Below are 113,717 nucleotides of genomic sequence, written 5' to 3'. Positions count from 1 at the left end.
GAGCATCCCGCCTCACTCCAGCATTGTTATTTTGGTCGGCACCGAAACACCCGCTGACATAGAAGGCGTCATCGAAGGCGACCAACGTCTTCTGCTCGACCGTGAAATTTGCGTCGCAAGAGGGATCGCTCGACTGCTCGGAGGAAACACGAAAGTGTTGCTGACAAACTTCAGCAAGGAGTTCAAGCACATCAACAAGGGCACGACCATCGCATACATCGAGGAAATTGTGGAAGCCAGCGATGCCTTTGTCCTCTCGGATTCTGTCGCATCTACCCCGACGACTGTAGTTCCCGAGCCAGACTTCGACATAAGTCCAAGTCGCCCCGTGATTAAGCAGCAACAGCTTAGAAGTCTGCTTCGACGATACAAAGGCTGCTTTTCGACGTCATCGAGGATTCGACAAACACCAGTCGCAAAGCATCGCATAATAACCGAAGAATGCGCTCGACCACTACGCCAGAGCCCTTACCGAGTTTCGACGCGGGAACGTGAAGCTATAAGAGAACAAGTCGACGAAATGCTGCGCGACGACATCATCCAGCCGTCGAAAAGCCCGTGGGCATCCCCTGTTGTCCTGGTAAAGAAAAAGGACGGAACCCTACGTTTCTGTGTCGATTATCGTCGACTGAACAAGATCACGAAGAAGGATGTATACCCCCTCCCACGGATAGACGACGCATTGGATCGGCTCTGCAACGCTAAATACTTCTCGTCGATGGACCTCAAGTCTGGCTATTGGCAAATAGAAGTCGACGAAAGAGATCGCGAAAAGACCGCCTTCATCACCCCAGACGGCCTCTACGAGTTCAAGGTTATGCCATTTGGACTGTGCTCGGCGCCTGCAATGTTCCAGCGCGTCATGGACACGGTTTTAGCAGGATTGAAGTGGCAGACCTGTCTCGTTTACTTGGATGACGTCGTTGTCTTCGCCGAAAATTTCAACGATCACCTTAGGCGGCTTGCAACAGTACTCGAGGCCATCAAATCATCAGGGCTCACTCTGAAGCCAGAAAAGTGCCGCTTCGCCTACGATGAGCTTCTGTTCCTAGGCCGCGTCATCAGTAAGTCTCGAGTCCGCCCCGACCCACAGAAGACAGCTGCCATCGCAAAGTTCCCGCAGCCCACCGACAAGAAGGCAGTGCGTAGATTTCTTGGCATGTGTGCCTACTATAGGCGATTTGTCAAGGACTTTTCACGCATCGCTGAGCCGCTGACACAGCTAACTATATGTGACATTGAGTTCAAGTGGGAAACGCCGCAGGCCGACGCATTTGAAGAACTCAAACGACGCATGCAGTCGCCGCCCGTACTTGCGCACTTCGACGAGCACGCCGATACCGAAATTCACACTGACGCCAGTAGCCTAGGCCTCGGTGCCGTCCTAGTCCAGAGAAAAGACGGACATGAACACGTGATAGCTTACGCTAGCCGGTCGTTGTCAAAAGCGGAAGGCAATTATTCCACAACGGAAAAGGAATGCCTCGCCATCGTTTGGGCTACAGCGAAATTTCGCCCCTACCTATATGGCAGGCCATTCAGAGTGGTCAGCGACCATCACGCGTTGTGTTGGCTAGCTAACTTAAAGGACCCTTCAGGACGGCTGGCACGGTGGAGCCTCAGACTACAAGAATACGACATTACTGTAACATACAAGTCCGGACGAAAACACTCAGATGCCGATTGCCTATCACGCGCCCCCATTGACCCGCCGCCGCAAGACGAGGATGACGACGCCTTCCTTGGAATAATAAGCGCGGAAGACTTCGCTGATCAACAACGAGGGGACCCGGAGCTAAAAGCCCTTGTCGAGTATTTGGAAGGGCACACCGACGTTGTCCCTAGGGCATTTAAGCGTGGACTATCTTCGTTCACGCTTCAAAACAACCTACTCGTGAAGAAAAACTTTTCACCAGTCCGCGCAAACTACCTTCTTGTTGTTCCGTCGGCGCTGCGTCCAGAAGTGCTGCACGCCTTACACGACGATCCAACTGCTGGGCACCTCGGATTCTCCCGGACGCTGTCGAGAATACAGGAAAGGTATTACTGGCCGCGTCTGACCGCCGACGTCGCCCGTTACGTCAAGACATGCCGAGACTGCCAACGACGCAAGACACCACCGACAAGGCCAGCAGGGTTACTACAACCGATAGAACCTCCTCGTCGACCATTCGAGCAGATTGGGATGGATTTCTTGGGGCCGTTTCCGACGTCAACATCCGGGAATAAGTGGATCGTCGTGGCGACGGACTATCTCACCCGCTTCGCTGAAACAAAAGCTCTACCGAAAGGCAGCGCAGCCGAGGTGGCGAAATTTTTCGTCGAGAACATCCTGCTGCGACATGGCGCCCCAAAAGTCATCATCACCGACAGAGGAACGGCTTTTACAGCAGAGCTCACCCAAGCCATTCTGCAATATAGCCAGACAAGCCACAGGAGGACAACTGCCTACCATCCGCAAACGAATGGTCTCACGGAGCGCCTGAATAAGACCCTCGCCGACATGCTAGCGATGTACGTCGACGTTGAGCACAAGACGTGGGACGCGGTCCTGCCGTATGTAACCTTCGCTTACAACACGGCGGTGCAAGAAACAACACAGATCACGCCGTTTAAGCTGGTTTACTGCAGGAACCCGACGACGACGCTCGACGCCATGCTGCCCCACGTCACTGACGAAGAGAATGTTGACGTCGCTAGCTATCTCCAGCGCGCCGAAGAAGCCCGACAGCTCGCCCGCCTGCGGATCAAGGACCAACAGAGGACCGACAGCCGATACTACAACCTCCGACGACGCTTCGTCGAGTACCAGCCCGGCGACCGTGTTTGGGTATGGACCCCGATACGCCGGCGAGGACTCAGTGAGAAGCTGCTGCGACGCTATTTCGGACCCTACAAGGTCATCCGACGTATTGGCGCACTAGACTATGAGGTCGTGCCAGACGGCATTTCGCACTCACAGCGGCGCCGCGCACGATCTGAAGTGGTCCACGTGGTGCGCCTTAAACCATTTTACGAACGCTGATGAACTTCCTTAGTTTGTTGTTTTCTTTGCTACGAGTGCTTTTCTTTGTTACTTTCGTTTGTTTGCAGCATCGGGTCGATGCTTTTTAAGAGGGGGGTAATGACACGTGTACTTATCTTTATCGGGCAACCACGTTTCGCCGCTTAACAACTGTAATCGCACAGCGAGGGACGCGCCTGCATGTATCCGACGTTTCTGGAAAGTTATCGACGCTTCTATCCGCGTGTCTGTTGTCGCCGAACCTTGTGTTATCAGATTTCATCGCGTGACACGAATGGTGTAGAACTTTGTGGAAGACACGCGGGTTCCATCAGTTAATCTGGAACATTCGACGACTGATCTATAAAAGGCGACGCGCTTGAGCCGCTGATCAGATTTTCGACGATCGCCGAGCGTGTTCGCCGCTTTCGTTGTGCTATAAGTGTACCCTGTTTTGTGGGCACAGGTTCGCCCAATAAAAGTTAGTTTTGTCGTTCACAGTACTGCTACTGTGTTATTCAACGTCACGACCACGTGACAATATATTCATGTTTTTTCTCTCTCTTTCACTCCCCATTCCCCTACCCACGTGTAGGGTACCAAACTGGACTCAGTCTGGTTAACCTCCCTGCCTTTCCTTCTTCCCTTCTCACTCTTCCCTTCTCTCTCTCTCAAATTGCCCCATGCATGCAATAGATAGATAGATAGATAGATAGATAGATAGATAGATAGATAGATAGATAGATAGATAGATAGATAGATAGATAGATAGATAGATAGATAGATAGATAGACAGACAGACAGACAGACAGACAGACAGACAGACAGACAGACAGACAGACAGACAGACAGACAGACAGACAGACAGACAGACAGACAGACAGACAGACAGACAGACAGACAGACAGACAGACAGACAGACAGACAGACAGACAGACAGACAGACAGACAGACAGACAGACAGACAGACAGACAGACAGACAGACAGACAGACAGACAGACAGACAGACAGACAGACAGACAGACAGACAGACAGACAGACAGACAGACAGACAGACAGACAGACAGATAGACAGATAGATAGATAGATAGATAGATAGATAGATAGATAGATAGATAGATAGATAGATAGATAGATAGATAGATAGATAGATAGATAGATAGATAGATAGATAGATAGTGGTTGTAGTAGGTTAGCAATGCTTATCGCATAACTAAATAGTAAAAATATGGCATAATATGATTGCAACATTTGCATATTTCCTTCAGTCTCAACCACGGAATGAATCTTCATCATCTACATGCAGTTGTTCAGCAATATGATCTGATTTCCTTATTATGCGCTCCTGTTGTATGCCCAGCTTGGCTCTTTTATCCTGCAGCTGCTGTGTTGACTTTCATTCCTGTATTACTACTATCTTTATGCGGGTTTGTTGCAACCAGCCAACTCACGGCACACACACCGTTGTTAGCGCGTGCCAAAATTAAAGGCTCATCGTCATCGTCAGCGGCTGGCACTGCTGCCTGCGCGTGAAGCCACGGGGTCCTTTCTCCTGCTGTCAGAAGAAGACTGCCTTCCAGCGTGTCCGCAAGCATTGTGTGGGCCATTCTTCACTTGTCCTCAATTTGCGCGCCAGTGAAGACCGTCGTCATGACATTATCAAAGCTCACGAGCCCAGCCGACAACGACCAGGAAAGTGAGGTAAGCTTTCTCACAGTCTTTATTGTACTGTTTCTTTTATTATGTGGGGGGCTGGTAAACTGTGCCTGAAAACGCTATTGCGACCTTCGAGAATTGATTGATTGATTGATTGATTGATTGATTGATTGATTGATTGATTGATTGATTGATTGATTGATTGATTGATTGATTGATTGATTGATTGATTGATTGATTGATTGATTGATTGATTGATTTTTGTCGTCTCAATTTTACGCGGGCGCTGTAAAAAATGCCGTAGTGGAGGACTCTAGATTAATCTTGACCACCTGAGGTTCGTTAACGTGTAACCAAAGCACTGCGTTTTCCCATTCCGCCGGTACATCAATACCACCACTGCCACTTCGAATTGAAGCAGCGAACTCATATTGAACAACGGCACATCATAACTAGCCACGTTCACTAAGCCACCGCCACGGGTCAGCCTACGCAGAAACGTCAGTACATGCGCTGAGTCACGAGACATGACACGAAGCAGTTGGTGGCGGATGGAAAACTGAGTCTGGCTTTGCCTTCACAGAAAGCTGCCCGTTATGCTGCGATTACTTTGTAACGCTTATTCGCAGTGTTGCCTTTCTATGCCCATTCTCACTCTAGGGCAGAGAATAGGTTTTAAAAGATATTTCACGCACGAAGCTACTCACGCTCTATTCTCAGCAGAGCTATCGGTAACTGCAGGCTTGCAGTTATCATAGACTTGCAGCCACCATACCTGTAGATATGTTGTCTGCATTAAAATTAAGCCTGCGAAGTGCCCGCGAAGCAATGCTAATGAATCGAGCACGCCGCTCTTTTCGCCGCATCAACAGGGACCGGCGGCGGGGCAAAGCGACACTGCGCGCTTCCACAGCCGCGCTCACAAGCTGGCCACGCTCATCACGATGACCACGGGAAGCGCGAACGCGGCCATGTTTCCCATGATGTTCATCTTCTACGGAGGAGGTGGGTGCCACCAATCGCCACCGCGTTTCGGCAAGCGCCGAATTCGTGCCGCATTAACTAAAGGCCAACTGCAACGAAATTTCAGTTTGGGTTAATTGTTTAAAGTGAGCAATTAATGTCACTGAAACAATCTTGGCAAAGCTGCCGGCCTCATAATTGCACATTTTTGTTATTAGAAGCCTTTGAACAGCAGCTATGTAGCTGACGCGTGCACCTGGTGGTTTTCGCTATGACGTAAGTCCAGACACGCGGCCTCCGAGATCTTGCAGCGCGCCGCGGGTGGTAAGGACACCGCCTTATCTCGGAATCCATGCTATAGAGCCGTGCTTCCAAGGTCGCGCGTCACATTCTACGAATGGTAATGTCGGCGTTTTTCTTTTTTAATAATTCTATCGAGAACCATTTCTTTGCGAGCTTTTCGTGACGATTCAGCTCTTCTTTCAAACGTGCAATCTCGCACGGGTACTCCTCTATATCTGCACTATCTTAAGCTACGCATTGAACGTTTTCGAAAATTTCATTGCTCTAGGCCTTTGAGAACTAGACGCATTGAGCGCAATGGCGCTTTTGTGGTTTCTTGAATAGCAGAAAGGGTTTGGGTGCTCGTTATCGTTAATTCGTTGTAGCTCACTGTAAAACAAAGGCATCCTATTTGAACAGCTTTCTCGCCTATGGCTTGAAGAAAATAGCGAGCTCGTGGAACTGCCCGCCGCCTTTCTTATTGTGTAAGTAATACTGATAATTACGTCATCAAGGCCGCTTGCTAGTCGAGTTGGCTCTTCGTTCTGAGCAGTAGGACAGCAGCAAACGAAATAAGAAAACAAAATATTAAGCCGGGGAGAGGCAACGACTACCCAGTTTCAACTTTATTTTGCCTCCTCTCGATTTCCTGTCCTGTTTCCTTTGTGTTCGCTGGCACCCCCCAACGTCTCCAACGTAGCCGGCCGCGTCAGCGTCTAGAAGGCGGTGTCGAAGGCGCTTGCATACTGTCACGAGCGCAAACCCCGTGAGTGCTTGGTATTTGTCAATTTTGTTCGTAATACAGCAAAATAGACCAAGTAGTATTCTCGAGTAGCATATAAAGCGGTATCATATATACCGATAGTTGATTCGGCTCAGTTTTCTTTTCTCTCGCAATCCCTGCTGGCTCAGGTAATTTGCTTCGGGTATGCGTACATTTTGTTGTACATCTGATCATAGCGGCGAAGTCGAAGAGCTATATTTGACCGATAAACGGCCTGAGCTGCTATACTTCACATTTCGCGGTCATCCTGAATCGGGGCACTTACTGAACCGCCGACTTCGCGCACGCGCAGTGCCGTTCCTGCTGGCGTACCTTGTCGTGCTGGCGACCGTGGCGATGCCGATGCTGCAGCTGGAGAGCAACCTGGCCCAGTTCGCCGGAGACGGAAACTGCGGCATCTTCAGCACCGTTCCGCTGTTCCTCGGTGAGCGCCGCAAGTGGAGAGTATCGATTATCTCACACACAAACGTATAACCGCATTCGTGCACAATTGTGCGCCCCAAGTAGATGATGCACATTCCTAGCGTCCGGCTCCCGACCAAAAGAGAAGGAGCTGTTGATCGAGTGAGAAATAAAATCAGATCTTTCATCACATCGGGTCATCAAATTGATGCTAACGAGTTACAAGAGCTTTTGCACCTTGAGAGCGAGGAAGCCAACATTCTTGCTATACGTTTTTTAGGTTCATTTACCTCTTCCTGTACTATCGAAGCATTTCAAAGCCTTGAGAAACACTACGACCAATCGTGACCGCGGGCATGGCATTACTAGTATTGACCCGCCGATGACACGAATAAGTTTTCATAGACGAATTGGCCTACGAACTCAGTACCTCTTATTCTGTGACGCGCGTTTTAAGATTGTGTTCTGACGTCAATCAGTCAAAGTACACATCTTGTGTTTCCCAGTTTGTAAACTTCAAGGTGCATCGCAGAGCCATTTTGGGCATGCCTCCTGTCGGAAGTAGGAAGGTTTCTAGATATGCCAAATGGCCAAAATTCTCATCGAATTGACGAAATCTGAAACCGGAGTTTTCAAGCCAGTGCTCTTCGCGGAAAAATTAGGCAGCGCTTTCAAAAGCCATCGTGTGATTCCATCGATTTCCTTTATCACGGTAACATTGGCAAAGTTAAATAAAAACAAAGTTGATGCTACGGTGGTGTGCATGTCAGACACGTAATAAATTAAGCTGGTTCCACGCACTGTGGGAATCGAGGTTATTCGAAGCAGTTTGCAGATAACTTGCCATCTAGCATCGCTTGATATTTGGCAAAGCGCTGCCAACCGGACCAACGTGTTTGCGCTGGGCGAGCATTTGCGCGCGACGCGAGGCAGCGTGACGACGGCTACACGACGACGACGAGGCTGACGATGATCGTACCTCGGCGAGAGCATGGTTTTTGCTGCGGCCGTTTTACGCGATTTGACTACATGCCGATTATTCGGCACCTCCATTGTTTACGCTAGGTACCACCAGACGGGCGTAACAGAGACAAACGTAGATTGTGACGTCATCTGCGACTAAGTGTTCTACAGGCTACGTTCACGTCTCTATGTAATACAGACTACGTTATAGCAGTGCTCAAATTTGTGCTCCGGCGAAAAAAAAATTTAAGCAGTGTTCGACCTGGGCCGGTCATTGAGGCAGTAAAATATCGCGCACCTTCAGCGCAGCATTAGCTGCTACGCTGAAAATAGTGGGGGATGTGGACAAAGGCCGAAGGCGGTGCTGTTAACACGGCATCTCAAAGCACTAGCTGTGGTCGCATGTAATGGTAGACAGATACAGGACAACGAAAAACACAACCTTTGGACAAATAATTCGCGGTTTCGCCCGAAAGACGAAGCACCGATTGCGATAGTAAACTTGTGGACAGCTGTACGAACTAAGGATAGTAGTTCTAGCGGCGATATAAACTTGTAAACGTTCGCTTACTCACTAAATTACCAATGATTTAATGTCTAAGCACGACTGAACGAGTCCGTCGGAAGAAGCAGACACACAGACACAGCGTTGTCCTTGTGTGTCTGCTTCTTTCTATGTAAGCGTTCAGTCACACTTACGAATTGTTATATGGATTCAAACCAACTAACCCGCCAACGCGTTTTAACTAAATTAAACGGCACGCTGTCACGCACCCACAGGTAAACATGAACACTCGCTGTCAAAATGCTGGAGTGAAGAATCATGGCAGCAGCAGCGAGAGAACGGACCTTCGTGCATCTCTCGCTTCAGTGAGGACGAAACGTCGAAAGCACAATGCATACGAAACTACCAGCATTCTGCAAACAATCGCTGGTCGATTTGAAGATGAGGCCCGCACGGGTGCGCATGTTAGCCTTGTCGCAGATCGCTTTGGAGACACGCGAGCGCCGTCAACGCCCCTACTACGTCCGCCGACGGCGTTTACACTACGCCGTCCACCATTCGCGCGCGCAACGCCGTAGTAAACGCCGCGGTTGTCTCTACTCTGTACGGAGCGGCAGGTGAGGAGGACATCGAGGCAACCTAACAGCCACCGGAGAAGAACGCTCCTCCTCCCTCGCCTGACCACCCTGCCTCGCGCGCGACAGGAAAGGGCACGCGTCCGACCTGAGGCTTTAGTCCTACCCACGTTCCGGTGTGCGGTGAGCGCAAAACCTTGATTTCGAACACGCGCAGCGCAATCTTCAGGACCTTGTACAGCATACGGCGGGCGGAGATGATTATATCGCTCTTGGACCATATACCGAACCTCACGGTGACGGCGACGGCTGATATGCATTTCTAGTGTCCATATAACTGCTATCGCAATATTAATAGTCTGAAGTCACAAGAGAGAGCAGCCTCAATGGCTTCGTGGGCAACAAGAGAAATAAGAAACGAGGAAACGGTTGTTGGTAGGGCTCTGAGCCAGCTGGCCAGGAGTTCGGAGCCGTACCTTCTCCGTAAGTCCAATCGACTATGCAAATCCCAATGTCAATGTCCTAATGTCAGTGTCGAAGTTGCACTCCTTTAGTTAATGTTTGTCCCGCAATACTGGCACTTGAGTGCCGGCGTCATGGCGTCTTCTTCACACAACGCAGGCACGGGCTACGCGCTGACGTTGTACGTAATCCTGCGCGTGGTCGCCGACTCGTTGCCCCTGTCCGACGTGCTCCTGCAGATGGCCGGTGTGGGAGGATCCACTGTCCCGTGGAGCGGGTCCTGTGCCGGCGGGTGGACGGCGAACAACCGCACCTGTTACGCCATCAAGCGGGGATCGGTAAGCGCGCCTGTTGGCTCAGCTGTTTTCGAACGGCGCAGACGCTGAGTGCTTCAGACACCGGGCAACAAAGAAACACCAGGCGTCCTCAGGGCGCTACGTCCGTGGCTGGCGATGGACACACCAGAGAAAAATATAGGCGGGGTGATCATTTCTAAATCTTATGGAATTTTTCTTAAATAAGTTGCTGCAGATAGCGATTCTAATACTTGAGCTCAGCGAGGCGGACATTACTTGCACGAGAATTGAAACACACATATTAAACCAATAAAGGGAGATCTGCTGAATATCTGTTTCATTAATTCCTTGGCGGCACATATTGCAATTTACGGATTGTAGCCGCTTAGTTTGCAAGGCGTATCCGCCACTTAGATTGAATTTACAGAATGGCGCCAGCTTGTAAATATGCGCAATGAAAATTGCCCTAAAGATACACTGTGGTTTTGATCGGCAGTCACACTACGAAGTGGTAAACAAGAGTCGTACGATTCAGCAGTCACCGCAGTCGCCTGTGCTCTGGTGACTCACGCAGGTCCCGTGCCGAATGTTGCGCGGTCGATTCGTGGACTCGTTCCGGCGCGTGGCACTCGGTGAAGGCCTGCCTCTGCTGCGCGGTGACCAGGTGGTGCTGGTGCCGTCCAAGTCCTACCACAACAACGCCACCGGGTGCATGCCCGACTTGTACACACAGGCACCCACCTACGGCTTGTAAGTGCCGAAACAAAAAACGGCCTATAATACCACCGGTGCCCCCATGCCGTTACATTATTGCTTTACAGGTATAAGTGTTATGACCGCACTCCTTCCGGCTCTAGAGGCGCCTTTAACAAATGTACAGTCGCGTGCACTATGACTTGCAACACCCTCGTTCGTGGTCGAAGGGGCTCCAAGACTGCACGGCGGCTCTCACATGCGAAATAGTGGTTCAACAAATACCACTAAATGAAGCTGTGTTTAGGTCTGTAACTTACCCTGTGTCTGCGCAGTCGTACAGTCTTGAAGCCCCTTCGACCACGGGCACCGGTGTTGCAGGTCATATTGCACGTGACTGTATATGGTTTCCTTATTCATGCGCAAAAATTAGTACAAATGAAACAATAATTTGCGGCAAGCTGTATATTCCTTTCAAGTGTTTAGTCCTGGCAACTGCATATTCCTTTCAACTGTATATTCATTTCAACTGCAAGTACTACGTATCATATACGTGAACTTCGGAGCACAGAACTGACCAATAAAGCCTCGTCATTGCTACGTCAGAACATCAGTGATGCCCGTGTCGATACCCTCGACATGCCTAAACGCAAATGCAGTGAGCCAGATTGATCAGGAAAAAAATCGAGGGGCTCGCTATTTATTATAGCAACCATATGAAGACAATGCTGCCAACGAAAGCTTTCCTATGATTGGTTCGTCGTTGGCGTCGCCGACGGACCAGCTATCGCTGTATCACTGTATGTCGTGTTCAATGTTTAGTCACATGTATTGCGAATGACATTACTTTTATGCCGAACTAGGGAACAATCAATGACAAACATCATGTAATGACAAATTTCAAATCAACGTGCAACTTAATATTTCGCAATATTTGTGTGAAAAGAAACTTAGAGGCGGGCTGGAAGAGTCAGAATTTTCCATGGTTTAAGCGAAGCATCATTTCGGTAAAGTCCACACCGTCAATTATGTAAATAGCAGTGCCACCACTGACGCTAGTTATTATAACTGTGGTCTTGTATATATATGTGCGGATGCAGGCCACAGGCGTAACCCTTTCTCCAACAACCAGAAATTGATGCGTATACGTAAACGCAAATACCAGAATAACTGTATGGGCCTTTCTAAATAAGCAGTTGTGATCTTGCATTCCTTCTAATATCGTGTTCTATTTTTTTTTAAACAATGCGGTTGATGACCTTCAATGATGAGACCGTTCAAGAATACTTTTCAAGAAGCAGCAGCCTTTCTCGCTCGGTTGGTATGTTATCGCGCACACGTTTTCTTTTGCCTGAGAAAGTAAAACTGTTGTTGTATAATTCACTTTTCCTTTCAAAACTGCGCTATTGCTACCTTGTCTGGGGAACCACCACAATGTCCAACATTCTGAGGCTTTCTAGATTACAGAAAAATGTTGTCCGTTTGGTTGTCAATGCTCCGTATAACGCACACACAGGGCCCATCTGTAAAAACCTAAACGTAATACCTGTTGGCGACTTGTACGATTCTTTTCTAATGACACGCTACAAACAAGGCATTAAAACACACAATCTGTGCTTGAAAGAACTTGCTAATTTGACTGAGAGAATGCAAGCTTATGGCATGCGAAAAATCTCTTTTTGGTTTAAACCACGGACCCGTACTAACTATGGCAATCAAATGATTACATATACATTGCCTACTCTTTTAAACAACCAGCATTCTTTTCTGTAATGCTGCTGCTGTTAAATTTTGATATTGTGCTATTTTCATAAATTTTGATGTCGTACATAAAAGTAAAGTATTTCCGTTCTAATGGTAATTTCAACACTTTTAGTTTTATTTTTCAAACGTATAGTTTTGGCATTGTGAGCTTATCGCATACGAACATTTCCTGTTGCAACTGTGAAAGTGCAACTATCGGGCACAGACCTCGTCAAGCTTCTGGCTTTCACTCTGGGCCCCCAGCATTTTTCTACATGCTGTAATGCACCGTAATGCTGAAACAAAAAAAATAAAAAAATGAAAACGAATGATTTTTTTCATTTATCCGTTCTTCGTGCCATGAAGTTTCATTCTCGCTTATTACAACTCCTCGTAAACTAAGTACACATCTATAATCTGTTGTGAAACTATCGCGTGATAAGGCACGTTTGGTGCAGACTCATTCAAGTGTTTTGCCGCTAGTCCGGTTATATGGAGTTCTGGAAAACCATACTTTAATTGCCCAAGCAGCACGCAACCAAGAAGCCTAGTAAATTCAACTCGGTTTATCGATAATTTTCCGAAATACAAATATTGTTCATCCGCAACCACCAAAAGCACCACAACAAAGAATAAAACGACAGTTTTATTAACGTCCAAGAGGCCTCGAATGGTCTTCAAGCTGCTTGAGTGCCAGAACAATGGCTCGGGCCTCGCAGTTTCCAGTAGTAATTGAAAATAGCATCGATGCAATAGCGCCAATGAGCTGGCCATCGGCACCAATAAAAGTGTTCAACAAATTTGTTCCGAGGAAGCGCCTCAAGTGGAACGAAGGCCGCGTGAAACTGTAATGTCAGCTGAACGCCAATTGTGCTTTCTTGTGAAATCAATTTCTGGCAATTATTTTTTTGTCATATTCAAGGCAACAGTGTTCTTGCTTATTTATTTTTTGCAGCCGACGTCAGCAGAGTTGGGCGGAGCACACGTTCGACAACATCCGGGCACAGCCTCTGGTCTCGGTGGCTGCCATTTGGGTCCTGGTGTTCGCGCTCGCCCACGGTGGTTTCATCAGGCTCAAGAACGTGCGTCTCCAGTACTTAATATGATCGTTCACGAACACATGTAGGCTGAATAAAAAAGCATGTTTCCGAGATTTCATCGGGTGACTTGATTTCGAGCCAAGTGATAAGTTAAGTTGCCATGAACCTAAGCCTTGGGGGTGCATAAATGAAGAAACGGTGGGGTCAACTTCCTTTCAATCGAAATTTATGCGAGTGTGCGACAGTTTACGCACTTATAGCAGGAGTGTGAAAGGCAACAGTGCCTGACTCGAGCCTCTTCCTCATGAAGTTAAACATTGCGCTTGAACGCGTGGAAGCCCTTGGCATATCAAGGGCAGAAGCATACATGATATAAAACGAACCGATAAATGAAGGCAATGAATACATAAACACGTATACGCAATAACATATTACAAAATACCGCAGCTGCAAAATAGATTGGTAAAATTTTTAACGAAAGAAATGCATGTTAGCCGTAGTAACCTCACACGTTTACTGAAGATGGCTCCTGTAAGAAGTTACCCTTTTTTTCGCAGTTGCCCTGATTTACATTCCCTTCAACAGTTCCTCTGGACCTTCGTTATTGTGTAGAAATCGGTTTATTTACTAATTTGTTGTGACTGGTTCTCCATTGTGCGCATTTGCATTATTTTCCTGAAGTCAGTCACAAAAGGCGCTTCCCACGCAAACTTCTGTGCACGTGTGACATGCTAGAACGCACTGTCGCCAAAGGAGTCGAGCAAAGGAGGCCTGCGCGCGCGTACCATAGTCGAGAGAGAGAATAAACATCCTTATTATGTGAATGTAGCTTTCGACACGCGTCCTCATTCCAGAATGCCCTGAGCTAGGGCCGCGTCCTGGTGCCTTGCGACCAGCCTTACTGATCCTCGAGGTCGGAGCTGGCCAAGGCTTTCTCCGAAGGGTCGTTGGTGTGATAAGCCCTATAATGTTTTAGTGGTGCCAGTTTGCAACCCCGTACTATATGCCGAAAAGGCACGCGTTCACCGCAAAAGCGGCATTGCTGAAAGAGTTGTGTAGGGGCCATGGGGTGATATCTGGTTGGTCGGGAGAATGTAGGGACTTCAAGAGCTCGCAGGAATCTCTTCTGGTCTCGGGTAGTGACTTGTGTTGGGGATGGCTTTTTCTGTGGGTTAGCCTATAATGTTGTGTGATGTCTTGGTACGAGACTAGAGGGTCTACACTTTCGGACTCGGATTCCTCGGCATCTGTTCTGCGGGTCAAATCTCGAGTCACGATGCTGGCGATCTCGTTGTCCGGAATGCCGTGGTGAGTTGGCGCCCTGTTGATCACGTCTGATCCCATTGGCCGCTTTTGATTGACCACTCTGAGCGTGTTGGTGTCAATTAGACCACTAGCGAAGCTGCGCTTCTTGATCACTGTGACTTCAACCTTTCTTTGGGAGAGAGCGAGAGCTATGGCCGTTTCCTCCGCTTGGAGGCGATTCCTTCGAGGAATGAAATGCTTCACCGATGCTATTTGTTCGCGATTAAGGTGGCCGTTGTGACCGCTCCTCCGGGTTAAGACGCTGCATCGTTGCAGCCTGCAGATAGGTGACTGCAGCCTGCAGATAGGTGACTCCCGTATAGCTTGTGTACGTCGCGTGCCCGGACCTTCCTTCACTGCATGCGATACATTGGGTGCATGTTGCAAGGTGCGAGGAGCATGGTGACGTTGCTCCAGATGGCATGGCGTAAGCTTAGTCTGACGCAGCGGGTGGCTGAGAGGATAGACTTCCCCGTTTGCGTCACCATCAACTTTGTTCGTTGGCTCGACATATGTGCCTCTATCAGCTCCTCGTCCGTATTCCGCAATCATAGGCGGAGTAGGCATTCGGTAGACGTATTTTTCAACACACCCATCACCTGCTTATACTCATTTCTGACCACTGTTCATTTATGAGATGGTTTTCTCTGCATACATGGTGGCGCACTTCACAGCAAATTGTGGTAGTTGTGCGATTCACTGCATATACTTCCGACTTAATCACTTCCTTTCCGAACGTTTCAGCGTGCTACGCCGGGCTTCCCACATATGGAGCAAGTGAGCGTCGATGCACGGAGTGGTGGTGAATGTTTCGAGTATTATGCTCCCTGCCTTTACGTCTTGGTGAAGCTGAGTGATCCAGACTTGAATGGATTGATGCTGTTGGCAGTGTTCATTTGTAGGTCATTGTGCCATCGTCGAAAGCGGTTCGAAACTTCGGTATCCGACTGATGAAGAGAGCTCAGAACTGTGCGCTCCAGTGTGATTTGATTTCGATTTGAGTTATTTATTTCCATTTACACACACACACATGTACAGAGGAGTGGTAAATGGAAGTGGATGAGGGAACAAAGCCGCACAGACGCGGCTTGAGGTAACCTCGCGCCCTTAGGTACAATATGGCTGCATGGGGTAACACATCAAGCGCCATATAAATTACATTAATATAGTGTAAGAGTTCGCGTGATTAGCTGGTGACTTGAAGCATCCTTAGAACGCTCCTTTACCTGGAGCTTTTTTCTTACGACAACAAAAGGATCTTGCGCCACTTTGTTCAGGATGGCTCTAGATATTTGTGTGACAAAGATAACCTGCGCTGTCGCAAGGATTTGGTCACGGCACCTTCGTGGTGTCAGTATTCAATGTCAGTCTACGATGTATCAATCATATGTCGGAAGACTGCGCTGAGATAAAGCGCTGTACGGAGGTCGTGCCTGAAATTACGAGTTGCGTCGTCATTTAGATGTTGGAAAATCTTAAAACAGGTTAGTTGGCCATTTCCGAAACATCATTCGCTCCTCACAGTCTAGTTCAAAGCAGCGTCGAAATCTACCTTTCCCAAACAAACAAATACCCACCTTAGCAAAAAGGTTTCTATTTTTCATATACTTGCAGCATTCGGGGACTTCCAACAGATTCATCAGCTACCAAACCAATAGTTTCATAGCCGCTCTTCGTGCTTATCTTACAGACCCTATTCGTTCACGCTCCCGTGTTTCGTGCAGTTCTTCTATGTGATGCTGGGCCTACACGTTACAACTGCCATCATGCTGCTTCTACGGGCCTTGACCTTGGAAGGTGCCATCAGAGGACTCCACACGTTCGCCTACGCAGACTGGAGTCACGTAGTCAGCGTGGAGGCAAGCAGTTTAGTTTCATACACTGCCGAGCTGCGATGTAGAAATATCGTTGCCTACATATATTTCGTATAGAAAAGCGATTCCAGACAGATGCACAGTCTTATAGACAGGAAAGGCAGGGAGGTCAACAAGACATGAGTCTGCTTTTTCTACCATACACAGGTGGAGAGGGGGTTAAGGGGTGGAGAGAGGGAAATAAAGGACAGATAACACTGATGGTGCTACGTCATCTAAAGGTGCACATCAGCGCTACAGTTATGCACTAAGGTCTGTAGAGGTCTGTTTTTGCTATGGGGCTGTGCCACATGCAGAACATGTGTGAGGTCCGTGCGAACGTACACGGACACTGCTGCGGTTGCTGCAGGTTGAAGAGCTACGGATCGTAAGAGTTGCTTGTGCAGGTATAAACAATCAATGCTTTCTGCGCCGGATGTTGAAGAGTTGAGATGGATTACCAGCCGATAGTGCAACTGAGCCTGACAGGTCAGGTTTTAAGCCGATTTGACAAATCCTACAGACGTAAGGATGAAATACCAGACTTGATACCTCTAAAAGCGATTCAAAATTTAGCAGCCTGAAATTAGGTCCAAATTCATTTTACTTTGTTGTCTTAGCTTTCGTATACGTAAAGCTAGCGCTTTCAGTCACGTGTGGGCCAAGCCTACCAATAGAAAGACCCGCCGTGGTTGCTCAGTGGCTATGGTGTTAGGCTGCTGAGCACGAGGTCGCGGGATCGAATCCCGGCCACGGCGGCCGCACTTCGATGGGGGCGAAATGCGAAAACACCCGTGTACTTAGATTTAGGTCCACGTTAAAGAACCCCAGGTGGTCGAAATTTCCGGAGTCCTCCACTACGGCGTGCCTCATAATCAGAAAGTGGTTTTGGCACGTAAAACCCCATAATTTTCTTTTACCAATAGAAAGGGCGGTGTGCTGGTCATTAGCACATGTTTAGATTTTTACGTACACTACAGTGGCATATGCTCACACAAAGCTAATAATACAAAGAAATTATTATAAACACGTCGCTTTAGTATAACCTATGCCATATCACCCATTACAAAGAAGTTTCCCTCTGCAATTAAAACGACTGCCATGTGCTACAGTTAATGACATCCTCAGCAGCAAATTATCGTTTCTCAAGTAGCTTTCCACAAAATTGAGATCTGAGAGCTCTCACGCGTTTCAAGTTCCTTTGCCAGAAAGATGGTAGAAGTTATTTCGATGGATTGACAAAAGTGACAATGAACATATAGGACATATTCGCTCGAAATTTTTCCATCGACACGCGTCTCAACGAACCACGCGCAAGAACTAGAACTATGACGCCGCCAAAGGCGATATTTATTGCCCCGTGTGCAAGGCTTTCCAAACGGACGTTACAATCTACAACTCTATTTTCCTCGACAAAATTAGTAATCAGGCACGGTGACCTGCAAATTCTATCACACAGTGGCTCCTGACTTTTCATTCTGTCATTGTCAAAATAAGTAAACACTAAAATAATATGGTGCTGCACACTTTTGTTGTCCAATTGCTCTTCGACAACCAGCTCTTCCTGGGACATATTCGTAGCTGTTAAATAGGTCTCAAAATGTTTCTGGCGTCTTCAAAAAGAGTAAAAATCACGGTGCCTGCCGCAGCACCTGTCAATAGTTCTAAATCACCGCCGACATAGTCTGAAAACTACACGAAACTTTCGTGTCCCACTGCCGCTATTTTCAGCTCTATGGATATCACAATGCCGGCTTTTTGAGAGCGATGATGAATGTGTCCTATATTGTGGCAGATAAGTTCGAATGTTAAAGGTGGATGCCCCTTTCAAAAGTGACCCGTAAAAGAAGCGGCATAACTAAATTAATACTGGCCCAAAGCAAGCTTAATATGCTTTACAGGGGATATCACGAGAGTAATCAATTATTGGAAAAATTTTTATAACGTGACAAGCACGTAAGCATACATGGCACACTTTATCTGTTGTACTTGATATTGGTAATGGTAAAATGCATACTGAAAAAAAGAACACTCAGAAAGAAATTGCTATACAATACGCCGCCATGCTCTGAACAACGTAATGAGGATAGTCTTTGGCTTGCTTTTATCCCACATGTGAAGGAATAATCCCGTTAATGATCCAGCATCTAGTTAAGGATCCAGCGAGAATGTCACATTCCAGGAGTACTCATCACTGTTGGAGTAGAAAAATTACATTTCATTTATCAATAACGTTTAACCAGAAACAATCCCAAAAAACCACCACAAGGGGCAAAATAACTTTGCAAGCAATGCCTCGAAAGGAACAGTTCAGGGTTTTTGTGTGTACGTGAACCATAAGGATTGATTGATTGATTGATTGATTGATTGATTGATTGATTGATTGATTGATTGATTGATTGATTGATTGATTGATTGATTGATTGATTGATTGATTGATTGATTGATTGATTGATTGATTGATTGATTCCCGGTGTCCTTATATATGTAGCAATCGCAAATGATTGCTAGGCGTTATTGTCAAACATAAGCAGAAAGCTCACTTTCCACTGAGATCATTGTCATCACAGACGGCAATGTTCTTGCTTCCTTTAACTGGTACGAGCTTTGTTGCAGGTCAGTCATATCAGCGCGTGCAGGAGCACGGGAAGTGTGTATAGAACCGGTTTAATGACAAGGAGTAGCTCCACCACAGCTGTACCTCCAAAAACGTTTATGAACATGAAAACAACATTTACTAATCATTAATTATACGAATAATCTCAATATATCACCAAAAAAACAAGTCACGTTAATCACTTTTTCCACGAACGTTTTTTGTGGATAGTGCGTCTGCTATGCAAAATAGTGACCTTGAATCCTGCATCGCCCAATTTTCAACGGGTTCCAGATGTGAAAATATGCAAGCAACAAATGAAAATTTGAGTCTTAGTTTCGCCTTCTGTGTGGTAGCCACACTGCAACGAATACAGTGGTAACGATGCAAAAAGTTTGGCATGCTCAATTTACCAAAAATGATAAATATATTCTATATGAAACACTCCCACCTGGCAAATAACGTCCGACAAAAATGTTTATATAGCGTTTTATTCACTGCTGTGATTATGCCAGACAGTTGGCCTCCTTCAAGGCTCTCTGAATAATGCAAAGCCGATAAAACGACAGCATCAGTCTGCGCCCTAAACCTAATCGAATGACTTTAGGAAAATCATAAATTTTGATTTTCCACCGCTGAAATGGCACCCTTGTGATGAATAGAGGCGGTAGTGCGACACCACAGTCACGCAATGAACGCTGTAATCGCATACCCTGAACAGAAAGCTTATTCTGCAGCTTGCACGCCTTCCCTTCTAGGAAGACCTCGCTTGGTTCTTGTTTTTATATGCGTGGCTTTACGGCAATATGTTCAACGTTACCAACTTTCTTTCTGATATCATGGTTTGAGTATTAGAAGGATAATAGTTGACCCAGTAAGACAGTTAATATCTTCATTTTCCCACTACGATTGTGACCTTGTACTGTGTTTACCTTACGACTAATATCGTTGCCCGGGAATGTCAATGCGCAGATGTGGTCCCAGGCCCTGTACACGTGCCTAGAGAGCGTGGGCGTCACGGGAACCGTCTACTTGGGCGTCCAGAGGTTCAACTCCTTCAAGAACAACTTCCACGAGTAAGCTATGCACTAGCACACTGACAGCGACGATAATCGCGTGGGCGATGTCAACGCAATGCCGTATGTAGTTGATAAGTCGGGCTCGAGGCGTGACATCGCTGCTCTCAGGACGCAACGCCCCGTGTGTACAGGTGTCTTCTGTGTGTACAGTTGATCTTCTTCTATAATATAAGGTAACCACGAGTGGCACCGGAGGCGGCGGTTTCCTTTAGATGACGCGTAGGCCTCATCGTGCGAAGTGTAGCCTTATCTTTTACACCAGTACGCAGAATAGTCGCCGTGCTGAACACTATAACTAAATGCAGATTGCTAACTAGCGCCGCGAACCCGCTTTTCACAGAGACGTGATGGCTGTACTCGTGGCTGACACCGCCTCCAAAGGTATCTGCACCTTCATGGCCTTCCTCTACCTCGGCCACTTGTCCGCCAGCATGGGCGTCGATGTCAGGATGCTCATTGACTACGGTACGTAGTCTTGCATTGTTGTTTATTTAAGGCCCTAACCGCGTTGCTTCCGAAGTTCGGAAAGCACACGTTTCTTTCCTAAAGGTTCTACTTATGTACAATCACGTTCCAAACAACGGCATTCAACAAATGGTGTTTATGTTCAAAAGCTGCATAGTAAGCTATGAGGGACGTTGTGGTGGGTGTCTCCGGATTACTTTTTCCTACCTGTTGTTCTGGCACCAGTCTTGTAAAAAGTACATACGTTTAAAAGGTAATAAAGAAATACATTTCATCTCCCATGCAAGAGCCAAAACGTCTTTTGTGTCTTTTAAACTTTTATAGCTGTGATCGATGTCCGTATTTGTATAAACAGCTGTGCCATGATTATCCCTGAGGAGACGAGTTTTAGTAAAGCCCCAAATTTTCCTTGTTTTCTTTAGGTGCAACTAATACTTTTGCCAGTGTTCTAAAATTCCAGTCCTCATCAGAATTGAGGTGCCGTGGTTGAGATTTCTTTTCGTTTATTTTTTCATTTCTCTGTCCTCGTCATGCTCTCCCTCATACACCATTCCCTTCCCCAATCCCCCTCCCTACAGTGTTGCATGCTGGCAGATATACACACGACCATGTGGATAATGCCAATGTGGCGTTTTCCACACTCCGGCAAATACTAACCCGCCGCCGAAAAATGACCTTCTACATTTCTTATTGCCGGCCACAAAATGTACTATCAGAATAAACAAAAGCGTGAACCAGTCGAGAACGACTAGAATACGCTTTTTTCTTTCGCGATACACCTCGCATGCGTTTAGGAAGGTACCACAGCTCTAAACCTGCTGCACAGTGACTGCACAGCGCACTCTCATCTAATTACGCGCTACAAGCTTCCTGATCAGTTTCTGCCTTTTCACGTTTCAATTAATGCCGATGGTAGGCTTTCTTGTGCAAGCACCACACTGTACCCATGAAATCCAGCACGAGTACCCAAGCCGCAAATATTTGTCACTTTTTCATAAATTTCCTGCTCATGAATCTTTTGGTGTCGCGTGTACTTGTACCTAATGTATATTCCAAATTCCATTATACGCTTAAGCCGCTTGATGTTCCTCTCAGCAACCGAGCATTGTAAAACTCATCCTAGGCGGTGAATTCCACCTTCGCGCAGAATTTACGCTCCTCGGATTTGTCACAAATCTCCTCCCCCGCCGCTGAAACCTCGGGATGTGGCGTTCTGCAAATTTTATTCATATACAGCTCCAAAATTCCTTCACGACGTGACCTCAAAGCCTCGACCAGTCGAAGCTAGTGCAACCAACAGCCTCAAGCCGCGCAATGTGTACAGGGTGTCACAAGATGACCTAATGCCAGCTATTGTGGTGCGAGTGTGCAAAGAAACCCGTGCACAGTGTTATTGGAGTACTCCCTGGAAAACGCACAGAGATGTACGATTGCTTGTTCACGGGAGGCGTGCTACTGCCACGGATTGCGGGTTTTGGGACATTCTTGCAGCAAGTTAGAAGCCTCACTTCCAGAAACAGAACAAACCTTCTTAGTAAAAAGAAATAGGGCATTCATAACAGAATGTCGTATTTAATTAAATATAATTACACTTCCTTTTGCTTTCCAGACAAACGAACCCCAAAAACATTAACGCGAACTTAAGCACCCCACATTGCACGTATGTCCCGCAATTTTTTTTTTATCTAGGAAAAATCCACGGCCATTTTCTGACGGAAGGAAAACCGTCAGACAGAAGAAACAAAATGTTTGCAAGGTGCTTAACACGACACACGTTCGATTTGCTACCTTACAATGGGGAAATTGGTTGATGAATAAAACGAGAGGAAACACGCGGACGTAGAGAAAGAGCTCTAGTATTGCCTCCAGTAGTTAGCCCTCCCCTTTGTTTCTCTGTGTGCCTCACTCTATTTTTGTCTTAAAAGTACACCCTGGCATAGTAGGCAACTCGCCCAAGAAACAGCCCACTAGCAGTAATAAAGCGGACGCTATCAGATACTGAGCAAGTCGATAAACGGTCGCAGAGACCCGCCGACATCAAAAGCTGCAAAAATGTGTGCTAGAGTGCCTTTTGATCGTCTGCAAAACGGGCATGAACTGTCATGCTCTTTTGGGAACATCTTGTGCAAGAGCACGGGGTGTGCTACCCCGCTTGGGTGCGTCGCACGATCGTTTGCTCTATTCGGCTGACTTGCCGATGCGGACGGGGAAGCCTACATCTGCCGCTTCTGTAAATTTGGCGATTTCATTGTAACTTGTCACGGGGTGCGGTAGCTCTGGCTCGTCCTCGGCCCGAATTGACAGTCCTGGGGCATAGTGGTCAGCGAGGGCATTGCCTTCCACTTGCGAGTGAGCCGGGACCCACACGAGCTCAACGGCCCACCCCGGTGATTTGCATTTGGTGAGGATCGCTAGTGCCACGGGAGAGATGTTCCCCTTGCGGACAGGACAGGACCGCGCAGGAGTGGCGACAGAAGAGAGAACAGAGCGCTGACTTCCAACAGTTTATTTTCTTTTCAGAAAGCATAGCGAGTTTTATAGCCACATATTGCGGTGATCCCATACGTGCGTAGAAAATGCATACCTGCTTTCTGAAAGGACCATAAACTGTTGGAAGTTAGCGTTCTGTTCTGTCTTATGCCCCCCTTCTGTCCTAGCGTTATTATTCAAACTTTAAAGAGTGGGCAGAAAGCGCGCTATCTTCCATAGCGCGCAAGGCACCGGAGTAAGGGGAGGGGACGGATCGTTCTACTCCGGCGCTTGTTAATGATAGCGTTTTTATTTATTTATTTCAAAATACTGCAGGCCAATGTGGTGGCCCAAGCAGGTGTGGGTTACATCCAACATGAATGTGCAAAGCAACAGACAACAAAAAAACAAGCAAGAAAAAAGAAAAGCAAAAAGAAAAAAAGAAAAATAAAGCTTAAGAGAGAAGGTAACACTCCAACTCAGCGAGAAAATTATTGGAACCAAAAATATCAGACGGCAAAGAATTCCATTCTTCCACAGTTCTTGGAAAATAACTGAATTTGAAAGCCTTTGATCGGGCAAAGACTGGGGTTAGTGCAAATTCATGGCCATGGCGTGTGCGTCGTGTTGTTAAGGGTTTTATACAGTTAGGTAGATCTATTTTTATGTTACCAAACATACAATTATAAAGAAATGAAAGGCGACTAAATTTTCTGCGGGCTTCTAGCGTAGAAATACAGTTTAATTGCATTAGGTTGGATGGGGAATAAAGTCTACGATATTTACCAAATATAAACCTAACAGCCTTTCTGTTAATACGTTCAAGTTGCATGATATCTTTCTTTAAATATGGATCCGAAATGATAGAAGCATGCTCAAGCTTAGAACGAACACACGTGTTATAAGCTAAAAGTTTTGTTTGCGAGGGTGCGAATTTCAGCTTTCTTTTAAGGAACCATAACTTACGTAGTGCAGATGTGCAGATATATGTGCAGATGTCGGTTGAGCGAGGCCACGCGACCCCTATTACAGAACTTCCTGGGATGGGTACAGAGTCTAGGCGCACGCCGACGGCTGATAGCATCTTGTGCACTGTGTTCTTGTCGCTTAGTTCGCGTTGGAGCTAGAGGCGGCACGAAGTTTAATTCGTTCGCTGGTGCCGCTCCTCCTCACGCCAGCGTTATCAGAGCGAGCGTTCGCGGTCATAGAGTGAGATGTGTTCATGTGTGCCTGTACGTACTTGACACCACGCTGGTTAAGGTAATCGAATGCTTAAAAGTTTATACAGCCGATAAAACTACCATCTTTACCTCGTATAGCTGTCTAATAATTTGATTTCGCAATCGATGCTTCGCCTTTCGACTATTCTTCATGCTGCCAGCGCTTTTGCACGACCATTACACGAGTGGGGTTTTCAAAATACAATACACATAAAAAAACAATAATTAGAACCAGCAAGAATAGAGTTGTCTCATGTGCAAAGAAGGTATGCACAGCGCATACTAGTGTAAATGTAGCAATGTTTAACACTTTATGAACGAGTGTTGCAGAAAAGATATCCATCCGAATGGATGGTCTCGTGGTAGTGTCCAGAGCTGCGCATTGCGCTTGGCTGCAGGGATACGAAGCTGAGTGGACGCATGGTCACGCTCTACTCGGACGACTCTGCTGCTGTGGTATGAGCGTTGTACGTGCCCATGTTAGCGTTTTACTGAGCAGCCATGTTCCTACCACGTGGTTGTGCTTACGCTGGTTTTCTTCGACATGAAAAAAGAATTGTGACCAGTGAGTACGGCATTTGTCGCGCATTCGGCAATTGCGTACGAGCCTTCGCTATTAAGAATTACCCACCAATTTTTTTTTCGAGAACGAGGACAAAATGTCGCAGTTTCGCCTGAAAAGGGAAACATCGATTGCGATAGCTAATTAGTAGACGGCTATACCAAGTAAGGAGAGTAGCTTTATCGGCTTTTTGAAGTTGGAAACATTCGCTTACTGACTGAATTAACAAGCATAGTGACAGAGCTCACCAGCGAGTACGAACACGTCACACTGTATGAGCGCGGACGCACGCTGTCAAAACGCGTAGGTGAGCAACCGTGGCAGCAGAAGCGAGCGAAGTGACCGCGCCATCTATCCCTTCAATGCAACAGCGGCTAGAACACAGCGCGCACAAAAGTATGAGCCGTCTGGAAATCCCTTTCTAGATGCTGCTCACGCGGCCGTGCAAAGTACGCACTTGGCGGAGTCGAAGCCGTCCCCCTCCCTCCCTCCGTCCCGCGCTGCCTCCCCACTTTCCTCCATATATAACGCGCGAGATGACGCGCGATGCCAATGCGCTGTGGAAGCACGGTGGACAAAACGTTCGTTGTGACGTAAATTGGATCAGACCAAAAAATAGATCACACGGTATGTCATGTCAAATGTTAAGTCGAAACTGTGCCCTGAAACCTCCATCACTAGAGTTCGATTAATTTCCAGGTTCGTCGTTTTAGAGCAGCATGTGCACTCCACATTTCTTCATTCATATGGTCCAGCGCGCTAAACAGCCGCTATGAAAAAACCTCCTCGGAACTTGCCCGTTACGTAGTTCTAATCAATGTCACGTAGCGAGAACACTGCTTCAAAACTCGCCGTCACATGGCGCGTCTGGCTCGCATTACGGTGAGATACATCACAGCTTAAGATTCTTAGGCGACAATCGAATTATCCACTATTTCGACGGTATGCTGATGAACGACGTCATTAACATACACAGCAACGCATCGATTTGACCACCTTTCTCCCCGTACCATGAAAGCACTAGACAAAGCATGGTCGTCAGCAAAAGAATTCAGAGCCCTTCCACTATGTGAAGATTGAAGACGGGCGAAGCTGTATTGCCTCTATAGGAATCTTCAGCTCTATATGGTGGTTATGCTGTATTGGTGGAATAAAGGCACAAACTCATTTCATTTTTTTGTTTCGCCTTTTGTTTTAATTTTTTGTATTTCTTGTTTGTCTTTTCTTTTATATATTTATTCTTGCATTATTTATATATTTATTTTTATTTTCTTATATTTTTTATTTTCGCATTTTTGTATTCTCCCATATTATATTTTTTACTGTTTTTCCCCTTTTTATTTTACTTTATATATATATATATATATATATATATATATATATATATATATATATATATATATATATATATATATATATATATATATATATATATATATACATATACATATATATATATGTTTGTGTGTGTGTGCACCGACGTTTCGAGATGCCTTGTAACGACTAGCGTTTGGGCAACAGCGTGTATCACTCTGGCGCATTGTTTTCGTCAACATCATAACTTCGTTGTTTCGCCTGTTTTTATATTTTGTATTTTCTCAACTTTTTTCGCTTTTCATTTTTTCGTTTCCTTTTCAATTTATATAATTTATTTTTTTCTTCAATTTTTTTCTACTTTATACATAAACACTGACGTTTCGACACCTATCGAACCCACAGCAGTATGTGCCATTGAGCTTGGACCCTCTCTGCATAATCACCCGGATTGGCCCACATGATCATTTGTTTTTGTCAGCATCTCGGACACATTCTTTTTTTTTTTCAGATCCTAGCCATAGACAGCTTCTCTGCAAAACTTAAAACGTATCTATAAGAATGTATTCACGCCACCTCCACCATAAGAACTGTTTAGTGTGAACGATGAGTACCTGCTGAAGGCCCCTAATTTATCTTGAAAACTAACACAGGGTCCAGCTTCATCGTGAGCATCACGCCGCAAGCCGTGAGCCTAGCTCCGGACCCGGAGATCTGGAGCCAAGTGCACCTCCTATGGCTGCTCTCGACGATGGTGCCCAAGTTCGTGAGTACACTTCAGAGCCTGCGGCCACCTACGTTCTCGTCACCGCCACTCAGGAGTGAAGAAGCATACATGTTCATTTCTCTTTTAGGACTTCTCTATTAGGGAGTTTTACAAAGTTTTTGACAAGGTATATCTTAAACTGCTTCTGTACCCACAGCACCGGCTAAACATAGAGCTGAATCTGCTCACATGGCGTACAATTATTTCCTACACACCGTTCCTAGTCTGTGTCGGCGAACAGTATAAACTCGTAGCCCACATGGGACCCTATAAGATATGCCTTTTTCCAGTCTGTTTTTATTCCACTCTCATGACGACACGTTTACGCAACTGCCGACGCAAGCATCGGGGGGTGACCCGCTACGTTATGTGAAGCAGTCAGATGCTCTCCTAGTTTATAGGAAGTCACTTTTGTTTGGTTTCAAAACGATTGGCGCTGCCTATCTTCATAGCTTTTTCTTATCTAGTTGGCTGATAAAAGGCAAGGAGCACGCATCAGTGAGGCTTTTGGTAGGACCGAGCTTGCGCGGTGAAAGTAAACAACCGCATGGCGGAGGGTGGTTTCGGCATCTACCATTGGCCCACTTCCGCATGCTTAGCTTGCGATGGTTGGTCGAAGATGGCGTCGGCGTGCAACGGAAGGTTAGAAAGGCCGCTGAAACCGATCCTCAGCGAGCTCAAATTGGCCCTGCGATGTCGCAAACGTGCCGTAAGGACTTGACAACGTGATATCGTCGGGCAAAAACGTTTAATATACGCAAATAAATTCATAATTCCCGGTAGCTCCTCGTACTCAGTGTCCGAACGATCAGTAGGTAGCTATGTTCTATTCCTATCGGAGCGGGGAAGTCTCCCACTATTCCGAAAAAACAAATTCACCTTTGTTCGGCATAATGCATCCTTATTGCGCCCACGTCACTTTGACGTTTTCAGTTCTCGTATTTTTGCAAATTCGCGTGGCAAACAAGCGAAATGGGCGCAGCCCGAAATTTGTTTACCAGTGGCGGCGGGCTAATGTCCGAATAAGGAGAAGAAGTGGCAATAATTATTTTTGTTTGTTCACTACAATCATGCATAATCAATGTGTACATGTCATAATAGATGGATAATTTTCGCGGTTTTCGTGACATCGCGGGACAGACAGGCGAATTGGGATTGGCCCGAAAAACTTGACCGATCTTGGAAGGCTGTTTGCATAAATGAGCAGAAATAGTAGGGAATACCTTTGCGTTATAGCGCTCATACTTTCCAATTCTGGATACATCTGTGTAGGTAACCTCGAGGTAAGTCTGTCTGTCTCATTATTTCTAACTACAACAGAACAGCGAGCACATATCTTCCATGAAATCAATCCTTGACCTGTCAACCCTAGGACAACGTCGTAAGTTATCTCGTTGGAGCATTCGATACACCATATTTCATGATCCTCATAAGCGCACTGATTTTACATCGCCTACGCAAAGATATTTCATCTGCCTCAGATCATTCACAAAAAAACATCACATCACAAACATCACAGACCACCAACCTGTTCAAGAATGCCTTAGGTAGCCTTGCATAATTAGAATTGTAAATTTTTCAGCCGAAAGCCTTATATCCTTATGCTTCAAGGTCGCGTCGTGAGGTACAGTAAATATCACGCCACCGAGGGAAGGCCAGAAACGAACCAAAGCATGTCCAGTCGTGTATATTAGATGAATAATGATCAGCAAATTAATGATAGCTTAGGGATTGGATTACGGTGGTTTGAGATGGATTGTATTGAAATGACTAAGGTGGGTAAAGGGGATAATGTGGACCAGAGTGGATTAAAAATGTAGAATGAGGGCTAAGGTGGATGAAGGAGGGTTAGCGTAAATTAGGTGAATTACAGCAGGCTTTACTAGGCTTTCGCCTTCGCTTCTCTTAGGCGATAGCTGAAGCACCTGGTGTTCTTTATGCTTCATTTTTATTGTCTAATCATTTGTAATCAACTCCCTTTTCTGCTGTCTTTGGACCTGAGGGTATGCTAAATAAATAAATGAATGAAATACTTGCTCCACTCTGCAGACGGACGTATAGGAATGGCAAGAACATTGATCATTACAAAACAGTGCCCGATATTGTTTTACTTTATTCAATGTGTCTGTGTTGCGTGCGTTCTCATGCTTGTGCTTTCGGTAATCCGCCACGTACCGCTCCTCTGTGCAGCTGATTGTCCCCGACATCATCATCGAGGCACTGTCGGCGCCGTACCCGTTGATCCTGCGGCACCGCACAGCCACGCACTTTATGATCTGCAGCCTGATGTTCATGATAAGCGTCGTGGGCTGCAGCAGCGTGAGTGAAGCATGTAGTGAAACCCGAAAAAAGAAAGGTAATCAGCCGGGTACCCAATTTCTCAAAGGATTAAGTTTATTCGGGTATCGCAGAGAGAGCAAAGGTTGCCTGGTGTACTATTCTGGACATATGGCCAAATTATGCCATGGGGTCGACTTGGGCAATGGCTTTATTTTGAGCAAGTCAGAGAGGCCCACAGCAGCCACTGGTCTGCTGAAAATATCGCCGTTACCGAATTCGACAACATGGCGGATTCTGAATATCCAGAATATAAACCAAGGAACCCAAGTTAAGGAGTTTTAGAAATAGCGGTCCCACAATAAAACGACGAAATCCCCCGGACGTAAAAGATAACACAGGCAGAGTTTAAGTTCTTGCCCACTCTAAGCACCTGGATTACGCTATTTATAAATATCTCCCGATTACCAGGCCAGGCTGCAAGGTTATTCCCCGGAAATGGGCCGCCTGAAAACTAGGCTTGCAATATGTCACCTTAAATCCTTAAGCTACCCCTAAAACTGACACTTCGGTTGTGTGATGAGAAGCCTTTGCCGCATTCGATTATTTCTTCATGTACAGGGCGGCGCCAGCGTTGTCTCCGTGTTGGCCCACACACAGGGCCAGGGCTTCCGCCTCCTGTTGGTAGCGCTTGAGTCCGTGGTCATCCTTCAGTTCTACGGTGAGCGAGCGTAACCTACTAGGTTCACGTGCTTGTTGCTGCGCTTGGAACTATATATATACTACTATAGCCGACTTGACAACTCATAACGGACAGCTTTACCAATGCAAAACATTTCTGACATCATGGCCCAAAATATGACGCCATGTTTAACCGGCGAATAGCGAAATAGTCGCAACGGAATAACGAACTTCGTTATTACATGGCCTTCGAGATGGAGCAGTGTGCGCGCTTATGATGATCCTCCGAGAAATAGTTAATATATCAGTGTTTCCAAAATGGAAGCTCTCATCTACCAGAGTCGTCATTTGTGCATCTTAGGCACCCTGTTTGTGTTCGCTGTTCAAGTTGCTTATAATTTCAAAGCAAACAATGCGGCGATGCTCCTATAGTTGAGTACAGTGGTCGTCGCGCATTGTCTTTAATTTTCCCAAATATTTTAGGTGAGCTATGGAAGACTGCGCATCGCTACTCCTTGAGCTGGATTATTTGAACAGGTAGCCTCTTTCAGTAGCACTGCTTCACTTCTTACCCACAGGAACTGCTCTGTTATGAAAATACTCAACAAAGCCGCTTTTCTGGCTTATAGATAAACTTTAACTTGGGGTTTTTTATTTAAATCATTCACCAAGCCAGCTAAGAAAGTGCTGAGTGAACGTTCACTGCTGCCAGGGCTGCCACCGGAACTGAATTTCATTATAACCTGCGCAATTCAACTCTATAGCTCCAGATGCCTTGAAATTTCACTGTCAGTGCCGATCGATGCTTTTGCGGGGCACCATACATTGTACACTCGAATACGTATATTTCATTTGCACAGGTGCGCGAAGGCTGTCCATCGATGAGCACGCCATGACCAATCGCAATCCGAGCACTTTCGTCAAGATCTGCTGGACGTCGGTCGTGCCGCTCGTCGTCGCTGTGAGTATGCAGGTCGCAGAGACGAAGGCAGTCGTATCGAGAATTCGAAGGCCCTGTGGTTTTTTGGGCACCCACACAGTTGCCAAGTTGCCACACTCTCCAATGCAAAGACAGACGAACTTCGCTGTGCTTCCAACCACCCTCGACACAGCCACCTGCGGTAAAAGCGCCTTACGAAAGCGCACTCAGGCACCAAGCGAGCGGCACTGCAATACTTCTGCGTGAAAAAATTTGCGATTGCTGTCGATGGCAAGGCAACTGGTGACTTCATAGTCAGTGAAAAAAATTTGTATAGGCCACATCGGTGATTTGGCGGGAGATGGTTGCATCGGCTATGGTAAAAGCCCGTATTCATAAAGCCTGCTTTCACATATATGAGTGCTTCGTACGAACAGGAGCCGACCAATCACGACACTATTCATATTGTTCCGGTTAGTGTTCATCCTGTGCATGAAAAAAATCCCGTGTGTGAAAAAAATCTGTGTGTGAACAAAATCCCAATAAAGAAAGGCGTCAGGCAGGGAGATACGATATCTCCAATGCTATTCACAGCGTGTTTACAGGAGGTACTCAGAGACCTGGATTGGGAAGAATTGGGGATAAAAGTTAATGGAGAATACCTTAGTAACTTGCGATTCGCTGATGATATTGCCTTGCTTAGTAACTCAGGGGACCAATTGCAATGCATGCTCACTGACCTGGAGAAGCAAAGCAGAAGAGTGGGTCTAAAAATTAATCTGCAGAAAACTAAAGTAATGCTTAACAGTCTCGGAAGAGAACAGCAATTTACATTAGGCAGCGAGGCACTGGAAGACGTAAGGGAATACATCTACTTAGGGCAGGTAGTGACGGCGGATCCGGATCATGAGACGGAAATAATCAGAAGAATAAGAATGGGCTGGGGTGCGTTTGGCAGGCATTCTCAGATCATGAACAGCAGGTTGCCATTATCCCTCAAGAGAAAAGTATATAATAGCTGTGTCTTACCAGTACTCACCTACGGGGCAGAAACCTGGAGGCTTACGAGAAGGATTCTACTCAAATTGAGGAAGACGCAACGAGCTATGGAAAGAAGAATGATAGGTGTAACTTTGAGGGATAAGAAAATGGCAGATTGGGTGAGGGAACAAACGCGAGTTAATGACGTCTTAGTTGAAATCAAGAAAAAGAAATGGGCATGGGCAGGACATGTAATGAGGAGGGAAGATAACCGATGGTCATTAAGGGTTACGGAATGGATTCCAAGGGAAGGGTAGCGTAGCAGGGTGCGGCAGAAAGTTAGGTGTGCGGATGAGATTAAGAAGTTTGCAGGGACGACATGGCCACAATTGGTTCATGACCGGAATTGTTGGAGAAGTATGGGAGAGGCCTTTGCCCTGCAGTGGGCATAACCATGCTGATGATGATGATGATGATTATGATGTGCATGAAAGAAGAAGTTGCACCTAAACGATGGCGACAAAGTGGCCAACTTATATATTGTAAAGGCGGCTGAAGAACGACAAACAGTCTTTAGGAACGAAAACCTGTGTGAAATTTGGTCGCATGATCTTTTAGCGCAGATGCTGAGAATAAGAGGATGTGTACGGCTGATCGAGGCGTATAATGGACATCCCCGAGGCAACATGATGTCAGTGTTACAATGTAGATAACGGTATACATAGTCGATAAATTATTGATTGAGTGATGTGGTTCAACGTTCAAAAGCAAACCATGTTCTGTATCACGTGCACCCCGTATTGACATGATGTTGCAAGTTAAATTGTATTACAGATGGTTATTTCATCATCAGCAGCAGCCTGGCAACGCCGACTGCAGGCCAAAGGCATCTCCGTAGTTTTCCAACTACCCTGGTCATGTGCTAGTTGTGGCTATGTTGTCCCTGCGAACTTCTTTATCTCATCCGGCCACCTAACTTTCTGCCACACCCTGCTACGCTTCCCTTCTCTTGTAATCGAGCCCGTAACCCTTAATGACCATCGGTTATCTTCCGTCCTCATTACATGTCCTGGCCAAGCCCATTTCTTTTGCTTGATTTGAACTAAGACATCATTAACTTGCGTTTGTTGCCTCACCCAATCTGCTCTTTTCTTATTCCTTAACGTTACACCTATCATTCTTCTTTCCGTGGCTCGTTTTGTCGTCCTCAATTCAAGTAGAATCCTTTTCGTAAGCCTCCAGGTTTCTGCCCTGTACGTGAGTACTGGTAAGACACAGCTGTTATACACTTTTCTCTTGAGGGATAATGGCGATCTGCTGTTCATGATCTGAGAATGCCTGCCAAACGCACCCCATCCTATTCTAATTCCTCTGAATATTTTAGTCTCATGATCCGGATCCGCGGTCACTACCTGCCCCAAGTAGATGTATTCCCTTACCACTATCAGTGCCTCCCTACCTATCCTAAACTGCTGTTCTCTTCCGAGGCTGTTAAACATTACTTTAGTTTTCTGCAGATAAATCTTTAGGCACACCCTTGTGATTTGCCTCTCCAGGTCAGTGAGCATGCATTGCAATTGGTCCCCTGTGTTACTAAGCAAGGCAATATCATCAGCGAATCACAAGTTACCATCGGTATTCTCCACTAACCCTTATCCCCAATTCTTCTCAATCCAGGCCTCTAAATACCCCTTGTAAACACGCTGTGAATAGCATTGGAGAAGTCGTATCTTCCTGCCTGACGCCCTTCTTTATTGGAATTTTGTTGCTTTCTGTATGGAGGACTACGGTGGTTGTAGAGCCGCTGTAGATATCTTTCAGTATTTTTACATACAGCTCGCCTACACCCTGATTCCGTAATGCCTCCATGACTGCTGAGGCTTCGACTGAATCAAACGCTTTCTCGTAATCAATGAAAGGTATATATAAGGGTTGGTTATATTCCGCACATCTATCTATCACCTGATTGATAGTGTGAATATGGTCTATTGTTTAGTAGCCTTTACGAAATCCTGCTTGGTCCTTTGGTTGACAGAAGTCTAAGGTGTTCCTGATTTTATTTGCTATTACCTTAGTAAATACTTCGTAGGCAACGGACAGTAAGCTGATCGGTCTATAATTTTTCAAGTCTTTGGCGTCCCCTTTCTTATGGATTAAGATTATGTTGTCGTTCTTCCAAGATTCCGGTACGCTCGAGGTTATGAGGCATGGCGCAGTAAGGTGGCTAGTTTTTCTAGAACATTCTGCGCACCATTCTTCAACAAATATGCTGTTACCTGAACCTCCCCAGCTGCCATCCCCTCTCCATAGCTCCCAAGGCTTTCTTTACTTTTTCCAGCGTTACTTCTGGGATTTCAAATTTCTCTAGACTATTCTCTCTTCCGTTATCGTCGCGGGTGCCACTGGTACTGCATAAATCTCTATAGAACTCCTCAGCCACTTGCACTATCTCATCCATATTACTAATGATATTGCCGGCTTTGTCTCTTAACGCCTACATCTCATTCTTGCCTATTCCTAGTTTCTTCTTCACTGCTTTTAGGCGTCCCACGTTCCTGAGAGCATGTTCAATTCTACCCATATTATAGTTCCTGATGTCCGCTGTCTTACGCTTGTTGATTAACTTGGAAAGTTCTGCAAGTTCTGTTCTAGCTGTAGGGGTCCCACGTTCCTGAGAGCATGTTCAATTCTACCCATATTATAGTTCCTGATGTCCGCTGTCTTACGCTTGTTGATTAACTTGGAAAGTTCTGCCAGTTCTATTCTAGCTGTAGGGTTAGAGGCTGTCATACATTGGCATTTTTTAATCAGATTTTTCGTCTCCTGCGATAGCTTGCTGGTATCCTGTCTAACGAAGTTACCGCCAACTTCTATTGCACACTACTTAATGATGCCCATAGAGTTGTCGTTCATTGCTTCAGCACTAAGGTCCTCTTCCTGAGTTAAAGCCGAATACCTGTTCTGTAGCTTGATCCGGAATTCTTCTATTTTCCCTCTTGCCGCTAACTCATTGATCCGCTTATTATGTACCACTTTCTTCCGTTCCATCATCAAGTCTAGGCTAATTTGAGTTCTTACCATCCTATGCTCACTGCAGCGCACCTTGCCAAGCACGTGCACATCTTGTATGATGCCAGGGTTTGCGCAGAGTATAAGGTCTATTTCATTTCTAGTCTCGCCATTCGGGCTCCTCCACGTCCACTTTCGGCTATGCCGCTTGCGGAAGAAGGTATTCATCATCCGCATATTATTCTGTTCTGCAAACTAATAATAATTCTCCCCTGCTATTCCTAGAGCCTATGCCATATTCCCCCACTGACTTGTCTCCAGCCTGCTTCTTGCCTACCTTGGCATTGAAGTCGCCCATCACTATAGTGTATTTTGTTTTGACTTTACCCATCACCGATTCCACGTCTTCATAGAAGCTTCCCACTTGCTCCTCATCATGACTGCATGTAGGCACGTAGATCTATACGAACTTCAACTTGTACCTTTTGTTTAGTTTCATAAGACATACCACCCTCTAGTTAATGCTATACAATTGCTGTATGTTACCAGCTATATCCCTATTATTCAGGAATCCGACTCCTTTTTCTTGTCTCTCCGCTAAGCCCCGGTTGCACAGCACGTGCCCGCTTTTTAGCACTGTATATGATTCTCTTGTACTCCTAACCTCACTGAGGCCTATTATATCCCATATACTCCCCGCTAATTCCTCCAATAGAGCTCCTAGACTCGCCTCACTAGATAACGTTCTAACATTAAACGTTGCCAGGTTCAGATTCCAATGGCGGCCTGTCCGGACCCAGAGATTCTCAGCATCCTCTGCTGCGTCACAGGTCTCACCGCCGCCGTGGTCATTTGCTTCACAGCTGCTTGGACTGAGGGCCGGGGATTGATTGTTGTATTCATGTAGGAGATTGTGACCAAGTACTGCGCCAGCGTGGCCAATCCTGTTCTATTGAGGGAGTGCGTTACCGGTTCTGGTCACCGGGATCAGGCTGCACTCCAGGCCTGTTTAAGGAATTTTATAAACACGCGGATTTCTTTTAATCCGGTGGAAAATTGCGCGCCACCGGGATTCGAACCCCAGTCATCTTGCACGCGAGGCGGATGCTCTACCTCTACGCCACTGCTGCACTTTGCACCAAAATCTGAATACACGAGCACTTTTTACATTTCGTCACGGTGCAATTCCGGCCTGCAAAAGAACCCGCTACCTTGCGTTGAGCGGTTGAACGCCATAATCACTTGGCCACCGCGAGGTGTATAACTTATGAACGACGATGCAGAATGCGCAAGCGCGTAGTTGGTTTCCGCAACTGACTGTTTTTCTTCAAGTTTCTTTCGCAGTAGGTGCTGACACCACGCAATTATGTGAGCGTCACTGGCCGGAACAATTAAGGTATCTCTTACGGCTTGCCTTTGTGACAAGCATTCGTATTGCGTTGCCAAAAACTACCCCATGTTCTTCCAGCTATTGCTCCAGCAATGGTGGCGATTTGGACGGTTAAAAATATACAGAAATCCCGTATTACCAGCAAGTATAACTCGAACGCGCGCGCACGCATGTGAATAGGAGTTTGCGCGTATCTTTGTGCCCCAGTACGCCCTGACGCATGTGTCAGACTAACTTAGGATGAAACGTGAAAGAAACGCACATACAGGAAGCCTTCAGTTGACAGGTATACCCGGCAGTCGTCCCTTGTGCTAAGAGTTTCGTGTGTATGCGTTATCTTTGTTTGTTTTCATCCTAGTCGACGACGTAGCAACTCGCCCAGCACTCAGCCTTGTGGTCACACTCACACCGATTAGGCCTGCCGAAGACGACTGTCGCGCCAGGCCGCGAGCACCAGCAGTGACAATTCCCCCCCTTTCCAAGACGAGAGCTTCCGCGGAGATCTATCAATGTACAGCTCCCATCACAAGCAACAGCTTGTGAAGCTGACCACATTTTAAGTAGTGAACGCTTTGTTCGTTATGTTTTCTCATGCCTACCTGGACACTCTCTGGTGATCGATTTGGTCAAGCTCCAAAAGCTTGAGCGGCTCCGCTTATTAACTGGTCAAGCCGGCGCTACCCGAGGGACCAGGCAGCCCCTTTGCAATATTTCTCTATTTAAAAAACTATTGTTTAAGAGACCGAGTTCTTGACTCGGCGCCACGATCGAGTGCATCTCAACAGCTCAATCGTGTCAGGCAGCGTACGAGAGTGAGTACCAGGTCGAGTGTTAAAGCACAGAAGAAGGAACAACAGAACAAGGAAGACGAGAATGTAGGTGCTCACGATAGTGCGTATCGTTAAGATATCGCGGGTCCTTGGGAAATCATCTCAAATATTTTTGCAGCGCGAAGCAACCTTGTAGCGCAAGCATTTAACACAGCGTGTGAGCAATGCAAGCATGGTTAGCAGTTTCCTCTTACCTTATTTATCGCTCAGAGCTATAGTAAACATGACATTGTTGAACAGTTCCAGTGCTCTTTGTTATCGACGGTCACAACTCATAAAACACAAATATATATATATATATATATATATATATATATATATATATATATATATATATATATATATGTGTGTGTGTGTGTGTGTGTGTGTGTGTGTGAGTGTGTGTGTGTGTGTATGTGCGTGTGCGCGTGCGTGTGCGTGTGCGTGTGCGTGTGCGTGTGTGTGTGTGTGTGTGTGTGTGTGTGTGTGTGTGTGTGTGTGTGTGTGTGTGTGTGTGTGTGTGTGTGAATCCTTTGGTAAAACTACGCGAGCAAATGGTTCGGATTAAGGGTCTTTTCAAGTACTTGATTACCTATAATTCCGTCCAGAAGGTTCTCTGGAAGGCAAGCTGAATAGATTTGATCAATCTTTGAGCTGCATGCCGAACAGCTCAACGTGTACGGACCCATTATTTATTCGCACTTCACAGGTTGTCGTGTGGGGCAAAGTGGCGAGCACTTCGTGCCACGACTACCCCATCTGGCTCACTTTCATCATTATCTGGTTCGCATCGCTCGAGTTCAGCTTCATACCCGTCTTCGCGGTTACCCTGCTGGAGTGCACAAAGCTGGTGAGCACAGCGCGTTCACTTCGAATGTACGTGCTGAGCAAACTGAGGCGACGGCTGTCATGCTTAGTCGAAAACATAAAGTTACACCAAATATAACTGTATCATACGTTGTGCTGTATTAGTTAATTACGTTTCTGAAAAACAAATATAAATATAATTCTGCGGTTTTACGTGCCGTAATCACGATCTGATTATGCGACACACCGAAGTGGCAGAATCCGGATTAAGTTTGATCAGCTTGAGTTCCGGAACGTTCACCGAAATATACGCGATCGCTATTTTTGCATTACGATTCCATTGGAATGCACCCACCCCAAAAGGAATCCAACCCTCGACCTCGATATTAGCAACACAGTGCCGTAGCCACTAAGCTACCGAGGCCGGTGCTTCTAATCTTCCAATAAAGTAATCGTGGGCGCTGGACAAAAGTTACGTTTGCCACAAAATCTTTGCGTGTAGATGACTGCAATTATATCAGGATTATTGACGCGTTATAGGTATGCGTCAGCGTACACAGCTCACCAACAGTAATGGCTTTCGAGAAGACACTCAAGTAACTACCTGAGCCTATGATTCTGTCTGCCCAATGTTGTGGCTGTAGCATCGTTTGAAGCTTGCGAGAAACTTTGGTCTTTATTTACACTAAAAATAGAACTTCACCCTTAAGTTTTTCGTAAAAGAAATGTACCTTGATGTGGGATTTATTATTACTGAGGGCGACCGGCCAATAGCAAGCAGCGCTTAGAAACGAGACGTTTGGCGAATTCGGCCGCATCGTAACTGCACATACACTGCTGTCCAACATAAACCTTTTTTTTTTCAACATCGCCCTTCAAAGTTTCAACATCGCTTCCCGATTTTGTCGCGCCTCCAGAAAGCCAAGCAGAGCGTCGCTCCGCTGCCTGTGCGGGTACCGTCGAGCTGGGAGCAAGCCATGATCTATCGGCAGCAGATCGCGGTCGAAGTAATCGACAAACGGAAGGTGCTCGAGAAACGGAGCACGCTAATGGCGGCGTCACAAGTGGCACCCGGTCGACAGCCATCCCACAAGACGCGCGACTCCAACACGTCCCCGAACTCCGATACGGAGCGCATGGCGAAGAACTTGTACGTCGCCTCCGATCGCTCAAAACGCGACGTCCAGTCGCCGAGCGACTGGCGCAACTTCTCCATAGACGACGAGTCTCCACCGGCCAGGAAGTCCAAGAAGAGGCGACCGTCGCGCAAGTCCGCCCCCGAAACGGGAACGTTGCACGAATCCCGAAACTTGAGCTCGCTGCGCCGGTTAGCGAGGCGGGCTCAAGAGAAGCCAGCCAATCCGACGAAGGGTAAGCCGGCCGCCTTTATCGAATCCACGCCGAGGTCCGTACTGGCAGAGGCCCCCAAGCCGCTTTACTTTCTTCCCCCCGTCGTCACTCCCGCAGTAGCCGACGTTCCCCTTCCAAACCCGGTGGACAAGATCATGCCCACGGCGGCAGAGCGCGACAAAGCCAGCGACGAAAGTGGCGACAGCTTCGATGAGATGGACTTCGTCGTCGACTCGGCGCACGGGCCCATAGTGTCCGCTCCGGTACCTTTAACGGATGCCGTCCTTCCAAAGCCGTCGGCCAAGCGGCTGCCGGTCATCGTGAAGTCATTCGAGGATGAAGGCGACAAGCCGGATTTCCTGCAGCGGTACCAGAACGCGGCGTCGGGCCCAGAACCAGCGTTCCAAGTTCGGCCCGCTAGACCGACCAGCAACTTGCCCGTCGCCACGCACACTTCGGCGACGGCATCTGCTATCCCTGCTGGAGCCGGTGCTCCGACTTCTCTAGCGCACGGCGAGACCTCTGGCCCGCGCATGCTACGAGACGAAGAGGAGGCAGCCGGCCGGAGAGAAGAGCGTCAGGTGCCATCGATGCCGCCCGATGGGCGACGCACTCCCGTCAGGAGAGCCTCGCGCAAGCGATCGATGTCGCGAAGGTCGTCGACGACTTCTCAGAAGCCGGGCAGCTTCGCCACCTCTGGCCAACGCGTGGCGCAAGTGCCACAGGTGGCTACGCAGGCATCCTCCTCAGTCGCCTCAGCAAAAGCGCCTTCTTCAGGTTCAGTCACCCCAGCCGAAGCAGCACCCGGAAAGCTGTTGCAGAGCCAACGCCGGAAGGTGTCCAGGCTGGGTCAGACGAGCGACAAGCCGCCGTCAGATGACCGGCAGTCGGCCAAGGACCATGAGTTGAGCAAAAGTGCTTCCGAGCCAACCGGGTCTGCTGGGCATCGAACGGCGCTTGCCGTTGGCGTTGCCACTACCGGAGGGCCTTCAGACATTGGTGGAGCAAGCGGCGAGATTAAGCAGGCCGTGCAGGATGAACCATCGCCCGCGCAAACAGGGCCTACCGGCAAGACGCTCCACACGGCGGTAGCAGCATCTGAAGCCGCGAGGTCGACGGGAAAGCACACAGTGGGCGTCGAGGAACATCCTGGGAAGCACAAGCCATCGTTGTCCGAGCCTCGGCAAGATGGGGCGAAAAGTGTCGAAAGTTCCAAGGTAAGTGACGTTATCAGAAACAGCGCTTACCCTGAGTCATTTTTTTTCCAAAAACCGACACCGCTGTTTTCTTTGAATACGGAGTGCAGAAAGTGGCTGTAGAAGTTGCACTTATATTAAACGTCATTCGCAGTGAGCGTGTTTAACAACGGTAGACGTTTTCTTTTATGCGAAGCATATTACGAGAGCTCAACCCAGCTCCTCAGGCGCGGCGGTGTCGCCTTCAATACCACGTGACACCGTGACGTCACGACAGAGGAGAAGTGGCTTTGGCTCAACTCTTGCAAGATGGGCTGGGTGGGAATCGAACCAGGGTCTCCGGAGTGTGAGACGGAGACGCTACCACTGAGCCACGAGTACGATGCTTGAAAGCGGTACAAAAGCGCCTCTAGTGAATGCGGTGTTGCCTTAGAAACGAGCTGTTTCTAAGGCTCAGGCGTGCGTCGCTTGCTCAGGCGCACATTTCGTTGCAGCGCCGAACGCTGCGTTGCTCGACGCTCACCGCGTCCAATGCGGGGCGCGTAGTCGCTGCGCCGTAGCTCATTGTCTTACACCCCTTGGCGGGTCGACGGGAACGCTGTCGCGTTCCACTCTTGAAGGCGAAGCAGAGTAACGCATGAGTTGTTTCTTCGTCTAGCCGAACCAAATATAGCCAAGCAACAGCAGTTCACCAGGCTAAACAGTGGTTCAACAACTAAAATAAAGGCTAGTATGCTTCGCATCCTGGGCTTAACCTTACCTAAGCCACAGCCATTTTTATTATTATGATTCATAAAGGTCTTGTCTGTTTATGGTCCTATTCATTATTTTTCTATTACCATTGAAAGCACATATATTGATACGCACGCAAATTTCCGGCATTTCTATGGCCTTCCGCAATGCATAGAATTTCCTACAATATACTAGAGGGAACTCTGGCGCTGTAGTCATTGTCCTACCATGATGGGAAGTTCATGAATTTGTCAGAACGTGCTTGCGGATTCAGACGTTCCTGTGGCTTTTTATATTACGCTATATAAATCTTATTGCACATTTCAGAGCAATCTATACACTTCGAAGTGCAGAAGACGCCGCGAACACGCACAATTGCTACTAATTGCAACGATTGAGTTTGTCGAGGTGGCCAAATCGAAACGAGTCAAGCGTCTCAAGGCGTCTCGTGCCCGCGATAAATTTATAAGGGCGTTTCACATCGCTTGTCGATACATGCGTCCGTGGCTTACACTACCTCTTAAGGAACCGAGGTGAGCGGACGCGGAATGTCGAGCTCTTCGTGAGCGCTCTCGGCGGCCCTCCCTCACCGCGGTGTTAAGAATGGCGAGCTACAATGCAAGATTGCCACCCAGTTACGACTGGGGGAAAGCAACATCTCGGGAGCATCGCCGCGAACTTCTAGCCACAGCGTGACTAAATCGGCTTTGTGACGGAATGAGTTGGGCGGGCGAACTATTGTGCCCAAACTCCCCAGCGCGGACCTACGCGTGCGCGAGCTGCCGCGGGAAAGCCGTTTTTTGTTGCTTCCCACGCGCAGACCGGGACGCACGACAACGAGCTACCCGGAATGGCTCCGAGCTACTCGGAACGGCTCCCTTCTGACGTCGGTTCCGGACATTCGCCCGTGGGTGCCTTTGTGTGTGTAAACTGTCCTGCGGGGCGGCGGCGAGCTTACAAGAAGTAAACGTACGTTCGCGTCACCTTGTATCGCGGGAGGACCGAGTGTTTAAAAACTTCTGTGGTGCGAATGCTCGAGACACTTTTCTCAAGCAGTCATGTTAGACTGATCTAAATACTGTAAATAAACCCATATTCCTCGTTCTCGATGAGAAGCAGTTCTTCCCTTCATCAACGTCCTCAGCGTGGATAAGTTGGACGACGGCAGGGGCCAGCTACCTTCGAATTCATGCCGGACTCCAATCTTGACAACGGATCACGAGCGATGGGATTGAGCCCCCAATCCTGACAGCGGTAAAAGGATTGTAGCTAAGTCGATAAGGATTTTGAGATTATTTTGCCGCATTTGCCAACAGGACGCGTCGTTATGAACAGTGTTCTTCCACGGAGATATTCGAGCACGACCCTTCACGGTTGAAGATTTCCTGGATGCTTTGCACAAGGAACGGCTGCCTTCTGTCGCTGTGGCTTTCGGTGCCTACCAGATCAACCACGTGTGGGCCGTGACATTAAAACGCCCTGGGGCGACGAAGCGGTTGCTGGACTGAAAGAACTTCAGGTCAAGGGGTGACGCTGTCTCGTCATCCACCCGCAGGAGCAGCAGGTGAGGTTCCGACTTCATTTGTTGCTCCACGCCATGGCAGACGACGACGTGCGTGCGGCGTTGACGGCATTTGGCAAAGTGACTGAGGTCACCAAGAGCGCTGGCGCGTGGAGGGAGTGAACGAGAAAGGTTCGAAAACCCGGACTGCTCCTGAAGCACAAGAGTGGTTTCGAGGTTGATGACCAGCCACACCAGATTCGCGTCGCCCGTGAACTAGCACTGTTGGTTGCACCAGGTCGGCCTATGCAATGCTTGGGCTGCCATAGTTCGGGACATGTGCGTCGCGAGCGCAAGTTGCCACGTTGCCCACACTGCCGGCGTTTTGGTCACGTCGACGCCGGGTGCATTCGCTCCTAGGCCGCAGTGACGGGAACAGCCGACGACGAGGATTCAACGGTGCACATTATGGACGTGACCGAGGCAGAGGACGCAGCGAAAGGTGGCGGGTATGTGACAACTGGGCCACATTGCGATGCCTCAACTCCAGCAAGTGAAGATCGATCAGAGGCAGTACACAGCCCACCGGACACTGCAGCAAAAACGGTTGAGGGAACAGACAACCCTGCAAGAGATGTAACTTCTCAAGTAGCCGAAGCGTCTACGCTAGTGTCTAAACGGGGGGGGCCCCGAAAAGCGTCCCTTGTAGTGCTAGTGCGGACCTGGACGCTGTCGGCGAGTCACCGAACGCCAGCGAATCTATGGGAGTAATTGCGTATGCTCGGCAGTCAAGAGACCCCAGGAATACACCAAAAGCGAAGGAGACAAGGTCTGCGCGCAAAGAATCGAGGGACTGCTCGCGAAAACACCAACGGGTAGGCGCACGAACCTCAGGGCAAGGCCTGGGGGCACGGGGGATAGGAAAGTTGACGACAAGCCACTTTCGCCAAGTGCTGAGAATGTCGCAACGGTCTTTAGCTGGACCCGCAAAGTAAGCGCCATGCCCCGAGCCTACCTTTTCCAGAAATCTACGATGGCTCCTCAAACGTCACTTGCACTCGCCACTTTAAAAGTTCGAAGTGTGGCCTCTAGGAAAAACGAAGTCCACTATACCGGTTGTTAAAGGAAGAAGATTTTGAATTCTTGGCTGTGCAGGAGACGAAAGTGGAAGTAGAGGAGGAGGCGGCGATCGTGCTGCGGATTTTCACAGCAAGGCATCACGCCGTTCAGAGCCACGCTATTGGCAGGTCCGGAGGGTGCGTCCTCCTTGTTCGAAGGAATCCAGGACTGTCAGTGCAAAATGTTTCATGTTGTTCCGGTAGATTTGTGCTGTGTGATTTCTCATATAGTGATATTGCATGGCATTTTATGTGTGTTTATGCTCCAAGTGTGGCACAGAAACACGTAAATTTCTTCTCTAACCTGAGACGGTATTTGTGCATTGATAAGCAGCTTGTTTTGGTTGGAGATTTTAATTGCGCTTCGAATTCAAGTGATAGGTCAAGTGGTAGAATGGTTAAAGGCAAAAGCAGCGAAGTGTTGTGACAAGTGATCGCAGAGTATGAGCCACAGGATATTGCAGAGTATTTGGAGGGCTCCCGAGCTGTGAAGTACACTCATTTTCAGAGCAGCAGCCATGCCCGCTGGACCCACTGTACCTGCCAGTGGATACAACCCTAAATTGTCACAGTTATGGTGTTTCGCCGACTTCGTTTACTCATCACTGCCTTGTAGAATGTCAATGGGATCAAAGAAAGATAGCAAGAGTTTTTTGTGGGAGGAATGGAAATTGAATTCCAATTTATTAGGGGATGAATCTTTCAATGTAGCAGTGATGCATGAAATTAAGAATATCCATTAAGATAGTGGGAACAAAATGGGAGAACATGCTTTCCTATTTTTATATATTTTTATCTGTTGCTTGAAAAAAACCTTTTCAAGCAACTCATAAAAAATTAAAGCGATAGAAAGATCCAGCATTTTCGTTTGAAGCCAAAAAGAAAGAGAAAGGGCTTAAGATGAGTTTTGGAAAGCTAACAGGGCTTGAATGTGAAACGCCAGGTGTGTATGCCGAAGATCTGGGTAGTATCAAACAGAAACTGGAGCTTTATTATAAGGAGCGTTATCGCGGAGCGCTAGTGAGAGTAATAGTAGATGCGATGGCTATAGATTAATGTCCAACAAAACGCGCACTTGGACTCAAGAATAAAGACGCGCACGGCGAAACCATATAGACGTTATTGAAGATAACGGGACAGAAATGACAGGAAATGACAACGTAAAACGTGCATTTGCTCGGCATTAAGAAGCGCTTTTTGCTTCTAGACCCGTGAATGCAGAGAGGTCTAAAGAAGAATTTCTTTAGAGAATGCCACGGCTGCACTATGACACAAGAGCAGTGTTAGAATCACCCATATCACAAACGGAAGTAGAAAAGGCTATAGATAACCTGAATCTCGGCAAGTCGCCAGGGCCCGACAGTCTGAGCGCTTCGTTTTACAAGACATTTAAAAAAATTGGCTCGCGTGCTTTTTTTGTTTTTAATGAGGCTTACGAATTAAATGTCCTGCCCCGGTCATGCAGGGAAGCACATACTGTATTAATACCAAAGACAGAAGAGATAGAGAACTTAAAATTGGTTTCCTCATACAGGCTTACATCACTCGCTGTGATTATAAGATCGTGATGAAAATGCTAGCAAGGTGGCTACAGAAAGTAATTAAGGAATTGTTTGGTCCTCCCCAAACATGTGGCATTATGGGGCATTTGCTTGTGACTAATATACATAAGATGCGGTGCATGTTGGAGTGCTGCGAGATTAGGCAAACAGGCCTAGTAATTGTACAGTTCGATCTTGAGAAAACTGTTTTATTGTGTACCTCACGGTATTTTGTTTGCCTTTCTCGACCACATTAATGTCGGATGCATCAAATAAGTTATTTTAACTGTACGGTTCTTGTCGATTAGATTTTCACATGAGTACATTTTTTCTGTGAAACGTAAAACTCTGTACAAAGATGCATGCGATGTAGTTCGCCCTGTTCCAATGTACAGGGCCATATACACTGGAGGTCAAGGGCAAGACGTGCTTAAGCGGGTGAAAAGAATGCGAGTAACGGCAGGGACCAAGTCTTTCTGTTTATGTTTCACATGGGTACGTAGCCTGTCAAAATCTTTTTAGAGTATTTTGGTTTTTTCTTACCCTGGGAGTCACATTCCTTGATCTGTAAGAAACCAGAAACTATAGATCACGTATTTCTAGATTGTTGGACGGGTGTCTTCATTTGGGATGCACTTCAGACGAATATCAAGAAAGATTTTCCCTTAGATCTACAGGGTATTACATATTTATCGATAGAAAACGATGATGGAATGCCGTTTGATCTTATTATGCTAGTTGGCTTTCACTGTCTATGGCGCGCCCGTATGGCGGGTTTCACTGCGATCCGGATGCTCGGCCTGCACGAATGCTTTTTCGAGAATGCATGTCCAGTTTGCAGAAATTCAGAAAGCACAACATTGTGTACCTGCGTGGGTGTCAAGAGTGGAACCCTTGACCGCGCTCAAAGAATTCTAAAATAGTCAGCCCAGTAAGGCTGACACTTGGTGTTGAAAACTTACTAATTTATCTTGTTTTCTCAAGTGCCATTTGTAGTTTTTTGCCATTTGTTGTTTTGCCACATAATAGTATAAAACAGGCAACACATTTTTTAAACAGCATCTGTGACTTAATGGTTTCAATACCCGACTTCTGTGCTATAGGTTCTGCGTTCAAATCCTGCCGTTGGACATGTTTAGTTCATTACTTATTACACAGTACATTGTTGAAAACGACGAGTTTACGATGCCACAAAGCTGTTTGAAGCCATAAGGGCGAAATTTAGGCAAATCCATGTACATGCCATAATTCAAATGCTAGTACAACCACTCTCATTGCAGCTCCCGCAAACGCTGGCGCCAGAGTACCCTCAAGTGATTATTGTATGAAACCATACGCCCCAATGTACTCGACGTAGTCTTGTCGCATTCGCCGCCAGCGCGTCTTCCCCAATTCTATTCCCACACAACGCATAATCTTTCAGTAAACTCTTTGGGGGGCCTGCAGACGTCATTCCATTCTGGTCCTCATTCGCACTCTTCTACAGGCACAGCACCTAGATACGAGGACCGTGACCGCTGCCTCACAGCCTGAGGCTACCGACCACAGCAAGCGATCCGGCGGCAAGACGATCCGGTCGCTTCGCAAGCTCGTCGTCGGCCTCAGGCCCCGTTCGCGTCAGCCGCCCCTCTCCCGCAAGAGTCTCGACTCGAATCAGAGCGTCGAGGATGCAGTTGCTGCCAGGGCGACCGACGTTTCTGCAGTGTCCGCCGAAAGCGCCGCTCGGGAACCAGACAACCCGGTTTCGGCGTCGGTGGCTTCTGTGGCCGGAACGTCGGCGGCGCAGTTCACCAATCCCCAAGCGCCAGAGATTGAAGCCGCGACAGGACTCGTTCAGCAGTGGGACAGGACCACTGTCTCTGGACAGTGGGCTGCCGCGGATCCTCCACCCACCATCGTCGTGCACAAGTCAGCCTCACAGATGCCGGCCAAGACGACGTCCAGCGGGACGTCCAGCGGGACGCTCCAGTCGTCGTCGCTCGCCACGGAAAGCGAGCGCGGTCCCACCGCTGCTGCAGCTCGCGTGAAAGCAAAGGACGCGGTGCCCGGCGACGCTGCTCGTTCCGCGGGCGTCCAGAGTCTCAAGGAATCGCGGGACGCTTCAGCCAAGACCAGTGCTCTGCGAAAACGCCGTTCCCGTCGCTCGAAGAAGGGGCGGCAAACGAGCGACGAACGGGACGACCCCGAATCAGACGGCCACCAGTGATTGACTGGTGGCACCAGCCTCCGAGATCCTTGTCGCTTGCGGCGCTCAGCGCCCGTTCCAGGAGACCATACGCCAGTGGATGCCGGTTTCGGGAACGTGCTCCCCGAGGCTCCCCTCGCCGCCCTATAGCAGTGCCCGTAAAGCTTTTTTTCAGGCAAAGACCCAAGAAGTTGGAAATGAAGGAGAACTCTTGCATTCTTGGAGGGGCTACATTCCCGAGCACCACTGTGTTTCGATCGAAGTGTTCTTTTTTATTTTTGTTCTTGTTCTTGGGAACACATTCAGATCTTGACAAGCGCGCCATCGACGCTCTTGAATACACGAGTAGTTATGCGTCCTTTTTACCCCGCCGCTACTTTTGTCCCTATCACAGGACACTACTGCCGCGATCCTCAAAGCGAGCTAAACATTGTGTTCATGAACTGTGCATCACGAGTTGTCATGTGGATCTGAAGCAGAGGCCAGCAACGCGCTTCCATATCTGTGGGCGCGTCGAAAGCATTGCTATATTAATTGTGCCTAGTAGGTACTTTATAATCTTTCTGATATACCTAAGAGCGTTGAAATTAACAACAGCAGCTTCATCTTTGCAGGTGTATGGCCTGCAATTCGATATTTGTGTGGAATACGTGACTTCGAAGAACATGCGCCAAGAAATGTCTCATTCTGCATACTTTCGCTAAATCATTGGCTGCCTCATTATGGTCTCCATCATCCTGTGCTTCTATACATAGCGTCTTCATTTATTTTGTTACCCTGCTTCTTCACACTCTGCGCTTTTCCTCGAGCATTTGAGCATCTCTGAGCACGTAATACATAGATAACACGATGTTCCGGACGAAAGTGTTCCCTTTTCAAGTGAACTTCCTGATAAACTGCAAATTCGGCTAAGTGCGGGACATTACTTAGGTAGGCTTGATTCGTAAGCCGTCGTTTCTGTGTACTCGTGTGCTCAGATTGACGAAGATGTGGTCAAGAATGTTTTCTACTTATGGTTCAATTTACGTATTCAAGTAAAATTGGTCATACGCACGTGCGTGTTCGTGCACAGTAAGTACCTGCAGAGTTTGCTGCTTTTCGGGCTCGGTTAGCGACAATTCAAAGACGCTGAATATTGGGAGCATGGTGTTATTCTCATTAAAACGCGCACACCAGAGAGCTTGACGCCATTTTTTAGCTTCAGCGAGTCGTTCCGTCGGTCGTGCATGCAAATGGGTGTTCTGTCATGAGCATATGCCTAAATTGTGAACGAGGCTGCAAACGAAACAAAATGTTGCAGGAAGATGGAGATACTATTCAACAGGGACAACAAGTAAAACCTCGCCGTGGAGTTCCGACTAAGCTACGTCGGCTTAACGGCCGCCTTTTGACTGACTGTTTTGAAACAGTGACTTCGGACTGAGGTCAGATTCCTGTGTTCACCAACTGGTCGAATAGCCTTCCAAGACTCCGCTGAACTAATTGTTGATTAAAGGGAAAATTTTCGTCCACCCGGCTACAGCACAGCACGCGCGAGCTGGGGGATTAGACGCGCAAAGTCATCTCAATCCCTCCGAACTGCAAAGAAAACTCGTGTGGTTATCTCTAAAAAAAGGTTTTATATTTGAAAAATTTCTCCCAATCCTGGAATCGAACGCGAAGCCAACGCCTTTACGAGGCGGCCGTGTTGCTGTTTCACATAACCACGTGATTATCAGATCGCATAAGCTTGCAAAAACGAGTAGTACGAATTTTTGAAAACTACCATGGTAGGCCGCGTGACTTACGCACATACAGTCTCTTCGGCAAACATTTACTAATCCGAGCAAATGAAGTATTTTATTATAACTACTGTTACATATAAAAAACACAGGCTCCATGTTGTCAGCATACCCACTTCTCCTCGATACCCATTACGTTATCAAATCAAGAAAATACCATTCACGCGTACTAACTACGGACGTCATGATATAAACTATCAAATACGAAGACTACTAGACATCGTTAAGCAAAAAATGGATTTCTGTGCGCCTAACTTTAGGCAATGTAAAAGAAACCTTCTCATACACAATCAAATTATTTATACATAAAATGCTATTGCACTAAAATTTATTATGCACTATATATGTATTCCTTAATCTGCGCTGTAATGTGAATGCACAAAAACTGAAGCGTAAATGTTTTTTTCCCATAGTCATTCTATAATGTACACATTATCTTGTTTATTTGTATTTTCGACATCGTACTTGCTTGTTTCTTGTTATATTAGCTTTTTTCTTACATTGGATCATCATGTAAGCCGAACGCGCTTAGGAGCAAGAGCTGCTGTCAGGCCAAATGGCCTTTAGCTCTTGTTTCCTCTTTCTGTAACGAAGACAGAAATAAACTTGAAACTTCAAAATTAGAACAAAATTATGTCCTATGACAAAAAGGGCAGTTTGCTAATAACACAAAGAACAGCTTGCTATTTGAGGCTCGAGCTGGTTGCCTAAGGACAAAAACATACTGACGCAAATATTCGCGACAAGATGGGGTATGTGTATGCTGCAGGAAAAATGCGATGAGGTAACGCACACCTTCCAGAAGCAGTTGGATTTAAAATGGAAGGAAGCACCAACCAGTCTGCAGTCTAGATAAGCAAGATATGTTTAAGGTATTGGCTGAAAAAAGCAGGGAAGAGATTGATAAGACCGGATCCGTTGCAGTCATAGGTAGATACAGGGTGGATAGAGAAGTTTCCAGGAAGAAGAGGCTACGGGGATGTATACAAAAAAGCTAGAATGAAAAACATGTATAGCACACAGGACTAGCTCAAGCAGGCTAGGCGACTATTTGTCACCTACCCTGCTTGGGCTAGTAGCTATACTAGACTACAGGGACACACTGGTCACGTACCACGACATACTGACACATTATACGAAACAAAGAGAAGCATACCAAAAACCCCACAAACAACTCGACAGGTCTCAAGAAACAGATTGGAGAAGGTTGCAAACCAGAACGTTCCGAAACCCCGTACATTTAAACAGAGTAAATTTAACACAATACCCGGACGTGAGCTGCAAGCTCTGCAAGCACGAACACGCAAACATGGCACACATCTTATGGAAGTGCACAAAGATCAGATCGATATATGTAGAGGACAACACAGAACCGGACCTTCTGGAGGTGTGATGGCTGAGCGCTCTGACTAGCTCGGAACTACACGACCAACTATGGGCTATCCAGCGGGCCAGGGCAGCGTTGGAAAGGCTATGCCTCACCGCACATAATGCCCGGGTAGCCTGAGCCCAGGCTACTTATCACACCAATCTGTGCATACAGGGATATGATACGCACACCGGATCTCAGAGAACAGCCATCCTGACGAAGAAAAATATAACCACGCAAGGTCACACAATCCAGGGAACAACCGTGGAACACACCCTAGTGGAAGTGCTACCTGAGAAGAAGACACACCAAATACTATACGTACTATACTTATATAGTCCACCCAAGGATCCATTATCCGACTTTGTAAACTTCATCACCCAAGCCAGAAGACTATCTAAAGGCCATAAACTCGTAATAATGGGGGATTTTAATGCCCCGCGCACAACATGGGGTTACCAGCACACGACCAAGAAAGGAGCGCGAGTGTACGATTCGGCGCAACAGAATCACCTCACCCTCTGGAATGATCCTAAACTAACGACTCGGATAGGCAATAGTGTGTCCGGGGACACAAATCCTGACCTCACCTTTACAATAGGAATATCCAAGGCAGAATGGACCCGACTGGAAGAAAATCTCGGCAGCGACCACCACATCCTTCAGCTTGAAATCCTGCACCATAAACAGCCGAGCAGGACCGGAACGGCGAGGCTGACGGACTGGAAGGCCTTCCGAGAGCATGACATGGAAGAAAACATTGAAAATATTGAAGAGTGGCTCACCGAAGTGGTCAAGGCGGCGGAGAAGCATACTAAAGTCATCCAACTCACGATGGACACGCCGGCCGTAGACTCTCACCCCCTACGTCTTTGGGATGCCAGAAGAGGACAACTGAGGCGGTGCAAAAAGATCAAACTTAACCGCAAACTGCAGAAACGGATTGCTTTCATAACAAAGAAAGCAGAAGAATACGGAGATCAACTGAGCAGTCAGAACTGGCATAAGCTGTGCGACCAACTTCAAGGCACACTCAGCACGAAGAAGACCTGGCATATACGCGAGCACTTCTAGCTACCGCCAAAAACAAGACCCAGCAAAGACATGACCTCTAGAAAGTCATTAACTCCCATCCAGAAACTGAGAAACAAATTCAGGAAGAAATCAAGCGTAAACTTGTCGGAGACAATGCCCCCAAGGTTACCGATCCCCGACCGTACAAAGGCGAACCAAATCCCACCCTCGACAGCCCTTTCACGCTTCCTGAACTCCATGCCGCCCTTGCCAAATTGACCCGTAACACATCGCCAGGAAACGACAAGGTGACCAACAAGATCCTACGAAACCTCCCAGACAAGGCCCTAAATGGGCTCCTCGACTACATGAATAACTGCTGGGAAAAAGGTAAGCTCCCGGCAGAATGGAAGCACGCAGACATCATTATGACCCCGAAACACAACAAGCCACTACAAATCAGCAACCTACGGCCCATATCCCTTACTTCCTGCGCTGGAAAGCTTCTCGAACACATGGTTCACGATCGCCTCACCACATACCTCGAAGACTCAGGTCGCATGCCTGACACAATGTTTGGCTTCCGACAGCACCTCTCAGCACAAGATGTACTACTACAGCTCAAGGAAGACCTCTTGGACTACCTAGAACCCCACAAAAAGTTCTCTATTCTAACAAAAGATGTTAAAGGAGCCTTCGATAATGTGAAGCATGAAGCAATCCTCCAAAATTTCCAAGACACAAACTGCGGAATCCGGACCTACCAATACGTACACGACTTTCTCAAAGATCGCACGGCTACGGTGGGTATCGGCAACATCCGAAGCGACAAGTTCGAAATGCCCAACAAAGGAACTCCACAAGGGTCAGTCATTTCACCTTTGCTGTTCAATCTCGCCATCATTAAGCTCCCAAAACAACTCGAAGGAATCGAAGATTTAAGCCATGCAATTTACACCGACGATATAACGTTATGGACAAAAGCGTCCGCAACCGGCCAACAGCAAACTACCCTCCAAGAGGCAATCGATCAGATAGAACAGTACCTCACAAGATGCGGGCTCCAGCGCGCCCCCGAAAAATCAGAGCTACTTAAACTCAAGGCAAGGACCCGGGGACGACCACCAGCCTACGTCGCTCAAGATCCCAACGTCAGACTCAATGGAATCGATGTCCCTCAAGTTGGCTCACTCCGCGTCCTTGGCCTCACAATACATAAAGACGGTTCTGGTGCAGCCACACTTCCGAAGCTTCAGAGGACCCTAACACAAGTAACCCATCTCATTTGGCGTATAACCACCCAAAGAAGAGGACTTAAAGAGCAAGAAACCGTCCAATTATTCCAAGCACTCCTTATAAGCCGTATCACATATGGCACCCCGTATCTACTCCTCAAGAGAGCTGAAATTGGAAAACTCAACATCATCATCAGAAAAGCAATCAAGAGCACACTAGGACTACCCAGTACGACCTCAACCACGACACTCCTGAAACTTGGCCTTTATAATACCTGGGAAGAAATGAGTGAAGCGCCCAGAGCCAGCCAGCTGGAACGCCTTAAGCTGACTCAAACAGGTAGAGCAGTACTTCGCAAACTCTCATACAGCGAAAGCCCGATTGCCGCCACTTCTTCGTGACTCTATCTCAGTCGCTCCAATACCTCGCAACATGCATGCAACATACCACAAAGACAGAAGACAAGCAAGAGTCAGAGCGCTGAGCAAGAAATACTCGAAGGACCCCAACACGAGATATACAGATGCGGCAAAATACCCAGGTAGAAGAGCATACGCAATTACCGTGACCAACAACCAAGGGAAGGAGCTAATCGCTGCCACCATACCGTCCAGAAATCCAGATACGGCGGAGGAAGTGGCTATCGTCCTCGGCATCGCCACGTGGAAAGACACGGCAATCATCTTGAGCGACTCGCAAACGGCATGTAGAAACCTACGAAAAGGCCGAACAAGAAAGGCGCGGAACTTCAACCTGGTTGAAGTTCCGCGCCTGTGTGTGTGTTCCTTCTTTGTCCCTTGTTTTTGAGCGGTTACATGATACATTCCAATAACGACCACCAACTAGCCCGCCTATCCCTGTTAAATAGGTTAGAAATGCTTATCACATAACTAAATAGTAAATATGTAGCATAGAATGATTACAACATTTGTATATTTCTTTCAGTATCAACCGGGTAATGAATCTTCATCATCTACATGCAATTGTTCAGCCATGTGACCTGATTACTTAATTATGCGCTTCTGTTTTATGCCCAGCTTCGACTTTTTTTATCCTGCTGCTTCTGTCTTGAGTATCATTCCTGCAGTTACTACTATATTAGGCGGGTTTGTTGCAACCAGCCAACTCCCGGCCCACACACCGTTGCTGGCGCGTGTCAAAATTAAAGGCTCATCATCATCGTCAGCGGCTGCCACTGCTGCCTGCGCGTGAAGCCACGGGGTCTTTTCTCCTGCTCTCAGAAGAAGACTGCCTTCCAGCGTGTCCGCAAGCATTCTGTTGGCCCTTCTTCGCTTGCCCTCAATTTTCGCGCCAGTGAAGACCATCGCCATGGCGTTATCAAAGCTCATGAGCTCAACCGACAACGACCAGGAAAGTGAGGTAAGCTTTCTGTCAGTCTTTATCGTACTGTTTCGTTTATTATTAGGGGCTGGTAAATTGTGCCAGATAACGCTAAGGCGATCTTCGAGAACTGATTGATTGATTGATTGATTGATTGATTGATTGATTGATTGATTGATTGATTGATTGATTGATTGATTGATTGATTGATTGATTGATTGATTGATTGATTGATTGATTGATTGATTGATTGATTGATTGATTGATTTTACCGTCCCAAATTGACGCGGGTGCTGTAAAAGATGCCGTAGTGCAGGACTCTGGATTTATCTTCACCCCCTGGGGTTCTTTAACTTCCCATTCCGCAAGCATTCCAATACGGCCACTCCCACTACGAATTGAAGCAGCGAACTCATATTGAACAGAGGCACATCCTAACTAGCCACCTTCAATAAGTCGCCGCCGCGAGTCAGCCGACGCAGAAACCTCGGGACGTACGCAGAGTCCCGAGACATGACACGAAGCCGCTGTTGGGATGGAAAACCGAGTCTGGCTTTGCCTTCACAGAAACGTGCCCGTTACGCTGCGATTACATTGAAACGTCTACCCACAGTGCAGCCTTTATATGCGTATCCTCACCCTAGGACAGAGAATATGTTTTAAAGCGTATTCTACGCGCGAAGCTATTCCCACTCAATTCTCAGCAGAGCTATCGGCAACGGCACGCTTGCACTTATCATAGGCTTGCAGCCAACCTACCTTTCGGTGTGTTGGCTGCATTAAAATTAATCCTGCGAAGTGCCCGCGAAGCAATGCTAATGAATCGAGCGCGCCGCTCTTTTCGCCGCATCAGCAGGGACCGGCGGCGGGGCAAAGCGACACTGCGCGCTTCCACAGCCGCGCTCACAAGCTGGCCACGCTCATCATGATGACCACGGGAAGCGCGAACGCGGCCATGTTTCCCATGATGTTCATCTTCTACGGAGGAGGTGGGTGCCACCAATCGCCACCGCGTTCGGGCAAGCGCCGAATTCGTGCCGCATTAACTAAAGGCCAACTGAAACGAAATTTCACTTTCGTTTCGTTCTTTCAAGTGAGCAGTATATGTCACTGAAACAATCTTGGCAGACCTGCTGGCCTAATGATTGCATAGTTTTGTTGTTAGCAGCCTTTAAACACGCACCTATGCAGGTGACGCGTGCACCAGGTGGTTTTCGCTATGACGTAAGTCCAAACACGCCGCCTCCGAGATCTTGCAGCGCGCCGCGGGTGGTAAGGACACCGCCTTATCTCGGAGGCCATGCCAAGGAGCCGTTATTGCAAGGTCGCGCCTCACATTCAGCGAACGGTGATGAGAGCATCTTTTTTTTTATTTAACATATCGAGAACGACTTCTCTGCGAGCGTTTCGTGGCGATTCAGCTCTTTGTTCAAACGTTCGATCTCGCACGGGGACTGCTCTATATCTTCGCTATCTTAAGCTACGCGTTCAACGCTCTCCAAAATTTCATTGCTGCGGGGCTTTGAGATGTAGACGCCGTGAGCACAATGGCCCTTTTGTGGTTTCTTGAAAAGCAGAAAGCGTTTGGATGCTCGTTATCGTTTCTTCGTTATCGCTCAACGTGCAATACAGGCATCCTATCTGAACAGCTTTCTCGGCTTCGGCTTCAAGGAAAGAGTCAGCTCGTGGAAAAGAACTGCCCACCGCCTTTGTTATTTTGTATGCAATCCTGATAATTACGTTATCAAGGCCGCTTATTGAGTTGGCTCTACGTTCTGAGCAGTATGACACCAGCAAACGAATCAAGAGAACAACATAATAAGCCGAGGAGAGGCAAAGACTGCCAAGTTCCAACTTTATTTTGCCTCCTCTCGATTTGCTGCCCTGCTTTCTTTGTGTTCGCTGACACCGCCCAACGTCTACGACGTAGGCGGCCGCGTTAGCCTGTACAAGGCGGTGTCGAAGGCGCTTGCATGCTTACTGTCACCAGCGCAAACTCCGGGAGTGCTTAGTATTTGTCAATTTTGTTCGTAATACAGCAAAATAGACCAAGTAGTAATCTCGAGTAGCATACAAAGCGCTAGCGTATGTACCGATAGTTGATTCAGCTCAATTTCCTTTCCTCTCGCAATCCCTGTTGGCTCAGGTAATTTGCTGCGCGTATGTGTACATTTTCTTGTCCATCCGATCATAGCGGCCAAGTCGAAGAGCTAAATTTGACCGATAAACGGTCTGAGCTCCTATACTTCACATTTCATGGCCGTCCTAAACGGGGCACTGACACAACCGCCCGCTTCGCGCACGCGCAGTGCCGTTCCTGCTGGCGTACCTTGTCGTGCTCGGGACCGTGGCGATGCCGATGCTGCAGCTGGAGAGCAACCTGGCCCAGTTCGCCGGAGACGGAAACTGCGGCGTCTTCAGCACTGTTCCGCTGTTCATAGGTGAGCGCCGCAAGTGGAGAGCATCGATTATCTCACACACAAACGTATAACCGCATTCGTGCACAATTGTGCGCCCCACGTAGATGATGCACATTCATAGCTTCCGGCTCCAGACCAAAAGATAAGGAGCTGTTGATCCGGTGAGAAATGAAATCGGACCTATCATCGCTTGGGGTTATTGAAGTCGACTCCAACAAGTTGCTCAAGTTTGTGCACATTCCCACTGAGGAAGCCGATTCATTTGTCCGTTACTGTACTGTCGAAGCATTTCAAAGCCTTGAGCAACTCTCCGACCAATCGTGACCACGGGCATGGCATTACTAATATTGACCAGCCGATCACACGAATAAGTTTTCATAAACTAACGGGCTCACGAATTCAGTCCCTCTTGTCCTGTCACGCACGTTTTAAGATTGCGTTTTAACGTCCAGCGACCCAATCAGTCAAAGTACACAGTTTGTGCTTCCCCGTGTGTAAACTTCGAAGTGCACCGCCGAATAATTTAGGCGATGCGTCCAATCGCAAGTGTGAAATTTTCGAGATATGCCAAATGGCCAAAATGTTTACTAAATCGACGAATTCTGAAACTGCACTTTTCAAGCTAGTGCTCTTCGCGTAAAAATTTGGCACCGCATTGAGAAGCCATCGATTAATTAATTCCATTGATTTTATTTATGACGGTAACATTGGCAAGGTTAAAGAAGTTATAGCTACGATGGTGTGCATGTCAGGCAGGTAGTAAATAAGGTGATTCCACGCACTGTGGAAATCGACGTTATTCGAAGCAATTTCCAGATAACTTGCTATCCAGCATCGCTTGATGTTCGGCAAAGCGCTGCCAGCCGGACCAACGTCTTTGTGTTGGGCGAGCATTTGCGCACCACGCGAGGCAGCGTGACGACGACTACACGACGACGACGATGCTTGCGATGATCGTACCTCGGCGACAGCATGGTTTCTACTGTGGCCGTTTTACGCGATTTGACAACATGCCAATTATTCGGGCCCGGCATTGTTTATGCTAGGTACCAGACGGGCGTATGAGAGTATGAGAGCAACATAGATTGTGACGTCATCTGCGACTAAACGTTCATCAAGCTACGTTCGCGTCTCTACGTAATGCAGCCTGTGCAATAGCGACGATCGCATTTGTCCTCCGGCAAAAAAAAAAGTGTTAAACACTCTTCGACCTGGGCTGGTCATTAAGGCAGTAAAATGTAGCACATCTTCAACATAGCTGCTACGATGAAAATACTCGGCAATGTGGAAAAATCCAGAAGACAGTGCAGTTCAACACAGCATCTCAATGCACTAGCTGTGGACAGGGAAGAATGCGAGACAAGGAGACACACGCGCCAGACGTCTCAAAAAGAGCTAAATTACTTTCGAGCGAGAGGGGCATGTGGGCAAGTGTGGATAAAAACCGCGTATTAGAAAAAAGGGGATTTTGCCTAATGAATAAAGCATGGAGCTGCTGCACTGAGAGACAGAGAATCAATAAAACAAGAATCATAAGAAAGGTTTGAAACGAGGCGAGGCAGGAGCGTACCTATCTACCACCAATTGTCTGGGGTGATCCAAGAACACTTTTCATGTAATGGTAGACACATAGGATAACGAAAAACACAAACTTGGGAGAAATATTTCGCCGTTTCGCACGAAAGACGAAGCACCGATTGCGACAGCAAATTTGCGGACAGCTGCGCGAAATAGGGACAGTAGTTTAGAGGCCCTATAAACTTGTAAGCATTCACTTACTAACTAAATTAACAAAAATATAATGTGTAGGCGTGACTGAACGACGACGTAGGAAGAAGCAGGCACACAGAGACAGCGTTGTCTTTGTGAGTGATTCTTTCTGTGTCCTCGTTCAGCCGCACTTACAAATTATATCACGCATTCAAACCAACCAGCTCGTCAACGTGTTTTAACTAAATTAACAAGCACGGTGTCTCACGCGCACAAGTTAAAGTGATCACAGCTTGTTTGATGAGCGCGAAAACTCGCTGTGAAAATGCTGGAGCGAGGAATCGCGGCAGCAGCTGCGATCGAACGGACCCTTGTGCCATATTTCGCCTCGACGCGAACAAGACTTCGGAAGCACTGCGCATACGAAGCTACCGGCACTACGCGCACTCCGCAAACATAGCAGATCACTTTGAAGATGAACCCCGCGTGGGCGTGCACTTCGGAGACGTCGCGGATCGCTTTTAAGATACACGAGCACCGGCAACGTATACGGCGCCCGCCAAGGGCGTCTACTACGCTGTCCGCCATTCGCATGCCGAACGCCGTAATAGACGCCGCAGTTGTCTCCACTCTGTATAAAGCGGCGGGCGAGAAGGACATCGATGCGCCTTAGCAGCCGCCGGAGAAGAATGTCCTCACCCCTCGCCTGACCACCCTGCCTCGCGCGCGACAGGAGAGGGCACGCGTCCGAACCGGGCTCCTCGCTTGCACACGCAAGATTGAACCGCGTTTGCCGGCTCACCGTCGAACGCTTTCACTCCCACATACAGCGTACGGCGCGCGGCGACGGTTTTATCGCCCTTGCACCTTATACGGAACCTCACGGTGATGCCGGCAGCGACAGCAAATATGCATTTGGAGCGCCCACAACCTAACGCAATAATAAATGCCTGAAGCCGCAAGAAAGAGCAGCCTCAATGGCACCGTGGGCATGAAGAGAAATACGAGGAACGGACGTTGGCAGGGCTGAGCCTACTGGCCAGGACTTCGGAGCCGTGACTTCTCCGTAAGTTCAATCGACTACGCAAATCCTAGTGTGAATGTCCTAACGTCATTGTCCACGTCGCGCTTCTTTAGTTTAAATTTTGTCCCGTAATGCTGACACTTGGGTGCCGGCGTCATTGCGTCCTCTTCACGCGACGCAGGCACGGGCTACGCGCTGACGTTGTACGTGGTCCTGCGCGTGGTCGCCGACTCGTTGCCCCTGTCCGACGTGCTCCTGCAGATGGCCGGTATGGGAGGATCCACCATCCCGTGGAGCGGGTCCTGTCCCGGCGGGTGGACGGCCAACAATCGCACCTGTTACGCCATCAAGCGGGGATCGGTAAGCACGCCTGTTGGCTCAGCTGTTTCCGAACGGCGAAAACGCTGCGTGCTTCAGACACCGGGCAACAACGAAACACCAGGCGTCCTCAGGGCGCTACGTCCGTGGCTGGCGATGGACACACCAGAGAAAACTATACGCGGGATGATCATTCCTAAGTTTTATGAAAAAAGAGAAAACTAAACTTTTATTTTCCGAAACGGTAAACCGAGTCAGAACCCGGTTCACCCTAGGTAGGAGGATTCCTTATTTCAAGAACCCTCTGGCTTGGGCTGCCTCTTTGGCCCGGGCGACGAGACTGCGTTGGTCGTCCAGGTAATCGGAGGAAAGCTTGACCTCCCAAGTTTCGGTTATCGCATGGATCTGCGGTGAGTTGGGGCGCTCTTTTTGTGCTTCTATGGGGCGGCTTTCTTTGGAGTCGTCTTGTGGAGCTTGTGAGGTAGGGTCGGTGGGTGTGTCACGCAGTGGGCAATCCTGGACCATGTGTTGCAGGGTGTCTGGAACGTCGCAATGGGGGCATATGTACGAGTACTGTGTAGGATACAGTCTGTGCATGATTATTCCGTGCACGTAGGTGTTGGTCTGTAGGCGGCGCAAGATGACTTCTTCCTCTTTGCTCAGATTCTTGTGTGGTAAAGCGTACGTTCTTCTGCTGAGTCGGTGGTGTTGCAGAAGTTCCAAGTACTTTAGGGCGATGTCATCAACGTTGGTGGCCGGTCTAGTGTGGGATGGCAGGAAAGCCTGGCTGGTATGCTCGCGGACAGCGGCGTGTGCCGCCTCATTTCCTGACATGCCCTGATGGCCTGGAACCCAGTCGATGTAGGTGTCGGGGAGCGGGGCGCGTGCGATGTGCTTTTTCAGTATTTTGAGCGCTGTTCCTAATACGCGGCCTTTTTGATAGTTGCGAGCTGCTGTTTGGGAGTCTGTTAGTATCACTGCTACTTCAGGGCAAGTTGTTATTGCCAGAGCAATTGCCGTTTCCTCTGCAGTTTCAGGGGCTCTTGCTCGGGTGGTGACAGCTGCAAGTTCTTTGCCTTGGTGATCCGTGACGCTTAGGGCAAAGGCGTTTCGTTTAATATACCGGGCAGCATCGGTGTACCTCGTATCAGGGTCTCTCCCGTATTTCTTGCTGAGTGCGCGGATTCTGCTTTGCCGACGCTCCTTATGATAAGTTGGATGCATATTGCACGGCATTCTTGCAACGCTGATGCAGTCCCGGACTGCAGGTGGGATTCTTGCTTTCTGGTCTGTGTCTGCAATGAAGCTCTCACTGTATTTGAGGTAGCGCAAAACTGCACGTCCGGTGGGTGTGAGCTTGAGCCGCTCTAGTTGGCTGATCTTATGAGCCTCGACAAGCTCTTCCCACGTATTCTGGACGCCGAGCTTTAGGAGTTTCTCCGTTGATGCCATGGGTGGGAGCGTCAAGGCTACTGTGATTGCCTTTCGAATGACAAATTTGAGGTTCTTTATTTCTGCCGGCTTGAGCCTCAAGTAGGGAGTTCCGTAGGTGATACGACTAGTTAGGAGAGCTTGAATTATGCTTAGTGTGTCGTGCTCCTCGAGTCCGCTTCTTTGGTTTGTGATCCTCTTGACGAGGTGTGTAACTTGTAACAGTGTGCGTTGGAGACGCGGGAGAGTGGCCGCCCCTGATCCGTGCTTGTGGATGCTAAGTCCGAGTAGGCGAAAAGAGTCGACTGTAGGGATCATGGTTCCATTGAGCGAGACGCTAGGATCGGGTTCGATATAGTTAGGTGGTCTTCCTCTTGACCATGCTCTCAGGACGAGAAGCTCCAACTTTTCGGGTGCGCATTGGAGACCGCAGTCTTGGAGGTATCTTTCGATAGTATCGACGGCTTCTTGTAAATTGCGTTCTTGTTGTCCAGTAGTAGGTGCTTTGGTCCAGAGCGTGACGTCGTCGGCGTAAAAGCTTTATGGAATTTTTTTTTAAATCTGTTGTTGCAGATAGAGATCCTAGTTCTTGAGCTCAGAGAGGCGGACATTACTTGCACGAGAATTGACAGACACATATTCAAGTAATAAACGGAGGCCTGCTAAATATGTTTCATTAATTCCTTGGCGGCACATATTGTAATTGGCGGATTGTAGCCGCTTAGTTTGCAAGGCGTATCCGCCACTTAGATTGAATTCACAGAATGACGCCAGCTCGTAGATATGCACCACTAAATTGCCCTAAAGATGCGCTGTTGTTCCACTTAATTTTTCGCACAAAACGCCCACTCATGCATGAAAGCACAAAAGTAACTGGAACGCCCATGTATTTCGTTCCACACTTTAGTAATAATGTCTCGAAACTAGTGTCATCCTGGAAATTTACTTGAAGTGGATACCTCTTGCAAGTTCACCACCTACAAATCGCAAACTGCAATATGTGCCGTAATGTAATAAATTGAGAAGTTAATTAGTAATTTTTGTTGATTATTAGAATGGGTATTTCAATGTCATTTGCAAGCAATGTCCGCCTCTCTGAACAAACCAGTGCAAGGACTAGAATTATGTTGTCTGTAGCAGTCGATTTAGAAATTATCACTAGAACGTAGAAACGTAGAAATTATCCCTCTGTAGATGCAGATCCAGCGCACATCTTGAAATCTGTGTACCCAAGCTTTTGTGAAACGGTTGCGTGCTGTAAAACTGAATGACATATGCACAGCAATCTTTATTGCCATCCATGACATTATGTGATCCTTAGCGACGGTCATGTTCATGCTCACGCTCGCGATGCGATACTTAAACAGATTTGTTAACGGCGCGTTTGTGTGGCCGATATCCACGCAGTACTCGCCATATATTCTCTTTGGTCACCACGCTCGTGAAGCGCTATTTCCAGCCGCTAATTTTTCGGGTATGATACTTTTCCTTTTAAATATAATGACGTGCCATTCAAAGAGGCACCACAATGGAGCCCCCGTCATCCTGTTGGTGCACTCTAAAACTATGCAACACGAAAACAGCGCTAACCGTAAGTATGCCACTACTTCCGTTCACTTCCCACGGGCTTTGCCAAACTGCGTATAATAGGGCGGCGTTCCCGAAAGTAGCTTAAGAAACTAGGACCCCTGTTTCGTAGGTGCTGACTACATGTCTTTGCCTTCTCTTCCAGGAGCTTTTTTTTTTACTGGCAGTCACACTACGAAGTGCTAAGCAAGAATCGTACGATTCCGCAGTCACCGCAGTCGCCTGTGCTCTGCTGACTCGCGCAGGTCCCGTGCCGATTGTTGCGCGGTCGATTCGTGGACTCGTTCCGGCGCGTGGCTCTCGGTGAAGGCCTGCCTCTGCTGCGCGGCGACCAGGTGGTCCTGGTGCCGTCCAAGTCCTACCACAACGACGCCACCGGGTGCATGCCCGACTTGTACACACCGGCGCCCACCTACGACTTGTAAGCGCCGAAACATAAGACGGCCGATGATATCACCGCTGCCCCCATGCCATTAGATTATTGCTCTACATGTATAAGTGTTATGGCCGCACTCCTTCAGGCTCTAGAGGCGCCTTTCACAGATGTACAGTGCAACATGGACTTGCAACACACTTGTTCGTGGTCGAAGGGACTCCAAGTTTACGCGGTGGCTCTGACATGCGATATAGCGGCTCAATAAATACCCCAAATTGAACCTGTGTTTAGGTCTGGAACTTACCCTGTGTCTGCGCAGCCGTACAGTCTTGAAGCCCCTTCGACCATGTGCACCGGTGTTGCAGGTCATATTGGACGTGACTGAACATGGTTCCCTTATTAATGCGCAAAAGCTAGTATAAGTGAGACAATAATTTGCGCAATCTGCACATTCCTTTCAAGTGTGTAGTCCTTGCAACTGCATATTCCTTGCAACTGTGTATACATTTTGACTGCAAGTACCAAGTACCATATACCTGAACTTCGGAGCACACAACTGGCCAAAAAGCCTCGTCAGTGCTACGTCAGAACATCAGTGAGGCCCGTCTCGGTACCCTCGACATGCAGTCAGCCCTCACTATTTAGTATAGCAACCATATGATGACAATGCTGCCGGCGACAGCTTTCCTATCATTGGTTTGTCGTTGGCGTCGCCGACGGACCAGCTATCGCTGTATTTAATGTCGTGTTGAATTATTAGTCACATGTATTACGGGTGACAGCTAGTATGTTTACGCCGAACTAGGGAACAGTCGCCGACAAATATCATTATGATAAATTTCAAATCAACCTGCAACTTAATATTTCGCACGATTTGTGCGAAACGAAGCTTACAGGGGCGGGGTGGGCGAGTCAGAATTTTCTATGGTTTAAGCGAAGCTTCATTTCGGTAAAGTGCGCAGCGTCAACTATGTAAATAGCAGTGCCACCACTAAGGCTAGTTATTTGTACATTGCATATGTTTAGCACAACTGGTGAGTAAAAACTTAAAAGAAGACACGGAAGTGAGCGCAAACAAATTATGGTTTTAGGAAACGCTAGTCTTGTATTTATATGTGCGGATGCACACCACAGGCGTAACCGTTTCTCCAACAACCAGAAATTGATGCGTATACATATACGTAAGTACCAAAATAACTGCATATCCTTTCCTAAATAAGCATTTCTTAGCTTACATTCCTCCTGATTTCATGTTCTATTTTTTTTTTATTCTACAACAGTGCGGTTAGTCACTTCAGTGATAGGACTGTCCAAGAATACTTTTGATTGAATTTATTCATTTATCCAGTTTCCAGACCATGAATGTTCCTTTTCGCCCTTTATAACTCCTCGTAAACTAACTATACCTCTATGTAATAGTTGTGAAACTATCGCGTGATAAAGCACGTTTAGCGCACTCATTGGAGTGTTTGCCGGCCAGTCCGTTCATGCGAAGTTCCGGAAAACTATGCTTTAATTATCCAAGCGGCACATAACGAAGAAGCCTGGTAAATTGAGTTTGGTTTATCGATAATTTTTCGTAATGCAAATATCCTTCATCCGCAACTGCCACAAGCACAAAAAAAAATTATGTAACGACTTTTTTTTAATATCGGCCAAAAGACCTCGTCTGGTCTTCAAATATCTTGAGTGCCAGAACTATGGCTCGGGCCTCGCAGTTCCCAGTAGTAACTGATAATAGCATCGATGCAATAGCGGCAATGAGCTGGCCATTGATATCAATAAATGTGTTGAACAAATTTGTTGCGAAAAAGCGCCTCAAGTGGAACGAAGGTCACGTAATATTGTGTGGTCCGCTGTGCGCCCATAGTGTTTTGCCGTGAAATCAGTTTCTTGAAATTTTTCTTCGTATTCCAGGCAACTTCCTTTCCAGTATTCCTGCTTATTTATTTTTGCAGCCGACGTCAGCAGAGTTGGGCGGAGCACACGTTCGACCACATCCGGGCACAGCCTCTGGTCTCGATGGCCGCCATCTGGCTCCTCGTGTTCGCCCTCGCCCACGGTGGTTTCATCAGGCTCAAGAATGTGCGTCTCGAGTCCCTAATTTGATTGTTAACGAACGGATGTAGGCTGAATAAAGAAGCATGTCTCCGAGATTTCATCGCGTGACTTTTGATTTCGAGCCAAGTCATAAGTTGCCATAAACCCAAGCCTTGGGGATGCATGAATGAAAAACGGCGGGATCGACTTCCTTTCAATCGAAATCTATGCGACTGTGCGATAGTTTAGGCACATATAGGGAAAGCGTGAAAGGCAACAGGGCCTGACTGGACCCTCCCTCCCATAAAGTTAAGCAATTCATAATTTATTGTGACTGGACCTCCATTCCGCGCACTTGCATTATTTTCCTGAAGTCAGTCACACAAGGCGCTTCCCACGAAAACTTCTGCGCACGTGTGACACGCTAGAAAGTGCTGTCGTCAAAGGAGTCAAGCAAAGGATGCCTGTGCGGGAGTACCATTGCCGAGAGAGAGAATAAACGTCTTTACTATGTGGATGTAGCTTTCGACAGGCGTCCTCAATCCAGAATGCCCTGATCTCGAGCCGCGTCGTGGTCCCTCGGGACCAGCCGTTCTTGATCCTCGAGGTCGGAGCTGGCCAAGGCTCTCACCCAAAGATCGTTGGTGTCATAAGCGTTAGAATGCTTTAGTGGTGCCAGTTTCCAGCCCCCTACTATATGCCTAAAAGACCCGCGTTCTTCGAAAAGGTGGCATTGCTGAAAGAATTGTGTAGGGGCCATGTGGTGAGTTCTTTTTGGTTGGGGGAACGTACTGACTCCTAGAGCTCGGAGGAATCTCGCCTGCTCTCTGCATGGTGGTGACTTGTGTGGGGGATGGCATTTTCTGTGGTTTAGCCTATAATGTTGCCTGATCTCTTGGCACGAGACTAGAGGGTGTATACGTTCGGACTCGGATTCCTCGACGTCTGTTCAGCGAGTCAAATCTCGAGCCACGATGTTGGCGATCTTGTCGTCCGGAATGCCATGATGAGCTGGCATCCTGATGATCATGGCTGGTCCCGTTGGACGCTTTTGATTTACCATTCTGAGCATGTTGGTATTCAATTTTGGCGCTAGCGAAGCTGCGCTTGTTTAACACAGTGACTTCAAATTCTATCTAGGAGAGCACAGGAACTATATATTCCTCTGCTTGGTGGCGGTTGTATCGAGGAATGAAATGCTTCACCGATGATATTTATTCACCATTATGGTGGCCGTTGTGACAGCTCCTCCGGGGTCAGACGCTGCATCCTTGTAACCTGCAGATGGTTGACTCCCGTATTGCTCGAGCACGTCCCGGGCCCGCTACTTCCTTCACTGCATGCGATACACTTGGCGCATGTTGCGAGAAACTAGAGGCATGGTGACGTTGCTCCGGATCGCATAGCGTAAGCCTAACCTGAGGCGTCGGATGGCGAAATAGGACAGAGAGCCCCAGGCGTGAGAGGATGGACCTCCCCGTTTTCGCGACCGCCAACTTTGTTCGCTGGTCCGACAGATGTGCCTCTAACAGCTCCTCGTCCGTATTGCGCAATCGTAGGCGGAGCAGGTATTCTGTACACGTATTTTTCAACAGATTCATCATCTGCTCATAAGCCTTTCTGATCATTGTTCACTTCTGAACCAGCTTTCTCTGCATACATGGTGGCGCATTTCGCAGCAACTTGTGGTAGTAGTGCGATTCGCCTCTTATACTTCCGATTTTATCGTTTCCTTTTCCAACGCTTCAGCAGGCTATGCTGGGCTTCCCACATGTGGAACAAGGAAGCGTCAATGCATGGAGTGCTGGCGGTTGTTTAGAGTATTTTGCTCTCCACCTTCACATCCTGGTGAAGCTGCGTGATCCAGACTTGAATGCACTGATGTTGTTGGCATTGTTCATTTGTAGGTCATTGCGCCATCGTCGAAAGCGGTTCGAATCTTCGGTATCCGAGCGATGAAGACAGCTCAGCTCTGTGGGCTCCAGTTCGAATGATAAGCTGGTCATTTGCAGCATCCTTAGAGCGTGCCCTTACCTGGAACTTTTTGTAACGCCAACAAAAGGAACTTGCACCAGTTTATTCGGAATATCTGTAGCTATTTGTGTGAAAAAGACAATCTGTGCTGTCGCAAGGATTTGGTCATGGCACCTTCGCGGTGTCAGTCTTCAATGTCAGTCTACGATGTGTCAGTCATATGCCTGAAGGGTGCACTGAGATAAAGGGCTGCACGAAGGTCGTGCTTAAAAGAACGAGGTGCATCGTCATTTAGGTGCCGCGAAAATCGTGATACAGGTTAGTCGGTCATTTCCGAAACATCATTCGCTCCTCACAGTCTAGTTCAATGCAGCCTCGATATCTATCTTTTCCCAAACAAACAAACACCCGCATCAGCAAAAATGTTTCTTTTTTTTCATATACTTGCAGCATTCGTTGACTTCCGATAGATTCATCAGCTACCAGACCAATATTTTCATTGCCGCTCTGCGTGCTTATCTTACGGACCCTATTCTTTCACGCTCCCGCGTTTCGTGCAGTTCTTCTATGTGATGCTGGGCCTACACGTTGCAACTGCCATCGTGCTGCTACTACGGGCCTTGGCCTTGGAAGGTGCCATCAGAGGACTCCACGCGTTCGCCTACGCTGACTGGAGCCACGTAGTCAGCGTGGAGGCAAGCAGTTTAGTTTCATGCACTGCCGAGCTGCGATGTAGAGATGCCGTTGCCTATATATATTTCGTGAAGAAAAGTGATTCGAGATAGATGCAGTCTGATATACAGGAAAGGCAGGGAGGTCAACCACACATGTGTCCGGTTTTCTACCCTACACAGGTGGAGAGGGAGTAAAGGGATGGAAAGGGGAAATAACAGATAACACTGAGGGTGCTACGTCATCCAAAGGGGCACATCGGCACCACAGTTATACACTGAGGTCTGTAGTGGTCGGTTTCTGAGCTTGAGGTATTCGCTCTTGCTATGCGGATGTACCACACGGAGAACATATGTGAAGTGCGTGCAGATATACACGGACACTCTACTGTGGTAGCCGCAGGTTGAAGATTTGACAGATCGTAAGAGTGGCCCGTCCATGTATAAACGACCACTGCTTTTTCCGCCGGATGTTGAAGAGTTTAGATGGATTACCAGCCGATAGTGCAACTAAGCCTGACAGGTTACGTTTTAAGCCGATTTGACAAAACCTACAGACGTAAGGATGAAATGCGAGTCATGATACCTCTAAAAGCGATACGAAATTTAACAGCCCAAAATTCGGTCAAAACCGATTTCAATTTGTTGTCGTAGCGCTCGTACATGTAGAGCTAGCGCTTTCAGTCACGTGTTCGCCAAGCCTGCCTAGAGAAAGGGCGATCTGTTGGTCATGGTGTGATGTTTAGATATTTACGTATGCTACAACGGCATAGGTTCACAGAAAGGTAACGTAAAAAACATAATTCTAGACACGTCGCGTAAGCATACCTTACGCTACATCTCCTCTGTCTAATGTTTCCTGTCTAATGAACACAACGGCCGTATGTGACAGTTAACGATATCCTCAGATGAAAATTATGGTTTCCCTTCTAGCTTTCTTCTAAATAGGGATATCAGAGTTCTCACGTGTTACGAGTTTGTTGGCAAGACAGAGGTTAGAAGTTATTTCGATGGCTTGACAAAGGTGACAAAGAATATATAGGACATATAGGCAGAAGCCTCGCACGCACCACTCGCTCTAGATCTTTCCATCGACAGGCGTCCGAATGAACAACGCGCAAAAATTAGAACTTCATCTATGACGCCGCCAAAAGCAGTATTTGTCGCTCCGAGCGCAAGGCTTTCCAAGCGCAGATTACAATCTTCAACTCTATGGTTCTCGGCAGATTTGGTACACAGGCAAAGAACCGTGAAAATTATGTCACGCAGTGTCTCCTGATTTTTCATTGTGTCATTGTCAAAATATGTCAAACACTTAAATAAAATGGTGCAGTACACTCTTGCTGTCCCATTCATATTCGACAGCCAGCCCTTCCTAGGACAGATTTGTATGTGTTAAATAAGTCTAAAAGTGTTTCTGGCATCTTCGAAAAGAGTGAGAAACATTGAGCCAGCCGCAGTGTCTGTTCATAACTTCTCAATCTTCGCCGACATAGGCTGCAAACTCCACAAAAGATCTCCACAAATGGAGATCACAATGCCAGCTTTTTCAGTACGATAATGAATGCGTCCTACATTGTGGCAGATAAGTTTGAGTGTTACAGCTGGATGCCCCTTTCAAAAGTGACCCCAAAAAATTGGCACAAGATAGCTAAATAAATGTTGGCCTAAAACAAGCTTAATGTGCTTTATAAGGAATATCACGAGAGTCATCGATTATTGGAAATTTTTTATGATGTGATGAGTATGTATGCATACCTTGCACACATTATATGTTGTACTTGGATATCGGTTTTGGTAAAACGGATATTCAAAAAAAAAGAACAGTCAAGAAAAAAAGTGCTATACAATACGCTGTCATGCTCTGAACAATATAATGAGGATAGATTTCGGCTTGCTTTCATCACTTCTAGCATTAGTTACAGAGCTAAAGGAATGATCCAGGTAATGATCAGTATTAAACTGGAAAGGCTCAGGAGTGAGGATCGACGCCGAATATCTCAGCAACCTTCGGTTTGCCGATGACATTGTTCTGTTCAGCAACAATGCATAAGAGTTACAGCAAATGATTGAGGACCTTAACAGAAAGAGTGTAAGAGTGTGTTTGAAGATTACTATGCAGAAAGCAAAGATAAGGATGAATAGCCGGGCAAAAGAAGAAAAGTTCAGGATCGCCAGTAAGCCTCTAGAGTCTGTGAAGGAGTACGTTTACCTAGGTCAATTATTCACACGGAACCCTGATCATGAGAAGTAAATTCATAGAAAAATAAAAATTGGCTGTATCGCATACGGCACACATTGTCAGCTCCTGACCGGAAACTTATAATTATCATTGAAAAGGAAGGTTTACAATCAGTGCGTCTTACCAGTTCTGACGTATGGTACAGAGACTTGGAGACTGACAAAGAAGCTTGAGAAAAAGTTCAGGACCGCGCCAAGAGCGATGGAACGAAGATTGCTGATAAGAACGTTAACAGACAAAAAGAGAGCGGTTTGGATCAGAGAGCAAACGGGTATAGACAATATTCTCATTGACATAAAGAGAAAAAAAAGGAGCTGGGCAGGTCATGTAATGCGCCGGTTAGATAACCGTTGGACTATTAGGATTACAGAATGGATACCAAGACAAAGGAAACGCAGTCGAGGACGGCAGAAGACTAGGTGGAGTGATGAAATTGGGAAATTCGCGGGCGCTAGTTGGAATCGGTTGGGGCAGGACAGGGGTAATTGGAGATTACAAGGAGAGGCCTTCACCCTGAAGGGGACATAGTACAGGCTGATGATGATGATGATGATGATGATGATGATGATGATGATCCATCATTCAATTATTGATCCATCGAGACTATCACATTCCAGAAATACTCATCCCTGTTGGAATAGAAAAATAATTTTATTTATCAATAACGCTTGAACGTAGACAAACCAAAAAACCTCAAGGGATAAAATAAATGTGCAAGCAATTCGTCCAAAAGAACATTTCAGTAATTAAGAAGAGTGCAGGATTGGGCTTGTTCGTGAAACATGCTTTAAAGTTTTGTGTCGATGCCATCTGACTCGGATGCGTTGATCAACACTGACGTCTTAGCTGCTTTTAGATACGTGGATGACTATTAAATTTTTCTTGATAGTGATGCCAGTTCGTACGAGTCTGATGCTTCTTTTGGTTCTGGACACAGTGCGCAAATGTTTTAAACCACTATAGCTAACCCATGAATTTTCAAAGAATGGTGTAATAAGGTTCCTAGACGTTAAGCTATTTCTACACAACAACAGTTCTTGTTGGATGTACTATCCACGTGGCAACAAGCCGCTTGTTCCATTCAACTCCGCGCACTCTAAACTTATAAAATTTGGCATTGTCAGCTCATGTTTCAAAAATTCCCTAAGAAACTACTGCGAACATAAAATGATCGACAGCTTTCGTGAACACTGGGAACGGGTAACTTCGGCAGGCTATCGATCTCTTGCACAAGTCTCTGTTACTGAAGGCCTGCTGCGCAGCTTTTCATCCGTGGCGAATTGAAAATCCAGATGCAGCAACGCGGGTAGACAGAAGATTGCGGGAAATCCCATAGAATCGTACGCAATCTGAAAAAGGTCGCTGAGAGTGTTAACGTCGATGTTGTCTTCTCTGCCCAAGAAAACTGAGGCAACCTTTGCAAAGTGACCGTCCCAGCATCTAGGCCCAAACGAGGGTGCCTTATAAGGCACAAGAATAATTTCATACATTCCACAAAGAACGTGGTTTATCGGATCTCCATTTCCTGTGGTAAATATTACATCAGAGACGGGCCGATGCGTTAATGAAATACTGAAAGAGCACAAGTACAATGTTGACCGCACTAAAAAGGGTTGGCTTTTTTTCCCATGGCTACATGTGTGGATGTAAGCCGAGATACCAAAAAATGTGGTATAATTGCAAAACACAGTGATCGCCTTGCGCATGAAATAATCTCAGCGGGATATATTATTTAATTACAGGATGGGTGCATCAGCACCCACTCTGTCGCGCTGACAAGGAGGCCAGATACTTCGGGCTATCGATGAATTGAAACGATGAATTTTGTATGGCTTTGTCGCGGCGTTCTGCGCATAGTTGGTGGGCTAGTGGGTGGTTATAGGTATATCTTGCTACGCTTTATGAAAATAAAATGACTGTTAGAAGTTAGCGTTTTGTTCTCTCTTCTGTCCCCTCTGCCGTCCTTGCGCTGGTATTTAAATGTTAAAACAGTTAAGTGTTTTTTTGTTGTGTGTGTGTGTGTGTGAGTCGTTATGATTAATTAATTAATTAATTAATAGTTGATTGATTGATTGATTGATTGATTGATTGATTGATTGATTGATTGATTGATTGATTGATTGATTGATTGATTGATTGATTGATTGATTGATTGATTGATTGATTGATTTTGACTCACTAATCCGTCACTTCCAAGTGCCCGTGCATGTAGTAAGCGCAAATCATTGCTACCTGTTATTGGCAAACACACAAGCAGAATGCTCACTTTGAACTGAGGCCATTGTGATACCAGGTGGCAATGTTCCTGCCTCCCTTAAATGCTGCGAGCTCCGTTGCAGTTCAGTCATATCAGCGCGTACAGAAGCACGGTAAATGTGTATAGAACCGGTTTAATGACTAGGAGTAGCTCCAATACAGCAGTACCTTCAAAAATTTATGAACATAAAAACAACATTTCATCATCATCATCATCATCAGCCTGGTTGCGCCCACTGCAGGGCAAAGGCCTCTCCCATGCTTCTCCAACAACCCCGGTCATGTACTAATTGTGGTCATGCCGTGCCTGCAAACTTCTTAATCTCATCCGCCCACCTAACTTTCTGCCGCCCCCTGCTACGCTTCCCTTCCCTTGGGATCCAGTCCGTAACCCTCAATGACCATCGGTTATCTTCCCTCCTCATTACATGTCCTGCCCATGCCCATTTCTTTTTCTTGATTTCAACTAAGATGTCATTAACTCGCGTTTGTTCCCTCACCCAATCTGCTCTTTTCTTATCCCTTAACGTTACACCTATCATTCTTCTTTCCATAGCTCGTTGTGTCGTCCTCAATTTGAGTAGAACCCTTTTCGTAAGCCTCCAGGTTTCTGCCCCGTAGGTGAGTACTGGTAAGACACAGCTATTATATACTTTTCTCTTGAGGGATAATGGCAACCTGCTGTTCATGATTTGGGAATACCTGCCAAACGCACCCCAGCGCATTCTTATTCTTCTGATTATTTCCGTCTCATGATCCGGATCCGCCATCACTACCTGCCCTAAGTAGATGTATTCCCTTACGACTTCCAGTGCCTCGCTGCCTATTGTAAATTGCTGTTCTCTCCCGAGACTGTTAAGCATTACTTTAGTTTTCTGCAGATTAATTTTTAGACCCACTCTTCTGCTTTGCCTCTCCAGGTCAGTGAGCATGCATTGCAATTGGTCCCTTGAGTTACTAAGCAAGGCAATATCATCAGCGAATCGCAAGTTACTAAGGTATTCTCCATTAACTTTTATCCCCAATTCTTCCCACTCCAGGTCTCTGAATACCTCCTGTAAACACGCTGTGAATAGCATTGGAGATATCGTATCTCCCTGCCTGACGCCTTTCTTTATTGGGATTTTGTTGCTTGCTTTATGGAGGACTACGGTGGCTGTGGAGCCGCTATAGATATCTTCCAGTATTTTTACATATGGCTCATCTACACCCTGATTCCGTAATGCCTCCATGAATGCTGAGGTTTCGACTGAATCAAACGGTTTCTCGTAATCAATGAAAGCTATATATAATGGTTGGTTATATTCTGCACATTTCTCTATCACTTGATTGATAGTGTGAGTATGGTCTATTGTTGAGTAGCCTTTACGGAATCCTGCCTGGTCCTTTGGTTGACAGAAGTCTAACGTGTTCCTGATTCTATTTGCAATTACCTTAGTAAATAGTTTGTAGGCAACGGACAGTAAGCTGATCGGTCTATAATTTTTCAAGTCTTTGGCGTCCCCTTTCTTATGGATTAGCATTATGTTAGCGTTCTTCCATGATTCCGGCACGCTCGAGGTCATGAGGCATTGCGTATACAGGGTGGCCAGTTTCTCTAGAACAATCTGTCCACCATCCTTCAACAAATCTCCTGTTACCTGATCCTCCCCAGCTGCCTTCCCCCTTTGCATATCTCCCAAGGCTTTCTTTACTTCTTCCGGCGTTACCTTCGAGATTTCGAATTCCTCTAGACTATTTTCTCTTCCATTATCGTCGTGGGTGCCACTGGTACTGTATAAATCTCTATAGAACTCCTCAGCCACTTCAACTATCTCATCCATATTAGTAATGATATTGCCGGCTTTGTTTCTTAACGCATACATCTGATTCTTGCCAATTCCTAGTTTCTTCTTCACTGTTTTTAGGCTTCCTCCGTTCCTGAGAGCATGTTCAATTCTATCCATATTATACTTCCTTATGTCAGCTGTCTTACGCTTGTTGATTAACTTCGAAAGTTCTGCCAGTTCTATTCTAGCTGTAGGGTTAGATGCTTTGATACATTGGCGTTTCTTGATCAGATCTTTCGTCTCCTGCGATAGTTTGCTGGTATCCTGCCTAACGGAGTTACCACCGACTTCCGTTGCACACTCCTTAATGATGCCCACAAGATTGTCGTTCATTGCTTCAACACTAAGGTCCTCTTCCTGAGTTAAAGCTGAATACCTGTTCTGTAGCTTGATCTGGAATTCCTCTATTTTCCCTCTTACCGCTAACTCATTAATCGGCTTCTTATGTACCAGTTTCTTCCGTTCCCTCCTCAGGTCTAGGCTAATTCGAGTTCTTACCATCCTGTGGTCACTGCAGCGCATTTGCCGAGCACGTCCACATCTTGTATGATGCCAGGGTTAGCGCAGAGTATGAAGTCTATTTCATTTCTAGTCTCGCCGTTCGGGCTCCTCCACGTCCACTTTCGGCTATCCCGCTTGCGGAAGAAGGTATTCATTATCCTCATTATTCATTATTCTGTTCCGCAAACTCTACTAATAACTCTCCCCTGCTATTCCTAGTGCCTATGCCATATTCGCCCACTGCCTTGTCTCCAGCCTGCTTCTTGCCTACCTTGGCATTAAAGTCGCCCATTAGTATAGTGTATTTAGTTTTCACTTTGCCCATCGCCGATTCCACGTCTTCATAGAAGCTTTCGACTTCCTCGTCATCATGATTGGATGTAGGGGCATAGACCTGTACAATCTTCATTTTGTACCTCTTATTAAGTTTCACAAGACCTGCCACCCTCTCGTTAATGCTATAGAATTCCTGTATGTTACCAGCTATATTCTTACTAACCAGGAATCCGACTCCCAGTTCTCTCCGCTAAGCCCCGGTAGCACAGGACGTGCCCGCTATTTAGCACTGTATATGCTTCTTTTGGCCTCCTAACTTCACTGAGCCCTATTATATCCCATTTACTGCCCTCTAATTCCTCCAATAGCACTGCTAGACTCGCCTCACTAGATAACGTTCTAGCGTTAAACGTTGCCAGGTTCATATTCCAATGGCGGCCTGTCAAACAACATTTAGTAATCATTAATTATACGAACAATCACAGTAAATCACAAACAAACAGGTGAGCTTAATCGCTTCTTCCGCGAACGTTTTTGGTGGACAGTGTGTCTGCTATGCAAAATAGACAACTTGAGTCCTGCATCGGGCAATTTTCAATGCGTTCCATATGTGAAACATACAAGCAACAAATGAAAATTTGAGTCTTAGTTTCGCCTTCCAAGCGGCACCCACACAGCAAAGTGTACAGTTGTAACGATGCAGAAAATTTGGCATGCTCAATTTACCAAAACTATTCGATAGGAAACACTACCACCTCGCGAATAACTTCCGAGAAAAATGTTTATATTGAGTTTTATTCAGTGCTGTAAATACGGCAAATAGTCGCGCTTCTTCAAGGCTCCCTGAATAATGCAAAGCCTATAAAAACGACAGCAGCAGTCTGCACCCTAAGCCTAATCGAATGACCTTAGGAAAATCATAGATTTGGATTTTCCACCGCTAAAATAGCACCCTTGAGGTGAATAGAGGTGGTAGTGCGACACCACAGTCACGAAATGGACCCTGCAATCGCATACCCTGAACAGAAAGCTTATTCTTCAGCTTGCACACCTTCCTTTCTAGGAAGAGCTCACTTGATTTTTGTTTTTATATGTGTGGCTTTACGGCTATATGTTGAATGTTACCAACTTTCTTTCTGATATGATGGTTTGGGCATTAGAAGGTTAATAGTTGACCCAGTAAGACAGTTAATATCGATTGTGACCTTGTTCTGTGTTTGCCTCACGACTAATATCGTTGCCCGGGAATGTCAATGCGCAGATGTGGTCCCAGGCCCTGTACACGTGCCTGGAGAGCGTGGGCGTCACGGGAACCATCTACTTGGGCATCCAGAGGTTCAACTCCTTCAAGAACAACTTCCACGAGTAAGCTATACACTAGCACACTGACAGCGACGATAATCACGCGAGTGATGTCAACGCAATGCCGTATAAAATGGATAAGTCGGGCTCGAGGCGTGACATCGCTGCTCTCAGGACGCAACGCCCGGTGTGTACAGGTGTCTTCTGTGTGTACAGTTCATCTTCTTCTATAATATAAGGTAACCACGAGTGGCACCGGAAGTGGCGGTTTCCTTCAGATGACGCGTAGGCCTCGTCTTGCGAAGTGTAGCCTTATCTTTTACACCAGTACGCAGAATAGACGCCGTGCTGAACACTATAACTAAATGCAGATTGCTAACCAGTGCCACGAACCCGCTTGTCACAGAGACGTGATGGCTGTACTCGTGGCCGACACCGCCTCCAAAGGTATCTGCACCTTCATGGCCTTCCTCTACCTCGGCCACTTGTCCGCCAGCATGGGCGTCGATGTCAGGATGCTCATTGACTACGGTACGTAGTCTTGCATTGCTGTTTATTTAAGGCCCTAACCATGTTGCTTCCGAAGTGCAGAAAGCAAACGTTTCCTCCTCCCCCCCCCCCCCCCACGTAAAGGTTCTGCTTATGTACAATCACGTTCCAAACAACGGCAACCAAAAAATGGTGCTGTACGTTCACAATCTGCACAGTAGGCTATGAAAGACATCGTGGTGGGTGTCTCCGGATGCATTTTTGCTGCCTGTGGGTCTGGAACCAGTATTGTAAAAAATACATGTGTTTAAAAGCTAATAAACAAATACCTTTCATCTCCCATGCAGGAGCCGAAACGTCTTTTGGGTTTCTTAAACTTTTATAACTGTGATCGGTGTCCGTATTTGTATAAGCAGCTGTGCCATGATTATACCCGCGGAGACGAGTTTTTGTTAACCCTAGATCTCACTTGTTTCCTTTATGTGCACCTAATGCGTTTTACCAGTGTTCTAAAATTCCGGTTCACATAAGAACGCAAGCGCCGTGGTTGAGATTTTCTTTCCTTTTTTTTGCACTTCTGTCCTCGTCATGCTCTTCATCCACATCCGGCAATTACGGCAATTACGAGCATCCACACTCCGGCAATTACGAACTCGCCGCCAAGAAATGACCTTCTGCATTTGTTATTTCTGACGAAAAATGTCCTATGAGAATGAGCAAATGAGCAAATGACCAGGCGAGAAGGACTAGAATACGCTTTTGCGTTTCGAGATACACCTCGCACTTAGACCGCAGATTAATTCAGGCTACGAAACGCACCCGAAGCATGCGTTTCGTAACATACCACAGCTCTAAATTTTCTGCACAGCGGCTGCACATCGCACTCTCAACTAATTACGCGCAACAAGCGTGGTGATAAGTTTATTTCTGCTGACGTTTCAATTTACGCAAATGGTACACTTTCTTTATTTAAGCACCAAACTGCACCGACGAAATCCAGACACAAATGCTGAAGCCGCGAGGATTTGCCACTTTTTCATAAATTCCGGGCTCATAAATATTTTTGTGTCGCGTGTACCTGTACCTAATGTGTATTCCAAGTTCGGCTTTACAAGTAAGCTGCTTGATCGTCACCTCAGCAGTCAAGCTTTCGAAGACTCGTCCGAGTAGGTGAATCTCGCCTTTGCGCAGGATTTACGCCCCTCGAGCTTCTCGTAAATCTCCTCCCCGCCGCTGAAACCTCGGTATGTGGCGTTCTGCAACATTTGTTAATATACTGCTCCAAAATTCCTTCACGATATGACGTCAAATTCTCGACCAGTCGAAGCTAATGTCACCAACAGCGTCGAGCCATGGAATGTGTACAAAAGTGTCACGAAATAAACCAATGTCAGCTATCGTAGTGCGAGTGTGCAAAGAAACCCGTGCACAGTAAAACCCGTACGCAGTGTTATTGGAGTACTTTCTGGAAAACGCACTAAGATGTACGATTGCTTTGTCGCGGAAGCTGTGCTATTGTCACAGATTGCGGGTTTTCAGACAATTTTGCAGCAGGGTATAAGTCTCACTTCCGCAAACAGAACAAACCTTCTTAGCAAAAATATAGGACATTCATAAAAGAATGACGTATTTCATAAAATACAATGAAACTTCCTTTTGTTTTCGAGACAAGCGGTCCCCCTACAAATTAACGCAAACTTAAGCACCCCACTTTGCGCGTATTTCCCGCAATTATTTTTTTTTATCTTGGGAATATCCACGGTGATTTTCTGATGGAAGGAAAACAGTTAGATAGAGGAAACAATATTTTCGGGGTGCTTAACAGGACACGCGTTCGATTTCCTACCTTACACTGGCAAAACTGGATCAAGGAATAAAGCGAGAGAAACAGGCGACAATGTTTCTTTGTCTTCTAAATTCTTGGAGATTTGAATATTATTTCACAAGTTGCTTCGCACTGTATGTTTATCGGTCTTCTCAGCGTGCGATTTCCCTCTGCTTATTTTTCGTAATCCAGGGCATTAATTCATAACACAAATGTGACCATATGTCATGCCTTTTTTATAGCGCTTCTTACCGCTCCCTTTCCATTCCAGTGAACTTGCCAGACTCTAGTATCAACAAGTTCATAGACCTAATAAAGCGGCATGACATTAGTCGGGAAGCGGGCGCGGGCGAGCGTCTCACTTCGCGTTTTCTGCTACTGACCGAACATCGCGCAGTCCCAGCACCGTAGCACAAATGTTCCTCGCGACTGTGCTTACTGCATACCGGTGTTGTAGCCGATGGCTGTCTGCCGGTTCTAAGTTTCGTCAGCCAAGCTTCACGCAGCTCCTTGCCCTGTGCCTACGTGTGAATAAGGCTGACACCGGGCTCCGTTGCGTACGTCTGGCATGCGGCACCGACCAGTAGCCTACCATTCTGCACGCCTCCAAAGGCAGCCACTACCTATTATAGTACTTTCAAATGTTGTAAAGCATACACCCAAGGCGGTAAAGCCTCACCACTTAATCAGAACTGCGGTGCAGGTGGGCTTTAAACTTTCGTTTTCAGCTCGCTTCGGCTCTTCCGCAGCAGACGCGGCCGCTGTGTCCACGTGATCCCTCATGCCACGTCACTCTAATGGTAACGCCAGCTTTTCCAGTGGTGGAGCTCGCCCCCAATACGGCGCACGTGGCCGTGCAAAGTACGCACTTGTTGGCGGAGTCGAAGCCACCTCCCCCCCTCCCGAGCTGCCTCCCCGCTTTTCTCCATTAAGCCGCGCGAGATTCAGCTTTGTGTCAACAAACATGGCGGCACCCATCGAAGCGACGGCTCTAACCTAGCACCAAACTGGGTTCGATTCGCGGTAACGCGTGAAGTTCGCAAGCTAGGAGAAGTGACTGCAGTTATCGCTTTCTCTCAACTAACGTATGTTATGCAGATTGATTCATTAGACGCCGCTGATTCCGAATTCGAGTGTGGATTTTATGGCTCGTAGGCCTAACACGGCTAAGCTTGGCTGGTGAAGGCACGTGAAGTTGGTTTTGTTGCTCAAAACTACGCACAACTAATTGTTTGCTGCTTGAAGAATAACCTCTATATCGTAATTAAACGCGAATACACGCAAGTCAAAATTACTATTCATATCATAAAATGGAATATTTTATTTAATTATTTTTAATCGTTTTTCTTAGACGCCGTAGTGGCGCTGTCAGCGCAAGACGCTATCCGCAAGCGCAAAGCCCTATTCTAAACCACTTCACTCCTGCGTGCCCCAACGCTAACACCCGCAAAGCTCTTTGGGGCCCCAAAATATTAGGGCCCCTATTCTAAAACTCCCTTTTAACTTCAGCTTGGGCTGGTTGGTAATACATAGGTACACTGCAAGAACGACCGACAAAGACTAGACAGGACAAGCGTTAGTATAACGCGGGAAGAATGATCGACAAAGACTAGACAGGACAAGCGCTTGTCCTGTCCAGTCGTTGTCGATCGTCCTTCCCGTGCTATGCTTCCAGTGTAACTTTCTTTAACGCTGCGTGACTGGCATGGTTCCAGATCTCGAACGGCGTGCGTGTTATGAGCGTGACATACCATATTATTGACGGGAAAGTAGCGAGTGCAGTGCTTTCAAGAAAGGAAACGCAAGCAAGGAGATGACGCTTATTGTTTGTTACCGAGGTACGCCCCAATGGGTGTGAACATATTTTAGAGTGTAGTATATTGGTTCAAATAATTACATGCGATCCCGAGGTACAGTTGTCAACAGCAGGGGATATTGCTTCAAAACTATTTAGTATCTCCCTAATCCAGTCACTACCATTCCCGACAATGAATTTGCTCCGACAGTCCTGTCAGATAATCATTTATCTTGATTGTGCGCGATACCGGTGCGCTGTGGAAGCCCAGTGGAGAAACAGTTCTTTGCGACGTAAATTTGGCGTAGACCAAAGAATAGATCACATGGTATGTAATGTCAAATGTAAAGTAGAAGCTGTACCCTGAAACCTCCAACACTAGAGTTCGAGGAATTTCCACGTTCACCATTTTAGAGCAGCATGTGCACTCTACATTTCTTCGTTAATATTGTCCATCGCGCTAAACAGCTGCAACGAAAAAACCTCCTCGAAACTTGCCCGTGACCTAGTTCTAATCAATGTCACGTAGCGAGAACACCGCTTCAGATCTCGCAGTCACATGGCGCGTCTTAAGGCTTAAGCTTAAGGTTAAGATTAGGCTTAAAATCTCGCTGTCACATGGCGCGTCACATGGCTTAAGCTTAAGGTTCGTAGGCGACAATCGAATTATCCATTATTTCGCCGATATGCTGATGAACGACGTCATTAACACACACAGCAACGCAATGAGTCTGCCACATTTCTCCCCGTACTATGAAAGCACTCGCCAAAGCATGGTCGTCACCAAAAGAATTCAGAGCCCTTCTACTATGTGAAGATTGAAGACCAGCGAAGCTGTATTGCTCAATAGGTATGTTAAGCTCTGTATGGTGGTTATGCTTTATTGGTTGAATAAAGGCACAAACACATAACTTCATTTCTTGTTTCGTCCTTTGTTTTAATTTTTTGCATTTGTCATTTTTATTTTATTATATTTCTTTATTATTGCATTCTTTTATGTTTTATTTTTATTTTCGTACCTTCCCTATTTTTGCATTTTTGTAGTCTGCCTTCTTACTTATATATATATATATATATATATATATATATATATATATATATATATATATATATATATATATATATATATATATATATATATATATATATATATATATATATATATATATATATATATATATATATATATATATATTCCGGACAGGCCGCCATTGGAATATGAACCTGGCAACGTTTAACGCCAGAACGTTATCTAGTGAGGCGAGTCTAGCAGTGCTATTGGAGGAATTAGAGGGCAGTAAATGGGATATAATAGGGCTCAGTGAAGTTAGGAGGCCAAAAGAAGCATATACAGTGCTAAAAAGCGGGCACGTCCTGTGCTACCGGGGCTTAGCAGAGAGAAGGGAAGTAGGCGTCGGATTCCTGATTAATAAGAATATAGCTGGTAACATACAGGAATTCTATAGCATTAACGAGAGGGTGGCAGGTCTTGTTGTGAAACTTAATAAGAGGTACAAAATGAAGATTGTACAAGTCTACACCCCTACATCCAGTCATGATGACCAGGAAGTCGAAAGCTTCTATGAAGACGTGGAATCGGCGATGGGTAGAGTGAAAACTAAATACAATATACTAATGGGTGACTTTAATGCCAAGGTAGGCAAAAAGCAGGCTGGCGACAAGGCAGTGGGGGAATATGGCATAGGCACTAGGAATATCAGGGGGGAGTTATTAGTAGAGTTTGCGGAACAGAATAATATAAGGATAATGAATACCTTCTTCCGCAAGCGGGATAACCGAAAGTGGACGTGGAGGGGCCCGAACGGCGAGACTAGAAATGAAATAGACTTCATACTCTGCGCTAACCCTGGCATCATACAAGATGTGGACGTGCTCGGCAAGGTGCGCTGCAGTGACCATAGGATGGTAAGAACCCGAATTAGCCTAGACCTTAGAAGGGAACGAAAGAAACTGGTACATAAGAAGCCGATCAATGAGTTAGCGGTAAGAGGGAAAATAGAGGAATTCCAGATCAAGCTTCAGAACAGGTATTCGGCTTTAACTCAGGAAGAGGACCTTAGTGTTCAAGCAATGAACGACAATCTTGTGGACATCATTACGGAGTGTGCAATGGAAATCGGTGGTAACCCCGTTAGGCAGGATACCAGTAAACTATCGCAGGAGACGAAAGATCTGATCAAGAAACGCCAATGTATGAAAGCCTCTAACCCTACAGCTAGAATAGAACTGGCAGAACTTTCGAAGTTAATCAACAAGCGTAAGACAGCTGACATAAGGAAGTATAATATGGATAGAATTGAACATGCTCTCAGGAACGGAGGAAGCCTAAAAACAGTGAAGAAGAAACTAGGAAGTGGCAAGAATCAGATGTATGCGTTAAGAGACAAAGCCGGCAATATCATTACTAATATGGATGAGATAGTACAAGTGGCTGAGGAGTTCTATAGAGATTTATACAGTACCAGTGCCACCCACGACGATAATGGAAGAGAAAATAGTCTAGAGGAATTCGAAATCCCACAGGTAACGCCGGAAGAAGTAAAGAAAGCCTTGGGAGATATGCAAAGGGGGAAGGCAGCTGGGGAGGATCAGGTAACAGCAGATTTATTGAAGGATGGTGGGCATATTGTTCTAGAGAAACTGGCCACCCTGTATACGCAATGCCTCATAACGTCGAGCGTACCGGAATCTTGGAAAAACGCTAACATAATCCTAATCCATAAGAAAGGGGACGCCAAAGACTTGAAAAATTATAGACCGATCAGCTTACTGTCCGTTGCCTACAAACTATTTACTAAGGTAATCGCAAATAGAATCAGGAACACCTTAGACTTCTGTCAAGCAAAGGACCAGGCAGGATTCCGTAAAGGCTACTCAACAATAGATCATATTCACACTATCAATCAGATGATAGAGAAATGTGCGGAATATAACCAACCCTTATATATAGCTTTCATTGATTACGAGAAAGCATTTAATTCTGTCGGAACCTCAGCAGTCACAGAGGCATTACGGAATCAGGGTGTAGACGAGCCATATGTAAAAATACTGGAAAATATCTATAGCGGCTCCACAGCCACCGTAGTCCTCCATAAAGAAAGCAACAAAATCCCAATAAAGAAAGGCGTCAGGCAGGGAGATACGATCTCTCCAATGCTATTCACAGCGTGTTTACAGGAGGTATTCAGAGACCTGGATTGGGAAGAAATGGGGATAAAAGTTAATGGAGAATACCTTAGTAACTTGCGATTCGCTGATGATATTGCCTTGCTTAGTAACTCAGGGGACCAACTGCAATGCATGCTCACTGACCTGGAGAGGCAAAGCAGAAGAGTGGGTCTAAAAATTAATCTGCAGAAAACTAAAGTAATGTTCAACAGTCTAGGAAGAGAACAGTAGTTTACAATAGGCAGTGAGGCACTGGAAGTCGTAAGGGAATACATCTACTTAGGGCAGGTAGTGACTGCGGATCCGGATCATGAGACAGAAATAATCAGAAGAATAAGAATGGGCTGGGGTGCGTTTGGCAGGCATTCTCAGATCATGAACAGCAGGTTGCCATTATCCCTCAAGAGAAAAGTGTATAATAGCTGTGTCTTACCAGTACTCACCTACGGGGCAGAAACCTGGAGGCTTACGAAAAGGGTTCTACTCAAATTGAGGACGACGCAACGAGCTATGGAAAGAAGAATGATAGGTGTAACGTTAAGGGATAAGAAAAGAGCAGATTTGGTGAGGGAACAAACGCGAGTTAATGACATCTTAGTTGAAATGAAGAAAAAGAAATGGGCATGGGCAGGACATGTAATGAGGAGGGAAGATAACCGATGGTCATTAAGGGTTACGGACTGGATTCCAAGGGAAGGGAAGCGTAGCAGGGGACGGCAGAAAGTTAGGTGGGCGGATGAGATTAAGAAATTTGCAGGGACGGCATGGCCACAATTAGTACATGACCGGGGTTGTTGGAGAAATATGGGAGAGGCCTTTGCCCTGCAGTGGGCGTAACCAGGCTGATGATATATATATATATATATATATATATATATATATATATACTGGCGTTGCGACACGCATCGAGCCCACAGGGGTACGTGCCATTGAGCTTGGACCCTTTCTGCATAATCACCCGGATTGGCCCACATGATGATTTGTTCTTGTCAGCATCTCGGACACGTTTATTTCTTTTTTTCAGATCCTAGCCATAGACAGCTTCTCCGTAAAACTTAAAACTTATCTATAAAAATGTATTCACGGCACCTCCAGCATAAGAACTGTTTAATGTCAACGATGACTGCCTGCTGAAGGGCCCTCATTTATCTTGACGACTAACACAGGGTCCAGCTTCATCGTGAGCATCACGCCGCAAGCCGTGAGCCTAGCTCCGGACCCGGAGATCTGGAGCCAAGTGCACCTCCTATGGCTGCTCTCCACAATGGTGCCCAAGTTCGTGAGTACACTGAAGAGCCTGCGACGACCTACGTTCTCGTCACCGCCGCTCAGGACTGAAGAAGCATACATGTTCACTTCTCTTTTAGGACTTTTCTTTTAGGGACCTTTACAAAGTGTTTCGCAACGTATGTCATAAGCTGCTTCTGTACCCACAGCACCAGCCTAAGAAACCTTAAGCTGCTCACATGCCCTAGAATTATTTCCTGCACACCGTTCGTAGTCTGTGTCGGCGAACAATGTAAACTCGTAGCACACATGGGGCCCTGTAAGGTAAGCCTTTTTCAAGTATGTTTTTATTCTACTCTTATGACGTCAAGTTGACAAAACTGCCGACGCAAGCATCGGGCGGTGACCCGCTGCGTTGTCGACAAGTCAAACGCTCTCCTAGTTTATAGGAAGTCACATTTATTTGATTTCAAAACGAGTAGCATGTCTTATCATGACAGGTTTTTCTTACCTAGTCAACTGACAAAAGGCGAGGAGCACGCATCAGTGAGGCTTTTGGTAGGACCGAGCTAGCGCGGTGAAAGTAAACAACCGCATGGCGGAGGGTGGTCCCGGCATCTGCCATTGGCCCACTTACGCATGCTTAGCTTGCGGTGGTTGGTCGAAGATTGCGGCGGCGTGCAACGGAAGGTTAGAAAGGCCACTGAAGCCGATCCTCAGCGAGCTCGAATTGACACAGCGATGTCGCAAACGTGCCGTAAGGACTTGACAACGTGATATCGTCCGGCAAAAACGTTTAATATACGCAAATAAATTCATCAATCCCGGTAGCTCCCAGTACCCAGTGTCCGAATGATTAGTAGGCAGCTATCTTCTATTCCTATCGGAGCGAGGAATGCATCTTTATTGCGTGCACGTCACGTTGACGTGGTCATTTTTCGCAATTTTGACACGTCGTGTGACAAACAGGCGAAGTGGGCACAGCATTAAATTTTTTTTGCCAGTGGCGGCGGGCTCATGTCAAAAAAGGAGAATTGGCAATAATTATTTTCCTTTTGTTCGCTCTAATCATGCATAATCAATGTGTACACGTCATATAGTTTTCGCGGTTTTCGTGATGTCGCGTGACAGACAGGCGAAGTGGGATGAGCCAGAGAAATTTTTACCAATCGTAAAAGGCTCATTGCAGGAATGAACACAAACAGTTATCAATACCTTTGCGTTATAGCGCCCCTAGTGTCCAATTACGGATACATCCGTGTAGATAACTCAAGATAACTATGTCTGTTTCACTATTTCTGAGTGCAACAGAACAGCGACCATATATCTTTCACGAAATCCTTCAACTGTCAACCCCCTTGCACGTCTTAGGTTATCTCGTTTGAGCATTTGAGATATCATATTTCATGATCCTGCACACTGAGTTGACATCGCCTGCGCAATGATAGTTCATTTCACTCATATCATGCACAAAAAACATCACATCACAGACAACCACCTGTTCAAGAATGCCTTAGGTAGCCTTGCATAATTAGAATTTTTTTAAGTTTATAAAGCGAAAGCCTTAGATCTTTGTTTCAAGGTCGCGTTGTGAGGTGCATAAAATATCACGTGACCCAAGGAAGGCCAGAAATGAACCTAAGCATGACCAGTCGTGTGTAATAGATGACTAATGATCAGCAAATTGATGATAGCTTAGGGATTTGATTAGGGTGGTTTGAGATGTAGTAAGGTCGACTAAGGTGGATAAAGGGGATTATGTGGACCATGGTGGATTAAAATGTAGAATGAGGGTTAAGGTGGATGAAGGAAGATTAGCGTAAATTAGGCGAATTAAAGCAGACTTTACTAGGCTTTCGCCTTCGCGTCTCTTAGGCGATAGCTATGGACACCTGGAATTTTCTATGCTTCATTTTTATTGCCTAATCATTTGTAACCAACTCCCCTTTCTGCTGCCTTTGGACCTTAGGATACGTTAAATAAATAAATAAATGAAATACTTGCACCACTCTGCAGACGGACGTGTATGAATGGCAAGAATATTGGTCATTGCAAAACAATGCCCGATATTGTTTTACTCTATTCAATGTGTCTGTGTGCGTGCGTGCTCGTGCATGTGATCTCGGTAATCCGCCACGTACCGCTCCTCTGTGCAGCTGATTGTCCCCGACATCATCATCGAGGCGCTGTCGGCGCCGTACCCGTTGATCCTGCGGCACCGCACAGCCGCGCACTTTATGGTCTGCAGCCTGATGTTCATCATAAGCGCCGTGGGCTGCAGCAGCGTGAGTGAAGCACGTGTTAACACCCGAAAAAGAACGATAATCAGCCGGGTACCTAACTTCTCAAAGGATTTAGTTTATTCGGGTATCGCAGAGAGAGCAATGGTTGCCTGATGTACCATTCTGGACATATGGCCGAATTCCGCCATGGGGTCGATTTGGGAAATGGCTTTATTTTGAGCCAATTAGAGAGGCCCACAGCAGCTTCTGGTCGGCTCAAAACGTCGCCGTTACCGAATTCGACAACATGACGGAATGTGAATGTCCAGAATAGTAGACCAGGAACCCAAATCAAGGAGATTTAGAAATAGCGGTCCCACAATAAAAGGACGATATCCCCCGGGCGCATAACATTACGCAGGCAGAGTTTGGACTCCTGCCCATTCTAAGTCCCTGGAATACGCGATTCGCCAGATTGTAATCGCCAGATTACCAGGCCAGGCTGTAAGGTTTTCGCCGGAAATGGGCCGCCTGAAAACAGGGCTTGCAATATCTCACCTTAATCACTTAAGCTTCCCCTAATAGTGACACTTCCGTTGAGTGATGAGAAGCCTTTGCCTCATCGTTTCTTTATGTGCAGGGCGGCGCCAGCGTTGTCTCCGTGGTGGCCCACACACAGGGCCAGGGCTTCCGCCTCCTGATGGTAGCGCTTGAGTCCGTGGTCATCCTTCAGTTCTACGGTGAGCGAGCGTAACCTACTAGGTTCATGTGCTTGTTGTCGCACTTGGAACTATATAGACTAGTATAGCAGACTTCAACACTCAAAGGACAGCTGTACTAATGCAAAACTTTTCTGATATCATGGCCCCAAATTGGACGTTCTGTCCAACCTGCGAATAGCGAAATAGTCGCAAAAAGGGCGTCATACGGCAGCCCGAACGTGGCTCGTGCAGCGATGGGAGACGAGCTTGGTTATTACATGACCTTCCAGATGGAGCGGCGTGCCCGCTTATGATGGCCCTCTGAGAAATAGATAATATCTCAGTGTTTCCAAAATAGAAGCTCTCATCCACAAGAGTCGACCTCATTTGTGCATATTAAGCAGCCTATTCGTGTTCGCTGTTCAAGTTGCTCATAATTTCAAAGCAAACAATGCGGGGATGCTCTTATAATTGAGTAGAGTTAGCGTTGCGCATTGTATTTAATTTTCACAATTATTTTAGGTGAGCTGTGGCAGATTGTACATTGCTACTCCTTGAGTTACATTATTTGAAGAGGTAGCTTTGTTCAGGAACACTGGTTGGCTTTCTACCCACCAACGCGTACCAGCAAGACATACCCTCTAGGCGATATTCAGGGAAACTCACAACTATTTAATTTCGTTTAGTGTTTAGATAGCGACGGGAGGAAAGTTCAGGCGGGGAGGGGGCCTCTAATACCGAAGACTAACGTGTGCTTAATATTTACCAGACTCCCAGCAAATAACGATTACACCAGTGCAGCATTTGAAAGAGTCAAGTGAAGTGAGTGGAAGGAAAAGACGTGGAACAACATTTTAACACATTCATAAATACCAAAGCAAGTTCACATGGGAACTTCCCGCCACCGTAGAACAAATGGTAGTGCAACGCACGTGTAGTTCGGAGGTCGTGCGTATTGGTGTTCAGTGTTGAGGCGGTGCTGTTCCGTGCATGGGTGTGGCGTGCAGCCTGGTCAGAATAAAGCTCGGGGTGTGACTAGGGCACCTAGATATTTTCACGCGGTAGTTTTTGAACGCACGCTCAAATAAAAACCCGTATGTGTCAGAATTAGAAAGAAATTACCGCTTTCAGTTGGTTTCGTTAATTCGAGTTGATGACAACATTGAAACACATGGGCACCTGCAAGGGAATCGAAATTGCTTCATTAGAGCGGGAACTTCGTAAAATTGGGTGTCGTTAGACCGAGTTTTAGCTGTGAAACTTCACTACTTTTGTTCACCATATCGTGCACCAGAGCACTTCTTGCAGACTGGTAAGTGCCTAAACACGTATCATTCGGCAGGAACTGCTCTATTACTAAAATACTAAACAAAGCTGGTGTTCCAGCTTTTAGTTAAACTTTAACTTGTTTTTTTTAAATCATTCACAAAGCCATCTAGGAAAGTGCTGACTGAACGTTCACTGCTGCCAAGGATGCCAGCGGGACTGAATTTCATTATAACCTGGGCACTTCAAGTCTATAGCTCCAAATCCCTTGAAATTTCACTGTCTGTGCCGATCGATGCTCTTGCGGGCACCATGCATTGTGCACTCGAACACGTATATTTCATTTCCACAGGTGCGCGAAGGCTGTCCATCGATGAGCACGCCATGACCGATCGCGATCCGAGCACTTTCGTCAAGTTCTGCTGGACTTCAGTCGTGCCGCTCGTCATCGCTGTGAGTATGCAGGTCGCAGAGACGAAGGCAGGCGGGTCGAGTATTCGAAGGCCCTGTGGTTTTGGGGCACCCGCACAGTTGCCACACTCTCCAATGCAAAAATAGACGAACTTCGACGTGCTTCGAACCACCCTCGGCACAGCCGCTTGCATTAAAGGCTTCTTGCTAAAGTGTACTCAGGCAGCAAGCGAGCGGCACTGCAATGCTTCACGTGTCAAAAAATTAGCGATTGCTGTCGATGGCACGGGAACTGTTGACTTGAGAGCCAGTGAAAAAAAGTTGTGCATGCCACATCGGTAATTTGGCAGAAGATGGTGGCATGGCCTATTGTAAGGGCCCTTATTCATAAAGCCTTCTTTCATGTACATGAGAGTGTTTCTTACGAACATGAGCCGACAAATCACGACACTAATCTTATTGTTCACGTTACTGTTCAAACTGTGCATGAAAGAAGACGTTGCACCAAAACGATGGCGACAAAGTGGTCTAGTTATATATAGTAAAGGCGGCTGACCAACGACAAAGTCTATACGAACGAAAACCTTTCTGAAATTTGGTCCCATGACCTTTTAGCGCAGATGCTGATGATAAGAGGATAGGTACGGCTGATCTAGGCGTGAAGTGGACATCTCCGAGGCAACGGGATGTCAATGTTACAATGTAGATAATGCTATACGTAGTTGACAAATTATTGATTGCTCGAATGATGTCACTCAACGTTAAAAGCAAACCGTGGTCTATATGACATGCACCCCGTATTGATATGGGGTGGGGATTTAATTTCTATCACCGATGGTTATTTACTTCGCATCAAAATCTGAATACACGAGGACTTTTACATTCCGCCACGGTCTGATTTCGGCCGGCAAAAGGAACCCGCTACCTCGTATTGAGTGGTTGAACGCCATAATGACTTGGCCATCGCGAGGCGTATAGCTCATGAACGCCGATGCAGAATGCGCAAGCGCGTAGTTTGTTTCCGCAACTGACTGTTTTTCTTCACAAGTTTCTTTCCGAGTAGGAGCCGACACCGCGCGATTATGTAAGCGTCACATTCCGGAACAATTAATGTATATCTTACGGCTCGCCTTTGTCAGAGAGTGAGAGGAAACACTCATTTATCATGAGTTTGGGCGACTTCCTCGTAGGGTGGAGCCCTTAGTTCAGGGCCCCATTGGCTCGCCCCACTGCGCGTACCCGCCGGATCAGCCGTCGCAGCTCTTGCGGGTCTGAGCTGGTCAGCGAAGTCTCCCAGGAGGAAGGTGAAGGTGAAGGAAAAGGGGAGTAGCCCGGAGGGTGTGGGCACTCCCAGGTGCAATGATATACTGTGGGCTTTGCTCCACAATAGGGACAGTATGAGGGATATTGTGTGGAGTGGAAGAGGTGAAGATAAAAGAGGCAGGGAAATGAATTAGTTTGAAGCTGTCGCCACGCGACGGCATCTTCTTGATTAAGGGAATTATGTGGTAGAGGGAAGTGTCTCCTGGTATCTCTGTAATATTGTAGAGTTTCAGTGTAGTTCATTGGTTCTGTCGGTGCGTCGTCTGGGTTGGACAGCTCTTCCGATGGCGCCCGGTTAGCGAGCTCTCGGGCTACCGAATTAGCGCGTTCATTACCATGGAGAGAGGCGTGTGCCGGTGTCCTGACGATACGCACCCTGTGTAACACTGTGGGGTGTAATGATGTAAGGATGCGGTGTATGTAGGGTGTCACCCTCCTTTGTGCCAAAGTCCTGCAGGCGGTCTGAGAATCAGTGACCACTGTGATAGGTCCATCCAGCGCCGGCATGGTTGAAGCGTGTACGATGGCTAGGGCAATAGCAGCCTCTTCCGCCGTGCCACTGCCCACAGTGTTGAGCGCGGCCGACGCTCTTAGAATGTCTGCACTATCTAGTACGGACTAGACATAGGGCATGTTTCTGTGGGTAGTGGGTGACGTCGGTGTATAGGACTGGAGTGTTTGATTTGTCATCGCCAAATAGGCGAGCCAGGGCTTGTGCTCTTGCCTTTCGTCGACCTTTATGACGGTCAGGGTGCAGATTCCGGGTAATTGGGGCCACGTGAATTGTGTTGCGAATGCTAAGCGGAAGAAGAGTGCAGTTTTCCTGTTGTGGGTTTCTTGGTATTTGGTATCCTAGCCGGGGTAGAATGTGGCACCTTTGCATTGTTCGTTGCAGACGTTGCAATTGGCTGTGAAAATGACCTTCAACAAGTTCGCGGATGGTGTTGTGCACCCCCAGTCGTAGTAGGAGCTGTGTAGACGCGTAGACGCGCTGCCTTTAGTGCCGTAGGGAGGAGGGTGTCCATCTGGTGCATCGCAGTCTGAGTCAGATTATCATAGGGGAGGTGGTAGGTTAATCGGCTAATTATGAAGGCTTGCACTATTCGGAGTATGTCTTTTTCTTTTAGTCCTTGTCGGTGGTTTGTAATGCGCTTTATCATGTGGGTTACTTGGGTGATTTGTTGGTGGAGTATGTGCAGGGTAGGTGGGGCCTTCCCATTGTGTTGTATGTGAAGGCCTAATACACGTAGTCTGTCTACACTTTGAATAACGTTGTCATTGAGATGCAATCTGGTGGCTGGTGGAATGTCGGCCTTATTGCTTTTTTTAATACAAGCAGAAGTTCCGACTTCTCAACTGCGCATGTGAGTCCTCCGGCTGTTGCATACTCTTGAACTATATTTACGGCTTCCTGTAGTGCGTCTTGAATGGCGCCGTCTGACCCTGTGGTCACCCAGGTTCTAATATCATCGGCATACAGGGCGTACTGCACGTTCGGAAGTTTGTCGAGGAGCGGTGGTAGCTTTGCCATCGCCACGTTGAACAGGGTGGGTGAGAGAACCGAACCCTGGGGAGTCCCTCTGCCGGAAAGTTTTATGATATCCGACTGAATATCACCTAGGGCGATGGTGGCTGTTCGGTCAGATAAAAGGCTCGGACATAATCATAGATGTGCTTTCCTCATCGGGAGAATGCAAGGTTGTTTAGAATGAAGTCATGTGAGACGTTATCGAAGGATCCTTTGAGGTCCAATGCCAGAATGGCTCTTGTTTGCGCTTTACTTGGACCATCCACAACATCCTCCTTAAGTTCTAGGTGTATGTCCTGCGCAGACAGACCTGGTCGATAGCCGAATAAGGTATTGGGAAAGAATTGGTTCGCTTCGAGGTGAGCCTGGAGGCGATCTAGAACTACGTGCTCGAAGAGTTTGCCAATACACGAAGTCAAGGAAATGGGTCTGAGATTTTGGAGGGACAGCGGTTTCCCGGGTTTCGGAATGAAGGTGATGTCGGCGTGTCGCCATTCCTGTGGAAACATTCCGTTTTGCCAATTGTCGTTGTAGTATGCAGTGAGTTGCCGTATGGCCTGGTCGTCGAGGTTGCGTAGCAGTGCATAGCGAATGCCGTCTGCTCCGGGCGCCGTGTTTCGTCTTATGCCGTGCAGGGCTGCCCTCACTTCTGTCTCTGTAATCTGACCGTCCAATTGGGGGTCTTCATCGTGTGGATAGTCTTTGTACTCCGGTCGGTGGCCTGTAGCAATGTATCTTTGTTGCAGTGTTTGGAGGAGCGCGTCATCATTCATTTGTTCTTTGTGGATGATAGTGCGGACTGTGTTCGTTGTGTGCGTTTTTGTGTGCGTTGAGTCGAGTAGTGCTCTGAGGAGAGACCACGTTTTGGAACTACTTATTGTGCCATTAAGGCGGTCGCAGAGGCTGTGCCAATTGCTATTAGTGAGGCTGGTGGCGTATTCTTCAGCTTCTGCTGTGATCCGGGCGATTCTTACGGTTAGTCTATGGTTGTGCCTCTGCCTCTTACATCGTTTGGTCAGGCCTCTTCGAGCATCCCAGAGATGGAGCAGATGTCTGTCCACATCCGGTGTCTCCATTGTTGCAGCAATTTGCTTAGTGGCTGCTTTAAAATCTGCTTGTAGCTGTTGTGTCCATTCGCGTAGAGATGGCGGGTCGTCTTCTTCAGATTTGCTTCTGTTGCGGCGAAAAGTGTCCCAGTTCGTTATTTTAACTGAACGTTCTGGGGTGCGTATGACCACCAGTTGGACGTCTGTGGCTAGAATGCTGTGGTCACTGCCCAGATTCTCCATTAGGCTGTTCCAGGAGCATTGAGTCAACCCCTTGACCATTGTTAGGTGAGGGCAGATATCCCTGCTTACACTGTTACCTGTTCTGGTTGGTTTGTCATGTTCTGCCAGCAGAGTGAATTGATAAAGGTTCATGGCGTGGGCTAGACAGCGGCCTTTTGTAGTTTCTGTTTGGTACCCCCAGGCTGGGTGGGACGCATTGAAATCTCCCAGAATAATCAATTTTTGGGCTTGTTTACTGGCGGCCGAAAAAAGTTGTCCGAAGTCGTCTCGTCGCGATTTGGGTGCACTGTAGATATTAGGTAAAAACAAGCTGGTTTCATATCGATTCCAAGGTACAATTTCTAAGAGCACATGCGGAATGTGGGAGCTGTCGAGCGTGTGCTCTATCACTGTGATTTGTTTGGACACAAGGGTGGCAGCTAGTGGTTGTTTGGTGGTGTCATGCTTGTCGGTGTATGCATTGTATCCACTGAGTGTGGGAGCTCAATGTACTTCTTGAAGTGCTATAACGTCTGGTGGGTGACGACGTGTGGCTAGGAACTGTGTGAGGGAACCTTTCTTCCTTCGGTACCCTCTACAAATCCATTGCCACATCCGGAAGGTGGTGGTAGTGCACCTCTTAGGTTTGCTGGCCATGATTGGTTGATACTGTCTCGCTGGTGAGGGCAGGTGTTGTTGTACGAGCCGGACGGGTATAAGGGTGTGACCTTCTTGGTTCTCTAGTAGCGTTAGTGTCATGTGGAAGTGAGTCGTTTTGATGGCTGAAAGTTGAGCTAAAAGTTGCACTGATGAATTGTTTCATGTCAGTCATGGCTTCTTGTATGACCTGTTGTAGCATGTGCTTGACATCAGCCACGATCTCTTCCTTCATTTTGTGCATCTCCGCACTTAAAACAGTCGCCATTTCCTCTATCATTTCGCACACTTCTTGTTTGATGCAGGAATTGTGAAGGAGTTTCTCAGGTGCGAGTGTGTGTGTCTGGGTAAGTGAAAGCGTCGCTGTGGGAGACTGTATTGTTTGTTTGTTTGCTGTGCGGACGGAGGTGAAGGAAGGGAGGAAGAAACAGGGGGAAACTGCGCTGACCAACTCACCGCTGTTGCCTTCCTGGTGTGATGGTCGGGCGTTTTCGTCCACCCGGCCTGAGGTTCCTTCGGTGGCTGTTTCTGCTGCGTCAGGCTGCGGCTCCCAGATCGGCTTCGACCACGTGGTGGCTTCTGGTCCTTGGACGGCCTGTGGACCCTGGACCCACTGCGACTTTGGGACTGGCTGTGTCCCCGGGATCGGTAGCGAGGACGACCACGTGTTGCATCAGTAGTCACAGGTGCCGCACCGTTGAATGTCGTTACCTTGCTGGACTTCTTGTCGTGCTGGAGTTGTTGCTCCGCCATTTTCTGCCGCTCTCGGAACACGTGGCTCTTAAAGGGTTTGCGTTGCCTTACAGGACATCGAGAGTCAGTGGCGGGGTGCTCACCACCACAATGAAAACATTTCAGCGTGCAATCATGTCCTTCAGAGGGGTTGGAAGTTCCGCACGCAGCACACCTGGGTTTATCCGGGGTTGGGCAAACATCTGCTCGATGATCCGTGGAGAGGCACACGCTGCACAGCTGCTGTCGGGGTTTATCAATGTAGCACCGGTATTCTGCTCCGTAATATTAGATGTACCGGGGAACCCGAATGCCAGAGAACGTGATGATGGCCGTGGCTGAATTTCCCATCATTCTTGCATGCAGGACCTGAGCCATCGGTGATCGGATATTTGTCATCAGCGTTGTCGGGGTTGTGTTCTTTTCTATGCCGGAGATGTCTCCTGTGCAGGAAGCATCCGGAGCAGCCACATAGGCCTGAACCTCGTACGGCTTGTTTTCCAGGCATATAGACTTGATCAGCTGCAGTCTTGCCGCTAGTTCTTCGTCCGGTGTGCTGACCACTGCGACGTTCTGCTCTCGGCCTATGAGGATGGTTAGCTGGTGGAGCGTGCTCTCGTTTAATTGAGCCGCTGTGCCTATAGCTCTGGCTATATATAGAGTGCTGCGACCACTCACCGAGATTCAGTCCATATATCTCTCGGTCGGAAGACCAATTTCAAGTCGTCGATCGGTAGCGGGGGCAGCTGCGAGCTCTTATTGCGCAATGTGAGATGTAGGTGGTCCTGCGGTGCAGGTTTGGTGTTGGGTGGCAAGTTCGACGTAGCTTGGACCTGTTTCTTGCGCTTTCGGGCCACGAGAAACCAAGTCCCGTCTTCGTTGTCTTGAGTCGGTTCTTGATCCATAGCGGCGGCTGGTGTGGTTTCATCCAATGCTGCAGCAGGCAGGGGGTCTCGGGCAGCCATCGTCACGGTAGCACTGCAATGGACATGTGCGGCACGCGATGCTGTTGCGGAGTAATCGCGGCGCCTACGTTAGGCCTAGCGCTGCGGCCTGCTCGCCTCGAGATGTCCAAGGGCCGAGGTCTCACCGGATCTGGCAGATCTTGGTCTCAAAAGATTTCACCCGTCAAGATCCGTCGACTGGTGGTGGTAAGCACGCTGTAGAAACAAAAGATCAGCTGTGAGGTGTTCCAAGACCCGGAGCTCATTCGGAGTTCGTCCTTCACACGCGGTCTTCTTCCATTATACCCGCCTTTGTGACGAACCCTCGTATCGCGTTGCCAAAAACTACCCCATGTTCTTCCAGCTATATCCTCGAGCAATGGTGGCAATTTGTACAGTTAAAGAACTCCAGAAACCCAGTATTACCAGCAGGCATAACTCGAACACGCGCGCGCGCTTGTGAATATGAGCTTGCGCGTATCGCTATGCCCCAGTGCCCCCTCACGCGCGCCTCTGACCAACTTGAGACGAAAAGTGAAAGAAACAAATATACAGGAACCCTTGTGTTGACAGCTGTACCTGGCAGTCGTCCCTTGTGCTCCTAGTTTTCTGTGTATGTGTAATCATTTTTGTTTGTTTTCATTCTAGCTGGCCACGTAGCCACTCGCCCCGCACTCAGCCTTGTGGTCAGACAAACCGATTAGGCCTGAAGAAGACGACAGTCGCGTTAGGACGCGAGCACGGAGAGTGATGATTCCCTCCCTTACCAAGACGAGAGCGTCCGCGGAGATCTATAAAAATGCAGCTCCCATCACGAACAGCAGCTTGAGCCTTTGCCCATCGTTACGAGCAGCTTGTGGAGCTGACCACATTTTACGTAGCGAACGTTTTGCTCGTTACGTTGTCCCGTGTCTTCCTGGACTCTCTCGGGTGACGCACTTGGTCAAGCTCCGATACCTTGAGGGGGTCCGCGTATGACCTGGTCAAGCCGGCGCCACCCGAGGGACTCGACAGCCCCTACGCAATATGCCTGTATTTAAAAAAGTATTGTTTAAGAGACAGAGACCCATATATACATGAATATATATATATATATATATATATATATATATATATATATATATATATATATATATATATATATATATATATATATATATATATATATATATATATATATATATATATATATATATATATATATGAATTGTGCACGGCAATAAGGAAGGGCATCTGGAGCTGTTCAACAATGTCTTATGCTTCCTATAGCTCTGAATGATAACTAAAGCATGACGAAACCGATAACCGCTTGCATTGCTCGCACGATGGATATATATATATATATATATATATATATATATATATATATATATATATATATATATATATATCCTGTAGTAAAGCTCCGCGAGCAAGTGGTTCGGATTATCGGTCTTTTCAAACACCTGATTACCTATAATTCCTTCAAAAAGGTTGTCTAGAAAGCAAGCTGAATTGATACGATCAATCTCTGAGCTGCATACTGAACAGTTCGACATGTACGGACACTTTATTTGCACTTCGCAGATTATCATATGCGGCAAGGTGACGAGCACTTCGTGGCACGGCTACCCCATGTGGCTCACGTTCATCATTGTCGGGTTCGCGTCGCTCGAGTTCAGCTTCATACCCGTCTTCGCGGTTACCCTGCTGGAGTGCACAAAGCTGGTGAGCACACCGCGTTCACTACGAGCGAACGTGCTGAGTTAACTGAGGTGACGGCCGTCACGCTTAGTCAAAAGGTACACCAAAGATAACTATTTCACACGTTAAGCTGGATTAGTGAATTACGCTTCTGAAGTACAAAATAAGAAATATAATTCTGGGATCTTAAGTGCCATAACCACGATCTGATTGTGCGACACGCCGAAGTGGAAGAATTCGGATTAAGTTTGATCAGCTTGAGTTCGGGAACGTTCACCGAAATATACATGATCTTCCTTTTTGCATTACGATTCCATTGGAATGCAGCCACTCCAAAATGAATCCAACCCTCGACCTCGAGATTAGTAGCGCAACGGCATAGCCACTAAGCAACCGAGGCCGGTGCTACTAATCTTCTAATAACGTAATCTAGGGCGCTGGCCAAAAATTACGTTTGCCACAAAATCTTTGCGCGTTGACGGCTGCAATAATAGCAGGATTATTGGCGCGTTATAGGTGTGCGTGAGCATACACAGCTCACCAAAAGTAACAGCTTTTGAGAAGACACTCAAGTAACTACGTGAGAATATGATTCTGTCTGCCCAATGTTGTGGCTGTGCCATCGTTCGCAGCTTGCCAGAAACATTGGTCTTTATTTACACTAAAAATAATACTTCAGCCTTAAGTTTTTCGTAAAAGAAAATGTACCATGATGTTGGATTTATTATTACTGAGGGCGACCGGCCAATAGCAAGCAGCACTTAGGAACGAGACGTTTGGCGAATTCGGCCACATCGTAACTGCACATAAACTGCTGTTCAACGTAAAAGTTTTTTTTCAACATTGCCCTTCAAAGATTCAACGTTGCTTCCCAATTTTGTCGCGCCTCCAGAAAGCCAAGCAGAGCGTCGCCCCGCTGCCTGTGCGGGTACCGTCGAGCTGGGAGCAAGCCATGATCTACCGGCAGCAGATCGCGGTCGAAGTCATCGACGACCGGGAGGTGCTCGAGAAACGGAGCACGCTAATGGCGGCGTCACCAGTGACACCCGGTCGACAGCCATCTCGCAAAACGCGCGACTCCAACATGTCCCCGAACTCGGGTACGGAGCACATGGCGAGCGACTTGTACGTGGCATCCGATCGCTCAAAACGCGACGTCAAGTCGCCGAGCGACTGGCGCAACTTCTCCATCGACGACGAGTCTCCACCGGCCAGGAAGTCCAAGAAAAGGCGAGCGTCGCGCAAGTCCGTCCACGAAACGGGAACGATGCACGAGTCCCGAAACTTGAGCTCGCTGCGGCGGTTAGCGAGGCGGGCTCAAGAGAAGCCAGCCAAGCCGACGAAGGGCAAGCCGGCCGCCTCTATCGTATCGATGCCGAGGCCCGTACTGGCAGAGGCCCCCAAGCCGCTTTACTTTCTTCCCCCTGTCGTCGCTCCCGCAATAGCCGCAGTTCCCCCTCCAAAACCGGTGGACAAGATCATGCCCACGGCTGCAGAGCGCGACAAAGCCAGCGACGAAAGTGGCGACAGCTTCGATGAGATGGACTTCGTCGTCGACTCGGCGCACGTGCCCATAGTGTACGCTCCGGTACCTTTAACGGATGCCGTCCTTCCAAAGCCGTCGGCCAAGCGGATGGCGGTCACGGTGAAGTCGTTCGAGGATAAAGAGGGCAAGCCGGACTTCCTACAGCGGTACCAGAACGCGGCGTCGGGCCCAGAACCAGCGTTCCGAGGGGGGCCCGCTAGACCGACGAGGAACTTACCCGTCACCACGCATACTCCGGCGACGGCATCTGCTATCCCTGCTGGAGCCGGTGCTCCGACGTCTCTAGCGCACGGCGAGACCTCTGGCCCGCTCGCGCTACGAGCCGAAAAGGACGCATCCGGCCGGAGAGAAGAGCGTCAGGCGCCATCGGTGCCGCCCGATGGGCGACCCACTCCCGTCAGGAGAGCTTCGCGCAAGCGATCGATGTCGCGAAGGTCATCGATGACCTCTCAGAAGCCGGGCAGCTTCGCCACCTCTGGCCAACGCATGGCGCAGGTGCCACAGGTGACTACGCAGGCATCCTCATCGGTCGCCTCAGCAAAAGCGCCTTCTCCCGGCTCAGTACCCAGAAAGCTGTTGCACAGCCAACGCCGGAAGGTGTCCAGGCTGAGTCAGACGAGCGGCAAGCCGCCGTCGGGTGACCTGAAGTCGGCCAAGGACCACGAGTTAAGTAAAAGTGCTTGCCGGCGCTTGCCGCCAACGCCAGCGGCGCTTGCCGTTGGCGTTGCCACTACCGGAGGGCCTTCAGACATTGGTGGAGCAAGCAGCAAGGTTAAGCAGGCCGTGCACGATGAACCATCGCCCGCGCAACCAGGGCCTACCGGTAAGACGTTCCACACGGCGGCAGCAGCATCTGAAGCCGCGAGGTCGACGGGAAAGCACACAGTGGGCGTCGAGGAACATCCTGGGAAGCACAAGCCATCGTTGTCCGAGCCTCGACAAGATGGGGCGAAAGGTGTCGAAAGTTCCAAGGTAAGTGACGTTAGCAGAGACAGCGCTTACCTTGATTCCTTTTTTTTTTCGAGAACCGACACCACTATTCTCTTTGAATACGCAGTGCAGAAAGTGGCTGTAGTAGTGTCACTTATGTTAAACGTCATTCGCGGTGAGCGTGTTTAACAACGGTAGATGTTTTCTGTTATTATTATGCTTCATAAATGTCTTGTCTGTTTATGGTCCTATTCATTAATTTTTCTATTACCATTGAAAGCACATACATAGGTGGGCCCGCAAATTTCGGGCATTTCTATGGCCTTCCCCAATCCATAGCGTTTCCTACGATATACTACAGGGAACTCTGGCGCTGTAGTCATTGTCCTACCATGATGGCAAGTACATGAATTGGTCTGGTCTTCGTGCTTGCGGATTCAGACGTTCCTGTGGCTTTTTATATTATGTTATATAAATCTTATTGTAAATTTCAGAGCAATCTATGCTCTTCGAAGTGCAGAAGGTGCCGCGAACACGCACAGTTGCTACTAGTTGCAACGGTTAAGCTTGTCGAGGTGGCCTAATCGAAACGCGTCAAGCCTCTCAAGGCGTCTCGTGCCCGCGATAAATTCATAAGGGCGTTTCACATCGCTTGTCGATACATGCGTCCGTGGCTTACACAACCTCTTCAGCCTCCGAGGTGAGCGGACGCGGAATGTCGGGCTCTTCATGAGCGCGCTCGGCGGCCCTCCCTGGCCGCGGTAACGGGATTGTAGCCGAAGTCGATAAGGATTTTTAGATTATTTTGCCGCATTTGCCAACAGGACGCGTCGTTTAAAGACAGTGTGCTTGCACGGAGATCTTCCAGCGCGGCCCTTCACGGTCGAAGATTTCCGGGACGCTTTGCACAATGAACGGCTCCTCCCTGACGATGTGGCTTTGGGTGCCTACCAGATCAACCACGTGTGGGCCGTGACATTAAAAGTTTGTCGCTCATAGTTTGTCGCCCATTTGTCGCTCATGGCCAACGCCGCCGACGCCGACGCCGACGACACCGGCTTTTCTGCGACACGAGCTCCTTAATGCTGTCGCGTTAAAAAGCCCGGAGGTGACGAAGCGGTTGCTGGACTGAAAGAGCTTCAGGTCAAGGGGCGACATTGTCTCGTCATAGACCCGCAAGAGCAGCAGGTGAGGTTCCGACTTCATTGGTTGCTCCACGGCATGGCATACGACGACGTGCGTACGGCGTTGACTGCGTATGGCAAAGTGACTGAGGTTACCGGGACAGCTGGCGTGTGGAGGGAGTGAACGAGAAAGCTTCGACAACCCGGACTGCTCCTAAAGCACAAGAGTGGTTTCAAGGTTGATGAACAGCCACACCAGATTCCCGTCGCCCGTGAACTAGCCCTGTTGGTTGCACCAGGTCGGCCAATGAAGTGCTTGCGCTGTCATGGTTCAGGACATGTGCGTCGTGAGTGCAAGGTGCCAGGTTGCCCACACTGCCGGCGTTTTGGTCACGTCGACGCCGAGTGCATTCGTTCCTACGCCGCAGTGACGGGAACAGCCGACGACGAGGATTCAACGGTGGACACTATGGACGTGACCGAGGCAGAGGACGCAGCGAAAGGTGGCGGGTATGTGACAACTGGGCCACATTGCGATGCCTCAACTCCAGCAAGTGAAGATCGATCAGAGGCAGTACACAGCCCGCCGGACTCTGCAGCAAAAACGTTTGAGGGAACATACAACCCTGCAAGAGTAGCCGAAGCGTCTACGCTAGTGTCTAAACGGGGGGCCGTGAAAAGCGTCTCTTGTAGTACTAGTGCGGACCTGGACGCTGTCGGCGTGTCACCGAACGCCAGCGAACCTCTGGGAGTAATTGCGTCAGCTCGGCAGTTAAACGACCCCTGGAAGACCACAAGCGAAAGAGACAAAGTCGGCGCGCAAAGCATCGAGGGAATGCTTGCGAAAACACCAACGGGTAGGCGCACGAACCTCAGGGCAAGGCCTGGGGGCACGGGGGATAGGAAAGTTGACGACAAGCCACTTTCGCAAAGTGCTGAGACCGTCGCAACGGTCTTTAGCTGGACCCGCAAATTAAGCGCCACGCCCCGAGCCCACCTTTACCAGAAATCAACGATGGCTCCTCAAACGTCACTTACACTTGCCACTTTAAAAGTTCGAGGTCTGGCCTCAAAGAAAAAACAAAATCAACTGTACCGGTTGTTAATGGAAGAAGAGCTTAAGTTTTTTGCTGTGGAGGAGACGAAAGTGGAAGGAGAGGAGGAGACGGCGATCATGCCGCGGAGGTTCACAGCACGGCATCACGCCGTTCGGAGCCACGCTATTCGCAGGTCCGGAGGGTGCGTCCTCTTTTTCGAAGGAATCCAGGACTGTCAGTGCAAAATGGTTCTTCATGTTCTTCCGGTAGATTTGCGCTGTGTGATTTCCCATATAATGATATTGCATGGCGTTTTAAGTGTGTTTATGCTCCAAGTGTGGCACAGGAACGCGTACATTTATTTTCTAACCTGATACAGTATTTGTGCATGGATAAGCAGCTTGTTTTGGTTGGAGATTTTAATTGCGTTTTGAATTCAAGGGATAGGTCAAGTGGTAGAATGGTTAAAGGCAAAAGCAGTGAAGTGTTGTCACAAGAGAGAGATAAAATTTTATTGTGCCCTTGATGGGGTTAAGGGGTGGCGGGGGTCGGGAGACTAACCCCCAATCACCCCCTTCCTGATCGCAGAGTATGAGCCACAGGATATTGCTAAGTGCTTGGAGGGCTCCCGAGCTGTGAAGTACACTCATTTTCAGGGCAGCAGCCATGCCCGCTAGACCCACCGTACCTGTCATTGGAAACAATCCTAAACTGTCGCAGTCATGGTGTTTTGCCGAGTTCGTTTACTGATCACTGCCTTCTAAAATGTCAAATCGGATCAAAGAAATAGAGCAAGAGTTTTTCATGAAAGCAATGGAAATCGAATGACAATTATGTAAGGGATGAATCAATGAAGCAGTGATACATGCAGTTAAGAATATCCATGGAGATAGTAGAGACAAAATAGGAGAGCAGTGGGCACTTTTCAAGCAACATATAAAAATTAAACCGATAGAAATATCCAGCATTTTATTTTCTAAAGCCAAAAAGAAAGAGAAAGGGCTTAAGATGAGTTTTGGAAAGCTAACAGCTCTTGAATGTGAAACGCCAGATGTGTATGCCGAAGATCTCAGTAGTATCAAACAGAAACTGGAGCTTTATCTTGAGGAGCGTTATCGAGGAGCGCTAGTGAGAGTAATAGTAGATGTGATAGCTATAGATGAATGTCCAACAAAACGCGCACTTTGACTCTAGAATAAAGTCGCGCCCAGCGGAACCATATAGACGTTATTGAAGATAACGGGACAGAAATGACAGAAAATGACAGCATAAGACGTGCATCTACTCGACATTAAGAAGCGCTTTTTGCTTCTAGACCTGTGAATGCCGAGAGGTTTAAAGAATTTTTTAGAGAATGCCACGGCTGCACTATGACACCAGAACAGTGTTGAAATCACCCATATTACAAACGGAAGTAGAAAGGCTATAGATAAACTGAATCTCGGCAAGTCGCCAGGGCCTGACGGTCTGAGCGCTTCGTTTTATAAGGCATTTAAAAATATTGTCTAGCATGGTTTTTTGTTTTTATTGAGGCTTACGAATGAGATGTCCTGCCCCGGTCATGCGGGGAAGCACATACTGTATTAATATCAAAGACAGAAGAGACAGAGAACTTAAAATTTGTTTCCTCATACAGGCTTACATCGCTAACTAACTGCGATTATAAAATCGTGATGAAAATGCTAGCAAGGCGGCTACAGAAAGTAATTAAGGAATTGGTTGGTCCCCCCCAAACATGTGGCATTATGGGGCGTTTGACTGTGATTAATATACATAAGATGCGGTGTGTGATGGAGTGCTGTGAGATAATGCAAACAGAGGTAGTAATTGTACAGTTCGAACTTCAGAAAGCGTTTGAATGTGTACCTCATGGTATTTTGTTTGCCATTCTAGACCACATTAATGTCAGATCCATCAAAGAAGTTATTTTAGCTGTATGGTTCTTGTCCATTAGATTTTCAAACGAGTGCATTTTTTCTGTGAAACGTAAAACTCTGTACAAAGATGTATGCGATGTAGTTCTCCCTGTTCCAATGTACAGGGCCATATAAAGTCGAGGTCAAGGGCAAGACGAGCTTAAGGGGGTGAAAAGAATGCAAATAACGCCAGAGACCAAATCTTTTTTTTTAAGCTTCACACGGGTGCGTTGCCTGTCAAAATCTTTTTAGAAGATTGCGGTTTTTTTTTACCCTTGGGGTCACATTGCTTGATCTGTGAGAAACCTGAAACTATAGATCATGTATTTCTAGATTTTGGGCGGGTGTCTTCTTTTGGGATGTACTTCAGAGGACTATCAAGAAAGACTTCCCTTTAGATCCACAGGGTATTAGATATTTATTGATAGAATTAAACGATGATGTACTGCCGTTTGACCTTATTATGCTAGTTGGCCTTCACTGTCTATGGCGCGCCCGTATGGCGGAGTTTCACTGCGATCCGGATGCACGGCCTGCACGAATGCTTTTTCGAGAATTCATGTCCAGTTCGTAGAAATTCAGAAAGCACAAGATTGTGTACCTGCGTGGGTGTCAAGAGTGGAACCTTTGACCGCGCTCAAAGAATTCTAAAATAGTCAGCCCAGTAAGGCTGACACTTGGTGTTAAAAACTTCCTAATTTATCTTGTTTTCTCAAATGTCACTTGTTGTTTGATATAGTAGTACAAAAGAGGCAATAAATTTTTAAGTTGAGTTGAGTTGAGTTGAGTAGTTGTAGGCTACTGGTGGTTTTAGCCTTGCAGTTGCTGCCGGCAATTGCTCCACCGTAGCGACACTTAAAATGCATAAATCATATCATACACAGACCTCACAACTACACATAGTCACTTCTAAGGTCACCATGTGGAGGCCAAATCCGTGTCCTACAGGTAATATAAAAGAAGGCGAGAAACCTCCTTCCTATCTAACTGGTCCCCGCGCGGGAGAACAATGTCCTGAAGAGAACTGTGGGGAATTGCTGTCTTCTTGAGGGATCCGAATAATACACTCCTTTGCGCGTTATACAGAGTACAGCACATAAGGTAATGTTCTATGCCACCGCACACACCACACGTTGAACATAATGGAGACAACGCCAGGCCAGTCTTATACATCCACGCAGGGGTAAGAGCAGAGCCCGTGCGAATGCGGAGCATTAAAGTGGCTTGGTTTCTTTTGACACCCTTGGTCTCACATGGCTTGTGAGGTGAGCTCCACAAAAAACTGAAGTGGCATAACACCGCTTCTCTGAAGAGTCTCTTGTCCTCTTGAGGCACTTTTCTCAATGGATTCCCAGACAGCGCTCTACGGACCAGGCTGTCCGCCATCTCGTTGCCTATGACACCTGTGTGCGAGGGCACCCATTGGAATCGTATGGAGAAGCCTTTGATGTGGAGATTGTACACCGAGCGTAGGGGGCTTAGACATAAGGCATCAGTAGGGAACCCTTGCTCTAACCTCTGAAGGGTGGATTTCGAATCTGTAAGGATGACAACAGGTTGAGGCGTACAAAACCGTAGCTTCTTTAGGGCGGCCTCAATGGCAACGCTTTCGGCCGTTATGGAGGACACGACTGCAGTGAAGCGAACCGACCAATCATACTTCAAAGGGGGAATGTGAAAAGCAGCTGCACTAGATCCTCTGACCTTGTCTACAGAGCCATCAGTAAAAATTTAAAGATGACGTGCATATTCAGTTTCAAGATGTTCCAGTACGAGCGAACGCGTTGCCGCCAAAGGGGAACTCCGCTTAGCACGAACGTGAGGAATTGTCAACGAACAATCGAGGCTCGCGAAAGGCCAAGGTGGTTTCGACCTCTTAGTTCGACCTCTAGCGTCAAGACCCAGGTAACCAAGAGTATTAAGGGCCAAGTACGCTCCGGACTCATATCTCTTTCGAAGGCTCTGTAGAAGGGCTTGCCTGGCTATCGTCTGTTTGAGGCGGCCAATTTGCATCAATAACATTTGTGAAGCGACTAGGCTAAGAGGTCTCGAAAGAGACTCATAAAGTACTGCATTGTTAGGAGCAGTCTGCGGAACGCCAAGAGCCCTCCTTAGGCCCTTTCTGTGCAAAACCCCAAGTCGTTCCAGCTGGGATCGTGAGGGAGAAATTGAAGGGAGCTCGTACATTATTCGACTCGTCACTAATGCATCGTGCAGCCTGATCATTGAAGAAGGGTGATTTCGCCATTGCTCACTTGCAACTCTACGGATCACATTAGGGCACGGAGATAGTGATGTCACAATACAGTCCACAGCTCGTCGCCACTATAGAAGGTAGTCAGTTATGACGCCCAAAAAGCACTTGTGCTTCAATGACGAAGGCACGATTGATCAAGGTCTATCTTCAGCCGCGCATACCGGCTTCCACTACCTGGAAACATGATGAAGCCAGATTTTTCCACCGAGAGAGTCAACCCAACACCTTGAAGGAAATTTTAAAATGAAAGTAATGCCTGTCGAGCTATCAGAGCTAAACGCTTGTGTTGATATCCGCTTAACCAAACACAAATGTCGCCCGCATATATCGATATATGGGTATGCCTACAATGTTTTTGCACTTCAGCGGCAAGACCAGCCATTACAACATTACACAGCGTCGGGGAAAGAACACTTCCCTGAGGTACGCCTCGCGATACCGCCCTTTCAGTGCTTATGGTACTTCCTAACTGCACTTGAATTTTACGATCACTGATAAGTGAGTGAATGAATCGCAGAAGATAACCCTGTACGCCTATGGCCTGCAAGCTATTTAGTACTTAGCTCTGAAGGACACTATCATAAGCCTTTGATACGTCTAGGAAAATAGCTAGTGTTGAGAGGCCAAAAGCTCTTTGATGTGCAATGTGGCTTATCAAGTCCAAGACGCTATCTTGCGCGCTTAAACCTGCGCGGAATCCAGTCATGCATGCTGGCAGAGCCCTGCTATCTTCGAGCCACCATGATAAACGCTTGCTTGCCAGCTTCTCCATGAGCTTAGCCACACACGTTGTCAGTGATACAGGACGATACGAGGCCAAGTCTGTCATTTCTTTGCCGGGCTTCAGCACTGGGACAACGCAAGCCACCTTCCATGAAGGAGGAACGTCGCCAGTCTCCCATACTCGATTGAGATAGCTTAGGAGCATCTTCCGGTGTTCTAGAGGTAGGTTCTGAATCATATGGTTGGTAATGCCATCAGGACCTGGTACACATCAACGCCGCAGGCTCCTGAGTGCTGTCTGTAGCTCTCGAAGTGTGAATGGGCCGTCCATAACAGACGTAGATGTTGAAGGCAGAGCACATGGATGAATTCCTGAGCTTGCACGTACAAATGCGTTCCTGTCACCCCAGACAGAGTGATGGGCGTTGAAGTCACCGCAGATAATTTGGGGCGCTGGGCAACGGTCACAAAGATGCTGGAGAAACAAATCCATTCGACCTTCTTTCGCGGAGACACATATACGAATGCAACAGAAAGATTTCGGAAGCCGAGTCGTATCCTCACAGCCGCTACCTCAATACCATCGGTGCAAAGATCGGTGACGTTCACAGCCACATGAGAAATCTCTCTTCGTATGTAAAGGGTGGCACTTCCTGCGAGAAATGACTTTATGCTGCAAATCTTGTGTGCAACATATCCAGTCAAAGATCTCCCCCTTGGTAGGCCAGCCTCCGAGAGGGCCAATACTAGAACACAAGTTTCTTTGAAGAATAATTAAAGTTCTGCTAATCGACCTATAATCCCAGCGCAGGTCCACTGCATAATAAACAGCACTTTTCGGTGATGTTTAGTTGCTCGAGGTTGAAGAAAACTAGCCATATTATAAGGTAAAGTTCACTGCGAAAGCGGTAATCATGGACTCAAAGGAAAGAACAAGCTGTAGAAAGTTCTTCAGGGTGCCAGTCTGCATCACTTGAACATATGAACGGAGGACTTCAAACAAAACTCGCAGAAGGTCAGACAGATCCCGATTTTTGAGCTCCTTATTTTGCTGGACGCATTGCCTCACAAATTCAACAAAGGTGTGCACTGGGACACACTCTTGGCCGCTGCAGCTGGTTTCTTCGTCTCTCTTGAGGCAAGGGAATGTCCTCCTTGTCTTTGAGTCTGGCTGTGATCTGGTCGCTGATGAACTTGGACACTTTTGGCTGAAGCAGATCGAACAACCGACTCACCCGCTGAGGACTTTGCCGTCTTGCTGGGGTCAGGTCGCTCACTGACGTTGCTTGTTACCACGCCACGAACTTCTGGCTCTAACGCAGGGAACTCAACTTCCGACTCTAACGCAGGGAATTTGTCACTTCCAGGTATCGGCTTCTCAGTAGGTTGTGGTTTGGGACCACTAATGAAGGACACTCGACGGTGTAAGGCTCTTACACGGAAGGGGCAGCCCCCGAAACTCGCTGGATCGTCACCCCCACAATTAGCGCAAGCAAAATCTGCCTTGCAGGCTTTGTAATCGTGGGCGCCACCACATCGTTTGAAACGTTGTTCTTTAATGCAAACTTTGGCTAATGCCCAAAGCATTGGCACTTAAAGCATGTGGGAGGAGTTTCAACGAATTCTTTGACTGCATGCATGGTGAAACTGACGTCAATTTTTTCTGGGCGCTCGGTGTCGGGACCAAACGTTAGCACAACAGAGTTAGTAGGCTTCGCTGCCCATCCTTCTTCTTGAGTGTCCACCCGGCGCATCATACGTTTCACGTGCAAAACACCTTGCGGTTTCAAGTAGTCAAGAAGGTCGCTTTCCGAATACCACACTGGTACTCCCCTAATAACACATGTGTTAGTCATGTAGGAGTGGGGCAACCGGGCGTTAACTCTTATGTCACCAATCTGAGAGCACCGGAGAAGAATGTCAACTTGCTCTTCCGTTGCGATATCTAGATGAAGAGCACCTTGCGTTGTGAAGCAACTGCGAATCGGAGCACATCCCAGCAGTACTTTAATGGATTCGAAGAGCCTGATAGGGTTCCGCTCTCCCAAATCAACACCTTTCTCTGTTGGTAAAACTACCACTGGAATTCCGACCGTTCTTTGCTTCCGATGACTCACCACTTTGAAGCCGTCGCTGTCCACTTCCGTCATATCAGGCACTTCTTCGTCAGGGTCGACGATAGTTGAGTCGTCTCCACAGAGCGATGATGACGCACTGGACTACTGATCGTCCCTGATGACTGGCAGCTCCACGCCTTGCGAGGCCATGGCCGCCTGCACCACGCTGGCTTCCTTCGGATGGCGCTGTCCCTTTAAAGATGCCGGCGCCGGAGAAGCCGTACCCTTTGCATAAAGACAGTACCGCCTTAAAGATGCGGCCGTCTTCCAAGGATATAAATAACTCACTCAATGAATAGCAAAACTTAAGAAAAAATTACAGAGCTGAGGTGACAACAGATCGAACAGCGTCGTCTTCTTCTTCTTCCCTCTAAATTTAATCGCTCTAAATCTAATTTAATTTTAAAACCGCGTCTGTGGCTTTATGGTTACAATATCCGGCTTCTGTGCTATAGGTTCTGCGTTCAAATCCTGCCGTTGGACAATTTTAATGAATATTTCATTCCTTATTACACAGTACATTGTTGAAAACGACGAGTTTACGAAGCCACAAAGCAGTTTGAAGCCATAAAGACGAAATTTAGGCAAATACATGTACTTTTCATAATTCCCATGCTAGTACAACCGCTCCCAATGCAGCTCCAGCAGATGCTGGCGCCAGAGTTTCCTCAAGTAATTGTTGTATGAAACCTTATGCCCCAATGTACTCGACGTAGTCTTGTCGCATTCGCCGCCAGCACGTCTTCCCCAATTCTATTCCTGCACAACGCATAATCTTTCTGTAAACTCTTTGGGGTGCCTGCAGACGTTATACCGTTGTGGTCCTCATTCGCACTCTTCTACAGGCACAGCACCCAGATACGAGGACCGTGACCACCGCCTCACAGCCGGAGGCTACCGGCCACAGCAAGCGACCCGGTGGCAAGATGATCCGGTCGCTTCGCAAGCTCGCCTTCGGCCTCAGGCGCCGTTCGCGTCGGCCGCTCCTCTCCCGCAAGTGTCTCGACTCGAATCGCAGCATCGAGGACGCAGCTGTTGCCAGGGCCGCCGACGTTTCGGCAGTGTCCGCCGAAAGCGCCGCTCGAGAACCGGGCAACCCGGTTTCGGCGTCGGTGGCTTCTGTGGCCGGAACGTCGGCGGCGCAGTTCACCAATCCCCAAGCGCCAGAGATCAAAGCCGCGACAGGACTCGTTCAGCAGTGGGACAGGACCACTGCCTCTGGACAGCGGGCTGCCGCGGATCCTCCACCCACCGTCGTCGTGCACAAGTCAGCCTCACAGATGCCGGCCAAGACGACGTCCAGCGGGACGTCCAGTGGGACGCCCCATTCGTCGTCGCTCGCCAAGAAAAGCGAGCGCGGTTCCACCGCTGCTGCGGCTCGCGTGAAGGCAAAGGCCGCGGTGCCCGGCGACGGTGCACGTTCTGCGGGCGTCCAGAGTCTCAAGGAATCGCGGGCCGCTTCCGCGAAGACCAGCGCTCTGCGGAAACGCCACTCCCGTCGCTCGAAGAAGGGGCGGCAAACAAGCGACGAACGGGACGACCCCGAATCAGATGGCCAGCAGTGATAAACGTTGAAGTTCACAACAGCAGCTTTATCTTTGCATGTGTATGGCCTGCAATTCAATATTTGTGCGGAATACGGGACTTCGTAGAACATGAGCCAAGAAATGTCTTTTTTCATGCTTTCACTCTATCATTGGCCGCGTCATTATGGTCTGCATCATCATGTGCTTCTATATATAGCGTCTTCATTTATTTTGTTGCCCTGATTGCTCAGATTCTATCCTTTTCCTCGAGCATTTGAGCATCACTGAGCACGTCATGCATAAATAACGCGATGCTCCAGCCGAAGGTGTCCCCTTTTTTAAGTGAATTTCATTATAAACTGTAAATTCGACTAAGTGCCGGACATTACTTAGGTAGGCTTGATTCGTAAGCTGTCGTTTATGTGTACTCGTGTGGTCAGATTGACGAAGATGTGGTCAAGAATGTTTTCTTCGTATGTCTCCATTTACGTATTCAAGTAAAATTGGTCATACGCACGTGCGTACTCGTACACAGTAACTATCTGCAGAGTTTGCGGCTTTTCGGGCAGAGTTAGCGGTAATTGGAAGACGCTGAATATCGGGAGCACAGCGTTATTACCATTAAACTGCGCACGCCAGAGACACTGACTCCATGTTTGAGCTTCAGCGAGTCGTTCCATCGGTCGTGCATGCAAATGGATGTTCTGTCATGAATATGTTCCTAAATTGTGAACGAGGCTGCAAACAAAACAAAAGGTCGCAGGAAGATGGAGATATTATTGAACAGGGACAACAAACAAAACCTCGCCATAGAGTTCCGACAAAGCTACGTTGGCTTAACGGCCACCTTTTGACTGTGACTGTTTTGAAACGGTGACCTCGGGCTGAGGTCAGATTCCTGTGTTCATCAACTTGTCGAAAAGCCTTTCAAGACACCGCTAAACTCATTGTTGATTAAAGGGAAAATTTTCGTCCACCCCGCTACAGCATAGTACGCGCGAGCTGGGGGACTAGGCACGCAAAGTCGTCTCAATCCCTCCGAGCTGCAAAGAAAATTCATGTGGTTATCTCTAAAAAAAGGTTTTCTGTTTGAAACATTTGTCCCAGTCCTGGAATCGAACGCGGGGCCAACGCCTTTCCTATGTTACTGTTTCGGATAACCAGGAGGTTATTAGATTGTATAGCGAGGCTGAATCGACAATTCGAAGCGAAGGGCACTGACCCCAATATCCTACAACGTTTGGGCACCCCTCAACAGAGGTAGCCATTGTGCTTCATGGTCACCCACAGCAATCCTTGAAAAGTCATCGGTCGAGGAGCGACACTGTGCTCAACTTGGTGGCATAAAAGAAGAGCTTCAGGCCAATATCCTGTCACCTCATATCCACACCCGCATTTGAGAATGCGGGTGTGGATATGAGAAATCAATTTTGTGACAGCTCACAGAGCAGATCTGTTCTACAGGCCACGAGGATGTTTCCTTTCGTGATCCACCACGCGGGCTTCCCAAAAACTAATTTACCAAACGAGCAGTTGCAGCCACATATAGAACGCATGAATGTTCAGCGTTTAGCGCCGACGTGGGTCCCAAGATGCGCGCGTGTGTCAACGCCTACTGTTAGTACCCATGCATCACGAAGAATTGCATACGACACAAATTGTGTTTATCCAACGCACTGCAGGAATCGACTTCAATCGACTTTATGCTAAGGCATCTTGCAGACAATCCTGCATCGTTTGGTGTTCTACACGCACTTACCGAACGGACTAACATGTTTGTGGAAGACTTGACAGCTTTCTGTGACACGAGCATGTGCGCTTCGATAGCAGCAAGGTGCCAACGACTGTGACTACAATATTACTGCGGCGGTGGCATAACGGTTGATTTGTTGCTCTCCGTTGGGGAAATGTTTAGGTGTTTTAACGCACATGTCACGACATTACACTCGTGCAATGTCCATGTTTATGCGGGGTTTCATTCACAAGCTATGCACGACACGCATAAAAAATATTTAAGCATCATGTTCACTTTGATCGAGGATGGGAACATACCCCGTGCCACATATCCAGTGATCCATGCCGACCTGAAGACTTGCTCAAACACCCACCAAGCGAATCTGAAAATAAAGGGGAAGTGGGAGGTTGGAATAATGAAACACAGAGCACTGTGGGGCCACAATTTAGCACTGTGGGGCCACAATTAAGTGTGAGGGGGTGCGTGAAATCTGCAAAAGAGTACTGATGCCAGGACAAATTACATTATGTGGTTAAAATAGGATATCTTCTTGGGGTCAAAGTTAACTAAAGATCGGCAGGCCCATTGGCTTTGGGAGCCCAAGGTAAAAACACAAATGAGGCACTGCAGGGTGACATGGGTTGGGCCTCTCTTGAAGTGAGAGAAGCGCAGAACAAAAGTTTTTAAGAAAGACTCGTGAACATGGATCAAAATAAATGGGCGGCTAAAGTGCACAAGTATTTGTCCCTGAAAGCGGGGACACAGAATGTAAGAAGAGGTCAAGTAAGTTGGCAACCAGTACAGGGTAATTGAAAGTGTAAGTAGACGACCAGGAACCATCAGAAGGAGACTGAGAGAAACAGAGACAGTGAATTGCATGCACATAATGGAAAGAAAACATACCATAGAAATTTATAAGAATAGAAGAAACAAATTAGAACAAAAATTGTATTATAGCAAAAAGGAGAGAGCGAGAATAAACATTTTTATTAGGTAACTGCAGCTTTGAAGAGGCGTCCTCATTCCAGAATGCCTTGAGCTCGGGCCGCGTCGTAGGCCCTCGCACTCAGCCGTTGCTGATCCTCGAGGTCAGAGCTGGCCAAGCCTCTCTCCCAAAGCTCGTTGGTGTGGTAAGGGTTCGGAGGATATAATGGTGCCGCTCTGCAACCCCCTACTATGTGCCTGAGGGATCCGGGCTCTGCGCAGAAGCGGCGTTGCGGAGAGAATTGTGTAGGGGCTATGATGTGATTTCTGGTTGGGTGGGGGAATGTATTAACCTGTAGAGCGGGGAGTAATAGCTCCTGCTCTCTAGGTAGTGACTTGTGTGGGGGTGCATATGTTCTGTGGGTTAGCT

The 113,717-nt window shown here is 47.4% G+C and overlaps 2 protein-coding genes across 7 annotated transcripts; both read left to right on the top strand.

The window, feature by feature from the left end:
- The first annotated feature begins 4,539 nt into the window (after positions 1 to 4,539).
- On the top strand, positions 4,540 to 49,763 carry LOC135914517 (uncharacterized). 4 transcript variants are annotated; one of them, XM_065447414.2, is made up of 17 exons: positions 4,540 to 4,706; positions 5,534 to 5,666; positions 6,983 to 7,114; positions 9,757 to 9,935; positions 10,468 to 10,643; positions 13,285 to 13,411; positions 16,399 to 16,533; positions 20,096 to 20,199; positions 20,543 to 20,667; positions 26,886 to 26,998; positions 29,189 to 29,317; positions 29,897 to 29,996; positions 30,817 to 30,917; positions 37,774 to 37,914; positions 38,789 to 39,242; positions 39,339 to 40,438; positions 46,796 to 49,757. In XM_065447414.2, the coding sequence occupies exons 1-17, from the start codon at positions 4,656 to 4,658 to the stop codon at positions 47,513 to 47,515; spliced, it is 4,020 nt and encodes a 1,339-aa protein (XP_065303486.1). In that variant the 5' UTR covers positions 4,540 to 4,655; the 3' UTR covers positions 47,516 to 49,757. The 4 variants fall into 4 exon arrangements, with proteins under 4 accessions (XP_065303486.1, XP_065303485.1, XP_065303488.1 ...); XM_065447413.2 differs by having other exon boundaries at positions 38,789 to 40,438; positions 46,796 to 49,756; XM_065447416.2 differs by lacking the exon at positions 37,774 to 37,914 and having other exon boundaries at positions 38,789 to 40,438; positions 46,796 to 49,756.
- A 4,244-nt stretch (positions 49,764 to 54,007) lies between these two features.
- Positions 54,008 to 111,270, top strand: LOC135914518 (uncharacterized). Of its 3 annotated transcripts, none has more exons than XM_065447418.2 (16): positions 54,008 to 54,274; positions 55,092 to 55,224; positions 56,545 to 56,676; positions 59,571 to 59,749; positions 62,971 to 63,146; positions 65,060 to 65,186; positions 67,676 to 67,810; positions 76,152 to 76,255; positions 76,599 to 76,723; positions 84,657 to 84,769; positions 86,874 to 87,002; positions 87,580 to 87,679; positions 89,259 to 89,359; positions 97,336 to 97,476; positions 98,345 to 99,970; positions 109,948 to 111,270. In XM_065447418.2, exons 1-16 carry the CDS (start codon positions 54,224 to 54,226, stop codon positions 110,665 to 110,667), a joined length of 4,092 nt encoding a protein of 1,363 aa, XP_065303490.1. In that variant the 5' UTR covers positions 54,008 to 54,223; the 3' UTR covers positions 110,668 to 111,270. The 3 variants fall into 3 exon arrangements, with proteins under 3 accessions (XP_065303490.1, XP_065303489.1, XP_065303491.1); XM_065447417.2 differs by having other exon boundaries at positions 55,089 to 55,224; XM_065447419.2 differs by lacking the exons at positions 54,008 to 54,274; positions 55,092 to 55,224; positions 56,545 to 56,676 and adding an exon at positions 59,115 to 59,431.
- The last annotated feature ends 2,447 nt before the right edge of the window (positions 111,271 to 113,717 follow it).

This window comes from Dermacentor albipictus, chromosome 8 (genome assembly GCF_038994185.2).
Source record: "Dermacentor albipictus isolate Rhodes 1998 colony chromosome 8, USDA_Dalb.pri_finalv2, whole genome shotgun sequence".
Taxonomy (NCBI): Eukaryota; Metazoa; Arthropoda; class Arachnida; order Ixodida; family Ixodidae; genus Dermacentor; species Dermacentor albipictus.
Note: the sequence above shows the minus strand (reverse complement) of the source record. Positions and strands in the feature narration are given on the sequence as shown.

Coding starts and splice junctions, on each gene's coding strand:
- LOC135914518 (XM_065447417.2), top strand. CDS start 54,224: ATGGCGTTATCAAAGCTCATGAGCTCAACCGACAACGACCAGGAAAGT. Junction 76,256..76,598: donor TTCAAGAACAACTTCCACGA/GTAAGCTATACA, acceptor CGCTTGTCACAG/AGACGTGATGGCTGTACTCG. Junction 89,360..97,335: donor TCGTGCCGCTCGTCATCGCT/GTGAGTATGCAG, acceptor TGCACTTCGCAG/ATTATCATATGCGGCAAGGT.
- LOC135914517 (XM_065447413.2), top strand. CDS start 4,656: ATGACATTATCAAAGCTCACGAGCCCAGCCGACAACGACCAGGAAAGT. Junction 20,200..20,542: donor TTCAAGAACAACTTCCACGA/GTAAGCTATGCA, acceptor CGCTTTTCACAG/AGACGTGATGGCTGTACTCG. Junction 29,997..30,816: donor GGTCATCCTTCAGTTCTACG/GTGAGCGAGCGT, acceptor TCATTTGCACAG/GTGCGCGAAGGCTGTCCATC.